At 44.5% G+C, this 127,034-nt stretch overlaps 2 protein-coding genes across 7 annotated transcripts in view; both read left to right on the forward strand.

Annotated features, from left to right (window-relative positions):
- The window catches only part of TSKU (tsukushi, small leucine rich proteoglycan), a 20,583-nt gene extending 13,754 nt beyond the window's left edge, over positions 1 to 6,829 (forward strand). For 5 of the 6 annotated variants that reach the window (XM_075415760.1, XM_075415767.1, XM_075415788.1 and 2 more), the window contains exon 3: positions 3,200 to 4,949. In XM_075415760.1, the coding sequence (XP_075271875.1) occupies positions 3,207 to 4,265 (1,059 nt within the window). In that variant the 5' untranslated portion in view covers positions 3,200 to 3,206 and the 3' untranslated portion in view covers positions 4,266 to 4,949. The other variant, XM_075415797.1, reaches the window with a different exon arrangement.
- A 50,362-nt stretch (positions 6,830 to 57,191) lies between these two features.
- On the forward strand, positions 57,192 to 120,950 carry ACER3 (alkaline ceramidase 3). Its single transcript, XM_075415810.1, has 11 exons — positions 57,192 to 57,373; positions 79,701 to 79,811; positions 88,692 to 88,744; positions 93,417 to 93,469; positions 95,611 to 95,692; positions 96,816 to 96,851; positions 105,071 to 105,129; positions 108,875 to 108,976; positions 111,639 to 111,743; positions 113,839 to 113,884; positions 114,113 to 120,950. Exons 1-11 carry the CDS (start codon positions 57,271 to 57,273, stop codon positions 114,164 to 114,166), a joined length of 804 nt encoding a protein of 267 aa, XP_075271925.1. The 5' UTR covers positions 57,192 to 57,270; the 3' UTR covers positions 114,167 to 120,950.
- Positions 120,951 to 127,034: the final 6,084 nt, after the last annotated feature.

Consider the following 127,034-nt stretch of genomic DNA (forward strand, 5'->3'; position numbering starts at 1 on the left):
GTGCCGGTGGTTTCTGGCCCGTGGTGTTTCCTCCAGGTGAATCTCCCTAGTGCTGCAGGAGAATAACTCATCTTCCTCTTCTGAGGGGATGCCTTGGCTTCCTGCCTTCATCAACAGAGCAGCTCGGAGGCAGCAATCCAAAGGCAATTTGATGCGGTTTCAAATGTACGCTGTACACAGATGAACTGTAAATGCCTGCGGCATGTTTCTTTCCCCATTTCAAAGAGCACTATCGATTGCTCCATGTGATGATCAAGCATGCCTGTACCTGACTAAGCTCTTCGTTGATTATCTGGCAATGCAGGAGTCTCTTTCTTGGATTGGAAGATGACCAGTACCTTTATTTCTTCTATCTTTTATCAGAGCTGTGGGCCAAGTGGCTTGTTAGCCTATAAATGCTTCATGCTGCTCCATAAGGGAGTTGTAAACTGGTGGTAATGGATTGCATCTGATATGCAAAGTAATTGCAGAGCCAGTAAGGGAGAATTTGGGGTAATGATGTGAGGGAAGAAGCAATAGATCCTGTGCAAATACCACTCTTTGGGCAACCTGTGCCAGGGTTTCACCATCCTCACTGTGAAAAATGTCTTCCTTGTATCTAGGCTAAATCTCCTCTCTTTTAGTTTAAAACCACTAGCCCTTGTCCTATCACCACAGGCCTGATTAAAAAGTCTGTTCCCAGCTAAACTAGTACATTGGAGATTACCCTCTTGCTTTTCTTCAGGTGGCTCAGCAGAAGCCCATGAAGGTCTTACCAGCACTCAGCCAAGTCTCACACTGATGTGTCTTTGGACCTGTTTGGGTCTGATCCAGCTCCCACCGAGGCCAACAGGATGCCATGAGGAACTGAGCTGGGCTTTCAAAGGGGCAGTGAGGAGGCACTTTCCCTGTTGAGACATCAAGTGGGAATAACCATGGGGTGGGATTTAGGAGAATAAATACCAGTAGACTGAGCTAGCACTAATGCAGGTGCTTCCTTATGCATGAGGCATTTACATTTGGGTTTTTGCTTTTTTAATTTCCAAGAGCTCCCCACTGCTGTAATTTCCCCTGGTAATAAAACATTTCGGTGCGTTCCAAATGCAGCTTCATGAAAAAATAAAGTAATATTTAGGAGAGACTGCAGGAGGGAGCAAGCTATGGTCTGTCTGCACAGAACCAGAGGGGATTAGCGTTGATGTCGTTAGGATAAGGATATCTGGAAACGTGTCTGCAGAAAAGAGCTCTTACCCCCTGCATCCCCTCTGCATACATATGTGTTTTCTCAAGAAACAGTTGATATGGGCTGGGACTAGGGTTCATGTTACCAATTTTCTGTTGTTTCTATAGAATAATGGACCCCCGAGGATTGCATGTTGGCTTTTAGAAATGCTTAGGTTGCAGGCACTTTGGCCAGAGTCCCAGTCTCTACTCTCTGTTTGCAGGAGGTTTGGGAGTTACCACAAGACAAGTCATATCAGTGATCAGGACAATATTTTTGCAACACTTTTTCCTCTTTGCACTTCTTTTGCACATCGGCAAGTAGTCCCTGATTGGTGTCCAGGGCCAGGAAGACCATGCTGGAAAGGGATGGAAACTGCTGCCAAGGGGTGGGTGAGGGAAGATGAAAGGAAGCGCGAATTTCTAGGAAATGGTCCTGGGAAGGTGCAAGGGCTGTGGGGAAGGCGCCTCAGCCAGATCAAAGAGCATGTGGGAAAGATGATGCTGCAAGGAAGTCAATAAAGTGCTTTTAAACAGCGGTGGAAAAGGTGAGAATAGAGACCAGGGGGCTGAGGTGGGGATGGGAACACATGTTTAAAAGGGATTTTTTTTTTTTTGTCTGAATGAGTGCTTGGCATGTGAGCCACTTTATCACCAGCAGCATAGCCGAAGAGTAGTGCTGATGGATCTGCTTTCCTGGTTTGGTGGGAATTTTTGTTGCCAGCCTCCCGGAGACCTTGTTTGCAAGGCATGAAGAGCTGATACCCATGACTGCAGTGGGAACCAACGAGGACAGCTCTTGCTGCCTCTGCTGACCTGCAAGCTGCTGGCATGCTCCAGTTTACCCTCTCCAGAGATGCAGAGCTTTTTTGGCTGGCTCTTGAAATCCTGCAGCTGCTGTTGCCCACAGTTGTGTGGAGGAGCTGTTAGGATGCGATCTAAAGAGGTCCAGCAAAGCCAGTGAGGTGTAGATCAGCTCTCTTCCTCCCTTGGCTTCAGTGGCAGAGGGACAGAAATGCCACTGCTGGAGGAAGGGTGGAGGGAGCTCCCTGCTTGCTGGCATCGTTAATCAGAGATAATACATAATGTAATTAGCAAAGACTCCCCAGAGGCTCTGTATGAAACAAATGGGCTCACTCCACTCAATGCCTGTGCAGGAGGCTGGACCCACCACAGCAGAGTCTGGGTCTACTGAACAGTCTTTGGTTCCTCTGCTCCAACAGGCAGGCAGCCAAGTGGCCGTTGCCTGTCCTGCCTGCCATCAGCCCAAGGAGGGTTGGTTTTAGCCACCTGATATAAAGCAATGATCCTACCTACCTAAACACGTCTAAATTTACATCTGAAGTCTAAGCAAGGGAGACATGCTGCTGGTCTTTCACACTGTTCATCCTGGAGGATGTTCTGATGATGCCGTTATCTCTGTCGTCTATAGGAAATTTGAACAACACTTTGGTTTTTCCTTCCCTTATAAGGGTTTTGGACACCTAAGACTCCCACTAAGCACACAGCCTAAATGATTTCCCCAACCTGTCAATGCAAGGCCTTGAACTCGGTGCTCCCAGACGTCGCATGGATGCCCTGACCTGCAGACCTCTGTGTGCTAAAGTTTGCCAGGCTGTAAAATGACTCAGCGTTTGAGCTGTCATTTGGCCTCACGCATGGTCTAGTCAAAAGTGTGCGTGTTGCACAGATCTTGCTTTAAGGCAGCCTACTATTCTTACAGCTGATTTCCAGTTGTGTCTTGTCTTGGTTGTCTCTGCAGAGACTGTTTAACCAATTTTTTTTCTCCTCTATTAGTTTCCCAGGGGGGCTTACAACATGAGAGACAAAGTGTTTGGGACATCCATGTCCCACACTATTATACTATTATTAAGAGTATACTTAATCTATTCCTTTGGAAAGATAGAGGAGAAGATTGCTTGACTCAAACTGTTACACATCTTCAGTAAAGTAATTTCTGCTGCAATTTAATCTATTTTCTTATCATTCTGTTTTCCAGGTCAACAATGGCATTCCTAGCCTGGTTCAGTTTGCTGCTGCTTCTTCCTTGTTTTGGTACCACCAAAACCTGCTTCCCTGGCTGCCACTGCGAAGTGGAAAGCTTTGGTCTCTTTGACAGCTTTAGCTTGACCAAGGTGGACTGCAGTGGAATAGGCTCACACATTGTTCCTGTCCCAATCCCTCTGGATACCTCCTACTTGGATCTATCATCAAACAAACTGGAAACAATCAATGAATCGATGCTTACTGGCCCTGGATACACCACCTTGGTAAGCCTCGACCTGAGCTACAATAAAATTGCCAAGATTTCCTCCACAACCTTCTCCAGGCTCCGGTACCTGGAGTCCTTGGATCTGAGTCACAACTCTTTGGAAGTCCTTCCAGAGGACTGTTTCTCCAGTTCTCCTCTGAGCGACATAGATTTGAGCAATAACAAGCTTTTGGATATAGCAATGGACATTTTTGCTTCAAAAGGTCAAGGAAAACCCCTGAATGTGGATCTATCCAATAATATGCTCAGCACAATTACGCGGCACCGTGAAAAGAGCAGCCCCAACATCCAGAACTTAAATCTTTCTGGAAACAGGCTAAGGTCTGTGCCAAACCTTCAAGGGATTCCTCTCCGATACTTAAATCTTGATGGGAACCCTCTAGTCAGGATAGAGAAAGGAGACTTCACAGGGCTGAAAGATTTGATTCATTTATCCCTCAGTGGCCTGCGTGGCTTTGGAGAGTTATCTCCTTATAGCTTCAAGGAACTACCAGCCCTCCAAGTCCTGGATTTATCCAGTAATCCCAACCTGAAGTCACTGACTGCTGAAGTTATCTTTGGTCTGAACTCCCTGCAAGAGCTCAACCTCTCTGGGACAGGCGTGTCATCCTTGCCAAAGACTGCGCTGAAATACCTGCCTTCCATCAAAAGCATCACCTTGGGGAAGAACATACAGTGTCTTAAGACCATCAAAGAAGGACAGTACCACCGACAAATTGGGCTGACCAAAAAAGAGGTCCTCAGTTGCCACGACAGCCATGGGTCTGTAGCAGCAGCGCCTTACGTTTTGTGATGAAAGCTGAGGAGAAGGGGTGGGGAAGGGAGGGCAGGGGGATTTGTACAGGTGTCGGACTGAAATGGCTTGCAGTGTGCCTTTTGTAAAACTGTCAATAATTTATATATTTGTATATGCCAATACTTGATTGTTTGTGGATGATTTTATAAATTCCCAAATCCTGGCCCACATCATCTGCAGGCTCCAGATTTTGCCCAGTGCATTGAGGTCCTGCATGCAGCCCGTTAGCTCAAGAGCGGTGATGCTGGACAACGAGGACCAAGCTGCTCTGCAGGTCCCAGGGCAGAACAGCCGGTCTGGAGCAAACCTTTGTGCCCCAGACATGTTTGTGGGAGCAACGCTATGTATCTGCAGAGCACACACCAAAACGTACCGACTCCGTAGCTGCTTGCTTAAAATCCCACGCATCATCCTTTTTTTAATGATTACTCCCCAAGAAGTGCCTTCTGGATGTTGCTTTCATTAGCAGCACCCTGTTCCCTGTCATGCACTTTCAATCTTGAAGAAACATTTCCAGACAAACCAGAATACAGGGTGCTCCTAATGTGTTGGTTTTTACATGTTATTTGCATAAGTTTGCAATGAACATTAAGTCGAGAACTTTTCCCACAATTTTCTCCCTGTTTTCCCATCTCAACCGTCAAATTACTTCAGGTCCAAACCTGGCAACCTCCCATCTCTCTATCTTTATAGCGAGCTATTGCTCAGAGATGGTGGGCAACAGAGCAAGGGAAGCAGAGGGGTCTACCAGCAGCCGCATCTCACCCAGGAACTAGCCTCCAATGAAGCAGATCAACTGAGCTGCAAAGTGAAGAGATCATGTCATCTAGCTTAAAAAAAAATAAAAATAATCGTAGAATCACAGAATGGTTTGGGTTGGAAGGGACCTTCAAGATCACCCCGTTCCAACCCCCCTGTCATGGGCAGGGACACCTTCCACCAGCCCAGGGTGCTCAGAGCCCCGTCCAACCTGGCCTTGAACACTGCCCGGGAGCGGGCAGCCACAGCTTCTCTGGGCAACCTGTGCCTCACCACTCTCCTAATGAAGAATTTCTTCCTTATATCAAATCTAAATGTACCCTTTTTTAGTTTAAAATCCCTCCTCCCTTTCTGGGGAAGCTTGGAAGAAAACCGTGACTGGGATTCTCATCTTGACAACCTCATCAAACCAAGACACAGACTCAGAGGATGTGAAAGTAAGCTGTCTATGCTGACGTTCCCCCATCTGAACACAACATCTGCAACTTGGCTGGGCTCATGTGAGGCAACTTCCAGCACCGAAACACTCTCCAGAATGTGCCAAGGGAAGAATTAACACTGACGCCTGTGATCCTGGAGCACTTTGCCTATCAGAGGAAAGATCTTGGGGTTTTCTTTCCAGAGTTGTAGCTTTTCTTTCTCTCACACAGCTCCTTGGCTGCCAACCGAGATCTGATATAAAGCCTGGTCCTTGGAGCTTTACTTGTATTTTCCTCTGTTGCTGAAATGCTGGCAAAGCAAAGGGGACACCCTCTTGTCTCTCCTCTTCTCCAGGCTAGAAGAAAGCGGGGGAAGGCAGCACAGCATGACTCAATGCCATGTGTGAAGCCTTCAACTTGCTTATAGGAGCTCCTGCAATGGAAGTATCTGGTCCACATCTGGCATGCTCTGTACTGGGGACGGGAAGTGATGTTGTGGGTGGGAGTCCTGCTTGAGCTGGTCTGCAGCTTGGTCTCTAAACCCGGCCTTGCATCAGGGCAACCTTCAATGTTTGAAGCTGGTTTAGGGAGGTCCATGCAAAGGTGATGCAAGTATAAACCCGTCCTGCAACCCTCGTTGGGAGAAGCTCAGCCTTCATCCTCACACTCCCAAAGGGCTTTGCAAATGGAAACCCTATTGCCCAAAGCAACTGTCTCCAGGGATTGTTGGAACCCACTGGGCCCACAAAAGCTAGAGTCAACACCTCATTTTGGATACTCAAATCTCTCTCACGTTCTCATCCACCTCCTATTCCATCGTGGATCTTAGGGTGGCATTTTAACCCTTTCTTTCAGTGCTAGTGGTTTTCTCCCTCTACTGAGCCTTTGCAATGCTCAACCAGCCTTCACAGTCACAAAAAAACATTGATTTTCTTAAAAAGGCAACGGGACTGCCCACAGGCAGGAATCTGGAGGGGAATGGCAGCCAACTGCAGTGCAAGAAGGGGCAGTTTGGGAGGGAGGAGGTGGTTTTTAGTGGATCTTGCCTTTTTAAGAGAATTCTTTTCTGCTGGCAGAAAATGTAATTTTTTAAAAAGTTGTTTAATTTTATAAGTCTGTACGTAGATGAAATGTTTCGGGAATCACATGCTGTTAAAGTTACTCTCCTTGCGCCACTGTGGTAAGTTTAAAACCCAATGTGACAATCCAATTGAAGACTGCAAGATTTCCTTGTGTAATCTCAATGCTAGCCGCTAGCTAAACAAGTCTTAGCAAAAGCTGGCAAATGCCGTCGCTGTGTTTGTTTTTTCAAAGAACCTCTGCAGCATTGTAAGGCTTTGCGATTACTCACAATATAATAAAGTGATTTGGAGGAGAATAAAACCAGATCCCTTGGATTTATTTCCTTAGTGCTGGTAGGACAGCAGCTGTTGCTGGGTCAAAATCGACATGGCTTCTCTCCTTGCTCTGCTCAGCCCCACCAGCCTCATGGGTGTTGCGTCTCCATACTGGGGGCAGGTTTTGTCCTGTGTTTGGCTTGCAGGGCTCCTTGCTGACCAAAAGGTTTGTGAGCTTCACTGGCTGACTCAAATGAAATTATGGACATGTGGCAGTGAAGCAGCACAAGAGTATCTGCAGCAAATTTCCTGCTCCAGGATCTGCTCCAAAGCTTGTCGGAGTCGTTGGGGATATCTTCGTGGATTTGGCCAACCTGGGACACGGTCTGCTAGGGTTGAAAGGCTGGATTTGCAGAGCAGGAGATGTGGGGACAGCCCACAAGCTGTTTCACAAGGCCATGGAGGTGGGAGGAAGTGAACGGGTGATGCCACAGGACACGGCAAACCACATGCTGCCAGACCACAGAGCTTTCTCCAGTGAGATACACGTGGTCCAGCCTCAGCACCACTCTCCGAGGAGCAGGGGCTGCTACGTGGAGGGTTAAGAGCATGCAGAGCCATTGCAACTAAAGAATAAATAGAAATGTCTCAGGAGGACATTGCCTGCTCTTAAATAGAAAATTTAATTTTAAGCACTTCTCGGTGCTGTGTATAAAAGTGATGCGAGCAGAGCCTTGGTGAGGAAACCGCCTCTGGGAAGCTGCAGCATTCCCGGTCCTCCCAAGCCTGAAGGAACAACTGTGTCTTCCATCCACGCAGGCAGAGCTGCAGGCTGCCTGGAAGAGGCTGTTGGTTCTCCATCTGGCTTTCCAAACTGCCCTGTCCTCCAGGACTGCAAGGTTTAGTCAGACTGTAACCCAGGGGTAGCCATCTCCAGGAGAGGCCAGATCCTGCTCCCAGCACTGTTGTGGAATGTAGAGTAAAAGCCATCACCAACCCTTAGAGATGACTTCTCCTCCTGTGCCCACCATTGCATGCTGTGAACATTAGGCTACACTACCATGCTACTTCTGGGGCTCCTTCTGGATGAGATCCCTTCTGCCCTGGGACAAAAGGCTCAGTCAGAGCGATGGAGGGTGCCAAGGGATGGACACTGGACACGGAGCAACATGTCTGAAGCTGGCTTCTCCCACTTCCATGTGAACGCCCCACTTCTATGGTGCTCCAGCATTGTGCTGGACCTTGTACCTCCCAGTACTCCTTTGCCCCCTTGCCTTAACTTCCTCTTATTTTGCTAATGATTTTTATTATTTAAATAGCCTTTCCCAAGCCTTCTGCATGGGAAGAAGCACACAAGCGTCCGTTGGCAGCATGAGCCCTGGCCTTGCCAACACATGCATCCCCCTCCGCCATGGGACCCCAACACCTGAAACAAGGCACTAATGTCCCCATGGAGGAGGAAAAGGCACACTGTGGCTTCAGGCTTGCAAAATTTGAGGAGGCTCTCATGCCAGATTCCTAAAGCTGCTGTCAGCTTGATAACACGGTGTGATGGACTAAACCCTAGTGTCGGACATCACCCCAGCCACCCATGCCAGGACAGCCGGCCAGGCTGGTTAGCTGCAAGCTTGGGCTGTCTCCAGGACCAGCTCAGCTCTGTGGCCGGATACGTTTGCCCTGGCAAGGAAGATGGGCATTTTAATTAGAGGCTGAATATTTTTAGAAGCAGGAAAACCTCAGCAGAGGCTGGGTAATCAGGATAGGCTGGGTTAGGGAGCAGGAAGAAGTGTCTGAGCTGGTGTTTGCTTGCAGCATTCTGTCTCCTGGAGGGTTATCAGCGTCTCACCCCACTTTCGGATATATTGGGAAAGACACCGAGGATTCCTACCCCCTGTCGGCTTCATGCCCAGGGCAGCATAGGGTGGCTTTATTCTCTTCATTTGAAAACATGCATCTCTTGGCACCCAAAAGCTTCCATTTTCTTCTCGTCAGTCTGCTGGAGCTGTTTCTCCTGGCTGTCAGCTGTCAGCCTACAGAAGTCCCTCGCTGACTGATTATGTGACTGACTTCATAGCAGCAGCAGGTGCCGTCCCTTTTAAAAATAGCTGCTCCTCTGTACATTTTCCATTTTGCAGAAGGTTTTTATTTCCAGCACGTTTGTTCCATGCACCCTGGCTTGGTCAGGCCGGAAAGCACGGATGCACTCTTCCCATGCCAGAAAATAATGCTGCATGGCTGGGCATAATCCTTCTGGCTTCCCCGGGATCTCCCTCCTGGGAAAGCTTTGGGGTAGAGAAACTCTCTGCCCCACGCGTGTTTCTAGAGTCAGCGCCGCTGCATTATTCCTGCCCCATCACCCTGAGACATCCCCTTCCTTCCCTTTTCGAGTGGACAAGCAGACCTGGGAACATGATTAAAAGGTGGAAAATTGGAGCTGAAATTAGGCTACCAGATAAATCCTTTCCTGTAATAAGCAGAGAGTTGGAGTGCCGGCTCTTAATCACAGTCTTTGTCTCCTAGCATTTGTATGCCTATGTGCACACATTCCTCCGCGCCAGAGCAAAACCCCTTCCTTCCCCGTCCCCACCCCTGCATTGCCTTTCGTTAATAGCATTAAAATAAAAGCGGCTCATTCTCACCGAGGAGCACCTCGGGGAAATCGGCAGCCCGCTGTGCCAGGCGCTGCGCATCCTTCCGAAAGCCCCTGCCAGCTGCAAGGGGGTTTGGGCAGGGGGATGTGCCGCCATCCTGCCCTGCTCCATCCCCTCCAGTGGTCCAGCCTCCACTCCAGGTGCACCCCAAGAGGATGAATCAGCCTGAAAAAAAAACCCAAAGTTTTACCCCTGGAAAATTTCCTACCACTGTGGTGATCCTTTATCCCCTGCCACTGCCCGACTGCACCTCTGCGCCACGTGCTCCCTTCCTCTTCCTCGTTAGTGGTGGATGTGTGTCACAGCACTTGCTGGTAATTGACTGGGGCCGTGCTGGGAATTTGAACCTACATTTCAAAGAGATCGTTAACCTCCTTTTCCTTCTCTTTCAACAGCTTCACTTTATTGTAGGTTAAAGGAAACACATGGCTTCTTCATCCCAAAGCCCCTTGTGACGGGAGCCTGGCACCTTAGAGCTGGTGTTTTTTTACCAGCCATGATGTTGGCGGCATGTGATGATGCATTTTGGTGAGATCTATCCGCCCCTTGATTTTAGAGGGGATTGCAGGTAAAGGGATGGTCCAGAGATGGCCAAGGTACTGGCAGAGGCACAAAACATAGCTGTCCTGGCAGCACATGGGGGGAGGTCTCAGCCCGCAGAGGACCAAGGAAGGGCCACAGGTTATGGGTTGCTCACCCAGAAACTAGGCTTAAGCCCCACTACCATGCTGGACTTTCTGGGTGGGCTTGGGCGCATGAATACAACTTTTCCAAAGTATGTTTCCTCGGATGGTTTAAGTCGCCCTATGACTGCAGGGCAGCAGGGAGAGGCCATCCTGACCTTCCTTTCCGTTACATCAAAGCCAGCATTTGTGCAGCCCTTCACTGCATCAAAAAAAGAAAAAAAGAAGACCAGTTTTCAGACAGATCAGTGAGTGAACCAACCCATCAGGTGGCCATGCAGCCGCTAGCAAAAACGTACGGCAAGAGGAGCATGGTGCCCTGAACGATGAGCACTCTGAGTCCCTCTTCACGATAATATCTGGACTCTAAGAGTGATGTCTGCACCCATTTTAGGTTCAAAACAGGTGGACTAAAGGCTCCCAAGTACTTCTGAGCATCTTGCCTGCTTATAATCTATAGCTCGGCCCTGGCTGGGCTACTATGAAAATAAATGTATGTAGGACTGTGAGGTGTTGGACTATTAGATTAGAAAATGTCCTGGAAGACAAGCTCTGCATCGTTAGAGCTGACACCTGCATTGGTAAGCCTTCACTGACATCCATGGTAATCCTTGGGCCTATGGTCCTAAAATCCTTGTGTTGTTAATGATGTTTTCTCACTTCACATTAGCTATCCTCTTTGCCCCCATGGTAGATGTTCTGCCTAGAATCTCTGAGGGGCTGGAGTATGTTCATTACCTATCTTTCTCAGCACGTTTTCGAGAGGAACTATCTCAACACCTTCTTCTCACCATCTGAGACAGGACCACTTATAATGGGAAGGAAAAGGGTCAGGGATGGAGCAGAGCTCTGGAATGACCCCAAAATTTAATTTGAGGTCCTTCATGGGGCACACGCTTCTACTGCTCTGATGAAAGCTATAAGGCCTGAAGGTCTTTCCAGCCAGTGCTGTTTTTAAAGTCATTTTGGTTCATTTCAGCTTCCCTTGAATTTGGAAGGCAAGTCTTCCATGTCCTCCTCACGGCTCTGCTACTGTCCCTAATTCAACCATATCAGGCTATTAAGTCCCCTTCTGCCAATGATACTGTCTTTACCTTGTTGTAGGACTCATCCGTACAATAATTATCACAGCCCAGAAAATCCCTAGCTTGCAAGTGAGCCCTGCTCATTGGCCATATCTAAGCTCTTACCCTCAGCTGTTGTGAGGAAGAGCACATCAGTATAAACTTGAGTCAAACATCTATGCTAATATGTCCTACCTCAGGCGGCAATGAACTAAGTGCATACAGTTAGCACAGGTCAGCTAGCACTCATAAAAGCTCATTGCATTGATCAAATGTTTGAGAACTCATATTAAAGCATAAATGAATCTGTGCTGCTCCATAACCTTCAGGATATTTCTGAAGAACAATATTCTATAGTCTTTTTTGCTTTACTCGTACTTACTGCCATCATTTCTTTTATCGCTTCAGTGATTACAAAACCTGAAATAATGGATAGATTTATTTGCTGGGAGAACTGGGCATCTCTGAAGGTAATTCTCAGACCTGATAAGCTGCTGTCTCTATCTAAGGTAAGAAACTCCTGAAGAGGGACTAGCTTTCCCTGTGAGATATGGCAAGGAAAACATTTGTGTTTGGTCCTTACCCACAGTCTCATTTGCAGGAACACAAGGAGCAAGATTTTTCCCTGTTTTGCTACTAATCATAATTACCAGCATAAAAATCCTCCATTTTCCCCAGAAGTATTCATTCATAGAATTTTTATCATTTAAATTTTTTTGTAAAGTTATTGCTTGGCTCCAAAAAAAAACTCCCACCACCTAACAACTGTCTGTTTGTCCTAGGGCCATCTGGGACCTGCATCCCAGAGACAGCAGAGGTGAAAATCCCCTTGGATAGACAGGAGAGGGCACAGAACTTTTCGCATGGGAAATGCCTGAATGGTGGCAATTATGCCACAATGCTATTTTTACCACTGTTTCTTGAACGTCCTGCAACAGCATCCTCAGCCTCCCAAGACCAGAGCACCTCCACAGCTAAACTGGGAAGGATCCTGCCCAACAGATCTTGCAGCCAGAAAAGACCTCCAAAGATGATATCGTAGAAATATGGGAAGATTAGGACTGTGTTTCAGTTAGTTTTTCCAAAACCTCATCACAAAGCTGTATTTTTCTCTTGGTAACTTCAGGAACCCACATTGGCCTCGTCTAGTCCATATCTGCTTGCTGTAAGATTGCCTTAATGGTGTGTCAACCCTTTTGACAAGTCCCGTGGGCTTCTCCCTTCGGAGGCTATTTCACAGTTGGGTTTGAATTCACCAGTGAGACACCTTTTTACCTGAAAATATTCCCCATAGGAAGATTCTTGTCTCTACTTTTGCTCATCCGCTATTTCTTCAGTCATCACACACAAGCAAGCCAGTCTCTGCTCCACAGGAGGAGTGTAGACACTTGGTGATACCAGCAAAAGAGGTGCTGCTCTGGGAAAAAGCACTGCCAGGCTCACAATGGGTTTGGGTTTCATTGTTTTGGAGGAAAAATAGTGCTTTTCTGCAGCAGGTCTGCAAATTCTATTTGCTGCATTTCAGCAGCCCCAGAAAAGCAGTGGTAGGTCCTTTACGCATGGAGAACATCCCCCAGTCACAGCCTGCAGTCCATGGGCACCCAATTTAGGCAGGCAAAATCTCTGTCTGGCATTGCTTCAGCTTTCCCCTTCCCAAAGCTAAGATCGGAGCTATAGACTGTATGTTCTGCCAGCATCTCACAGCAGAGTGGAAGCACCACAGCTGGCAGGGACCCCATCTTAGAGTCACCAAGGCGATATAGAAATCATGGTAACAGCCCCAGCAGTCTGATGGAAATCAGGTGGTAATTCCTCTGTTTTCTCTCTTCAAGTCAGCAGAAGAGAAGGGCCCCAGGACAACCCTTGTGTCGGGACATGTCCTAATTTCAGTGCCTCAAATCCCTGCATTATCTGCTGCAGAAGTGAAGCTGGTTGCCCCATCTGAAGCAGAAGTTTCACATGGCAGAGCAGAGCTATGTAGTTTTCAGCAGAGCTCTGGAGCCAGCCAAACACCATTAGCCTAGTTTTTCATCCAAGCAAGGAAGTCCTGGCTCCTGGCAGGCTTATTAGCTTTGGCACTGAGCTCATCTGACACCTGGCCAAGGCATTTTGGCTGCAGCTGGACCTGCCTGGCTTCTGTCCCACCAGCTTGGGTCTCTCCCCGTCACATTTCCCTACCCTCTTGGTTTAGTATGGGCAGAGCAAGCTTGTGTGCCTGCCCAGCTGAGCAACTACAGACTTGGGAGGTAGAGAGGCTATTCAGACTCCAAACTTCTTCTTCATGTATCCAAAAATCCCTGAGATTCGAACCTTTCTTTGCAAAGTACTTGCTTGTCCAAGAGCAGAGATTTCTCCTCCAACAAAGGTGGTGCCAGGCAGCTGGGCACTAGCAGGGATGAGCAAGTTGATGTATTTGCTTTTATTGCTTTTTTTCCCTCATTCAAACTCAAAATATGTTTGAAAACCTAGAAGAAAGCTGCATGGCTCTTCCCAGGGAATGAACTAATTTCATAAGCAGGACAAAATTCTAGAAGCTGACAGGCTGTGGAGATCCAGTACATGGTAGATCTTCCCAAATGGCTGCAAAAACCTACACTTTATTTCTCAGCCTCCTTCCTGATTGCTAGGGAGTGAGGAAGACAGCCTGTGCCCGTGGGAGTCCTGCTGCACGCAGAATCACAGAATGACAGAATGGCAGGGGTTGGAAGAGACCTCCGTGCGTCATCTAGTCCAACCCTCCTGCCAAAGCAGGGTCACCCAGAGCAGGCTGCACAGGACCGCGTCCAGGCAGGTCTTCAGTATCTCCAGAGAAGGAGACTCCACAAATCCTCTGGGCAGCCTGGTCCAGGGTTCTGTCACCCTCAAAGTAAAGAAGTTTTTCCTCATGTTCAGATGGAAACACCCACCTCTGGTCTCTCCTGGCCTCCTCCACCACAGTAGTCCTGGGCAGAAGTACCCTTGGGGTGGCAGAAAGGATTGCCTCTGCTGTAGGAGCCCAAAGCGAGGTATCACACTGCAGCCCCTGTCACAGTGCCTGCCCCATTGCTGTCTCCATCAGACCCAGCACCTGGCTGGGCAGAGACTTTCCAGGGCTGGTTCCACCCCATTTAGCAAAGCCACTGAGAATATCCCCTATCCTTCACACCCTCGACTCTGTTCACATGCATACAACATGTGAAGGCCATAATCACACGGGAATGTTTGCTTTCAGCATGGGAGCTCTGTGCAGCAGGGAAGCTAAGGGCTAACAGCATACCCCAGGATGTTTGCTGGATCCACATTGCTCTGTTGTAGATAAAGCCCAACATCTTGGCTCAAGTCCTAGACTCAGGGGCTCCAACAGCCATGGCATCAGCTTGGCATCAGCCACGGAGCGTGTTTCCATTGCTCTTGCAGCAACAGAGATGCTGTATCATGTCTAAAGAAGCAAATTTCAGCCTTGATTTTGCCCTTCTCATCATAGACTTACAGAGTCATGGAATGGTCTGGGTTGGAAGGGACCTTAAAGATCTTCTAGTCCAATCCCCTGCCATGGGCAGGGACACCTTCCACTAGACAAGGTTGCTCAAAGCCCTCTCCAGTCTAGCCTTGAACGCTTCCAATCATGGGGCATCCACAACTTCTCTGGGCAACCTGTGCCAGTGCCTCACCAACCTTATCATAAAAAATTGCTTCCTTATGCCTAATCTAAATCTGCTCCCCAGCCTCTAACCTGAATCTTCCCTAGCTGCAGCCTGAGGAGGTGACTCCTTGTCCTTACCCCCACAGATGTGGTGACAAGGTCGTGAAATTAATGACCGACAGGCAACGATGCTGCAGATCAGCTATATTTGAACGGCTGAGCCCCTGCTGAAGGCTGGTTCCCTCTCTAACTACCTCCCAGCACCAGGCACAGCCTGGGACGCAGCAGATAGCATTTTTATCAGCATTGCAAGACATTAACTAAGGGACCTGCTCTTCTCCCAGGCACCTGCTACGTGCCGCAGGTAAAACAGGGAGCAGACAGCACGTACAGAAACTAAAGATGGTGCTCTGCTGGGTGGAGATAAGGGCAGAAATTGCCCCATGATGGTAACCGTGGACAGAAATTCCCCGTTGCTAGATGAACAGTGTTGGCAAGAGGCAGAGCTTCTGCCAGCCCCAGTTAGGTTCTCTTTGGACTGGGACAGGCAGAAGTGAGGCTCGGAAGGGAAGTGGGATCTGGTTAGGGTGGCAGCCTGCAGATCGATCCCCTTTCACAGTCACTGCAGCAAAGTGGTGCTGCCAACACACCGAACCGCCAAGGGGGATGTCAGGGCGACACGAGTTATCGCTGTCTGTTCCGAAGTTGCATGCATTCATGGGGGAAAAGAAGTGATTAGATACCACTTCTTTCTGTAAATATTGATACGTCTTCTGGCCTTGAGATGACTTTGTCAGGAAGACACACCACTGCACCTCTTCATCGTGGTGGTGGGTACCAACTCTGCTGCCAGGAGGAGGGTCTGGTGTTGGCATCATCAGGGCTGCAAGTCATTGCAAAAGACAAAGCACAGCAAGTCTCTGGGCATTCCTTAAGCAAAAGCTCGCAGATCTAGAGTGTGTGTCTGCAGATCACTTTGTCAGGCAGTGCCTACAAATTTCCTGTGATGCCTGTACTGACACAAGTCAGCTAGATTGCCGGAGAAGTAGCATAGCCACCAAATTCATCCATGCAAAGAAATAGCACTTCACCAGAGAAGAACACATCCATCAGGGCTAAAGGCTATGGCACTGGGAAATGAAGGGGACCACCTACAGTCTTTCTGCACCGATGAAAGGCAAAAGCCCTTTGCTCCTGATGTATCTTGTCCAGCAGGACTGATTTTGCCTGGAACAGAGAATGAGTTGCAATTAAGATTTAACCCTTGGCTCAGGTTAACCTCTTTCTGGCAGAAAAGTTTCGATGAGCATGGATGTGAATTCCTTTAAAATCAGGTTCGACTTTCAGGTCATTTGATAGATCCTTGACGAGGCATGACAGTCTGGCTCGGGCTTTGAAAGCTCCAGACCCGAGGTTCAGAGGCATCTTTTTAAAAATTTCGTACATACAAAAAAAGCACAAGGTCAGGACTGGGCTGATCCCAGGATGCGCTCAGCAGGATCACAGCCAGTGGCTCAGAAATCCTTGACAGACCTCTCCAGTCCCTGTTTGGAAGAAGGCACCATGATGAGGTGGATGGAGCAGAGAGCTAACCATCTGCAGCAAGGGAGAATTATCTGCTGTAATGACATCTTTCAAATCAATAGGCCTGGATAACTCGCTGCAGGAGCCACCAAGAAATGACCCGAAGAGCCATTAACATTAAATCTAACAAGTCTTGGGGAACCTCAGGGAGGAGGAATGGGCTGGGGCAGGGCCTGGGTCACAGCAACATGGGCAGAGGAGAAGGGGACAACTAGAAGGGTTAGCACCATCAGTTCTTCGCAAAACAATAGAGCAGTTAATTTGGGATTTCATCAACGAGCTCATAATCTGCACATATGTCTCTAAACACAGTCAGATGGCAGAGCAGAAAACCTTCATCAGCATTCATCATATTTCAGCCTCTGAGCCTCTGCTGATAAAGGCAGCTGTGGCGGTTTAATACATCGCAGTTCCTCCAAGGCATTCTGCTTTTTTTCCTTCTAAACTGCATTAGATGAGATTAACAAAACATGCATAAACGGTGTCAGAACTGGCCCCCTGACAGATCTTGGAATGAGACTGTAAAGGGATGGGGTTATAAACATTTTCTTTTCCAGAGATGTCTTAATGTGGACAGCAGTGGAGAAGCAGATGGAAGTAGGTCCAGGCATGGAGGATTAAAGAGCTCAAAGCCCAGAGGCAGGCTCAGGAGGATGGGCTGGGGAGGAGGTACTGGAGCAAGATGCAGAAAGACTTTAAGGGGACTGAGAAGTGGATGGGGCTTGTGGGAGAAATTCAAAGGTGTGTGGGACGGGAAAATGTACTGGACTGATACTTAGCTGCATCCATGGAAGGAGAGACAGTCAAAGGGAGTGTCAACCTGGAGGGTAAATACCCTGTCATAGAGTATTTCACCATTGAAGGGTGGGAGACTGCCTTAAACTGCAGTGAGTCAGAAATGGGTGAGGGCCAGCCAAGCTGATGTGCCAAAAGAGGCCCCCAAAGGTCTTGGCCTTCCAAAATGAAGAAAAGTCCCACAGAAAGGACACCTTCTTGCCTTGGTAGATGGTAAGCTAGGGCTGCTAGGAAGTGATGGGTCAGTTCAGCTGGACACAAACAAGAGGCTGGGGAAACAGAAGAGGGCCAGGGATTAGATGCACAACCTGTCAACATAATTATTTAGGAACATAACCTTATTCACCAAAGAGAAGGCTGAGAGGGATCATTACATATGGGTATTTACATAGAGGAGGGCTATCTGATTGCAAGGCAGAGAAGGGGAGATTCTTCAGCCATGTTGATAAGGGGAATAAGAAGACAAGATAGGTGGAAGATAGCACTAGATTAATTCAACCTTTGAAGTGGACACCAACTCCCTGCTATGAAGGTAATTAAATATTGGAACAGCTTATCAGGGAGGCTTCCAAGTCACCAGTGCTTCTTATGTTGAAATAAAGATTAGGTATCTATGAAAGAAGATGCTCTAATCCAATTTCTGGGAAAAATCTATTTTCTGTATGCGAAAGGTCAGATAAGATGATCCTCTTGGTGCCTTTTGACTGTGCAGTCTGTGAATTTAGGAAGCATAAACTCCCCTGCGTAAGGATCTGTCTTCATCTGGTACATGACGTGTCGGGCAAATCAAGGGGAAATGCACAATGCAGGCTGAGATCCCAGCTCAAGAGCATGCAGCCAGTGCCGGGAAGAGAGCTCAGAAATTCCTGGCTTTTATCCCATTAGCCTACTGGAAGATAGATAAGCCTCCACATTTCTTCAAACCTCATATGAATCACAGAACTACTTAGAGGTTTCTGGGTTTGCCCAGTATTTATACAGTAACAGCAATAAAGAGATGCAGTCTGGCTGTGCTAAATTGACAGGGGAGGGAAAGCTGTCCTCTGCCCCAACAGGGTTTAAAGTCTTGCTGAGGACGTGAAGCAAGCAAGAAAGGACTCACCTGCCACTCGGCAGCAGCAGACCGCAAACAGTCCTCCAACAACACAATGAGATCACACAACTCATTCCTCCCTGCCAGAAACAGAGGAAGAAAAGCAGGCAAACCTTGGAAGAGCAGATAAATAGAGCGGTTGTGATGGAGAAAGGGGTGCAAGCCCCAACAAGATGTGGCCAAAGCCAGGATCTATCCAACGAAGGTAAACTTCTGGATGGTGTCATCTCCAGGGAAAAGAATGGTCAAGAACCACCAAGAATAAGGGCTGGGAATCATCCAGCCACCCGGATAAGTGCCAAAATATGCCAGATAGAACAAGTCTTGAAAGTGCCTGTTTCTTCTTGCTGTCTTTAAAGGGAGGCAGGGACGACTGACCCAGATGGAGACACTAACACTTGAGGCATCAGAAGTCAGGTGAGACGAACTTCAAAGAGACAGAGGAGGCCCAGACTGAAGCGGTCACAGCAGGGAGATATTTCCCTATTGTTAAGGGCTCTCTCTGACTCAGTTTCTCAGCTGTAAAAAGGACTTTCAATATAACCTGTCTAGATTAATCTACAACTCACCAAATGGGAAAAGGGAAATTCAGAGAGATTGAAACTTTCTGCAAAAGCAGGTTGCTGTGTGGCCTCCTACACCAGCTGACTGGGGAAGATGCTCAAAAATCACATTCCAGCAGTGTCAGAAACGAAGTGTGGCAGCCAAAAGTCCAGATTGGTGTATTCCCTTCTTTTCTTCCTTTAACGATATATCTCTAAGAGGGGAGGAAAAAAGAGAAAATAAAATAGGTAAAGCTAAGACAAACTAAACAATCCAGAATAAAACCTCTGGACAGAAAGGGAACACTGAGCATTAAACCACAGTGAAGTCACTTTAGGTGGTTTTTATTATTTGGTGGGGTATTTCTAAGCAATTCACTGAAACCCCCTTGGAAGACCCCTTTTGCTTCAAACACAACTGAGGGGGTTTTTCAATCTTTTTGATCTTGGTCACTGAACCACAAAATCCAATTTCAGTTCAGGTCTCTTGGAGAGCCCTGGGTATTGGTGATACAGAGGCCCCCGCTCACTATTCATCCCTGCGCAGGCAGGAGCAGAGGACGATGGAGGAGTCCTAGTGAACACACACACACTTACACGCTGTGGGAATACATTTGTGAGGATCGGGGCCTGCGGGCTTTCCATCTCTCCTTCTTGCTCTGCTGTCTCAAGTTCCTGCTCCCAGTGGGAACAGGATCATTTTAACCCTCTCCTGCGTGATGCTGCGTGGATCCCGTCTCCCACGGGCTGAACCCAATGCAAGGTGACTCTCCTGCCTATAGGGCCCGATCAAGCTCTGCAGCGACCGGGCAAAAGGGATCCTGCAAAGGGGAGCTGGCTATGCCATATCACCAGGAGTGGGCCTGCTGGGAGGCAGGGACTGATAAAAACATGTATTGGCCAGGTCAAAAATCCCCCTCAGCGTCCCAGGAAACATCAGAGAAGAGGGTGAGCACTGATGCTGTTTCCCAGAGTGATTTCCTCGACTCCAGCCACGTCCCCGGATCCTGAAGAAGCTCCAAAGCTGGGGGTGGTATCTAACAGCTCTCAATGGATTTGTCTTCATGAACCTGACCAGTCCCCCTTTGAACCTGTGTGACTTTCTCACACAGCCGTGGTTCTGCAGCAAGGAAATTGCTCGTTGCATGAATGAACCATCTTTTCATTAGAGAAAGAAAGAAAATACGGAAGAAAAAATTAACAAAGAGAAGAGGAGAGGAGAGGAGAGGAGAGGAGAGGAGAGGAGAGGAGAGGAGAGGAGAGGAGAGGAGAGGAGAGGAGAGGAGAGGAGAGGAGAGGAGAGGAGAGGAGAGGAGAGGAGAGGAGAGAAGAGAAGAGAAGAAAAGAAAAGAAAAGAAAAGAAAAGAAAAGAAAAGAAAAGAAAAGAAAAGAAAAGAAAAGAAAAGAAAAGAAAAGAAAAGAAAAGAAAAGAAAAGAAAAGAAAAGAAAAGAAAAGAAAAGAAAAGAAAAGAAAAGAAAAGAAAAGAAAAGAAAAGAAAAGAAAAGAAAAGAAAAGAAAAGAAAAGAAAAGAAAAGAAAAGAAAAGAAAAGAAAAGAAAAGAAAAGAAAAGAAAAGAAAAGAAAAGAAAAGAAAAGAAAAGAAAAGCCTGGAGCACTGTCCCTGTAAATCCCTCTCCATCCAGGGCTTTCTGCCACAGCAGAGATGGAATTACAGTGCTGGAGGAAACTCAATGAAATAATGATTACCCTTTGGATTTAATTAGCGCAGAGCTGAGGCGGTGTTGAACAAGCATGTTTGTGCTTTAAAACATTCCTCGTGGTGCCGGGGAGCTCAGATCCAAACCGCTTGTCCTGCCATGCACAAACTGGGCATGGAGGGCATAGGCTAGGCTGCTTGGACCCTGCCTATGGTGCCAAGCCAGACTGGGCCACATGCCCCACCAAGAACATGGGGTCGGGGATGGTCCTTCAACCCTCAGATGGGTCCATGGCTGGAGGACTGTGGCTGATCTTGCAGGAGAGCTTTGTCATGCTGTGCACTGCACAAACCTACCAAGGGAGACATCCCCCATCCCAAAAGACCAGGTGGTGATGGAGGGAAGATCACCTCATCATGCGGCTTCATGTCCTCTGTCTTGCCAGTCACAGCCCTCTTTCCTCAGGGAGAGAAAGATTTCCTTCCCCACACCAAAAATCCACCAGTAATTGACACTTCATAGTGAATTGGGATGAAGTAGACAGGTATTTACATGCTCGAGACATGGGAGAATCAGCCCTGAGGCATCCAACCTTCTCCAGCAACCAGGTGGCGATTGGGCAATGGGGCTAGGAGAAAGCCCCAGACATGGAGCAGGGTGACGGACACTCAGGAGGCAATCAGAAACTTCATCTCTTGTCTGAGGGTCCCTCTGAGTTTGCAGAAAAACACTACCAGGGAAGCTGATTTCTCCCTTTTTTGGCCACAGGCACTTTTTGGTGCAGGACAAGATCTCAAGGGAAGATTGCTCCAGGGGGACTGTGAAGCCCAGGGAGTCCACAAAAGCAATTATCCCCACGTGGCTGACTCCTCATGTTCTCCAAATCCAGTTTTATGATATTATTTATATTATGTTACATTACGTTACATATATTAATTATATTAGATTCCTTTTACTGACGGGGAAACGGAGGCAGAAAGCACAGAGCTGGAACCATAATGTACCCATAACACTTCCCACAACCAAACATAGCAGTAGGAATAAGTTCCTGCCCTTTCATTCCTAATGGACAGCCTGAAAGAACAATCCTGTAATTATAAGGGCCAGTAATGGAAAGATGTTGGAGGTGAGTAAATTAAGGCAGGCTTCATTTACAGGCAGAAAAAAGACACTCTGAGGTAATGGCAGGTCTTGGGTTTCTAAGTCATGTTGCCAAGACCAAGAAGGGAGATGCAACTCTTTTAATTTTAATTAACTCTTTTAATTTTAAAAGATTTCATGCTAATAGCTATACTGACACCAAGAGCTTCTGCTCAGTCAGGGAGCTGTTAGAAATTGCTCCTTTCGTACCCATGGAACAGGAGGTCAAAACTGATGCGAGACCAGAACTTGACCACTTCTAATCCCGATTTTCTGTCCAGTCCCTTTATGCCCCTCTCCTTTATCAGTTACATTTATTCTGCATGTGTTTGACTTTTCTCCTGCATGCGTTTGCAGTGACTTGGGGGACGGCAGCAGTGTGCTAGCACTGTCCCCTGAATCACGAAGTTCCCACTCATTTTTCCATCACCTGGACGTGTTTGTTAACAGGTTGGCAGGAAAACTGCTGTACAAATTGCACTGCTGAGCTGCATGTGCAGCTCTTGAGATCCTCACACCACGATCACCACACCAGACAAGATCCGCGGGACCCAGAAGCCTCTTCTTCATCCCTCTCCCTGCGAAGATTTTCCTGGGATTACCCAAAAACAACCGAGTTGGTTGCTACAGCTGGTTAACCGAGGGCTTGCGGTAACAAGATGAACGCTGCGTTAGGTTTAAATTGTCGACTATGGCGTCTGCTGAGTGCTGGCAGCTGACCTCAGACGATGTATAGCTGTGGTCCTAGGAAAGAGCATTAAAACTGGTTGAAAAAATTACAGCTAATTGCATGGTCACGACATTAGCTCTGTAGTTTCCAAGCACTTGCAACAAAAGACTACTGTCGTTTCTGGCGGCTCCCAGCATCGTCGCACAGGGTTGAAATTTTCCAATTCTCCCATTTAATGGGGATCTGCAGAGTGTTTTCCATAGCCTGGCCAAGCATGACTGTACTGCTGGCTCAAATTAGCCAGCGGACAAGTGTGATTTGCTGTGTTGTGTTGCTAGGAAGACACACAGCCTTACAAGGGGAAGACAGCCACGCAGCTCCAAGGAGCTTAAATGGGCCACAATTATTGACTTCTTGGTGGGTGGGAAACTAAAAGATTAAGGAACCCACTCCATCGTCCTCTCACCTGCACGGCCAAGAGTTGAACCAGTATCTATTAAACCCTTCCCCATACAGCTGATTTTTGCTCTGTGCCATGGTCTGTAAGCACAGGACTTGGGGCTGGAGCTGTTTCTCTAGTATCAGCCATGAGACGGATTTTATTCCTTTTAAAACAAATAACTACCTGCTTTTATTTTCCAGCTTGCCATGCTCCCCCTTTTGCAATAAATAGGATTCCACTCTGGAGAATGGGGCACCTCAACGTGCCACTCCTAATTAGAAAGGTGTTCAGGAGAAAAGAGGAGGGAATAAATAACCTCCTCATACATCATCTGCAATGAAAGGGGCGGGGAGGCTAATGATTTTAAATAGATACTTTGGCAATTCCTTTAATGAGAAGGAGCAGGTAATTACGTTGACCTTGGAGATCACATTATTTTCCTTGGGCCAGAGAGAAATGATGAAGGATTGCCTAGTGCTAGCTAAGCAAGGGCTGATGTTGCAGAAGACAGACACAGTCAATAGCTGAACAGGGAACGGGACATTTGCTGTGTTGTCTCACTCCTTTCCTACCTCCTAAGTGTTTGTTCTTGTGCCTGGTTTTCCTTGTCTTTTATTTTTCAGATAGGTTAGGGCCCTTGGGTTTAATTACATGTTCCTTCTTGTGGAGGCAAGTTCAATGGAGTGGAGGTTGGGTTCTGAGTTGTCTTTCAGTCCAGAATTTTATCCAGAAGCCAACGGGCTTCAGTGAGAGCTGCACAACCCAGAGCAACAGAAATTATTCCACCAAACCAAGCTGCTCCTAGAAAGCAGCCTTCCACCACCACCAGAAAGGGGAGGAAAACTGCATTTTCCCAGTGGAGCAGAGAAGTCTTCAAGGTTCACCTCTGAGCCTGATCCGGTGTCATCATGTAATCCCAGAGCTGTGTTACCCTGAGCAGGAGTCTTTCTGATTTAGAGCCACCAAAGGACTAGTCCTTTACTATGAAACTTTGATTTCTTTGAGATGACACGCCACTATTACTACTGAAGAGAGAGCTGAGCACATAGGGTCAAAAATAGAGACAGCTCAGGAGCCAGGACAAGACACGGGGGCAGGGGGTGGGGATATGTTTTATCCCATGTAGACATCTCCATTTAAGCTAGCAGCCCAGACTCCATGGAGGTGAAGGGGCACTGCTGTGCATGAATTAGCTCGCCCAGGGTCAAGAACTGAAGCAGGGCAGATCAATCACACCATAGAAGCGTTTATTTTGCTCTGTTCATGATTAAGCAGGCTCAAGGTGACCAGCTCCATGACGATCCAGAGGTGAAATAAGTCCCACTGTGGGGCTGTCCAGAGGAACAATTTTGTCCATCTGCCCCAAGCACTCAAAATTTTGGAGTGAGCACAAGAAGAAATTACCCCCATTTTCCTTCTGATTCCATTCAATTTCCAGACATTTCGTAGTCCTGCCTGGTTTTCCCTAGTGGAACTAAGGTGCAGACAAAGATGGGAATGGAAATAAAGGTATCAACCAAGCCCATCTCTCTTCTCCTTCATTTCTCATTTTGCCAAGAGACATCTTATAAATGATTATAAATACCTTAGGGGTGGGTGTCAGGAGGATGGGGCCAGACTCTTTTCAGTGGTGCCCAGAGACAGGACAAGGGGCAACAGGCACAAACTGAAGCCGAGGAAGTTCCAGCTGAACATGAGGAAGATCTTCTTCCCTCTGAGGGTGATGGAGCACTGGAACAGGCTGCCCAGGGAGGTTGTGGATTCTCCTTCTCTGGAGATATTCAAACCCCACCTGGACGTGGTCCTGTGCAGCCTGCTCTGGATGACACTGCTTCGACAGGGTGGTTGGACTAGATGATCCCCAGAGGTCCCTTCCAAGCCCTAACGTTCTGTGTGATTCTGTGATTCTGTGATCAAAGGTGTGAGGCCGGAGAAAGAACAATTTAGGAACTGAAGCGAAGCTGTGCAGAGTCTCACTGTATGATTGCCTCTTTCAGAGACTGATACTTTGGGCAGACTGTCAGCCACGCGTTTTAATGGTTAGGACTGAAATTCTCCTCCAGAAGAGCCATTTGACAGCTTGTCACACTGAAGTTTCGCTCTTTTGCATATCACCTGGCAAAGGAGACAGACTTCAGCATCATCTGTCACTTCTGTTCATTAAAATATCATCCAGACAAATGGGTTGTAATAGTTGGCCAGTGGTAAGGTTGCACAGTAAAAGGCGGAGGCTCTGATGGAAGCGATATCTGCTACAAGAAGATAGCTCAGGGTCATGTACGAGTTTGAATGACAGATACACTTGAGATATAAGGAAGTCTGTTGCTAAAGGTGCATAAGAACAGGTAGATCCTTACTCTTCCACCATTTATTTTCCTCCAGGTTGCCCTATCTGTGTCGCAGAGAGTTTCTAAAGAAAAAGCCAGTCCAAACCATTCCGGTGAGATGCTATGACTGTCCAATCCAACATTTGAGCTTTATCTAAATTTGCCACGCTGACCCCTCATATTTCCATCCAAACGAATTAATTCCTTGCCTGGCAACATCCCAGTGGGAATGACTGCTGGCTCTAAATGAAGCCTGAAGAAAGTTTGTTAAGAACTGGAAAGGAAAGGTTAAACAAAACTAAGACATCTGAAGCCTGTGAAGGAGACTGGGGGTTTGACAGGATAAGGAGCTGCTGTGCTGCAGCGTGGGTGGAGGAGAGGACTTGGCCCGGTGGGAACACAAACGTGCCAGCTTTCTCCTTCCCTTTCATTCACACCAACCAAAGCTCAGAGGTCTTGCTCAGGGAAGACTTCTGCTGCCAGATGTCAAGATACTGATCAGTGAAGACCCAGTAAGACCGTGTCTCAAGCTTTGTCCAAAATGTGATCTCTGCCAGGTCTGCAGAAGAAAGGCAGGCAGAAAAAGTGTGATTAGCTAAAGTGCAGAAGCCTGGAGCAGAGAGAACTGTAAGCCTATGACCAGATCATTCATATTGTACAGTTTCCTTCCTGCTTTGGGTTGGACCTACTCTAAAGAATGGCCTTGCTGAACCTGGGCCACAGTCCAAAGTAACTTAATAGACTGTTAACACAATTGCAACTGATAGCAGAAGGCATTTCTTGGTCTCCCCTGAAGGTCCTACGCCTCTCTCTGCACCCATCTTCTCCACCTACCTGCTGCTGTACCTGGTTGGTCACACCAGCCTTCCTGCCCATCAGTCTCCTGCAGCAAAGCTTTGCGTGAGGGGAATTTTCCCCATTAACCCACTTCTTTGCAAGCATTTCTGCCATGAAATTTCATCCTGCAAGAGACAAAAAGAGCTCAAACATGTGATGATGATGAACCAGGGGAATCTGTGAGCAACAGAAGGGAGAAAGACTGAAGAGCATATGGTCGTAAGAGAAAGAGACCAGCAGAAATTGGGTGTGCAAAGGTGCAGTTGTGCATATGTGGGAGGAAAAAGTGAAAGCAAAGGCACGATTGTGAGAGACAACAGCATGAAAGTGTGTGTTTGAAGGAAAGCAATCCCCAAACCCCATCCCAATTTGTTTCACACAAATTTCTCCCTGCTCTTGTTAGCAGGAGCACTCGGGAGCTGCCCTCCAGCATGTGGTGGCAACCAGCCACTCACGTTGCAAGTGCTGAGCAAGCCACCAAACAACTCTCCATAGGAACACGATCGTTGTGGATCTAATTAAAGCCTGTCACGCAGCTCTGCTCAGCTGACCAGACTCCGTGTGAATGAATTGACCTCCGCTAATTTTATCTGACAACGATCGTTGCATCAGGGCCAAATCCCTACATGGGACTCCACACCTGCTGAGAGATGGATACAACGGCTGGTGCTCTGAAGGTGCAGGAGATAGGGATGGCCTGGAAACCCCAGTTGTGCACATGGAAGGGTTTGGCTGTCTCTTGGCCTAACGGGCCGGGGATGCTGCCTGCTGCCACATGTGTCAGTTGGTGAGACAGCGGGCTGGCAGAGCAGGGCAGGCAGAAACGGCTGGAAAACTGGGTCTCCTCTATGCAAAAGCATAATCAACCCTCTTCTAGAAATATGGGACCACCTCCCACTGTCATTTGACTTCACCAGTGCAGCCTTTCAGAGAGGAGGTAGTTATTTTTAAACCATAAATCTACTTAGATGTGGGGAAAAATACAAAGTTATGACCTACACTTTGCTACTAGTCACTATGCAGACGTCTCTGTCTCCCTACCAGACTCTGGAAAGGATTTTGAGGCAGATGTGTCCTCTCCACCCATGCTCCAGGGCTGCAAGCAGTGCAGCTGTGTTCCCACAACCATCCCTGCACAGAGTTCTGTCAGGGCTCAGCACTGTGCTAACCATGTCCTCGTGGCCCCAGCCGGCTTGGAGCACCGGGGGAAACGGGAGAAGGCTGGTCTAAGAGAAGTTGTCCAGCGTGGCAGAGATATAAATGTCTGTGACACTGTGATAGAGCCTCTGCATCTCTGCCTGGGCTCCCTGATGGTGAGCAGATAGGGGGGATGAACATTACTGACCTCAGCTGCCTATCGGGAATGGTTCCTGCCCCACGTTATTCCTTGAAACCTGCTCAGAAACTCAGTGGAGGTGTGAGCCAAGCCACAGACCACTCTGGCAACATAGCAAGAGTTAATTGAATGGATGCTCCAGGCCCCGGAGCATGCCCTGGCACTAATGAATTGATTAATCCTGAAAAATGGGAGCAGATTTTTGATAAGATTGCCCTTCATAAGATCCCTGAAGGAACGAGGTTTGCAGAAACGAGAGAGAAATCTTGTTAACCAATGTCGCTTATTAGCAGCATTTAAATAATCTCACTGAAGGTGCATATACCCCTTAGGAACAACAAAGGACCAGGAAACTGCTGCGCATCTGGTGGCAAACACAGGCCTGGGAGACCTCTGGGAATTTGATAGATCTGTAGCGCATCTGAGATTGAATCAGTGTGATGGACTTAAAACTGTCATGAGTTCCCAGGTAAGTAACAGGGAACACAAAAAAAGCATTACTTTGTGCACCAGTAAGACCTGAACTGAAAACCTCAGCAAGCACCTGACAACACGAGGTCTCAGCTTGTTATTCGCTTTGTTAGAATGTAATTGCCTTTTTAATATAAAAGCATTTTTAATATAAAAGCTTTTAAAGTAATTTTCTTGGAGTGGCAATGTGGAGCCCTCATACATCTCTCAGGATCGCATTGTCTCGTCCTCCACACCAACATCCACAATTCTCTCTGATCAAAAAAATAACCACATTGCCAAAATCCAACGTTCTCATCAGCATGATCAGTTAATTAGCGCTCATCTCCCTGCAATTAATTTAACAGGTGTCTGTTGCACAGCAAATACTTTACATGCTCTATTTCCTCTCTGCTTGGAACTGAAGGTCCCGTTTGTGAAGGAGCTCAGCATCCAAGCGGACTGACCGTGAGCTGCTCTCCTGGCTCACGTGCTGTCTGCATGCGAGTACTGTACCTCCAAGCCATCCTGCCAGGTGGGCACTCAGATGGTTTGTGTAATACCCATGGCCTGGGTTTTTATAGCACAGCCTTGAGTATGAGAAACTGCAGCTGAAACTTAATTAAACCTCATAGATTCCTCTCGATGCCTCTCTGTTCTCACTGCTGATGGAAACACTTTGATGTTACTGGATATGGGGTCCTTACAGATTACTGGTCTGTAAGCCAGAATCCGTGGAGACCATTTTGGAGACTTCTCCTTTTGCTTGGAACAGACACTCAGAATGATCTGGTCTTGGAATCCAGGTCACAGGTGGTGAAGCAACAGCGGATCTCAAGACACAACCATCAAACTGTGGGGTCTCCTCCATGTTGGATGTGAGTGGTGATTCCTTGAGCTCATTTAAGCTGGGGCAGGAAGATGAGAGCTTCAGGAATCTGTCGGGAATGACATGAAGTCCAGAAGGAAATGAATGACATGTGGGTGTCAGGAGGATGGGGCCAGACTTTTTTCAGTGGTGCCCAGTGACAGGACAAGGGGCAATGGGCACAAACTGAAGCAGAGGAAGTTCCAGCTGAACATGAGGAAGAACTTCTTCCCTCTGAGGGTGATGGAGCACTGGAACAGGCTGCCCAGGGAGGTTGTGGAGTCTGCTTCTCTGGAGATATTCAAGACCCACCTGGAGAAGGTTCTTTGCAGCCTGCTCTGGGTGACCCTGCTTCAGCAGGAGGATTGGACTAGATGACCCACAGAGGTCCCTTCCAACCCCAAACATTCTGTGATTCTGTGAAGACCTTGGAAAAACACGAAGACCGTGAGGTGTGGAGCAACGCTCAGTTACTCAGCTCAGTCAAAGTCATTCGACTACACGAACATTTTCCTGACTCCTGATTGTCCACTTGAAAGTGAAATAAGGAAATATTTTTAAAGTCAAGCAATCTGAGAGGATCCGATGCATCCACTCAGATCCAGGTATTTGTGAGGCAGAGCACAGCTGTTCATAGAATCACAGAATCCTTTGGGTTGGAAGCGACTTTTAGAGGCCATATAGCCCAACCCCCCTGCAGTGAGCAGGGACATCTTCAACTGGATCAGGTTTTTCAGAGCACTGTCCAACCTGGTCTGGAATGTTTCCAGGGATAGGGCCTCCACTACCTCTCTGAGCAACCTGTGCCAGGGTTTCACCACCCTCATTGTAAAAAATTTCTTCCTTATATCTAGTGTAAATCTACCCTCCCTTAGTCTAAAGCCATTACTCCTTGTCCTATCACAACAGGTCTTGCTAAAAAGATTTTCCCCATCTTTGCTATATGACCCCTTCAGATAATGGAAGGCTGCTCTGAGGTGTCCCCCACAGCCTTCTCTTCTCCAGGCTGAACAACCCCAACTTAGTGGGTACTTTGATGCTTCTGAAAGGGATTTTAAGAATACTATAAACCCTTTTATTCAAGAAGGTTTCCTGAGAAGCTAGATTCCAAGAAGGTTGATTCGAAGCTCATTGCTTGATGATGGTGATAGCCAAGATGGAAGACACCCAAAAGTTCAGTCTTTGACATGAAAGCAGGTAAACAAACAATCAAAGGAAAGAATTTGGGAAGGAGACAGGGAGTTGCTTTGTCTCCTTCAGGCTGTTCATTAGCAACTGGTTACAGCCAGGATGTTCCAGTTCTCCACATTTTCAGTGTAAGGTCTCTCTCTGTTCAACACCGCCTTTTCTAGTAAACACAGTGACTTTCTGTTTGTCTCCCAGAATCTCTGCACCTGAGGTATCTGCTTCTTTTTCCTTGGGTTACTTTATTTTTCCAGTACCTTTGCATTGTTTACTGCACTAATTGTCTCACTGTGTCCTGTGTCCCCAGTGCTGAGCAACTTGATTCTAACACTGATAACCTGCTGCAGCACCTCAAGGTAACTTTACTGAAAACAATGGGCTAGATTCTTTGTTTAATCAGAGAAATGGAGTCCCAGTTAGATCAATAGCTTTAGCTTTTACCTGACTGGTAAACCAACCAGCTTACCCCATCTGAAGATCCAGCTATATGATGATACTCAGGCTCCAAGCCACAATACTGCAATGGAAAGTCAAGGCCACTTAATACTGTTAGGATTTATTACAGCAAAAATGTTCCTTTAAGTTGGAATTACAACAAAGACATTCATGTTCTGATCTGGGTCCTCCAGCTCAATGTATTGTCTCATGAAGATAAAAAGATATTCATTCTATGTGTAAAGAATGTCTGGTAAACTGCCAGGTTTTCTTTTTTTTCTTTTAATGACTGAAAAGGAAGATGAGGAACAGGCTCCCTAGCTAAGAACTGGAGTTAAAAGCGTTTCACGATGAGAAATAACTTGAGCAAACATCCTTCCCCTTATCTCTCTCAGTTCCTCTAGGCTGATTTTGATTTTTTTTCCTTAAGAGCAAATCCCGCGTAATTAATAATCAGGGTGATAAAAAGAAATCAATGCTCCATATCCAAACTGATGTACCACTGCTGCGAGCACGGTTTTGTCAGCATGCCTCTTAAGGTCTCGGTCGTCTTTCTCTCTGTTTTGTCTTTTCTTTGGCGGCTGCACATCAAATCAAAAGGGGAAAATGAAAAAACAGGCTGAAAGGTGGCATGTAAGACGCTGAGATGTAGAGAAGGAAAGGTACAGGGCATGGTGCCTGCAGATGGGCTGAGGGAGAGGCAGCAATGGTCTGCAGTAGGCATTGGTCTGCAAGTGTGAGAATATCACAGTCACCGTACTTACCCTCTGCCCCAGCCCCGTCCTGGTGTTTAATGTCTCAACTTGCCACGATGCTGCCCTTGGGGTGAACAGGCATTTTATATCAGTATCGATGCCATTGATTGATTCCTGCACATTTCAGCTTTGAGTTCCTCTGTCTTTTCAGTGCTTGCTTGAATTATGTTTCCCCTAGGCACAGAAAGACACTCCAGGGCATAAACGGATGAGCTCCGACGTTGTGTGGAGGGGTCACCTCTAATTTGCTGCTGGCTTTGGGTTTACATCTGTCTTACACGAAGATTTCCCACAAAGTGGTTTTTGGGCTCACAGTACGTGGGCTAGGAGCCTCTACAAGAGGCCTCAGACTCCTTCTCCGCCTGTTTTTCCCAACCCCCAAATAAACAAGCAGCCACAGCTGTGATGTTCCTGATGCCTGAAGACACGAGCACAAGGTCACGTTACTCTGTCTTGAGATACTGCTCATCAGCTGCCTGCGTGCGCTTTCCAGCCTGCAGATAATGAGAGGTAATCTAGTTTAGGCTCATCCTCTCTGCTTATGAGCTAAGCTCAGACCAATAACAGTGCTTTTGCCCAGCAACGAGTTTACACCCAAGAAATTGCTGTGGCTCAGCAAATTTGTTGTAATCTGCTCACGCAACAAGCACCAACCATGTCCAAAGCCATTGTAACAGCTTGCTCCAAGGACAGCAGTTGCAGTCTGACAGTGAGACCATTTAGTTTTAAAGCATAGGCTCCTCCAGGCTCCTCTATGAGCACTGCTGTCTTTAAGGCTGGTGGTAATAGGCTCTTGACCTCCATTTGGTTCAACAGCTATCGCTGAGAAGAAATGGGACTCTAGTGCGGCACAGCGGCTTGGAGACGCTGCATTCAGGCGGTCCCTTTGCAGCAGGGATGTTTATAGAGCAAGGGGCGATACATGGAAACGTCGCCCCTTGTTTAATTCAGACCGTAAAAAGAGAGCAGTTTCCTGCCTGCATTTTCACGAACAGGCGTTTCTGACTCGAGCGAATTAATGAGTTTCATCTTGTTCTCCTGCATGTTTGATATCACATTGTCCTAGGGCATTTAAAGGAATTAGGTTGGGTGGCAGGCTTGGTTTTGGTTTTTTCCTCCACAAGAAAGAGACATGTCGCCTCTTTCTTTATCTTTGATTTCACCAAAGGTTTCCATTTGTTCAGCCTATTAAAACCCAGCAACGGGAGGCATTTGAAAACTCTGTTGTGCCTTGCAGAGCTTGGTCGCAACGGATTTCACAGGCCAGTCTGCCCCTGTAAAAGAGGAACAGGCTTTAGTCTCGCAAGACCTTGCTGAAATCCATCAGTTTAATTAGGGACTATTTTGCAAGGGTGGAAAATAATTATTGTGCATACAAAGTGGAAATGACCAAAAATTGCCTCATTAACGCTGATTCATTGTAGCCAGCACATAATGAGTAGAGACCGCGGCCCCTTGATGAATGGTGCTTCCTCCACGCCAACACGCTCCGGATCCATAATGGCTGAACACGGCTCATTTTATGGGAGTGACGGTGCGGAGAGGCGGCAGGGCCCCAGGCAGGCAACCTGCACATGGAGAAACACAGTGGGGCCATCCAGCTGCTGCGTAGGAGCCCGGAGGTTGGAGCTTGGGGCATCCCTGAGGGCCTTCCTACTCACAGCCCCCCTGCCCCAGCCTGGGGTCTGCCCTGCGGATGGGGCAAGAGCAGCAAATTAAAGGGAACGGAAAAATTTGGGATTAAAATTGGGAATTGTCTCCAGTGAGGTCTTGGCTGCCCTTTTATTACCACTGGCCTCAGATGCAAGTTTTCGGTGGGCCAGGAGGCTCCGATCACTCTATGACTCTTGGTCCATGGCACATGGTCCACAGCACCCTTCAGCATCAAGCATAGGTCACACACACAGGGAAGGACACACCACCCCACACACGCTTCTCCTGGATGGACAAATCAACATGCCCTGGGTATACAGCTGCAATGACAGCAAGAACCAACGTTCCTGGGTCTGGACCGTGATAGAGGACAGGGTTTGCCATCATGAACTGACTTTAACATGAATGTCAGGACAGCCCAGAAGAGGATATGTCCTCTGATAGTGGTTTTCAGCCTGGACTGGACCAATTGCCCACGGAGCTACAGACTCTTGTACAATAGCTGAGATGGCAAAGCCTGTTCTTTCTACTTTCCACTGGCCCTTTGGAGAGGTTTCATGGCCTCACAAGCTTCTGAAGACCAGAGGATTAAACCGCTCTCCTGCTACACTGCACAGGAGTGTGACCTTCAGAGAAAACCAAAGCACTGCCCAATACATCTGGGGTTAATAGTTTGTGTTAAACTGATCTTTATCTACATTCTTAAATGCTTGGGGGAAAATAATTTTGTGATTAGGCACATGAGGCTCGGTTATGTTTTAGTGGGGCTGTATCTCAATCCTTTATGATTGCCATAGGCAACCCAAGTCAGCGAGGAGTTGTCTCATTTTATTTTAGAGGCACGATACATCATCCAAATTATCCTAAGGCAGGCACTTGAAATGGGCTGGGGAATTGCTGTAGCAGTGGCCATTTCTCTTCAGTGACTAAGAATGGGAGCTGAGGGTCACTCAATCAAATGGAGATGTTTGCATTTAGATGTGTGGAGGAAAATGAAGTTAATCTCAGCCTGTGATGGACGCGGCTTGCTTATAGCAACACAAGGATGCTGGGTAGGGTCACGAAAAGGAGACCAACTGCATGAAACACAGTCAGTGCTCAAACTGCAGAGCTGCTGCTTACCCCTATTTGTCCAGGGCTTGGAAACACTCCCCAAAAGAGTACAAGATAGCACTCAGTCCTCTCCTCCTTGGCTGTTAGACCGCAGCTGGCTCTTAAAGTGGAGGCTTCAAAACGTGATCAAATGCCTGTACTTGGGTCTGCTGGCACTCACTGCCCGGATTTTGCCCTGCTGATTAACCCCCAGTGGTGTAATGACTACTGCAAACAGGAGTAATAATAAAGACTCTTGTATCGTATGTATACATCATGGAAGAAGATGGAGATTGTATCAAGAAACCAGAGGGCGAAGCAGGAAAGAAGAAAGGGGCGATGCTGCCTGGAGACCACGCACACGGTGACCCAATGAGCCGACTGATTGCATTTGGAGCCCTTTGCCATTCAAATCATTGCAGCCGCAATTTGGTTGTAATAACAACCAGAGCATCCTTATGACCTTTGGTAGGTGGTTGCCCCGTTATTCTATGCAATAACGTCACCTTTCAATGCAGCACAGCGAGGGAAATGTCTCTACTGCAAGCGGTTTGCTGGGTACCAGTTTTCCCCCCTTCTTTCTCCTGAAAATTAATTCATCAAAAGAAATATCCTGGTTAAAGACCAGAACAAGCCTTCAGAACAGCTGAAAAAAGCAGTGAGCTGCGCTCTCCTCTCAAAGTTCATCCGCAATCAGGAAAAGCAGAATTGGAGGGACATTTTTCCCAGCGACTGAGTGTGACCTGAAAGCCTGGATCCCTCAAAATCCCAAAGGTTGGTGAACACCAGTCCAGTCTGACAAAGAAATTTTTAGCAGTAAAATAAAATCTTCCTGCCCATCTCTGAGCAAAATATTTTCTTACCCAAGAAGACGAAGACTGCTACTTTTCAGGCTAGTGATACTTTTTAATTTTGGGTTGTGAGCAATGGCAAAGAGGAATCAAAATAAGGAGAGCTTGCTGGCTGCAATTCTAAGCGAGCAGTTTCTGATCAGCTCTCTGTCTGATGACCTCCTCAGATGGATATGCCCTTTTGGAAAAATGCTGCTCTTTCTCTTATCCCAAGGAATGAATCAAAACAGGAACTCCACTTTAAATTGAGTTCTTTCTAACTTTCTTCCTCTTCAGAGAAGGAAACCGATTTCACTGTGTAGACAGCGATTTAGACACACACAGGCATCCAGAGCAGGAAACAACAACCCAACTACCTCTAGCTTTCCGGCTTCACATATCATAGTCACATGTTCACAAATAGCCATAAAAAAGAAAAATTTCACATTGGGATGCTTAGAAAAGAGCTTTCTTTCTGCCCCGTTGGGAAGCGGGTGGTGCTGGCAGGCCAGCAAGGCCCTGTTCATTTCAAACATCTACATTTCCATCTCTCTGCACAGGTAATTTTGCACCTCATTGCTCCTAATTGAGTGGTTTTGAAAATCCGTCCCATAGAGCTATACATTACTCTGCAATGGCCGCAGTGTCAAAGAAAATAAGTTCTCAGACACATCTGTCTATAAATAATTCTGTTGTTGTGAGGTTATCTACAGGGACTGCTGACAGCTATCTCATTACTGGCGTATTTCTCCGTTTTCTATCAAATTGCTTGTTTCTTCCCCCAGCCTCTTCCCAAAAGCAAAGGTACAGGAAGATTGCAGGGCTTCCTGAGCAGCATTTCCAGCATCTTCTTCCTCCCATGATGGATGCCACAGCCACTGTGGGAGCTGCCATCTCCAGGTTGGGACTCAGGAATAAGATTCACATTCACCTGAAATCCTTCACAGCAATTTTCTGGAGTGAAAGTGTGTTAGGTCCAGTCACACAGCCAGACTCCAGCTCTGGTAATTATATCCTGCTAACCCAAATTCCCCCTTACAGTTGCAGCAGGACGCATGAGTTTTCTTGCTAAGCAGTTGTGCAGCATTAAACCCCTGCTGCGGTTTATCTCAAAGACAGCTGCATTTTGGTGGGGAAGTGATTTCTGTAGATTTGGCCATGAAAACAAGTTGCCAGTTTTTGAGCAAGCATCATAGCATTGGCTTTTCTTGGGTGAGCATCAGCAGCTTGGTTTCCAGCAAGGAAGAGACGTTTCTGAAATGGGAGCTTGGAGGACCCCTCACAAATTAACAGATGTATTCATAGCAGCTGTTGAACAGAACAACTCAGAAGCTGCAAGGCCACAAAACTTACTGTCTGACCTCCCAGACCAAAAACTCAAGCAACCGTGCCCCAGGTAATACAGGCAAACCTTCAGCTCTTGCTATGGCTACCCCACAGATCACATCCATAAAGCAAACAGTAGCACAGCACAAATTTGAAGTTTCTACACTGCTTTTGTGCCAAGGCATCAAGTACTTGCACGGTCTGGTCTCTACCACCGTTATATTTAGTCTATAATTAAACAAGCAAGGGACATAAATAGCTGACAGCTAAAAGCACTTTCTTACATTCTTCTTGCTTTGTAAATACAGATCTTACTTCTCTCATGAACTACAGAGCACAGCTATAACTCACTCTTCCCAGAGCTGATTTTTTTTTGCCTAAGTCCAGGGTATATTGTCATCAGCTGAACTTCTTTTTTTGCCTTGAAATTTGTTTGTTTGTTTCTTTTTTATCAGAAAATGGCTTTGTCCATCCCTGAGGATTGCTGGGTACATCTCTGAGCTGCACTAGAGTCTCATCAAAGTACTGTCCTCAAGTCACTGCAGTACAAGGATATGCCGACATGATGCAGGGCACAGGTTCTTTATGATCAAGCTAGAATCATGTAATCATAGAATCATAGAATGATAAGGTTTGGAAGGGACCTTAAAGATCATCTGGTTCCAAACCCCCTGCCATGAGCAGGGACATCTTCCACTAGACCAGGTCGCTCAGAGCTCCATCCAACCTGGCCTTGAACACTGCCAGGGAGGGGGCAGCCACAGCTTCTCTGGGCAACCTGTGCCAGGGCCTCACCACCCTCATGGGGAAGAATTTCTTCCTAATATCTAATCTAAATCTGCCCTCTTTTAGTTTACAGCCATTCCCTCTTGTCCTATCACTACACATCCTTGTGAAAAGTCCCTCTCCATCCTTCCTGTAGGCCCCTTCAGGTACTGGAAGGCTGCTGTAAGGTCACCCCGGAGGGAAGAATTAGTTGAGCTTCTCCAGAAAAGATCGTCTCTGATTAAATAAGTTAATATCATTTTTGTCTTAGCTTGGAAATCCCCCCTGCGAAGGAAAAATGTTACTGGTACAAAAGGCCCTGGGGGATGGATGGAGCTAGAAGATATTATAACACACATAACTTTGAAACTTCATCTTGAGCATTTGGCACTACAGAAGCTACAAGGTGCATCGCCCAGGGTGGGAAAGGCCTAAGCAATGAGGGTGCTGTGGGCTGCTTGTGCCAAGGTGCCCCTGTGTTGGGATATGGGGCAGAAGAGCTGAATTTGGTGTCTTAGAGCACCACCTGCTGGCACTGTCCCCCAGGAGGAGCCGGGGTGGGCTCTGAGCCAATCTTCTTCACAGCCGGGACTGCAGGGAAGGCATTGCTGAGAGCAGAGTGCCCCAGGAAGGATTTTGGATCATTTCAATACAGTGCCTTTGTTGTTGACTTGCTGGGCATCACTGTGAGGAGCGTAGACTGCTTCCACCCCAGCCTGGTAATCAGTAGTCTGTTGGTAGGCAGAGCCCCCAGGTCTGGGCAGATGTCCTTGCTGGAAGGCGAAGAAGTTGAACTTCTGGCTTTCCGAGGTGTTTCTGACCTCCGAGGCAGTAGATACAGGGTGGAAAGCAAGCAACCACCTCCCCACCTGCTCCACTTTGGGAAAGGACCCAGGCTCTATGTGCCATATGAGGGGAACCTCAGTGTGGCACATCTGTCCCAGAGATCAGAGGATTTTGCCCTGTGACATCTACTGCCTGGCTCTGTGGTTCCCATTTTGTAGTGACTGCCAGACCTCCCACTGCACGGGGACCTGGGTTTCCCCACTCTGCCAAGGAGATCTGACATCTGAGCCCTCTTGTGTGTCCCTCAGCATCCATGTTGGCTTTCCTCTTCCAAGATTTTCCTCTTCCAAGATTTAAATATCTAAATACGGTGTCTGCATGTGCTGTTCTGGCCATTAGGTGCTTCAAAGCAGCTCATTCTCCACAGCGCATTCTCAACCATTTCCTCAACGATCTTTTCTCTCCTTTGCTTCCTTTCCATGCATCTCTCCCCTCTATTCTGTTTTTAAGACTGCAGTCCCACAGGCCATAGTGGCTTTCAACAACAGTTCGGCTCTTCACTCCCTGAATAGTCTATTGTGGGGCAGATCAGATAGGACAGGTCTATATAAGGGACTCTTGGCTGCTGGATCTCATCTTGTCCTCACCCATTCCACCACACCTCCAAGACAGAGGTCTACGAACACCTTACAGTTGAGGTGTACAGTCAAAATTTGGTTCTCAGTAAAGCTTAGGACTGTAGAAATAGAGGATATCCTTGACTATGCGGACCAGTACTCTGTTTTCACAAGCCACTCATCCTGTAATATCCGTCATAAATCCTTTTCTAGCACCTATAATTTAGATGGGGCCAGAATGCTGGAGCATTTGTTGCATTCATGCAGAAAATAGACAGCGTTCTTCTGGAAGGAGGTAAACTTTGTGCACATAATAGCAGAGCCGAAGTGTCTGTGTTGGCAGTCAGAGAGGATATGTAAGTGGCATATTGATTTTTACGTGCTGCAAATAGTAAAAGGCAGTTGTCTTTTGATACACTTGGATTAACAAAGCACAACATTTGGCAGTGGAAGTGTTGCTGCCGCAAAGCAGAAGGGACCACAGTCTCTGTGCCTTAGAGACAAAGGAGGCTGAAGCAGTTAAATTGCTGCAGTCCATGTAAAGCTGGTTGTGAGGCATCCATCAAATATGAGTCACCAAATCATCATCTATTGAGCCTTTCACTGTTTTCATCTTCCTCTCTGCTTCTGTGCATCCCACACTGTGGGAAGGTGAGGAGACAGGGCTGCAAGGGGGTAAGTCCCAGCTCTCAGGATTGTGTGAATATAGAGGACTCTCAGTATGAATTTTCAAGTACATTTCTAACTGTCTTGGCCATAGAAAAAGAAAAAAAACAGCTGGAAAATAAGAACCTTGCTGCACTTCTTACGTGGGAAAAAAAGGAATAAAAAGTCCTACAGAATTTATTGGTGTTTTAATCTCATAACTGACAAGGGGAAGCATGGCTTGAGTTGAGAACCAGTGAACTGCTTCAACCACCCTTGTTGAGCTGAGATATTGTAGGAAGCAAATCCCCACTTCACAAGTCCACCCAGCTCTTCTGCAATGTGGGAAACTGGTACCAAATTCTCTAAGATTAAGGTGGCAAGTGAGAACTGTCCCAGGACCTGGAGCTTATATGGTGGCTCTCAACAGACCATCCCAAAAGCCCATCTGAAGCAGCAGAACAGGAAACATGGAGAGGAATACGTGCCACCAGTTGGATGAGACTGGGCATCACAGACAAAACTCTGGTCTTTTGGTCAGTTGGCTTGTCGTGTAGTGGAGGGGTGGATATCTCCATGGGTGTCCTGTCCCCCTGACCTCTGTCTCTTCTGTCAAACCATACACTTTTGGCAGGAGGGACTATCTGTGTATTGACCAGCTCAGTAAGACTCTGAGCTTAAGATGGAAATGCTGATCTTCAATGCAAACAAAAAATAGTTCTAAGAAATGTTATACATTGATGATCCGAGGGCTGAAGCACCCATCCCATGAGGAAAGGTTAAGACAGTTGGGGCTGTTCAGCCAGGAGAAGAGAAGGCTGTGGGGAGACCTTATAGCAGTCTTTCAGTACCTGAAGGGGTCTATAGGAGAGACGGGTGAAATCTTTTCAGCAGGACTTGTTGCGACAGGACAAGGAGTAATGGCTTTAAACTAAGGGAGGGTAGATTTAGACTAGATATAAGGAAGAAATTTTTTATGATAAGGGTGGTGAAACACTGGAACAGATTGCCCAGAGAAGTAGTGGAGGCTGCGTTCCTGGAAACATTCAAGACCAGGTTGGACGGTGCTCTGAGCAACCTGGTTGAGTTAAAGATATCCCTGCTCATTGCAGGGGACGTGGGCTAGATGTTGGGCTAAAGCTTTAGCTTTGGCATGGGCTAAAGGTCCCTTCCAACCCAAAGCATTCTATGATTCTATGCAATTTTAGATGAATAAGTGTCTGTTCAGGAAATCTTACCAGCCTTTGGGATTCACAGATCGATGTCCAATAATCAGTAAACACTCCAGCAATATCACATCATTAATATTACGACTTTCAGAAGTGGTCCTGTCCCAACACAGGGCATTTATTGCTGAAACACTCCTATTGGCAATGGTTTTGTATTTGTTGCTAACCAATTTTAGACCTGACAGAGGCAAATCTCCATTCCCAGTTAACACAAAGGCATTTTTGTTTGAGGTAAAGATGTACTAAATAAACACCCCTGAATCACTAGGGTAAAGATCAATTAATCCTTAGTGGATGTAAACCACGAACCAACCTGATTGCAAATTTCAATTTCAAATTAAAAAGCAAAGGAAAAGTTGTAGATCCTCCTCTTTCTGTGAAGAGTTGCTTTTTTATGCAAAGAAGCTTTCTTGGACAAAAGGTCATTTAGTTCCCCGTGCTCTGATCACATTGGTAAAAGATGCTCAGCAGGGTGGTTTTCAGTTCCTAGCTTTGCTGTCAGTTGCGGTGCACTGGGATCCCTTCTCCATCCATAGGGTAATGCACATGGAAGATGTAAGCCATCCAGAGAGCTCCTGCTCGATGCTAGCCCTAAACCGGGAAGAGATGATGAACGGCAGGAGGAATCCAGGATAGAAACTGCAGCCTCAAGGAGTAATGAAGGCTCCTGGGATGTGGAAGATGTCTTGGGATGTGGAAGATGCCAGGATTCAAAGCCTTATCTCTGAGCTGAATTATCTCTACTTCATCTATGCATGCTGCAGGGGCCTCCTGCAATACGGTTCGTTCTTCTGACCAGGCACTTGGAGTCCCAGCATGAAAGATAAGCCCTTTATAACAGGAACTCATTTTACCAGGTAACAAGTGATAGGATGAGAAGAAACGGCCTCAAGTTGCACCAGGGGAGGTTTAGATCGGATATTAGGAAAAATTTCTTCACTGAAAAGGTTGTCAGGCACGGGAACAGGCTGCCCAGGGAAGTGGTTGAGCCACCATCCCTGGAGGTTCTGAAAAGACGTGTAGATGTGGCATGTAGGGACATGGTTTAGTGGTGGACTTGGCACTGTTAGGTTAACAGTTGGACTCGATGATCATGGCATCATAGAATCATTAAGGCTGGAAAAGACCTCTAAGATCATGAAGTCCAATCGTCAACCCATCACCACCACCCCTGCTAAACCATGTCCTGAAGTGCCACGTCTACACGTTTTTTGAACACCTCCAGGGATGGGGACTCCATCACTTCCCTGGGCAGCCTTTTGATCTTAAGGGTCTTGATCCTAAGGGTCGTTTCCAATGTAAGTGATTCTATGTTTCCATGAGAAATCAGGGTCTACCAGGGGCCCTGGAGAAGGGCTGTAAGGTCTGCATAAGACCAGGGCCATGGCAGGAGGCCTTACCAGCCAACAAGGGGAGCCCTCTAGCAAGACAGATACACCAAATAAATCAATAGTGAGGGACTGATATATTCAGTGAGAGATGCTTCAGCCTGGTAGGAAATGATCTTCATAGCCTGAGCTCCAGCCTAGACACACTCATGTGCCTGTCCATCCCTGGGATTGCATCAATTAGCACAGACAAGCTGGTTTGTTGACGTGGCAGCTCTCCATAACATCAGTGTCTCAATGGTCTTGCCAAGGAAGAGTGTTTTCTGTGTATCCTCAGATAATTTTAGGTGCCTCAGATAAAATAACTAACTGAAAAGTCGTGCTAACAAATTCAGCCTGATATTAAGAAATTGAATGCAAGTGTAGCTGTCACTATTGTTCACCAGCATAGCTATGCCTCCGCTGCCCGGGGTGTCAGCTGCAGCCTGCATTAGCATACAAATTCACTTATTTAAATACAAGACTCTGCTCTGGTGTTGGCCTGAGAACACCTTGAGGAAATGGGACCTGACCCCACTTGTCAGCTGCCTGATCAGCTGCTTCTGCATGCCTCTTCTGACCTTGCAGCACCACTACGTGATCAATGGATTCTTCCAGGAAGGGTTTCCAGGCTTCCCTGTCTCAAAGACATTTTGGGTGTGCAGACAAAACCATGGGAAGCCAGAACAGCATGCACATCTGGGGTGGATTCACATGATTTCAAGACATCTGAAGTCTTAAACCAATTCCATCTAAGCTAGTCAGCCTTGGTTCTGTGTATAATTAACAGGAAAAAAAAGGAGACAGTCTTACAGCATGATTAATCTAACCCCTTTTTAGACTTCTACTTTAAGATTAAATTATAGTCTCCGCTGACAATAATGGGCATCTGTGGTAACCAGCTTAGACGGAAACACCTACTCTGACGGTATTTGTATTTTATCCAAAAAATTGAACCTTGGAAGTGTTCTAATCCAAATGTTGTGCTCGGGCAAAGAGGAAGAACACCACATACGTAGGTAAAGCCAAGAACTTCTTGTTAGTATAACTGAAAACTTCACTCTCTAATTCAAGAATCATTATTAGTCTCGATCTAATTTTCAGAGAAAATGAAAGAATAATAATTCCATATAAAGTAATTCTATACAGAAAAAATTTCAATAATAGTAATAATGCAATTAAAATTGCATTGGTTTAGTTTCTAGCCCTTTCTCTGGTGTTACTCTCACCCTTCTGTTGCTCCACTGGGTAAGCCAGTCACTTAGGACTGCTGGAGAGGGTAACATCATAAGTCATCACCCTCTGGTGCTCTTCATTGGGAAGAATATGCTGTTTATGCTACTGGTTTATCCTTTCTTGCTCTAAAATCCACTTTGGGTCATTTTTATACTCTTGTTAATATGCTTTTACACCTTTCTCTTTCTTTATGAGTCTACAGATCAAGGTTACATCCAAATTTACTATACTTACATTATGTATGTTAGATAGTATTTGTTACTCCTAAAACTAGTTTTGTCCAGCACTTCTGTAACTTCCCATGGGTGAGTTGTTCACAGCTATGTGGTCTCTAGTGGAAGCCCCTGCTCCATCTTCTCTCATCCCTGCAGTCCTCAGCTCCGCATCCTGTATCTCCACTTCTCAAGGTTTTTTGCTGTTTTGCTGTTTTTGCCCCGTATTTCTCTATAATACGTCATTGTGTTGGAGCTGTGCCTTGTTCTTCGTAGAATAACTGCTTGTTACTGTTACTCATGTAAACTATGGTTATACAAAAGTATAGCAAATTAGCTGTAGACACCCGGTCAATCAGAGAAATTGCTGTCATAGCTAAACCAAGTAAAACAAAGCTTAGGCAGGTGAAAAAAAGTTCAGACAGAAAACCCGGCAAGGCTCAGTCCTGAGACCTTGCAAACTCGGTACAAAGCTGATGGTCTGTTGCTACCAACAGCAATACCAGATGACAGAACACCTTTAGACCAGACAAGAAATCCCAGAGGCACTACGATGCCCGGAGTTGGGGAGAGCACGGGGCTCTGGTCTGCTTCATGCCACAGCATCCCAATATCTGAGAACAGAAAACCAAGGTAGACCAAGACCCCCCGATGAGTCAGATCATCTTCCTGGACCACCGGTAAATGCTCCAGAGAGTATTTCACAAATGCCCCATTAAAACACCCTTGAGCTAACTCAGAGCATTTTGGAAGACAGCCCTTGTGAAAGTCTCTGTATAAAATAAAGTGAGATCCCATGTGACAGCCCCTTGTTAGCAGCAGCGTAGTGCAGCAATGGGAGGAAATTGCAGGGTATTTTTAATAATTTGAGACACCACGCAACACAGAACGGAAGCTTGTGCTAAATATGTTCCTGAGAACAATGATGGGGGCTCCAGGGAGCCCCTTGCTTCAGCTCACCCACCTGGCTGAACAGGTAGCTGCAGCGATTTCCTTGCCTCCAAAAGAAGCTGTTCTCCTGGAGTGCCCCCAAACACTTCCAAAAAGCATATTCTTGCCTTTGGAAGAGCTCAGGCTACAGCACCTTGCAGGTTTTTCTCAGAAACCCCAGAAAAAGAGGTCCTTCAGTGCATGGAAGTGCTCCCAGGGCTGACCTAGACTCAGGTGGGACATAAAGTTGTCCTACCCTCCTCCCTCACCAGCACAAGATGGTAGGAACCAGTGCCCCTACTAATCATATATAGAATCATAGAATGGTAAGGGTTGGAAGGGACCTTAAAGATCATCTGATTCCAACCCCCCTGCCATCTTCCACCAGACCAAGTTGCTCAGAGCTCCATCCAGCCTGGCCTTGAACACCGCCAGGGAGGGGGCAGCCACAGCTCCTCTGGGTAACCTGGGCCAGTGTTTCACCACCCTCATGGGGAAGAATTTCTTCCTAATATCTAATCTAAATCTGCCCTCTTTTAGTTTACAGCCATTCCCTCTTGTCCTATCACTACACACCCTTGTGAAAAGCCCCTCTCCATCCTTCCTGTAGGTCCCTTCAGGTACTGGAAGGCTGCTTTAAGGTCACCCTGGAGCCTTCTCTTCTCCAGGCTGAACAGCCCCAACTCCCTCAGCCTGTCCTCGCAGGAGAGGTACTCCAGCCCTCGGATAATCTTCGTGGCCCTCCTCTGGACCCGCTCCAACACATCCATGTCCTTCTTATGTTGGGGGCTCCAGAGATGGACGCAGGACTCCAGGTGGGGTCTCACGAGCTAAGCAATGGAAAGATGAAGAGAAATCACAGTCAAGCCCAAAACAGCTCATTCAATGCAGGAGCCTCATGTCCTTCTTCCTTCCAGTGGCTGCACACCCAAGCTATCCTCCTAATACCTAAACCAGCTATTTCTGACATATCTCTGTGAGCCAAAGGAGTTTCGTGCTCCAGCTGCGGGTCTCCTTTGCAACAAGTCTTAGGAATACTGAAGGTCTTGTCTCCACCTGCGTTGCTCTTGTCCTGTGTATGCACAGTCCCAAAGACTGTCGTGTTTCAGCCCATTTTCAGGACCAGGATGATGCCCGTGTTCTTCACATACATGTGCACAGCCTGGGGCACAGCTGTGAAAGGAGGGCTAGAGCCCATGTTGGGTGTAGTCATGCAGGTCCCAGCTCTTGTTCACCTTACCCAGAGGAGGACTGGGAACTGGCAAGGTAGCAGTTTTCTCTGCTCAGCTATGCCTAAACACGGCTTGGAAGTTTTGAGCTTCTGCTACAGGCTGGCTGAGAGCCAGCAAAGTGCCCACACTGCAAGACTTACGGGTCCAAGTCTTGTTTTCAGAGATGAAGCACAGCTTGAGAACTGCTTTGGCCTTGGAGCCGGACCCTTCGAGCACCACTCACCACCGCTGAACAAACAGAATGGTAAAATAGGGATCAGAGAACACCGGGGGTGGCCGGGGCGGGGTGTTGTGATCCACAACATTACCTGCCTGGTGTCCCACCTTTGAAAAAGAAGTAGGACTGTCCGTTTAGTGATGCAAGTTCATTTTGAGGGGGGTATTGCAAACAGCGAGATAATCTGTTTTCCTATCTTACCAGAACCCCTAGAGAATTAGACATTAATCTGTCATCCCAGATTGCTGAAACAGGAGGTTTCCCACATGCTGGCAGCAATCCCTTCCCTCCTACGACCAGTTTCTCTGGGATAATAAATAAGTCCCATTAAGAAAATCCCCAGAGTCTGCTTCCTCGACTCCTGCTCCAACACGTAGCTGAGCGATAAATCCCAGCCACCTCCTCCTGCCCAGCCGAGGGCAAACCGCACTTTCCATGAGCTAAGCTGACAAAAATCAGCTTTTACACCGTGGCTCCCCCTTTCCCCTGCCTCCCTGTACCCGAGGTTCCTCTCCGTGCTTTGAATTAGGAGGTATATCAGGCTTGTGGAACCAAGCCCAAGCTTTCCTGAGAAAACACAAGAGTCAAAGGCATGTTTTGAAAATAAATATCAAAGCTGGCAAGCGAGGGCGATGGAAGACGGGACTGGAATTGTCAGAAGCTGGTAGGAGCGAAACGAGAAGGGCTCTGCACGGCAGTTTCACACAGGACTCAGACTCCTGCCGACAATATCTGGCAAATATTGCTCAAAGACCAAAAGAAAGAGCACCGAGCCTTGAGCAGGGAAGAAATTAGAAGTGTCTGCCACTCTGATAACACGAGGAATAATAATAGAGTGGGAGAAAGAACTGTGGAGGGGCAGCTAAAAGAAGAAAAAAACGAGGAGAAACTGGGCAACAGAAAAGCATGTCAGAGTTATAAAAAGAGACAGAGAAGGGAATTTTATTCATGAGCTTTCCAAACACATTTGCCATTATCACAGGCATGAGAATATTACTCTGCTGCTGTCAGGGGGCATGTGACTGGGGCTACAGCCGTCAGAAAATCACTGCCAGCTGTCAGAGGGCCAAGACATTAAGGGCGATGGGCCAACACCAATCGCACTGTCAAGAAATACACTCGCTTGTCAAGAGATTAGGAGCCTGGCCTCCAAAGCCTTCAGAGAGCGTTGGCTTCAAAAACGGAGGTGGTCACGTGAATAGCGCAGAGTTTCTGGCAATGGAAGCAATGGGTAGAAATGCTCCTTTTAAAAAGGGAACACAAGAAGTAAGGTGTTAAACGGTTTCTGGTTGGTTCTGATACATCAGGAGCACTGAGTAGTAGATAGCATCTTTGCTCTTGTGGTATTTAAAAAAAAAATTATTCATCTAGAATCACTGCTTAGCCTTTGATCAAATGGGCTGATGTGCAGCACTGACCTCTGAGCGCATCACAGTTTTCTTTGGGAATCATAGAATCATAGAATGGTAAGGTTTGGAAGGGACCTTAAAGATCATCTGGTTCCAACCCCCCTGCCATGAGCAGGGACATTTTCCACCAGACCAGGTTGCTCAGAGCTCCATCCAACCTGGCCTTGAACACTGCCAGGGAGGGGGCAGCCACAGCTTCTCGGGGCAACCTGGGCCAGTGCCTCACTACCCTCATGGGGAAGAATTTCTTCCTAATACCCAATCAAAATCTGCCCTCTTTTAGTTTACAGCATTCCCCCTTGTCCTATCACTACACACCCTTGTGAAAAGCCCCTCTCCATCCTTCCTGTCGGCCCTTCAGGTACTGGCAGCTGTTCTAAGGTCACCCCGGAGCCTTCTCTTCTCCAGGCTGAACAGCCCCAACTCCCTCAGCCTGTCCTCATAGGAGAGGTACTCCAGCCCTCTGATCATCTTCGTGGCCCTCCTCTGGACCAGCTCCAACACATCCATGTGACACACCCATGTCCTTCTTATGTTAGGGGCTCCAGAGCTGGACACAGTCTGGAAGACTGGCATGAGAGAGAAACCAATGTGAGCTGGAGTCTTGCTGAGTTTTATTCCCCTTTATTTTGAGCATCAGCAGTCCCCTAACCTGTACCTGTCGTACCTGATAGTGGATGGGGTACATGGCTCAGACTGCAGAAGTGATGCAGACCATTCACTCCTAGAGAAGTATAGACCCCCAGCCTTGGCCAGCGGTGGTCCTAGAGAAAGGCCAGCCCCAGGACCAAGAGTGGTTATTCTATTGGGCCCTTCTCTTATTTTACAGGTGACAAACCTAGAGGTGGTTTTTGAAGTCTAGCCTAGAAGGGCGAGCCACTGTATCCCTTTCCTGAGACACCCACACTCCATTTTCTACCAGAAAGCTACAAAGCCATTCATACAGATCACAGAAATCACGCAGCATTCACAGAGGTTGCTCTACAGTTTGTGCTAAGCAAACTGGGTCAAGTTTAAAACATATATTAGTGTTGCCTAACTTTTAGGTCACCTCTGCTGTGGCATTTGAACTCCAAAAACCATCAAGTGATTCAGACTGTCCACAGCTGCCATGCTCAGCACTTGGTACAGAGAGAAGTTGCCTGAAACAGTAATTCAGTATTATATCACATGGAATTACCATTGCAGCCATAATGCCTTAACACCCGTAGAATTCAGAATGTGATTCATACATATGATGTAGCTTCATATGTTGTAATTAGGTAATTCATTTTGTAAATAAATAATTAGGTCAGACTTCTGGATGAAATTTTTCAAAAAAGTGTATTGTGATGGACCAACTCTCACCTACAGTTTTGGTATGACAGATGTACAAGATTTGGTGTCTCAAACACATGGACATCACCATGCCCAGGAGCCAACTCTCATTCACATGAATTCACAAAGTGTGAGGGCCTCACCAAGGTGTCTAAACCAGTGGCTTTCTGCAACACAAGCTAAAGTGACCCACCTCTCGGGAGCTGATGCCACCACAAAAGTAGGTCAGTGGTACAAAAGGTCCAGAAAACTTCTTTCTTTCTCTGTCCAGTAATGAGCTTTCCTACTGAGGCTGCTCATCAAACAACTCCTACGGGAGGGCTACAAGGATGATGAGGGGACTAGAGTATCTCTCCTATGAGGAGAGGCTGAGGGAGCTGGGCTTGTTTAGCCTGAAGAAGAGAAGGCTGAGAGGAGACCTTAGAAATGCTTACAAATATCTTCAGGGTGGGTGTCAGGAGGATGGGGCCAGACTCTTTTCAGTGGTGCCCAGCGACAGGACAAGGGGCAACGGGCACAAACTGAAGCACAGGAAGTTCCGTCTGAACATGAGGAAGAACTTCTTCACTCTGAGGGTGACGGAGCCCTGGAACAGGCTGCCCAGGGAGGTTGTGGATTCTCCTTCTCTGGAGATATTCAAGACCTGCCTGGACGAGGTCCTGTGCAGCCTGCTCTGGGTGACCCTGCTTCGGCAGGGGGGTTGGACTGGGTGATCCCCAGAGGTCCCTTCCAACACCTGCCATGCTGGGATTCTGTGATTGTGTGAATGACCGTGGGACACAAGTCACCCCAGAAGAAATCTACAAGTGGAACTGTATTACTGTATTTCTTTCTTTTTCCTTTTATCCCCCTTTTAGTTCATAGGTCTAAAACATCCAAGCTGTGCTAATAAAGTCAGTTTGAATTGTCTGAGCAGTCTCCTTTATTAATCACTTGTTCAAGGAAAGATTCTGGCTGAGGTGTAAGTTGATTAGCTCACTGATAATTAACTGATATCCAGAAAAGTAACAAAGGATTTTTGCCAAGTAAATAATGACTTGATCTCTTTCCTCTCCTCCTCCTTCCTGCAGTAAATGAGAGACATACAACAATGGTTTCTTTACATGAGCAGAACGTGCTTCGTTTTCAGGCTAGGTTGAAAAATATGCATATGTTTGGGGTAAATATGCCATTTTCCCAGAGATCAAGGCCAAAAATAGCAGCTGCCTTCCCTACTGTAGGTGCAGTGCAACTGAAGTTATTTGAAGTGTTCAATTCTGAAAAAATTCTTTTAACATCTGACATTTGAATACATCTGTATCTGCTCCTCACTGAGACTTTCCGCTTGCTCCTAGTGGTTTCCCCCTTTTGTTGCAGAGGTTCCCAAGAGCAGCAACACAAGGAAATTGCTTTCCCTATCCGTGAGACCAAATGCCAAGCAGGGCACAACTGGGTGGGTGAGGATTTTATAGAGCATGGGGTGGGATATATCACCTTCCACCTTCAGACACTAATTCATTATACAAGATACAGTGAATAAATGGTTTGTGGTTGTTTTCTTCTCTAAAGTGAAAGTTGTAAGAAATGGGTGAGACACTGGAAACAGCTAGTTCCTCTAAATCCACTCCCACTGGGGTTTTGGGGTAAAAATGTTTCAGCCCTTAACCCTTATGGATTTCAGACTAGCCTAACTTCCAGCCACTTTCTTCTTTCTTGACAATATTTTGCCTTCAAAATTTGCCTTAAGTCACACTTACATTGCTGGGACTTCCATTCCTGCAGTAGGTGGTCACCGATCAGTCTTTGCTCACTCTCCGTCTGATCCTACTCCCAAAATGGTGTGAGTGGGGATGATGCATACGCACCAGGACTTGGCATGTGAAACCTGTGCAGTCAGAAACCTTAGCAGCATGAATCTAGGTGGAAGGAGGCCCCAGCTTGAGGAACCAGAGCTGGACAGGTTAGCAAACTGATGCTGACACCTAAAAGCTTGCTATTTATAGCTACCTGTCTGCACAAGGTGGCTGCTATTACCAGGAGAATCCTGACTAATTCACCCAACGGTTTTGGATGCTGTCAAGTCACAGAAAATGTGGAGACTTCAAAAAATTTCCTGTAAGGTTGAAAACATGAGTTTGTTGTACAACAACTGTCTTTCCTCTGTGTCACAGCAATATCGTGACAGTACATACAGAGTCTTATTTTAACTGCAAGCTGCCAATGCCCTCCCTTCTCCTCCCCAAAAGGAGCTTGTTGTAGGAGAGAACCAGCAACGTGTTCTCCTCCAAACCCTTTCTCAGCTCCATTCATGAGGAGGAAGCTAGGACAGGAACAAAAAGAGAGTAGCACTGGTCCTGTTCTCAACACGTGATAAGGGCCACTGCCATCTTTTGGGTCCCAAATGGACTCAGTGCTGAAGAGAGCCAACATTTTGTGGCTCTCGTCCTCCTGTATATCTGTCCTCCCAGATTTCATACAGGGAGCTTATGTGACTCCAATGAGTGGTATAATATCCAGAAGTAAGGCAGCATCCCATAAATGCCTCAACTACAGACAACTGAGGTCAAAGTAAGTCCAAGAGTCAATTAGGCACGTACCTTCCATGGACCCTGCGAGTACAGAAAACGTAACAGGAGCTTCACTGACCTCAAAGCAGAGTGGAGTGCTTCGCAGAAGCGAGTAAGGAGTTGGGATTCATGGCCTCACCCAAATTCATCCAGCCAAAAAAGCCAGACACCTAAGCTCAATTCAGTTACCAAAATATAGGCATTTAGTGCTCTTGGACACAAAGCAGCTGAGACCCACATGGGTTATGACACTGGATCTAGGGGAGATCCCATGACCCTAGGGCCTCCTGCCTGGCCTTCGGCTGCTGCCCTGAAAGAATCTCAAATGACACAAGATGCCAGCATTTAAGGAAGTGAACTGAGCCTTTAAGGCAGGATCCAAATTGAGATTAATGCACTTAAATATTGCTACAAAGTTCATGGAAGTCTCTTCATATTGAGCTCAGTGTATGTAAATTAACAGGCAGAAAAAGACGGCTTGCTGCATTTTTCCTAAGGAAAAAGCTGTTTACGTGTGTAAACAATGAATTGTCACAGCATTTGTTTTTGCTTTTTTAAAGCACGAGAAGACTTCCAAAGCACAACGGCAGACCGGTTCCCAGATTCCTTTGAAAGCCAACGAGACTGAGGCACGTGCCATTTGCGCTTTTGGGAAGTCTCCCTCCCTTGACAGGCTTTCATTTGATATTTCATCTTAAGCTAGTAAACATTTACCGTAGACATTTTGCAGCTGAAAAGGGCTCTGATTCACCTGTAAGGGTGAAATAAGCTCAGATGGCTGGAAAAGTTGCTAAGCTGAGCTCTCCTTCCACTGTTTTCCCAGTGTTAACAGCTTCTCCCTCGGGAATGGCTGAACAGCAGGCTTATCTCCTCCCGTACCTATTACAGCCCTGCAAATTAGTGCAAACTGACATCAATTTTACAAATACGATGGGTTGAAAGCTGCAGGTGCTTGGAGACACCTACGCGTGCTGTCTGCTTTCAGGGTAGTAACCACTGGGTGCGGATAAGCTTCAGCTTAACCCACCGCTACAAGAAAGCAAACATCCCGATTTTGGCAAAATGGGACCTGCTGTGGATGGTATCACCCACCTCAGCTTTCGATTTGAAAGGTTTTGGGATACATCTCGATAGGCCCGATCAGATAGGCTTGCGCTAGGAAAAGGACAGAGATGAAAAATGTCTAAAACTGCCTTTGAGGACTGGATATAGCACTGAACCGTCCTCCGCATGAGGGAATGTCCTCTCCTCGCAGGTCGCTCCTCCCCTCCTACGCACCCGCAGGCAGCAGCTCCTGTTTTCATCAACCGTTTCTAACGCTGTTCAGGTTGTTGTATTCCTGTCTGAGCCCTGGATGCTCACAGCATCCACAGAGCTGAAATCCGTGACGCTGTCGCAGCCGCTCGCCAAAACGCATGCAACAGCCTTGAAAATATGACTAAGGACAGTCACATTACACTGGCGAGTTTACAAATATTTCTGTGGCTCTAGGACTTGAGTCCCTTTGATGACGCTTTACAAACGCACGACTCCATTTAACTTCAGCTCAGACATTTCTGCTTTACCTAGCTATGAATAGGAAATCAGTTCTGCTGAAGTTTCTTGGATCAGATCCTTCTTCACGTTAGGAAATGACTTCTCTTTTTCACTCATTCAGGTTCCAATAAATTTCTGTGATATTGCCTCAGGTGTAATTATCATCATCCCAACTATAGTGCTCATAAAGAGCCCTTAAACTTCAAGGCACTTTACAAAGAATCTGATTCAGCCTCTTATTATCCTGCTATTAGCATCTTACTCATGCTATCTGCATATAAATCAATGGGATGAATTGCTTGTTACACAGGATCAGGCTTGCAGGATCTAGAGGTGTTAATGATCTTATTCTGTAACCGGTATGGACCAGACAATTCAGAAAGCTGCCAGTAACGACATTTCGAGCTGCAGTTATTTGGGGGCCGACATTATCATGGGATGGGAGACTTCCGAGCTGAGAACCCTGACTCAGGATTCCATGCTTAAGATGTTGGATATGCTATGATCCATTAAAATAAGACCCTAGAAAAGGCACAGGTTCATATTTTTTTCCCAAATAACAAGTGATAGGATGAGAGGAAACGGCCTCAAGTTGCACCAGGGGAGGCTTAGGTTGGATATTAGAAAAAATTTCTTCACTGAAAAGGTTGTCAGGCACGGGAACAGGATGCTCAGAGAAGTGGTTGCGCCTCCATCCCTGGAGGTATTGGAAAGATGTGTAGATGTGGCACTTAGGGACATGGTTTAGTGGTGGACTTCACAGTGTCAGGTTAACAGTTGGACTCATTGATCTTAAAGATGTTTTCCAACCTAAATGATTCTATAATTAACGTAAAACCACAGAATCACAGAATCACAGAATCACAGAATCACAGAATGGTAGGGGTTGGAAGGGACCTCTGTGGGTCATCCAGTCTAACCGCCCTGCCAAAACAGGGTCACTCAGAGCAGGCTGCACAGGACCTTGTCCAGGCGGGTCTTGAATATCTCCAGAGAAGGAGACTCCACAATCTCCCTGGGCAGCCTGTTCCAGGGCTCCGTCACCCTCAGAGGGAAGAAGTTCTTCCTCATGTTCAGCTGGAACTTCCTCGGCTTCAGTTTGTGCCTGTTGCCCCTTGTCCTGTCACTGGGCACCACTGAAAAGAGTCTGGCCCCATCCTCCTGACACCCACCCTTGAGATGTTTATAAACATTTATTAGGTCCCCTCACAGAATCACAGAATCACAGAATAGTAGGGGTTGGAAGGGACCTCTGTGGGTCATCTAGTCCAACCCCCCCGCCGAAGCAGGGTCACCTACAGCAGGCTGCACAGGACCTTGTCCAGGCGGGTCTTGAATATCTCCAGAGAAGGAGACTCCACAACCTCCCTGGGCAGCCTGTTCCAGTGCTCCGTCACCCTCAGAGAGAAGAAGTTCCTCCTCATGTTCAGACGGAACTTCCTGTGCCTCAGTTTGTGCCCATTACCCCTTGTCCTGTCACTGGGCACCACTGAAAAGAGCTTGGCCCCATCCTCCTGACACCCACCCTTCAGATATTTGTAGGCATTTATAAGGTCCCCTCGCAGCCTTCTCTTCTTCAGGCTGAACAAGCCCAGTTCCCTCAACCTCTCCTCGTAGTGGAGATGCTCCAGTCCCCTCACCATCCTTGTAGCCCTCCGCTGGACTCTCTCCAGTAGCTCTTCATCCTTCTTGAACTGGGGAGCCCAGAACTGGACACAGTACTCCAGATGAGGCCTCACCAGGGTAGTGTAGAGGGGAAGGAGAACCTCCCTTGTCCTGCTGGCCACACTCTTCTTGATGCACCCCAGGCATACAAATCTGAACAGGCGATTTGTAGTACAAAATTCAGCCTCATTTATGCAGGTGATACCTTAATTTTAATGTTATTAGACCCAAGTAGTGAAAACATCTTCAAGATTTTGTGTCAATTTTATCTCCCCCTTTGCATGCATATACTGATGAGAGGGAATTTGTACAATCTTCTCCAATACATGTAGCCGTAATGAGTTCTAATTAATCTGTTTGTTAGGTCTCATTTTATGCAGAAATTAAACTGCCAGCAGCACAAGCCATGATAAAGCATTTGCACAGAGCAGGGACAGAGAAAAATGTTCGTCTTCAGGTGTCATTCCCTGAATTTCATGGATCACAAGGAGAAACAGCTGAACGTGTGCAATTTTTGAACAGCAGCCCTTTCCCATTCCCCAAGCAAAAAACTATTGGATCCCCATGCTAAAATTACAGGACATACCCCTCTAGTGGTGCAAACTGACATGACTTAATTAACCTCACTAATCAGTTCAGCCATGAGGTTTCAGGGCAACATAAAACTGCATGGAAAGAGGATCCTTTGCCACAGGCAACCTGAGGCCACAGGAAATTACTCCATTGGCATGTCAAGTATATTTTTAGTAATACTGAAAATAAACATTTCGGGAGCTCTGTTTGTTTCTCCTCTTGTTATTTCAGAAACAAGACATTCCCTCCATAGGTCGTACAAATCAGACAAGGAAAATCCAACACCTGGACATAGGCAGGTTTGACCATCGAGTCAGATATCCCGCGTTCAGATGCAAACAGCTTCAGGCTGTCACATTATATCCCGCACAGTAACACACACTGCGAAGCATAGCTCAGAGTTACAGAGCAAAAGCACTGCTTTTAATATGCATTATTGTAACAGCTGAAACGGTCAAAGTTGGTTTTGTGGAAGATGAATTTACCTTTACAACACAGTTTTAGGAAAAAAAAAGCACATGTATTATAAAGGTTTATGGCTGCCTCTTCAGTACTGTCCTGAGTGCAACAACTGAAAGTTTTGCCAGAGTTCAAAAGCAGAGAACGAAACCACAGAATAAGTCAGAAGTAAATGCATAATGTGATGGACAACACTACAGAAACATGTCCAATAAATAAAAATCACCCAGTGATTCAAATTAAGGGCTAGATATACATTTTTACTTGCCTTTCTATCTAGAAAAAAACAGAATGGACAACAACCCACGTTATTGTAGTTATCTACCCCATACAACCTTTCGTTAATCTATCTCACCCAGTTTTAAAGCCAGTTTCGTGTCTGACTTCTGTTTCTATTGCGGTTACAAATCTTCTCACATCCAGCATGCATGCAATGAGAAAAGAAACAAGCATCAATATTTTTATTTACTTATTTGAAACCAACAGTAATTGAATATTATACAATTTTCTTGGTTTCTTATATTCATCCCATTTTGTGCTCCTGGTGTGTGAACGAGATATTTAATAGTTATTCCTTTAGTTTCTGAACTAGTGCAACTTCAAACTTTGAATTATTTTTCTGTTAAGAACTTTTAATCCCAAAATGCTTAACCACAATCACAAAAGAGAGACCAGAGCCCTCCAAATTTCCTCACTCTATAAAGTGAACCTTCAAAAGTCCAAAAAGCTACAGTGCATCAAAGCAAGCTAGAATCCTCCTCATTGTTTACAACCGGTTTTGTGCTTCTGAATCAGTTTGGTACTCTTCCAGACCTCAATCTTGAAAGTCTAAATCCGGGGAGGATAATCTATATCTGAAAAAAAATAAAAAGACAGGTTTGCATAAAAAAAATGCACAGTGATTTTGATGATGTTTTGACAATCTAAGTATTTTACCATTGCCATCACTAAAATCAATTTTGTTTCGAATGCTTTATAACACTATAAAAAATGTTAAATACATCTGTACCTGATGCTGAAAGCAATTATATACAAGCTGAACGGAAGAAGGCAGATTACTCCTCATGACAAATGTACACGTTATGAAACATCAGCATTTACACTAGGAAAGGTCTGTGTTTAGATCGGAGTTTCGTAGCTTACAGAAGGGGACGTGAGGAGAAAGAAGATATGGAAAAAGATGTTTGTGTGTTTATATGCAGGTTTAATAAATTCTGCTGACACAGAATCACAGAATGTTTGGGGTTGGAAGGGACCTCTGTGGGTCATCCAGTCCAACCCCCTGCCAAAGCAGGGTCACCCAGAGCAGACCGCACAGGACCACATCCAGGTGGGTCTTGAATATCTCCAGAGAAGGAGACTCCACAAACTCTCTGGGCAGCGTGGTCCAGGGCTCTGTCACCCTCAGAGGGAAGAAGTTCTTCCTCATGCTCAGACGGAACTTCCTCGGCTTCAGTTTGTGCCTGTTGCCCCTTGTCCTGTCGCTGGGCACCACTGAAAAGAGTCTGGCCCCGTCCTCCTGACACCCACCCTGAAGATATTTATAAGCATTTCTAAGGTCCCCTCTCAGCCTTCTCTTCTTCAGGCTGAACAAGCCCAGCTCCCTCAGCCTCTCCTTGTAGGAGAGATGCTCCAGGCCTCTCAGCATCCTCGTAGCCCTCCGCTGGACTCTCTACAGTAGCTCCTCATCTTTCTTGAAGTGGGGAGCCCAGAACTGGACACAGTACTGCAGATGGGGCCTCCCCAGGGCAGAGCAGAAGGGGAGGAGAACCTCCCTCGACCTGCTGGCCACACTCCTCTTAATGCACCCAAGAGACCATTGGCCGCCTTGGCAGCCAGGGCACACTGCTGACCGGCAGGGTGTAAGCACTGTGCACAGCCCCCAAGGTTTGCCCAAAGCTTCTCCTCAAGCCTTTGGACCTTTTTCTGACACTTAAAACCCACATGATACTATTAGGCCTTTACTTGTGCGTTTTATTATTTTCCCATGTGTTTCAAGTCTTTCCCTTTTTAGACTTGCCTTTGTGTATCAACTCCGCTTGACAAGCACTTTGCATATTCTGGGTGTAAGTATAGTACGCGTAGTAAGCACTGAGGAAACTAAATAAGGCAACAGAGGAGAGAAAACCCCCGTGCAGTAGGCACAGTGCTATAAAAAACCTCCTTCCTCCTCCCAGCCCACGAGTACCAGAATCGCCTGCCTCTTCGTTTCAAAACGCTGGCCTTACAAACCCTCCCGGCAGCCTGCAAGGAAAAAGAGCGAGGGGGAACCGCCTCGGGGCCACCCCACCGACCCGGGGCAGCGGGTTCTGCCAGGGGAGCGGCTGAGAGAGCGGCCGCGGCCGGGCAGGGCCGGGCCGGGCCGGTGCCCGTCCTGCCTCCCCTCCACAGCGGCGCCGAGCCAAACGTGCCCCCCAGCCGGCAAATCCCCCCCCAGACTTTCCCTAAATCTGCCTTTTTCACCTCAAAATTGCTCTTGACGAGCGCGGCGGCCGCGCCCGGCCCGGCCTCCCCGCGCCCGCAGGCCGCGGCCCGTCGCCATGGCAACCCGCGGGCCTCCCCGCTCCCGCCGCGGCGGCTCCTCCTCCGGCCGGGCGGGCCCAGCGCAGGCCCCCGCCTGCTGCCGCCGCGCTCCGGGCCCGGCGCCCCTCTCCTTCCCTTCCTCCCCTTTCCCCTCGGCTCCGTTCCGGCCTGAAGCGGACGCCGCGATGGCTCCGGCCGCCGACCGGGAGGGTTACTGGGGCCCGCCGACCTCCACCTTGGAGTGGTGCGAGGAGAACTACGCCGTCTCCTACTACATCGCCGAGTTCTGTGAGTGCCCCAGGGGCCGCGTCCCGCCGCCGCCGCCTCAGTCGCCCCCTCTCAGCCCTCCGTGCCCTCCCTCCACTGGCTGGGGAATCCCCGGGTCCTCCATGGCTCCTCTTTCCTGAGGGGGGGGGGGGGGGGCAAATGGCGGGGTGACGCGGCCCCTGCCCCTCAGCCAGCCCGGGGGGAAACGGGTGTTTTCTTGTCCCCTTCCCCCCAAAATCCGTGTCCTGAGGAGGGGGTGGTGTAACCCCCCTCTATCTCCGTGCCCCAGCGTGTTGTTTGGGCCCCCCAGTCCCACGCCTGTCCCTTCGGCCTGTGTCCGAAGTGATGGTGGGGCAGGAGGAGGCTGACCAGGGCTTGGGTGGGCATCGTGGGAGCGGCTGAGGTGGGGTGGCCGGGTGAGGTGGGTCTGGGGGGCTTGGTGCTGGGGCGGGGGTGGCTGTGTGGTACTGCGTGGGGTGCCATGCTGTGAAGCCATGTGGGTCCACGGCTCTGCTCCCCTTCAGAGCCATGGGAGCATCTGCCCAGCCACGGCCCATCAAACCAAGCCAACCTAATGTTTTTGGGAGAGGAGGTTATCTCTGTACAGAGCAGACATCTTCATCCAGGAGAGACGCCTTGGCCCAGCTGGTCTTTGGTGTGTCTCGACCATCATCAGGTTGCTCTGTTGCGGGTGGTGGCAGTTAGAAGAGCTCCAAGGGTCGCTCTGTTGCAGGTGGTGGTCTTTTAAGATAGCTCAGAGCAAGGGCGAGAGAGCAGGCTGTTGTTTTGACCTCAAAACTCTGTTATTCAGAGGCAGTTGGGAATTCAGAGATGTTCAAGCGCATGTTAGGGAAAGAAGAAGAAGCTTCGACTACAGGGTCATCCAGCAGGTGCTGGAGAAGGGAGCATGTTGTGGTAGCAGGTAAAGGATCAAGCCCTCCGTCACTGATGTTTTGCTGAAATATTAAATATTTTTAAGTCTTGGGTGGTGACTTTAAAGGGCGTAGTAGTTGCAGTTATGTGCTGCCACCTGACAGACGCCCTGTCCTACAAACAGCTTTCACGCATTACAAGATAGGCAACTGCTTTTGAAGTGTTAAGACCCTGGGAAAATAGTACTAAAGTGAGCAGGCTCACCTGCCCTTAAGTGCTTGGAGTGGGCAATCTGAGGCGGCCTTTCACATAGCTGGGATGCTTCAGCGGCGCTTTGGAAGAGCTTGGCATGCAAGAGATCGAAGGTTCTGGGCGTCCGTGCCAGGCTGTGACTCCTGGTTACGAACACTGACGTGGGTGAAGGACCGAAATGAATAGTTCTGAAAGAGGTTTTGGAGTGTGGGAATGGGAAGGAGTACAGGATCTGAATAACAGTAGCATAGGCAGCATAGAAACTCAGAGGAAAAAGGAAGTCGGTCTGTAGATTTACAGCTGAGAAGAGGCAGGCCGGGTGAAGAGGGAACAAAATTAAGTGCTCTTAAAACAGGACAAACTTAGAAGTTTTTAAATAGAACTACACTTTTGCAGAGTATGTATTTTTGTGTTTTTCTCGTGGTAAAAAGTAATTTGTGAGATAATCTTCACAGGGAAGAGGAAGCTCTGTTGCTTCAGCCATGTAAAAATAAATTTGACTAGCATGTAAATTTTTGAAATAATTCCCACATTGTTGGCTTTGTGAACTGATACTTTTCATACGCTTCTAGATTATGCAGGAGAAGGAAGGTGAGGATGAGATTGATCGTGTGAGTTGGAAAGGCTTGTGTTCTGAAGAAAAAGGGACTAGTTCTAGAAGGTCTGGTCCCTCCTTACAGTTTTGGTGTTTGGGACCACAGTTTGTTGGTCTGTCAGTTGCGCTGAAAAAAAATGTGTATAAGGGCTGTGCTGGAAATTAAAGGGTTGAAATGCTCCAAGTTTAAAAAGCAAAACAGTAAATAAGCCCACTTTATTTTAGGGCTACCTTAACAGTAGATGATTTCAGTAGAGATGTCAAAAGGGTTTAGATTTTCTTTAGCAATAATTCTGTAACTGCACTTTCAGGGTCAGAGGAAAGAAATTTATTATTTATTTATTAGGATATGAACCCACAGCATGTAAATCTTAGCCAGCAAAAGTTGGTTGGCAGCGTACTTTTTATAAAACAACTAAGGGGTCTGTCCCAGCTTTCTCTAAAATACTTAATGTGAAGCTAATTACTTTGGAGGATCAGAGAGATGTTACCCTGAAATCTAGTTGCTTTAGCAGGAGAGCGGAGAGTATATTCCCCCGAGGTCTCTGTGGCCCAGCAGTCTTCTGTTAGTTGCTGGTCTTTATGGCCTCCTTACTCTGTCAAAAATTGAAATTCAGTGAGCGAACAAACCAGAAAGTACAAAAATACTTCTCTCATCTCTCTCAGAGTTCTCATTGTGGTCATTTTTGATGTTGCTGATGCTGTTTTTAAAACTCATGCACAGCCTGTATTATTTTAAGTTTTACCCTACAGAAGAGTGAAAATTGGTTTCATACTTCTCACTGTCTTGGTACCACCCAGTTAAGCTGCTGGTATTTAAAAATTTTGCGTTAAATGTTTGTTAGAAATAATTTGTAAGAAACTGTTGGAGGCCCGAGGCTTGAAGGATACTGGCAGGTCCAAATCAAATACTGTGTTTTCCTTCGGTTGCAGGCTGAAGAGCCAAACTGAAAGCTTGTTGTGCGAATTACGTCTTTGTGCCATTTAGCAGTTTGTTTTTAATATGCGAATTTTGGTACAAATTGCTACATTGTGTTCCAGAAGCCTACATGCAGTTCTTTGCCATTCAGTCCTTAAAGAACTGGTGTAAATGATGGCATCTAATCAGTTGTACGTATTCAGAGATGTGAAGGTGAGGTAAGGAGTTTTGTAGCACTTGATATTTGCATTCTTTTGATGTACCCCAAGTACAATGACCTGTATTCAAAGATTAATTTTTTTAATAATGAAAAATTCCTTTTTCTTGCCTTTCTGAGTCTGCACTTAGCCAGTTTTCCTCCCTTGTGGAGGTGGATGACTAACTGCTTTATGTCCTTCTGTAGAATATTAAACCAATTGAAATGCAAAAGCAGTTGAAAAGAATTATTTTTGCCAGCTTAACTATGTTAAGCCCTAAAATGGCTCTTATATCCCTCACTGATCAAATCTATCCTATGGTGTAATAATTCCTTCTTCAGTGTTTCTCTGGAGTTTTGGATAGACTGCTGTGTACGAGAGGGCAAGCAGTAGAGATGCTTCCCCCCCCCCCCCCGCCCTAGTCTTTTCCAGCTCCCAGTGCTTGTATGCTGAATTACCCAAGCTTTTGTACACCAGCTTAAGCAAAATAATAATAATAAAAAAGGAAAAAACCATCACCCTCCCACCCAAGCAAACAGAACAAGGTCAAATGTAAGTGCTGTTGTTTAACACGAAGTGCTTGCATGTTACAGTTTACTCCTTGCTTTAGTAGGGTTGATGTTTCAAGCCAGTTTAACCCACGTAGTGTTCAGTTCTGGGGGTCTATTTTGATGTGAATGTCTGTATGACAAGTGCCTTACCCTGCTTGCATTCGCTGTCATCCCTGTAAGAAGGGTTTGTCTTGTATAATATGAGGAATGGATGTAACTAATCTTGATAGATTTCCTTTGTTGAAAAGGTGGAGAGAATTATCAATTTCAAAAGACACTTTAAATTCAAAAGAGCCCGGTGTGGTACCCAAGGGCTTATAATTCTCAGCCAGGAGAACTGGGGGGGCGAATTTGTTGCTATCAAATCAGTGCTGTGTTTCAGTTTGAGTCAACTTTGAGTGATGTTTCCAGGTATGTGAAATATTGCCTTGAGCTATCGTCGTCCATCAGTAATATGCATCATCTACAGCATGACTGCTCTTGAGATAGTATATCCTTATGTTGGCATTTACAGCAGCAAGCATCTGCAGTATCGCTTCAGGCTTCTTAAGGAATTCGTGAAAACGTTTCTGTCTTGGCTTCTGGTCCTGTCTCAGTACGTTCTGCTACCTTCATATAAGATTTTTGTTGTTGTTGTTGAATTGCCAGAGCTAAATCAATTGATTTAAATCCATTAGAGATCTGGTAAACAAATATTTGTAACTGTGCTTTCCATATGGGATCTTTATTTGGGAGGAAAAAAAAAACCCAAACTATATCATGGTTCTAGCCACTTTTGCTGCTTTTCATTAAATCCTTCCTATTTTTGCTTCAGACAAGAGATAGAGATTGACTGTTACCTATGTTCTTAGGTGTGAGATAGCTCATTAACGTGTAGACTGCCATCCAAGCATTCTCTACATTGTGAACAGCGACAAAAAAGTAGTGTGGGGGTTTTTTTTTTAAGCTTTGCTCAAAGAAGACAGCTGTCAAAGATGCACAGATCTCTGTTTTGCATGGAGATCGTTACTTTGGAGCTTAACAACTTGGAAAATTTACTTAATATCTTTAATATTGAATTTTGACTGCCACATACGTACTGTCACCTGTTCCTTTTGGACGTTCCTGCTGTATTTTGCTTTTTATGCCAGAGGCTTTGGAAAGCAGCCAGAGACTGTTGGGCTAGGTACTATCCATGTGAGTTAAAAAAATAAATCTAGCTCTGTCTGCCTTCAAGAACTCTGTCTGTTCTTTCAGTAATAAAGTGGCAGGTGAAGGAAGAATCATCAGGATTAATTGGGTGTGATCAGCCCAACTGCCTGGCTGCAGCTGAATTATTTAAAGACGTCATGACACAGAGGAGTTCTACACTGCGATTTAAGGGAAGGCGATGTCACAGCCTGTAAGACTGAAAGGGATTTAAGTGTGTAACTTTAATGACCTAATTGCAGGAAGCCACAGCACAGGTTTCCTCTTTACATTTATCAGGCTCCTGGAGGGAACTCCCTCAACTTAGGGGACGTTACCTACAAAAAGGTGAAGAGAACATTAAACTAATTGATGGTGGCTATAAAGTGAAGTGGAGTGTCCAGAACAGTGCTTAGCTGTGGGGTGCTTTTTAAGATGAACACTTCTAACTTGCTTTTTTGTGCTGTGGACAAATAGACGTTGCAAGAGGGGTTCCTTCCTTCAGTGAATGATATAGCAGAAGTAAACTCATGAGCCAGACAAATGGTCTCTGCTGTGATGCTTTCTTATTTCTTAAATGATTTTAAGTGATTCTGAGTCAGTGGCAAATACCGTTGCATTAATTTATTTCCCTTCCAAGGTTGCATGTAGGTGTATGTACTTGACTTCAGCCCGAAGATAATCTTGTGGCACTGTTTTGATGCGTTTTGCCACAATTAATGATTGTATATTTGTTTAAATTCTTCCTTTTTTTTTTTTTTTTTGTTTCTTTGCAACTTTCTAATCCGTGATGCAACTCTACCTTTCATCTGATGACAGCTTAATTTTCTGTTTTCCCAAGAGCTTTCATTGAAAGGCAGGGTGAAAGGCTTGCGGAAATTCCACGTTTGTCCAATCAACAGTTCTCATTTATCCATCACATTATGGATATGCTTAAAATTTGACGGACGCTGTGGTAATGGACCACATGTGTTTATCTGCTAGTATTTGTGTATTTATTAAGTGACAATAAAATTCTTAAATATGGTTTAACAAAGCGTTTGATTACTCTATAATTGGTGCTTCATATTCAGGACTTGTACAGCTGGCAGTTGGACATCTGCCACTCCAAATGGTAACAGAGCAGTGGCATTTGTATGATTTAATTTTGCTTATGTGCAAACTAAGGCAGACAGGTTTATGAACTACATAATGCAAATTTGCAGAATATTTATTTGTAGCTAGAAAAAGGAAGATTAATGTAAAATAAATTATGGTGGAGGAACACTGCTGACTTTTAAATGCCATTAAATGAGCCTTTAGTCACGGATAAAAATGACTGTTGTCATAATTGAAAGACAAAAATGTCTTTAGTCCGGTGTTTGTTGTGTCTTTTTGTGTGTGTGTGAAATAGCTATTTATGTAATGCATTTTCTGTATTTGCTGGAGCCTTTCACAGATTGGTGGGGAAGATGGTTTTTAAACAAAAGAAAGATTTAATAATTGCTGCGAAAAATGTTCAAAGGAACTCTGGGAGTTGTCTCCAGTCCCAGTGGCTCAGCAGTATACGCGCGTTTTATCTGGCAGTGCATGCAAGTTCTGACACCCGAGACTGTTTCCCTGACTATCTCAAAAGCCTAAAGAGGGTCACAGAAATGTTCATGGATCACGAACGGTGAAGAAAAATCAAAGAGTTCTGTTAATTCAAGATATGTATCACAAAATGAAATTTATAATGCTAGAAGGGAACCCACTTACAAGTGGTTATCGGGGAGAGCTACCTGCCTCCGATTGCTTGGAGTTTTCCAGGTGTGGGGCTCTTTACACCTGCCTCATGAATTACAGCCATTTTTCAGTCTGTTAGCAGGGAAGCTGAGCTGCTGCATGAATTAAAGGTGCTTGGTTATTCTGTGGTTGTGGAAGTACTACAGAGAAGGAAGGAAAGTGTCAGGAAGAGAGAAATTTCTAGAGAATATTCCAGCTCAAAAACACCAGAGCACCACTGCTTCAGTGTCGATCTTTTACATTAGTTGAGCACAATATCCCCATATAGGCAAGCTCTGCGTAGAGTCCCAGTAATTTTGCAATGCACCGTTTAGATTTAAGGTCTCAGGCACAGACCCTTTTGTGCACTTGAAAATGCAACTGTAAAATACTTGGGGGTTCTGTGCTAGCTCAAAAACCTGAAGTGTCTGACCAGGATATTTTTTTCTATCTGTTTTTAAAAATTAATTTATTTAAAGAAATATGCCGTGTATGCACTGTGATCAGTGACTGAAAAACTGACATTTTCTAAGTGATCAGTGCAGTTAGCATCTGCAGGATCAGTATCTCCTTTGAGACTGACCTGTGGCAGAGTAGGTGCTTCATCCTGTCTGGAGTTTGGGAGACAGAAGCAGCCCTCGCCGTCAGTGCCGCCGGGGAGACGAACCCTCTGTGCCCCTCTTCCTCTCCAGTTCTCTGCCTTTCCAGCAACTGGTGACTCAACCTGCCCTCCACGTTGCAGAGCTTTCCTGAGGGAAATTCCAAACTTGAGATTAGTGTCCAGCAGCGTATCTGTTTCCCAGCTCCATCCTGGGGCCTTATTTTATTTTATTTGGTTTTGCATTATTCCTTGGTTCCTTTGGAGTTGTTTTGCGAATCCAGTGCCCTTGGAGTGACCCTGGATTGATGTGTGCAGAGTGTGTGTCTCCGTCCGGCTTTGTGAGCAAGAGGGTATTTTGCCCCATCCAGGCAACATTGCCCTCATTCTCCTCTCTAACCAGAGAAGCTCAAGAAGGGGACAAGAGCATGGGCTGGTTCAGGTGGACAAGGTTCAGGACATTAGTTTGAGACCTGATTTTTAGGTTTGAGGAGAAGGCAAGGCGCGATCTTCTTTCGGCAGGAAAGCAAACAAGCAGAATTAGAAAAAGATGTTGTGTTGGGGGTGAGCTGAACATCTGCCTCTACCTAACAGCACGAGGTGAGTGAAGCCAGGACAGTGTACATAACTCGCACCAGCCGTGCCTCTGCCACAGTTTCTTCCTTCACGTCCGCTTTTCTGTGAGTCATGAGTGTATGACACGGGATGCCAGAGTATGTTTTGTATGAATTCCAACTAATAGGATTTCAACGTATCAGCTTTATGGTCATAAAACATGACCCAGGAAGCTCTCTGATTTATACAGTGCTTTAATGAGCTTGTTATTAGCAGGGGAAGGTCAAGATACTACTACTCGTAAACTGGATTTTTAGGAATTGTTAATTCTAGTTGGATAAAGATTTTCATTTGGACAGGATCCAGCATCTAGGAATCAGATGCGGTATTAGATCAAAGAGGAAGTCCTGTAGAGCTGTGTTGCATAGTTGAGCATTAAAAATAGTCTGGACACTGACAATCTTGGGACAGAGCATTTCTGTATTAGGTCTGTCATTTGTTCATCAGGTTTTCTTCATCTTCCCTGGTCAACATCATTTGTTTGTTCAGGCAGAGACCTGCTTCCCAACTGGAAAGCACGCTACTGTGTTCCCTTCTAGGAGGTGTTTTGACTTTACAATGAGGAAACCCAGGGACAGCTGAAAAATTACTTATGTGTCTTTGAGAAATAGGATTTGCAGATCTGGCTTTCTCTGAAATGGAATGGGTCACCTACAACAGGGAGCTAAAATAACCCAAGGAACTGATTTTATTGTCATAGGGTGGGATTCACATTTCTTCTAGGTAAAATGGGTGTATTTTTCCTCTACAAGTACTTAACAAGGCTTGCTGTGTAAGAAAAGGGTATGTTTGTGTAATTCTCGTTACAGACTTGATTGCTTTTGGAGGGAGTTTCCAGGCTCTTCTCCTGCCAGAGACTGCAGCAGGCGAGCGCGGAGCCTGCTCAGTGGGTTAGTGCACTCGGGAGGAGAGCTGCAGGGTGTATTTCGACAGATACTCCCTGTATTTCTCCCACAGGATATAGGGTTTTTTTTCAAATTTTAAATCTTGTAGACTTAAGGAAAAAAAAAAAAAGATACAAAGTATATAAGCTCAGAGTTCCTCCGGGTGATATTTTGCTCATGAATGAAACCTAATGCCTTTATCCTTTTTTGTTTTTCCAAGTCCTTTTCACAGTTGCAGAAATGACCCATATAAGCAGAGAGAACTAACTCTATGCAACGTGCTGACCAGTGCCTGAGTAAACAGCCTGGAAAATTGGAGAAGCAAAAGATTTTTCTTTTATTTTTTCAATTTAGTAACAGACATTTAGAAAGAAGGTTGGCAACGCACTTCCGCTCTTTGCGTCCTGTACCTGCAGATCTGGCTTCTGCAGATGGGTACAGTTCAGTGCCATCTGCATAAAGCCGCAGCTTGCAGCAGCAGCATGGGAGTTCAGGGCTTGCTTTACAAGTAGCAGAGTGAAAACCAGATGAGGCAAAGCCACCCAATTTGTATCGCTTATGCCTCTTTCGAGCTGGTAAGTGCAGTCTCTAACAAGAATCAGCTCAACTGAATTGCATAGATGCCTTGGAAGGCAGCAGAGAAGCACACCATGGTAGTGAAATCATACAGCAGATGTTGTTTTCGTTCACTTAAACAAGCTGCTATGGCTTTGTGATCTGTGGTATCACAGTTGCTTTTCACTCGGAGGTTTGGTGGCTGTTAAATCTTTCAAGGCCCAAGTTTTATCTTCGAGTGAAGCCCCTCAGAATGTAGTCTTCAGCACAAAGTCTAACATCAGCACAGTACTCAATGCTAAAACTCTTTGAGTCCCTTCCAATTACTTTTTTCTTGTCTTTTTTATCTTTCTCTGTTCTAGGCTGCAGAGAAATGTTTTAAAGCTATTTCCTTTTCTTAAACGCATTCCATTCCAAGGTCTTCAGTTCTTTTTCCTGCCCTGAAACTCTTCCATGCTGATTTCCACATGGCTTTTGTTTTTTTTTTTTCTTCCTGCTTTTATTGTACTTTTTCCTTACTTCGAGCCATTTGTCTCAAACCTGTGCTCGGAAAGTTTTCCTTTGCCAGTCTGTGTGCCACCATTTGTGCTCAGAACTTGGTTGATTTTATGTACAGTTTTTGACTGTTTCATATCATTATTCGGTAAAACTTCTGCCTGAATGCTTGCCACCCACCTTATGAACTGTAACTGTGTAGGTACTGTATTAAGTTATATTTGTAACAAAAAGATAGTGTTCAAAGCTCAAACCTTCAATGTGTGGTATATCTCTTCCTGTATTTGGTTTAGATTGTGAGATACTCAAGATTTGAACTTTGATCTTACTGTCTTTGTGGAGATGAAGCTTCATTTTCCCTCTAGAGAAATAGCTTTTGCCAAGGTTTGTGGGTAGACAGACAACTGCCAATTTTTTTCTTTTCATTTTTCAAGCAAGAACAAGAATGTTGTCTTGAAATGACAATTGGACAGTGACCAAAGAATAGAGTTGGAGTTAGAAGTTGCAGACCAGGAGTGACAACCTTCAAGTCTTGGGTTAGTGAATTAATTAGGTACTGTTGAAAGTTCTTGCTAGAGGTTGTCATATTAACTGGAAAAGGTTATGAAGACTTTAGAGGAAAGAAGTGCCTATATAAAAGAGATAAAGTTGGGTATTTAGGAGTGACAAAGCAGAGTTTGAGTAATTTCTGAGATCAGCTGCCTGTCTTTTATCACAGGTTCCAGGTAGCCTTAGGGTTTTTCATTTAAGGCAGTCCAGCAAAAAAATATAGATAGTTACAGGTGGGATTTTCTGTTAGTACTGCTGATAAGAGAGAGGATGTCACCAGTCAGCGTTTGAATGGCTGCTGTGTGTCTGAATCAGGCTGTGGTTGCTGACTGATTTCATTAGCCCCACGTGCTCTGTTTTACATCTGTCACATAGGATCTCACCTTTAATTTCCTAACGTTGAAGTAAGGCAAAATGCAAAAGGAAGGCATAAGTCATTAGTAGGAGAAAGTTTAATTCCTCTGGACACCTAAGGAAAATCCACACTGATGACAAGAAAGGGAGGAAAGCAGAAGGATTTGGATTTCGAAGAAAGGCTACTCGAACTAAAGCTACAAATATCTGGAAAAGAGCACTGACACACATTATTCTCTGCCATCCACCATCCAGTGAGCATACTGGGCTCCTCAAATGCTTAGCACTCATATCTCACTGCACAGTGCCTGCAATAGTCCTACAGAGCCTCTGAGATGATACCCGCAGCATATTGTGCCTCAAGCTGATACCCTCTGTTTGTGGTGAGAGCCGACGGATGCTGGGCTGGATGCTCAAAACTGTCAGATGCCGAAAGCTGTGCTTTCTGCTCTGGACAGACCCTTAGACTTGGAGGAGTTGGTGCAGATGCTGAACGTGAAGCCAGGGTGCTGACACTCGCATAGAAGAAGAAAGGTGAACTGGAAGGAGTTGGGTGTGAAGAAAAGTGAATGGATGATTGCCGTAACATCATATTGGGCAATGCTTAGTTTTAGCAGTGGCTGAAGAGTAAGCTTCCCCATCTTGGTTGTTTCTTTCCAGTCTGACATCATCAGCCTGTCTTAAAATAACATTTAAAATACGTTTTGTTTTGTTTTCCAGTAAAGTCTATAATAGCAGCAAATCTGCCCTTCAGCAACGAGCTTATTGCATGTAATATTCTAAGTTTACATAATTTCACCCTAATCTCTTTAGACTTTGATTGCATTTTCCAGCTGTAAGCACTTGCTTTTGGTGAGCTTTCTAGATTGATATTTCAAATGATCTGCCTATGTCAACTGCTTTTACTTTAAATTTACTTGCAAAGTCCTTCCAGGTGTACTTCAAAGTAATTGATCTGCTTGCTATCATTTTAGGTGCATTTTTATGAGGGAAATGGTGCTTTTTTTTCTGTGAAGCTTCCCATACTCTAGGAAAGCAACATTAAAATATGACAGGATGGCATATCAGCTAATTGTAATGCAAGTTTATTTGTTGTTGTTCACTTAATTGTGGATATCTTGGATTGGGAATAAAATGTCCTGTAAAGGACCCGTGTACTATCGTATTTGTCCAGGATGCTTCCTGCAATCTCATAGAAGTGTGCAAGGACAGATTCTAGCACTTGTTACATACTTAAATACCATTATTTTTCATGTAGTGGTCCCTTCAAAATGCCAGACCACATTTATTAATGCTTCAGAATGCCCTGCACTTGTGACAGGCCTAGCTGGTGTGACAGGCTTAGTTAGAGCCACAGTAAGATAATTAGCAAAACTGGCTTCAAAAGTGACGAATGTGGCTTTTTGATTTAGCTGCTATAGCCATCTTTATTCTGGCCTGTCACCTCAGAATATTTCCCTTGCAATTGCTTTTGTAATTATCCATTAAACTTCACAGTCAGTCCTCCACATTTTGTCATCTGACCTATTAACCCTCTTCTGAGGAACAGCATCTCGTGCAGACCTCAGACTTCACTCATGAAAGGCTTCAAGATGGGTCCCTCTAGGAAAAAAAACCCAGTCATCCTTCCTCAAAAAATCCATCAATCCAAGTGTTCTTTAACTGTTTTACTGTGTTCAGTTTTGGGCCCCTCACTACAAGAAGGACATTGAGGGGCTGGAGCGTGTCCAGAGAAGGGCAACGAGGCTGGTGAGGGGTCTGGAGAACAAGTGTGATGGGGAGCGGCTGAGGGAGCTGGGGCTGTTCAGTCTGGAGAAGAGGAGGCTGAGGGGAGACCTTATCACTCTCTACAACTACCTGAAAGGAGGCAGGTGTTAGTCTGTTCTCCCAGGTACCCAGCGATAGGACGAGAGGCAATGGCCTCAAGTTGCGTCAGGGGAGGTTTAGATTGGAAATCAGGAAAAATGTCTTTACTGAAAGAGTGGTCAGGCATTGGACCAGGCTGCCCAGGGCAGTGGTGGAGTCCCCATTCCTGGAGGTGTTCTAAAAGCATGTAGATGTGGCACCTGGGGACATGGTTTAGTAGATATGGTGGGGTTGGGTGGATGGTTGGACTTGATGATCTTAGAGGTCTTTTCCAACCTGTGATTCTATGATTAAACACTTTCTCATCATTTGTGGTAGTCTTTAAGAATTCCAGGAGGAGGCAGAGGACTCCATTACACTAAACATTGTGAGAATTGGTAACAAAAATGTTATTTCTGAAAAGTACTCAGTTCGTACTCTAATGTCATTTCTACATTGCAGCTTTATTTACAAGAGGTGTTTTGGTGAATTCATTGATTTTTATTGTGGCAGCTAAGGATGGTCTAGTGGCTCGAGGAACGCTTTGGTGTTTGAAAGTCCTGGCTTCAGTTTTATGCAGGTTTCTTTGTGACTCAGGCACCCTCTTCTAGCCTGTCCTGTTCTTGCAAGGATATTGAGGGTAATTATGCAGAAGGCTGGGGCGGTTCAGACTCTGCAATAATACAGACTAAATAGGTAACCGATGTGTTATAGATTTGTGGGAGAAGAGCAAAAACTTTGCCCAGCAACAAATGTTCCACCATCTAAGTTTAAATCTGCATTATGAATGCAAATGTTGGATTTCTGGGATTGCAAGGGTATCGGTTTCTTACGAAGAAACATGGGGAGCTTTGAGATTTGGATTTGTGCAGGATTAGCTTTCGCGCTGTTATTTTTAGTAAAATATACATCAGAAGCAAGGTCAGCGTTAGAACATTCTCATGTTAGGTTCTAATTTTCTAGTGTCTTTACTACACAGTAGCAAAGCATTTTGGAGAGAGGTGAGGGCAAAGGAGAGGATAGCTTAATTGTAACCTGGGGCGATTCAGCAGCAGTGCTTTTGCAAGACGTGCGTAGCAAAGAGAGGCTTGGGCATTAGAAAATACACCCACCCTTCACAGGTTTGAACTGCGCTTTCTTGTGTGTGCTGTGTTCGTCGGGAGTGTCAAGAGCTTTTTCTTCTAATTACCTTTTGATTGTTTTGGGGAACACAAATGTAACGCCAAATACTGTAATTAAATTAAAAAATCTACAAAAATATTAGCTGAACTAGTGTGATGAATGCCAAGGGAATGAATCCTGCAGCTGGGATGTAAAGTGTGTAAGGCCATAAATTGGAACGTATCACTTGACACAGCATGTTGGAACTGCTCATAAATGAGCCCTGGGAATAAAAATCAGATTGTGTTGTTAATAATTAATTTTTTTTTTCTAAAATTACCTTATTATCCCTCCCCTATCCGCTAAATCACTGAAATGGTTTACCTCCTCAAAGGATATCACCGTATATTTACATATCCTGGAGAAATGGAGGCCAAGCAAGGGCAAAGCAACCTAGAAGATCTAGAAGCCCTGCCCTGCCCGCTGACTTTGAACACAAGAACCTCCCAGCTGGCCACCAGCTCTGCAGCAGCAATGCTGCCTGTAGCTTTTTTGGCCTTCTCCCAGCACTTGGACTTGCTGGAAGCTGCGCTGGGTTGCGGCTGGGGCTGAGACGCGTGCGGCTGGAACGCAGTGTGCTCACACCAGTGGTATGCAGCTGTGTTGGTGCTAGCACGGAGGAGGAGGCTGCGTTCCTGCCTCCTTCGCTTCCTTTCTTTGCGCGTGGTGGGTTGTTTTCTTCGGGTGTCTTGCGACATGTTGTCCGCTCTTGCTTGAAACTGTTCCAGGATTCATGGCTTCCTTTGGGAGATGTTGCTGCTGCCAAATAAACTTGATCTCTAGATGTTCTACCTAAACTTCCCATTTCCTTGTTTCAGTCTGTTAGTGCTGATCAGAATGTCCTTCCTCAGTAATACAAATAATATTTTTTTCAGTCCTTCCCGCATGTAAATCTGTTGGATTCCACTTTGTAGCTGCTGCCTGGCCAACATCTAGGTAGCTGTTCCCATTTTTTCAAAGATCTCTCTTTTCCATTGTGGTACTCCTGGTTGCTGTATCTGACCTCTCCCTCTCATTTGTCGGTTACAGTTTTTCTCATAATGGTATGCCAGTGTCTATACAGAGCTAGATTAATGCAGCATTTGTAATGTACTTGCTTTGTCTGCCTTTCAATTTTTATGATTCCTATGATCTGTATGAATTTAGTCTTTATATTTCTGATTTTAAATACCAAGGGAGATCTAATAGTCCCTCTAATAACCCATTAGTTTGAAGCATTATTTGTCTCCACCTGTTTTTGTAGTTCTTCAGCATGCTTTCCTACGTAGCTTGTAGAGTTCAGTAATTGCTTCACTATTTGTTTCCTTCAGTACTTTTCCCATTTTGTTACTAGAAATGTGGTGGCTAAGACAAGCTGCAGCTGAATTGCTGAAGTTACAACTTCAGTTAACGTTCAGACAAACAAAATCAAGGCTTGCTTAGTATTTGGAAAGGAGAATTACAGCAGGTAAGAAACGGATCTTGTTGCTTAAGAATGGATACACCGGCAGGCTGTGCTGCCATTCAGCGAGACCTGGACAGGCTGGAGAGTTTGGCGCAGAGGAACCTGATGAAGTTCAACAAGGACAAGGGCAGGGTCCTGCAGCTGGGGAGGAACAACCCCAGGCACCAGTACAGGCTTGGGGCTGACCTGCTGGGAGAGCAGCTCTGTGGAGAGGGACTGGGAGTGCTGGGGGACGACAGGGTGACCATGAGCCAGCAGTGTGCCCTGGCTGCCAAGAAGGCCAATGGCATCCTGGGGTGCATTAAGAAGAGTGTGGGCAGCAGGTCGAGGGAGGTTCTCCTCCCCCTCTCCTCTGCCCTAGTGAGGCCCCATCTGCAGTGCTGTGTCCAGTTCTGGGCTCCCCAGTTCAAGAAAGATGAGGAGCTACTGGAGAGAGTCCAGCGGAGGGCTACTAGGATGATGAGGGGACTGGAGCATCTCTCCTATGAGGAAAGGCTGAGGGAGCTGGGCTTGTTTAGCTTGAAGAAGAGAAGGCTGAGAGGGGACCTTAGAAATGCCTATAAATATCTTAAGGGTGGGTGTCAGGAGGATGGGGCCAGACTCTTTTCAGTGGTGCCCAGCGACAGGACAAGGGGCAATGGGCACAAACTGAAGCAGAGGAAGTTCCAGCTGAACATGAGGAAGAACTTCTTCACTCTGAGGGTGACGGAGCCCTGGCCCAGGCTGCCCAGGGAGGTTGTGGAGTCTCCTTCTCTGGAGATATTCAAGACCTGCCTGGACACAGTCCTGCTGTAGGTGACCCTGCTTCGGCAGGGGGGTTGGACTGGGTGACCCGCAGAGGTCCCTTCCAACCCCTACCATTCTGTGATACTGTAACACCCCCCACTTCCATTTTTTTTTTTATTTTTTTTATTTTTATTTTTTTTTAAGTCAGTGTTGGTCCTGTGCTCCAGCCTGGAGTAAAGCTGTGTTGTGTTTCACTGAGTAACAGGAAGTTTATATTGGTCCTTCATGCACATTAGCAAGCAGAGAGTTTAGTAATTACAGATTGGCAAAATTCCCGTCAGGATGACTTGGTTTTCTCCCCTTGAGGTCCTGCTGAAATACCAAATGGAGACAGGAGTTTTCATTTCCTGACACTCTGAAGTGCAGTTATTGTAGACTTTGAAGTGGAAGATATTAAAAATGGCTGGTGGAAGTGAAAATCTAATTGCTGTACTGCCCTCCTGGTGATAAAGCTGTAAGCGAAAACAGTACTATATTGAAGTTAGTGGCCGAAAGAGCTGATTCTGTGTAGTTGGGTCTTCTGAAGAATCATGAAATGCCTGCATTTTGAGACGTCAGTGATGCAGACCTCCTCTGGGCTCTGGCTTAGTTATTATTGACTGAGAATATGTAGCGTATGCTGCTTGAAAACTTGCTGGATTTTATTTGAATTAATTTCTCTGCTGACACTTAGAATGCTGTGATAGGTGAGCTATGAAGTACTTAGCAAGGACTCCCATATTAGATTTGAGTAAGTTTCTTATTCTGATAAGGAGGTACTCTAGATTCCTCCTCAGTCTTTAAGCTGTTGGGCTACATACTCCTCCAGTTCAAGTCTAATTTCCAAACACCTTTTTGCCTTCCATTATTTTACATTTTCTGGTACTGCTGGGCTGCAGGACTGCTCTTTTTTTCACCTTTATTTTGCTGGTATTCTGTGTGTGTGTTCATCTTTGGTTTCGTATCCCTAGAGATCCTTCTAAGAGAAAAATCGTTATTTCAAAGAGAGGGTACCCAATGGTAGATTGCTCTCAGATGTCCTCAATTGCATTGCTTCTCAAATTCTTTAAATTTGGTAAATCCTCTAATAATGAGCTGTAGTTTGCACCAGAGCGGCTTGATATGATTCCGGAAACAAAAGCCATGAGATAGAATGCGTTGTATCTGAAAGCAGCCAGAAGGATGAGTCAAGTTCTGCATGATGCCATCTGACAGGCTTTGTTTTTTATAATTATTTTTATTTTCTTTATGTGATGATGGGAAAAGAAAAAGCTACGTGATGCGGGAAGTGCACGAAAATTAATATCCACCATGATATCCAGACAATGGAATGGATGTTTTCAGCCTCAAAATCTTGTTTGTTTGCTTGCTTCTTGTTTTATTTAAAGGCACACTTTGACTTTGCTGCAACTTCGGCGTGTATTTGAGAAAATAGCAGCCACTTTCCTTTCTCCTGTTTCACGCTGAGGTGCAGTTGCCCTTAAGGGGAAGCTGAAAGCCTGTAATGAATGTTGTATTTGTTAATCCAGATTTTTATGTATAGTCAGCTTTTTTAGCTGCAAAAATTTGCTGCTTTGCTCTCTGAGGCTAACATCTCTTTCTGTTGTTTCTGAGTCTTGTAGAAACCATAGCAGTGAAAAGTCTCTGACAGAGAGAGAGAAAGAGCATTTTAACATTTGAAAATATCCTTGCGGTTGTTCTGTATACAAACATAGGAGAAGGGATCTCTGAACACTCTGTAAATCACATTGGTCACCTTGTCAAAAGCTGAAGATCATAATTTTTGCTTTTTTTTTATAATAGCACTTTTCCTGCCTCACTGAATCATAACCTATATTCTAACTCCCACTGTGGTGTTCCTGATGTTTTCACATCGTGCCTGTTATTCCTTTACAACCATGTTCTGTTACGGCTTGATTTATTTACAACTTTACTTGCTTTATTCTTTTGACTCCTCATCCAAATTTATTGTAGAAATGATTTTCTAATGTAGGATTAACTACGTATTTGGGGAAATAGAAGCCTTATGAATGTAAGGCCCTTCAAATTTGTGTACTCTCTAGCTGTACCAAGCTGTCTGTATAACAGTAACATTGTGCTTGTGTTTGCCTGTAAATACTATTTTCTCTTTAAATTTATATCTTTTGTCAGTGAGATGGTCAGTCTCTGTGCAGATCTTTGTGCATTTATGATGATATGCGTATTTTTTAGGGTCTGAAGATGACTCTGCACATACATGGTAAAAAAGACTTGTCTGGTTTTGCTGTTGTATTTGTAGAACAGGGAGCAGATGTGGTTTGCCACTTGTGCAGCTGTCGTTCCCATAGACAGAGGCCTGTTGAAATGATGTTTTGCATATATTTGATTTTGTTCTGGTGCCATATGGCATTCTCTCAATGAGTAAAACAGTATTTTGAAACAATGGTTTGCATTAGAACAGTCTTGAAAGACTTTTATGAAAATTTGTAAGGTCAGTCACCCAGTCGGCGTTTGTCGTGATTAGACGTTAATTTAGCACTTTCGCTAGTCTCACGTATGGTCTTTTTGGACATAGTCTGTTTCACGACTGTGATAAGCCACCGCATCGTGTCATCTGGTTTTTGAGCTTACTGAGCTTCACCCTGAAAGCAGGTAGGTTCATCACGCTGCCCATTTCTACTGGGAAGCAGATGTAAATGTCTGGTCTTCAGTGGGAAGCTTTCCTCAAAATTCTAGCCCGCGTTTTTTTAGGGTTAGCTTATATCTATTTATTTGTTTGTCAGCGTTATCCTTTAGCTCCCTTCCGTCCTTGACATTTACCCATATTTACAGACTGCACTTTTATTCCATCCAGCCATTGTTTTGTTAGGCTAGGTGAGCTAAGCAATTTTTGTCCCTTCTGATGTTGTAAGTTCCCGTTCATCACTCCCATTGAGTCATGCTTCTCTGCACCTGATGTGCTTTGTCTTTTCTTTTGTCGATAACTAGAGAACAGTGTATTCTGCTATTGGCGTGCGTGAAGACATTACTATTTTCTCTGCCTCTACTGGAAATAAATTTTGGGGGTTTGGTGCCTATAGTGATGGCTTACGGTCAGTCACCATGTGATCTTAATTCACTTTTCTGCCTCTTCAAAAAGATTAATTCTACATTTGGAATAAGGATTCATATTTGCATTGAAAGAGGCATGTTCTTGGCCATCACATTTAATGGTGTTCCTGTCACTTCAGTCCCCAAGTTCATTCATTTCTTCCTCTGACAATCTAGTCCTCCTTTCTGTTGACAGACATGGCGAAGATAAAATGCTGAGAAACTGTCTTTGGTCACTGAAGAAAAATTAGATAGCTCCCTGGACCAGTGTTCAAGGAATCCAGTACTGAAATACAAGAATGCTGTACAGATTTAAGCCCAGGTCTCTCCATGTGCATTCATCTGATTTCTGATATGCTAAATTTCTTACAGGCGTCACCAGTGATCTCTTCTTTAATTATTTTGCGTACCTTCTGCCTTAGTTACAATTTCTCCGATCTCTGTTTTTCCCAAGGAGGTCTGCTGTGTTATTTTTTTCCCTTTTTTTTAAAAACAAGAAAATCTGGTGGAAAAGGTTAGGTTTCTTGACAGTTTAACTTTTTTTCCCATTTTCAACTTCCATATCTATTTCCTTCAAAGCTTGTTTCACTTTCTTGTTCATTAATTAACTTTAGAGTTATGAGTTTGTAGTTGTGTCACCTTTTCCTTCTTTCTTGGTATTGTTTGTTAATCTCTGTGCGTATCCCACTGCTGTTTTTTCAAGGAATTAATAAAAATCCCTTTTAATGAATTTATAAGCTATTCTGTGTGAGGATAATCCTGTAAAGACTAGCTAGGCTTAAGATATATGTGCTCCTGGGGGCCTTGGGTTTGAAAGAGGCCTTGTAGTTTTCGTTCTTGAAAGAAGTAATTTGCTAGCAGCAGGCCAGAGGACTTCATTGTTCCCCCGCCCCCATTTCCCTCTTAAAAAAAATTTGCACAACATTCAATAAGTATGTTTTGCACATAGGCTTGCCTAATCTGTGCTGTAAATGTTCTGAATAGTATGGGCCAAAAAGTGCAGTGAAGGAGTGGCAGGAATTTACAGCTAGATTAGGTCTATGGTATTTCCTCTCCCAGCGAGAAGGTCCTAGATTAAACGCTCGTAAATTTTCAATAATTTAACATAATTACAGCTTTACAGGAAGTGTTGAAACCTGCGCTTTCCTACAGAAGAATCTCTTTTCTGCGTTCTGAACATCCATTTGAAGTTTGTTATCCTACTGCACGTCTCCTCTGAAGTCACGTGCCTTCCCAGTTGCGGGTAAACATCATGGCATTTCTTTTGTTCGGAATTTTCATCTTTGAATTTTTGCCAGGTTTTTGACAGTTTCATAACGAAGTGACCTTGAACAGTGATATTTATATAATATCTAATAACTTCTCTTTAAAATGGGCGTGGTTGAGAACTGCTTTAGAAAGCAGAAGATTCGCTATCCGGACTACATAGCCTTTACTCTACTTTTCGAGGCTGGATGACATCTAAAGATGGCTTGTGGGAGGACGTGGTAATGGTCCATGTACCACACAATACTCAGTTTTGGTGGATTTCTTCCAAACTTGGTCTCTACTGAAAGTGAATCACTTCCCATTGCAACACTGTGGGAATGTGGTAAAAGGTTAATGAATCCCCAAAGAATTGAAGCATGAAAAAGGCCTTTTGTATTGGTTGAAATGTGTATGTCTTTGCAGAGCTGTTTTGATTTCAGCTGGGCTGCTTTGACGTGGAGGAACTTACTACAGAGCTGAATAGAAGAGTAAGAGCTCTTGTACATCTCTGTTTTGCTTATTGTAACTTGGTGAAGTTCATGATTATGAAGGAGACGATGTTAAATCGATAAGGAACTGATTCAAAGAAGGTCTCAGTAATCAGATCTGATTTTTATCTGGTCAAGGAGACTGTCTCAAACCGAGATTTGAATCCACTTTGTGAGAATGTAGAAGAGCTAACTTTTTTAAGTTAACTAGGTACACTTCTGCTTCACGTCTTCTGAAATAACCTGTTTTCCATGGGGGTTTAAATTCTCTGTAAACCTGTAAAGTTTGGATTTTTGTTCCCAGAGGTGCTGTAATACTTTGGGGTTGTATGATCGTAGTTTGGTAGTTTTTGCTTTTCTGTGGGATGGATCCTGGGAAGTAGGACTCCTGAAAAATAGGCGCGCGTATGAGGGGAGTGATTCAGACGTGGCCTGCTCACTCTTGTTCTTGATTTTAGAAAGTGAAACTCTTCTGAGATTTTCTGCTGAATAACGAAGCCAGAAATAGGGGGGTTTTTTGCCTCTCCATAGCCTCATACATTGTGCTTTTCATTGAGATATTTGGAAATTAGAGTTTCAATTTCATATATCTTTAACTGACAGCGTGTGAAAGTGTGCAGTTTAATTTATGTAAGCAAGATTCTGTCTTCTTTAGTAGATTTGCTCTTTTTCCGAAATTGCATGTCGTTTTATTCCCATTATGTAACCTTTATTCTCAAAATCATGCTTTTGTGGTTAGGCTAAAAAGCTGAATCTGCATCCCTTCTGCTGAGAAATGTGCCATTTCCTTATGCTTCAATTCTCAATATTTCACTGTGCTTTTGCATAGGCCAGGACAGTTTAAAAAAAAAAAAAAACACAACAAAACATCTAAATCAGACTGGGACAGTAGTTTTAAAGAAAACAAAAAAGACAGGTTCCTTCATCTTCCCCAGTGCTGGAAGGGTCGTCGTGCCCCCTGGTACGAGTGCTGGGCTCTTGGCTTGTTCTTGCTTCCTCTGATCTCTGCAACACGAGTAATTTCCCTCGTGGCATCCCACCTTCAGCAGGAGGGATGGGGAGCGGTGGCGTCTTGCTAAAGTTCGGGCTCTTGGTTATCCCCGACAGTTGCCTATCGTGCCGCTCAGTAGCGGCTTCTGACTTTTTGCTGTTCATTATCGTACCCTCTTGCAGTCTTTGGTCTTCTGTTGTGATTTGTGATGTAGCATCCCATGAGGGTGGTGAGGCCCTGGCCCAGGTTGCCCAGAGAAGCTGTGGCTGCCCCCTCCCTGGAAGTGTTCAAGGCCAGGTTGGATGGAGCTCTGAGTGACCTGGAGTAGTGGAAGATGTCCCTGCTCATGGCAGGGGCGGTTGGAATGAGATCTTTAAGGTCTCTTCCAACCCAAACCGTTCTATGATTCTGTGATTCTGTCCGATCCAGCTTGTTCTGTGAGTGAGCAGCAACCAACACAGTAATAAAGACTGAACAGCTTTCATCTGGGAACAAGTCACTTGGTGACCTTAAAGTGTCTGAAAGGAGTGGGAAGGAGAGTGTTCCAAGAATAGCTTTAAAAAAGGAAAAAAACAAATAGCTCTTTTAAAATACCACTATATAAATAACTATTTGGGGCTTGTATCTCCTTAAGGAATCGGGTTTTAATTCATGAGCTGTGCATTCAAGGTAATCCTATTTTTCTGCCTCCTAACAAGAAAGTAAGCACCATCTAAGTCAAAACGTTTTAGTTGAATTAGTATTTTGTTACTATCCACACATATGGAAAAAGACAGAAGAGTTAAAATGTTCTTAGCCTTCAAGTAGTTTACTGTGTTGCACTAAAATTTAACTTTGTATCATGTGTGAAAGCAGAAGACAACTTCAGAAAAGGTGTAGCTTTCTGGATGAAAACTGTTGAACCTGTGTTTAGTGAGTGAATGCAGCTGTATTTATTTAAAATGCATAATACCTAATTCTAAATCTCTGCTTTTCCTTTCTGTCCTACAGGGAACACAGTGAGTAACCTGATTTTCATTCTACCTCCAATCTATGGTGCGATTCAGACCTATAAAGATGGCCTTGAAAAACGGTATTTAGCTGCATATTTGTGTCTTACAGGTATGTGTGACCCTTAATTTGCTCTTTCATTATAAAAAGAGCTCAGATGTACAATGAGCAATATCCAAATATTGATAAACTAAGTGGTTAAATCCAAATACTATGTGTGTGAAATGTAAACCTCAATTTGTTATACTTGTTAATGTTTACAGAAATTGGTATTTGTTGGAAGGACATGAAGTTAGAATTTGTTAAATTACTTTATGAGTTTTTAAAATGATCCTTTTCTGGCTTTTAGTCCTGCTCAGTGCATCTTAGCTTACTATGTTCTTTTATGATGATTTACAGAAGATGTCTTGTGTATCCTACTTCCAACAGTTTCACACTATATTAATATTTTTGTGACATTTGTATGGAACAGTAGTACAAGAAATGGCCAAGATCTTGAAGGAACTGGAAAGACATTCTTTCATGAATTTGAATTTGTTTTCCGTTCCTCTTTGGCATATATCACCCAACAACCTGACTGCCATCCGATGTGGGAGGTTCTGCAAGGATGGAAGAACATGACATTTGTGCATAGGTGAACTTAAGGGCAGTCTGTTTTTTTCTAAAACAGTAAAATCCTGAAAAGAACCACCTTCCTTTAAAACCTTAATTATGTAAAGAGAAGTCATGTTCCTTATGAGAAAAGGAGAGGTCTGAAGATGGTTCAGATTTGGCAGTTGGGTCTCGAAGCAGATTTCACAGAATTTCTGTGCTTTGCAGGATTTTTATGTTTGCTGTAGCCCCCGTCTCTGTGGAGGCTATCTTTCCCAGTCTTCTCAGTAGTAAGAGATTGGTTTATTGTAAATGTTACTTTTAAGCTTGGCATACTTATATATTTAGACAAACATTGTCGAAAACCACGTATCCATATGCTAAATGTATTCTTGATACCAATTAAACTGTAACATACACTAGGTACAACTTCATGTTTTTTCAGTTACTTCAGCTTTGCTGATATGTGTGAAACATAAGCAGCAACAATGTGCAGGTTGGGATGCTGTCTGAACATTTTCCAAATAGCCATTTGTAGGCTTTTTAAGGTTTTGAGTAATTATTCATTTTTGCCTCAGTATAAAATAGTTTGGCAGAAGGAATTCTTGAAAGTCAGGGTTTCCTTTTAAAAAGACAAGGGATAGAAACGGTGTGTAAGCGTTTGCTGAATTTGACTCTTTGCGTGTTCTTGAATCAAAGTATCCCATACTGCCATTTTTCTAAACTAAAAAAAAAAAAAAAAAGAAAGAAAAGAAAGGAAAAACTCTGTGTGTGAGACTCAGTCCTCTCTGTAACTTGTGGCTACCTCCGTCAGTGACACTTCATGATGGACAAAGTGTGCCACTATCTGACCAGGATGTCAGGTTGTCACACCAACACTGCCCTAAGTGCGTGTTTCTCATACACAGTTTAATGTTTAAAATGTTATGTTTTTTTTTTTTAAAAAAAGTCTGCCTGATCATAAGAAATACCATGGAGTTCAGTCTTATGCTTCTGTTGGTGATCATGAAGGGGAGCTCAGCCTGCGTATTTGACAGCAGTGCTGGAGGGCAGTCCTGAGTTCCAGCTGGGCTCTGCTCGTCTGTGCCTGGGATGCCTTTGACTCCTGTCTGAAGGGATAAATGCTTGCATGACTTGATTTTTATCTCATATGTTGGAATCTAAGAGTAAAGTTCACTCCCCAAAATGTTTCTCTTCTGTTTTGTCTCTGCTTCAGTATTCGTAGCACTGGAATGTTTTACAGCAGTTGAAAGATGTAAAGGAATAAAGAAGACTTCATAGTTTCTCAGTGAAAAACAGGAACAGGATGGTTTGGAATCACAAACCTCTTAAGATTAGATCTACTACAGAACAAAAGCAGCAAATAAGAAGATAAACAGAATTTTAAACATAGTTGAAATGTGCCAGGGACATTGGCATTCTTTCTGTGCACGTAACTGAATGAGAAGCATATTTAAATGGAGATAAATTAAATGTACAGAAATGTCCTTTTGTAAGGAAGTACCAGAAGAATTCTTTCCCTTGCAATAATTTTATGTATTAACAGATTTCACTCCACTTGCTTAATTTGTAACACAGAATCACAGAATGGTCGGGATTGGGAGGGACCTCTGTGGGTCATCTAGTCCAACCCCCTGCCAAAGCAGGGTCACCTAGAGCAGGATGCACAGGACCTTGTCCAGGTGGGTCTTGTATATCTCCAGAGAAGGAGAATCCACAACCTCTCCCTGGACAGCCTGTTCCAGTGCTCCTTCACGCTCAGAGGGAAGAAGTTCTTCCTCATGGTCAGCTTGAACTTCCTCGGCTTCAGTTTGTGCCCGTTGCCCCTTGTCCTGTCGCTGGGCACCACTGAAAAGACTCTGGCCCCATCCTTCTGACACCCACCCTGAAGATATTTATAGGCATTTCTAAGGTCCCCTCTCAGCCTTCTCTTCTTCAGGCTGGACAAGCCCAGCTCCCTCAGCCTCTCCTCATAGGAGAGATGCTCTAGTCCCCTCATCATCCTTGTAGCCCTCCGCTGGACTCTCTCCAGTAGCTCCTCATCTTTCTTGAAGTGGGGAGCCCAGCACTGGACAGAGTACTGCAGATGGGGCCTCACCAGGGCAGAGTAGAGGGGGAGGAGAACCTCCTTCGACCTGCTGGCCACACTCTTCTTAATGCACCCCAGGATGCCATTGGCCTTCTTGGCAGCCAGGGCACACTGCTGGCTCATGGTCAACCTGTCGTCCACTAGGACACCCAGGTCCCTCTCCACAGAGCTGCTCTCCAGCAGATCCACCCCAAGCCTGTACTGGTGCCTGGGGTTGTTCCTCCCCAGGTGCAGGACCCTGCCCTTGCCCTTGTTGAACTTCATCAGGTTCCTCTGCGCCCAACTCTCCAGCCTGTCCAGGTCTCGCTGAAGGGCAGTGCAGCCTGCCAGTGTACCAGCCACTCCCGTAGCCACTCCATACGCAGCAGTATAGCCTTCGTCTGTAGAGGGGTAGTGAATTTAACAGAAAATTCTAATTTCACTTCAGGCATCATGCTTGGTTAAAGACCGTATAGCAAAGCTTCGATCTAGCTAGTAGTGTCTAAGGGTTGATTTGGTAAAATACAAATACTGTAACAATTCTGCTATGAAGATGGAGGTGGAAGGGAGGGCTCTTTTGTTAGGTTTTAACAACTTTGAATCATTACTGAGATTTTACAAGATGTTAAAAGACAGCTGTCAAAGCGGACATTTAAATTAAATCTGCTAGCATTTGAGAAGATAAGAAGTGTCGTTTCTAGACATTATTGTGATCCAAATCAGCTGTTTCTTTTGGATGCTTCCAGACATTTAGCTGATTGTCAGTTCCTTTGTGTTTTACCACGCCATGTTCAGTGCTTCACTTTATACCCCACAATTTCTGTTGTTGACATTTATTTCCTTTTTGAACCAAATGCGTTCTGAATTAGGGAGGCACTGTTTGTTCACGTACATGCTCAGATCCAAAGTTGGCAGGACAAGATGGGGGATTTCTAAATAACTGTTCAAACAAATCTCTTGTTTGTGCTGATGCTGAGACTGAGTTGCACTCCAGCAAGTTCTTTGAGATGCAGCACACTGTTCTCAGCCCTTGCTTCTGCTGCCTTTCAGCTCAAAGGGCATGTTGTCAATGAACTCAGTATGAATTGGGTACAATTTTTAAGCTTTGGAGAACTGTTTAATCAACCTATAAATTACAAAGAATAGTCTTAAGCGATGACATTAGCATGTTGCCTCTCATGAAGTAGGTGGAACAAATCATCAGACTGTCACTGCCTCGAAGAATAAACAGTTGTTTTTGGAAGTGTCAGGTTCTACCATATGTCATTTCCTCATGTGTCCTGGGAAACTGTGATTCCCAAATGGTTCATATTCCAGAAGGGTCGTGATTAAAAAAAAAAAACAAAACCACGAAACAAAACAAAAAATCCCAGAAAACTATATATACTAAAAAAAAAAAGAATGTAACTTTTAGACCTAAGAAGGTAAGAAAAAGCAGTCAGTGAAGTTATATACTTTATTAGATGCTTTACTTGCAATTTGGAAGGATTGTTCTGTTTTGTATTTCTTTGGCCTGTTTAATAGTGCTCAGTCATTCAAGCTGTGCCAAAGTGGAGGGAGACAAGGGTGCAAAAAGTTTTCTATGTTAGCCATAGCCATAGGAACTCGTAAACAACTTGCTAAACTTCATTTCCAGTGAAACTCTGTGTCTGTGAAAACAGTTGTTAGAAGCCCTCCAGACAAAGTTAATTCCCTTATTCATACCTAACAGCCGTAGAGAAGGTGCTTGGGCCATGTTGATGTTAGTAAATCGAATGTGCTTGGGAACATTCCTGAGTGCTGAAGCCAAGCAGCGTGGAACAGCCCGCGTCTGTTCATCTTAGCCTCCGAAACAAGGTGACCACATACAAATTCCCTGCTGGGCACGAGCCCTGGGCTCGTCTGGCTCCTGGGCTGTGCCTGGGAGCAGCATGGGGAAAGTACGAGTTGGAACAGGGCAGATTGACGCCGCAGACTGTTCTAACAACTCACTAGCGCAGAGGGTTGCGTTACCGCATCTGGGAACAGTCCCAGCCATGCTCGAGATTATTTGTAAAGCTGTACCCTTGGAGTAACCAAGGACTCTCCTGTCTATTACGCTGTGGAGGGAAACTATTACAAAACAAAATAATTCAATAAACATTGTTCACTTTATTCAGCTTTTTCATCTTGTTTCATTTTTTGACTCGTTATGATGCAGTATGTTGTTGTTATATCTTTAGTTCAGGTCTGTCATTGTAAGAAATCATAGGTGGAATTCAGTTCCAGATTCAAACACCTAAACATGCGTGTCTACCTGTGCAGAGGGGTCTGTCTCCCACTGCAGTCAGAAGAGCCTGGAGAATCGTTTGGCTCATCCTTAAATATCCCCTTGTGTTTGGCCAGCTGAACTAGTCTTTATAATGCCATTCACTTTAGTGGAAGCTTTGACACCTAGTTCGTGTGTAGATATCCAAAGAAAGAGGTTTGCATCTGGAGCATCCTTCCTTCAGAATATTTTCATACAGTGCCTGTACAATTTAACTTTAAACCATGTCTACAAAATTCTCATAAACTTTTCTATAAAGGCTTTAGGCTTATGATAAGTATTTTGAATGCTGATGGATAGTCTTATATCAAAATGAATTATTGCTAATTATGCGATACTCCTGATTCTTCCTAATACTATAAAAAAAATTGTAGGGGATATTTATGTCCCTCTGGGGTTCAAATCCTGAGAGTTTATATGGTTCACATATGGACCTGAATCTCGTGTGTGATGTCAGTTTATTTCTAGGATGTGTATTGCCTTCAGGTCTCTGACGGTGTTGAAGCACAGTGAAATAACTGTATATGAAGTAAAGTTTGTAGATGCATTGTTTTTACATCATCCCTAACGCAATTATTTTATTAACTGGTGATAACCACACATTGTGTTTGTTGCAGGACAAAAAAGGCCAGGTAGCAGCTAGTCTGACTTTGCATTGTCAGTCTTTATAAGTGCTATTCTGATCTCATAATATTGTGACTCAATGTGTGTTCTGTGCTTAGTACATAATTTATGTATATCCCCTGTAACTGGAGAGGTTCGCTGATGTAAAAGTGTGGAGTGACTTGTAGTGTCTGTGAAAAGGGAGTTAGAGAGGAAATGGTACTGCTTCAGACGGCGTTAAAACTCCCCAACCAATATGCAGCTTTTAGTGAGTTAAGCTCCTTTGCAAAAGGAAACACCAAAAGTGAAAACTGTAACCCCTGCTTACACGATAAGGAGTAAATCTATTGCTCAGCCTGTCAGTGGCTGTATGGGAAAGTTGCTTCTATTGAGAACTGGTGTGATTGCAGTGATCGTGTTCGCTTTTATGAAGTACAAAGCTGGTAGAACTTCTCATTGCGGTGAAGTAAATACTCCTTAGAAAAGTCTTGATCCTGGAGTTGTGCGATGAGCAGTGTATGGAAAGATAGCTGCATTCCCGTAGAACGGCAGGTAGAAGCTACCTGTGAAGACATTTGAGCTTAAGTATTAAACCACTATTTACTGGGGACAAATACATGCCAAGCCCCTGGTGTATTTACAAGTTAGAGTTTAATTGTGACAGAAAGGTAGTGTGCTCTGGGCATAGCAGAGGAAATAAAGATCTCCTTGCGATCCTTGGCATGTGGTGGGTGTCTCCTCTTTTTCCTTTGCAATGTTTTCAGCACCAAATGCTAACGCTGCGCTAAGCCGCGAGGCAGCAACTCTGACTAGCACAGCTCTGGGCCCAGTGTGTGCAGTATTAGATATTAGTTCCCCATCACAATTATACAGTGATGTTAGTGAAGCAGAGTAGGACATCAGCTTCAGCTGCTACAGTTCAGTTCATCGTCTCTTAATGCAGTTTCCTTCCTCCTCCTATTTGAACAGATTCACGAAGCTTTTTGCACAATTCTGTGTTAAGATATAACGTGTGCCAGAGGTAGCAAATGAGAAGCTTGGTTCTTGGCTCATTCGGTGTCGAGATGGAAAACATTTTTAAGTTATCCCTCTGCAGTGTAAAACATACCTTTTTAAGTTATGCCTCTGCAAAAAGCAGACATAAATGGGATACGTCAAGAATGTTTCATTGTTTAAGTCTTCATTTAAACCATCTCTTCAAAAAGGTGCTCTTGTTACCACAATAGTGTGTGAGGAAATGTGGTCTGTGCAGTCTTGAGAGGGGGAGTGTCATCCGATGAATGATCGAGTCACATAACGTCCCGGGTGATCTGCGGACTGCCCTTAAATGCCAAACAGACTGGACCGCGTTCATGAGCTCCGTCAAGATTGCAGCAAGCGTTGTTACAACTGTTTCCAGCAGAGGTTTTGATTTTAGGAAGGACCACATGATGAGTCCCTGTAAACTTTTCTGGTTTCAGATAACTATTTTATTGCTACACAATATAGCTGAAGCATCGGTCTCCAATGCATAGTAAAATTTCATAGTCAAAGAAACTCCAGGTGTGATCATTACACAGAAGCAAGAGGTTTTTTATTATTTTTGGAAATTAATTGTGGTCATGAGATTAATGACCTGAAACACTAATATCTGCAGCATGCTTTATTTTTGCAGAGACTGGAAAGGAAAAATAATCTAGAAAGAACTGCTTCTAATTATATAGGAGGAAGGGGAGGAGTTCAGTAGCTAATTCTTGAGATTTATTAACCCCAGTAACATTAACAAAGAACCCAAAAAAAATACCCCAGAATAACAACAACAAAACCATAACAACATATTTTGTTAATTTAAAATCAGTAGAAATTTCTCATGCAGTGATTTTGCCAATATTTGAAAATTACACTTGTTAGGAAATGTAACAGTTTGTATCATGAAGATACTGAAATCACTGTGACAGCCAGGATAATGGATGGTACTGTTTTTATGATGATCTTAATGGTTTTCTTTGTTCAGAATGAACAGTAGTTGTAACACATTCTGTGTACATAGAAAAATGGCTGTGAGAATTTCTGATTAAAATCTCGATGAAGGTGAAAAACAGTTGTTGCTTATTGTTTGGAAAGATCTTTCAGAAGCAAAACAATTTAATCAGAACTCACAGAAGTGCATATGGTTGTTTATGTTCTGGTAGACAGCCGTGGTTAATTTTCTCAGACAATTAATGACATTACAGTATTTGGCAATAAGTTTTTAAGTGTAGCTGTATTACAGTTTTTGTTTCTCGGTAAAGTTACATGCTCAGGTATTTCGTTGAGTGTGTGTCATAATCACAGTTCTAGTCTAATAGCATCTAAAGAAACATCTCCAGGCGTGGCTGTCAGCTGCCTTGGGAGTCCTTTACAGAAAGCACGGTTAGGCAGAGGTCCGCGTACACATCGGTGAAATCTCACTGGTGTGTGCAGGCAAGGGTACGCCCTGGCAGCAAAGCCCAGCAGCACTACCCAGTGATCGAGGCTTCAGTGCAAATGACTTGGCTTTCTTTGCAACTAGAGTCTGAGGTACAAGGTAATTTCTTGAAGGAAGACAAGGCATCGTGTTAGTGTACTTGGTCTTGCAGAATAAAAATGAGCTGGTGCTTAATGAGAGTGTTTAACTGATAACATTTCGAAGTAGCAAATGGTACATTACGCTACCAGCTTTGCTCTAAACAGCAAAATCTCACTTCCAAGAAACATTGTCCTTGTCTAACTGAAAAAGCTGTGTACAGGCAAAGTGTATGTCTCATAAATTAATTTCAGAAGTCAATTCAGAGTTTAAAAATAAACTATTTTAAATAAATAAAAGTTATTACATAGAAGGATGAACTTCCAAGAAGAAGGCTCGGAAATGGTGAGCTCGTTTCACAAAACAAATCCATACCACATGAGTTTTGTTTGTTTACCCCAAATTTCTAGTTCTGAGTTCTAGTAGCATTTCATTTCTGCTTCTAGAGCTGACAAAAAGTTCCTTGTAGAATTTACCTTTTAAAACTGGACAATAAGCAGAAATATCGCAGGCTTTCAGGAGTACTAGCAGTTGAATGATGATTTGCGTTATAGAAGGATTGAAACAGATAAATATTAATGTACTTAAGAAAAAAAAAAAAAGAGAAATAAAATTATAATGTTCATTCATTCTGGGTTCCCTCCACTCCCATCCTCTGAGATTACACCAGTTCACAGGAGACCATACTGAGAGGAGGCAAAGAGGACACCCACCCCCCAAAAAAACATAAATTCAAGGACATTGCTGGTGACTAAAGTGTAAAGTAAAAGGCTGTGGAAAATTGGGATTTTGTCCATGAAATGAGATGCTGATGGTCTAACTTTTTTTTTCCCAGTAAAGTTCATGTGTTTAAGTTAATGTATCTGAAAGTTTTATGCATAGACTTTTATGTTAACCATGGTTTTGATTTGTTTTCAGCTGTGGGACTGGGATCTTGGTGCTTCCACATGACCCTGAAGTATGAAATGCAGGTGAGTATTGATAAGTAGCTGTGAATCATTTTCGGTGTGTATCTCACTATACAGCCATATTGCCATTTCTTGACTAGATGAAACTCATATGACATGTTAATCTACTTCAAGTATCATTGTACATGACTCCTGCTCAACAGAAGAGTAGTGCAGGTCTTGTTTCATTAGTTATTTTCCACTGACAGATATGCAGGAATATATACTTGCATCTAAAATAAGAGCTATAATCACTTGTTTATGTCGGTAAAGGACACTTTATCCTTTGGGAAATCATACTATCTTTTTACTCGAGTTGTTATTTTAAAATTCCTATAGCTTTGGCTTAATAGCAAGCAGTATAGACTAGAGTTGTTGTTCTTTATTATATCCTTTTATTATGTTAATGTTTTCTATTATGTTTACTACTTTTCTAGATGCACCTGTAGCATTAATACTGAAGCCAGTATCTTCTGAGCAGCAAGAGCTGAGCCTTCCTCTCTCTCTGTTTTATTCTCAAGTAGAAGGCGTTCTGTTATAAATCACTGGGCGCAAGAGTTTGGTCCTGGTATTTCCCATTTTCTAAAGGAAAACATGGACTCTTGTCCTGTTTTAGTCTGAGAAGATTAAGGAAATTCGTCTTTGAATCAAAGTGAGGGTGAAGTAGGATTTGGTTCAAAATTTAAGAAACCTACACTTAATGGTGTGTGCTGGAAGTCTGTGTTCCCACCATAGTCAATGGAAACACAGTTAAGTCCGTGGAGTTCGGAGAGCCAGTCACAGAAACATAGAACTATAGAATGGTAAGCGTTGGAAGGGACCTTAAAGATCATCCAGTTCCAACCCCCTGCCGTGAGCAAGGACACCTTCCACCAGACCAGGTTGCTCAGAGCTCCATCCAACCTGGCCTTGAACACTGCCAGGGAGGGGGCAGCCACAGCTTCTCTGGGCAACCTGGGCCAGGGCCTCACCACCCTCATGGTGAAGAATTTCCTCCTAATATCTAATCTAAATCTGCCCTCTTTTAGTTTACAGCCATTCCCCCTTGTTCTATCACTACACACCCTTGTGAAAAGCCCCTCTCCATCCTTCCTGTAGCCCCTTCAGGTACTGGCAGCTGCTGTATGGTCACACTGCAGCCTTCTCTTCTCCAGACTGAACAGCCCCAAGTCCCTCAGCCTGTCCTGGTAGGAGAGGTGCTCCAGCCCTCTGATCATCTTTGTGGCCCTCCTCTGGACCCACTCCAACACATCCATGTCCTTCCTATGCTGGGGGCCCCAGAGCTGGACGCAGGACTCCAGGTGGGGTCTCAGGAGAGCAGAGTAAAGGGGCAGAATCCCCTCCCTCGACCTGCTGGCCAGCTGGGCCTAATCATTCTCCAGACTCCATTGGCAATCTTAAATCAAATAATACTCATTTGTCTGAATTTCGGTGTTCAGTGTCATTTTGGACCCTGTGAGTGTTGTGTCTGGCCTCCAGCTGCCATCCCATAATGATGCAGGTCTCTTAGACCCCCCCCTGTCCCATCTGCCCATCTTGGGTGGGTGTACTGGAGATGACAGAGCATCTCAGGGGGCATTGGGTGCCTATGCCATGGCAACTGAATTGAGTCCTGGGTTTCTGCTGATCATAGTGGGACCTGAGACACTGCATATGTGGACACCAAAAGTGAGCTGAATTACAATTTATAGTGATGTTTGCCTCCATAATGCTTGGTATTGTTTCACTGGCATGTACTGGAGACTCTCAGCCTCCGTGGAGCATACTGTTACCACCATGTTAAGAGAATTTTGTGCCGTTCTTGGCATGAAAAAGGTGGTTTCTAGGTCCATTTCACCACTCCCTCCCAAACTAAGGTGTGGTTTACCTATGTTCTCTTCAGTGGTGAAACTGCCTGGAATTTCCAGCTCTTCTTCTCGCTTCCCTCAGCTAACCCTGTTAGGTTCCTAACCCTGCCAGTGTTTCGGTGAGCAAGGCCACCCTGAAACCAAGATCATTAAAATGATCCAGGCTTAAAACACTCTTATGTGGGTTTTCTTTTTTTGTTGTGTGTGTGTAGGGGCTATTTGAATCCAAGTCACTTTGATGCTACTTACCATGTAGTTCTGGTGTTGCATCAGAACAACTAAGGAACCCCTGAAATGTGGCGAGTGAAGGAGGGGCAGAAGCAGATGACAGGGGAGCAGGAATGTCTTGCATCATCTTTCCAACTGGTGTAAAAGGCTTCGTGTGAGGCAGAGAAAGTACACTGCTTATTTTGGCAGCCAAGTGAAATCTGCAAGTGGCCCATAATTACTCGAGTTGCTAACTCATGAATAATCTTTTCTCGTTCACTTTATCTCTTGTTATGATTCAAAGTCAGCATTGATAGCTGCTTGAAGAGTTTTGGGGGGTTTTTTCCATTTGTTTTGCAGTCTTAATCCTGTGAATGGTCAATTCAGATTGCTTAATTAAGAGAAATATGAAAGTTCCTGTCTTGAAAGCAATTATTTAGAATACTTCTGAAGCAATCACCTCTCTTTTTCTCTTATTTTTATGGGAATCTGCTTGATTATGCATGCCTCAAGAATCCAAAATGCTTATTTAACCAGCGAAACCAGCTCATCGAGTTTCCTTCTATCCTTGTTTCTTCATTGTTCAGACATGTTCAGACATGCTAGTGGCAGGATTTCTGGAAACATCAATTGCTTTGGATACAGAAGCCCTTGTCTTCTGCAAGCAGATTCTACCTAGGATCATTTGAGAGGCTCTTTGATGTTACCACTATGTCTCCGAGATGCTGCCAGCTTATAAAATTAGGATTGAAGTTGAAAAATTTTGCTGTACTGTATTTGTTATTCTTTTTTCCCCCACTCTTCTTCTTTCACGAGGCCATAAATGACTGATGCTCTTAAAGAGCTGCATGAATTAATCCTGCAGCTAATTCCTATCAGACTTGGTAAAGCGTATGACTGAACTTATAAATAATAGCTGTTAGTGAACAGCTGAATTCAGCTATTGCTTGTATTTTTTCCTCTCTAAGGCATCACAGCAAAGATAAACTAATGTGATGCCAAGGTGCCACCTAACATGCCTGTTAGCTTCAGCTGCTATCTATGCTCCTGATACTTTCATTGTGTTACCTGTTGCGGTTCCTCACCCTATAACGCATGGAATCAGGGTTTTAAACCTTTTCCTGCAAGGTTAGTTGTGCGCTGGGTCAAGGCGAGCACGGCTGCTTACTCGAGAGAAGCAGTGGGAGCTTGGGGTGAAGCAGCAAGACCTGCCCGTGCGGTGGCAGGTAGATGTGTTTAGCAGTATTGTGAAACGTTTCCTGAAATTTCTGTGACCAAAACCATGAAAATACAATAGTTCACACGCAGGAGAATACATCTCTCTCTTTCTGTAAAGACCTGGATATCTTTCTTGTAGTTTTGAAATTTCATATTGGGAAAAAATAAAGATTTTTGCCTGTGCAGTTAGAAAAATTCTGCCAAGCCAAGGAGAATCAGGCTGGCTTTATGGAATGGTTTGCATAAGCTGCTGTTGCTCGTAAAATGTCTCATTATTCAGAAAATAATGGTTATGAAATTAAGTACCCTGTGCCAGTAGTAGGAAGGTAATTTCTGTACAGGCATGGCCATCAGCAACTTTCAGAGTGATGATGGAAAAAGAGCAAAATCTGGTTTGCATCCAGTTCTTGCTTTTCTCAGGGCAGAGTCAAGCCTGGTTACAATTCTGAGATGCCTCAGCGGTAATGTTTGCTTAACATACTACAGATCAGAGGCAGTGAATCTTCACTGATCCATATGTATGCTTTTGTATTTTCATGATTTTCAGTCCTGCATAAAAGGAGATAAGTTTGTCTACATATTTATGAGCAGAAATTTGTTAATATTTTGAGAAAAGTTTTAGAAGAAAATGATGCTATGATTCTTTTCCCCCTCCCCTAACGATAAATAAATGGCAGTTCTGAGCATGCCCGTTCTTGAGAAATCACCTCTCTTGATTACTGTTATAATGCCATCTCCATTAAGGTGGCAAGTTCCTGGAGAACTAGCTGTTTTAGCTGTAACACACCAGTCTTATCCCAAAGTATAAAAATTATTGAAGGCAATAAAACATTATATGGCATTCGTAATTTGGGGGGAAAAAAACCCAAACAAGAACCCCACAATAATCAAACAAACCCAAAACCCAGTCTCTGAATTAAAACAATGTAGGTATTTCCAAAATTAGGACGTAAACATGCAAGCACATCACAAGGTACCTCCTAATGGGAGAAAGTTCTATTTTATATTGTGGGAAAAATTTATTTCGGGTTCTGTGTGAAGTTTGTACAGAAGTAAGAAAATGCTACTGTCTGTATTGAGCAGGCTAGAAACGGGGTGGTCTTATTCAGTCTGACTCTACAAAACTAATTCTTTATAAAAGTTTCAAGAGGTATGAACAGCAAAAATGGCATATCCTTTGAAGGCGTGGGCTTTTTATGAAATGTTATATTCAAAATATTCGGAGTAATAAGCTTATTAATGCAGGAAGTTTTCAGTAGTTGAACAGGATTTGACACTGCTGCATACTGAAATACAATCAAGAAGGTGGATAACCAAATGACTTAAAAACTCCCGCTTGCTTAAGACTTCTCTCTCCTTAATTAACTTACACAAGCGTGTGAGTTAAAAGTAGTTTTCATTTTTGATGTCTCTGCTTTTTGTAGCTGTTGGATGAATTGCCAATGATCTACAGTTGTTGTGTGTTTGTCTACTGCCTGTAAGTATTTGTTAAATTTTTTTTCTGAATATTTATGGAATATTAACTGCTGAAATGTAGAATCGGTGAAGCGCAGTCTGGTGTAGCATGAGGCTGACACTGAAGCTGCTGCGGATTTCGGTGAGATCTCGGTTTTCGTAGCAGTGCAGCATTATGACTTGGCCATTAGAGCGCCAGGCTGGCTTTAGTCCTAATTTTTGCTAATTTAGAGATGTTTTTACCAGTGTTTGTTTAGCAGGAAAAAAAATAACTCTGGTTAAAGACTTTGTTGTAGTATACAATCAGAGCTTGGTGTTATTTGATATGTAAACAGCAGGCATAACAAAATCAACTTCAGTAATGCCTACAAAATTACCAACACTGTAATGTATGTGAGCTGTGTTTCTATGATGTAGTCTGACTCCAAATGCAAATTTCACGCTTCTGGTTAAACCTGCTTTCCACTCATCTAGAAAATTAAAGAAAAAAGATTTTATGATGAGCGGAGTGTATATTTTATGGAGAGTGTCTTGGAACATGCATGACAGCTTAATGCCATGCCACGATGTTTTCTCCCATTTAATTTCGGGAGCATTTGGCGACTGTAACAATACCCTAAGTTGGCTTTTTCTTGCCTGTTGCTGCAAGGCCTGGATTTGACATTTGTGCTGTCACTTGGAAAATCCAGATGATAAATCAACTTGTTGTAGACAAAAAGACAAAAAAAAATGACTGTTTGCTTTTGAACATATCAAATATTCAGCTGTTGAAAACTGGAATATCTTGGGTGAAGATTACTGGTAGTTTGCAATGGAGTTGGGATGCTATATGGCTAAACCCACACCTGTGGAAATTACTGTCAGTTTGTGATTCCTGCATTAGTATGATTTGTGCAAACTCAGGACCAGAATCATAATGCCTCTGTTAGTGGAAATATTTCCCCTGCAGCTCCCAATCCCCTTGAAATTGCCTTTGCATTTATTTTGTCTGATTTGAATGTGATTTGGGGAAAGGACGAAAAGCAGCCATAAAAATCTGTTTGAAAAAATAATCGTGCTTATTTTGGGTAATGGTTTCTCTATTATCTTCAAAAGCACTGAAGTCTGTTACTGTGTTTATAGCTCTGAGAAGATTCTATGTGTGTATGTTTGGTAATAATTAATGCTGAAGAATGAGCTAATGTTTAGTTTAGGAGGCCTTTAATAATGGTTTTGATTTTCTTGAAGGTCGGTGGTGGGGTGGTTCTGCACAGGACATACCCTTACACATCGTTCAGTCCTGCTGACTCGCGAGCTGTGTCATTTCCTTGGCAAGCCATTTTGCAGTGTAGCACATTGTGCTGTCTTCTAGATTCCCCCCCCCCCCCGATATTCCTACATGTTATTTCTTTATTTCCTTTTATTAATCCATGATGGTGTCTGTTCCCAAAAGTTTATGAACAAATAAACTGGGCAGGTGTAACTTGGAATCACATAGACAACATCATCTGGCCATGATGATTTTGTGCTTTTCAAAGTTAATTTTTGTTGGGTTTTTTGGACCTTTTTTCTGATGGAGATAAGGTCTGGGATGTGTGTGCATGTAAATCCATCACAACTGTGGCGGTAGAGATTGTGAAGCTACTTTTAATTAGTTGTTTTACATACTGGGAGCAATTAGCTGGTTTTACCTTCCACTTCTAGCAGTACCCAATCTAGCAAATTTACTGCGCTGTGACCGTAGTCAAGCCATAAACAATCTGTGTTTTAACAGATCTCTAGAGTTCACTGTTTTGTAAGGCAGTCCCTTTCCCACGCCTCCTTTAGCTCACAGCTGTCATGATTTTTTGGCAGCTGTAATCCATTTTAATTTGCTGTCCATTATCACCCCCTAAGCACCTTCTGAAAACACTTCTGCCTCCCAAATTCTTTCCACTGACTGGGTTGTTTTTTGTATATGTATGAGCTTATTGGGGTTTTTTTTCAGTAGATTTAAAAAAAAAAAACATTTATTGGTAAAAGTGTGATTTTTTTACTTTATTGGAGGGAGCTATGGTTTCTTGAAGGGCCTAAGACTCGTTTGGATCAATTTTCTCACGAATTTTGCGATAACATACCTTGAAAAATGCATTCTTTATATGGCAAGTGATGAATGTTACCACTCTCCTGTATGCTCTATTCCAGGTATGAATGTTTCAAGTACAAGAACACGGTCAATTATCCACTGCTTTTCTTGTTAATAACATACAGCTTCATAGTCAGCATAGTAAGTAACTTTTTCTAATATGGCATTTCCACCTGTAGGTTGACAGTTTTCCTGCCAGTGAAGGAACGTGGTACAGGCAGTACTGAGTCTCTCTCACTTCCAGTCAAGAAGGACAAATTACTATTTTGTTGGAAAAATTAATGTGCTGGCCAGAGCAACCTGAAACTTTTCTGTCTAAACCACTGTATAGAATAAATGAAGAAGAAGGGCAGTAATCCAGTTGCTAGAATAGGAATGTGAGAAGAACAGTCACTGTTTAATTGTTGTGAGACCTTGGACAAGCTGCATTCCCCACCTTCCCTCACTTGAATTCATCTACAGAAATGAGAATAATCCTGTTCAACAGGCTGCAGAAAGTGGACTGTGATACACAGTCCAGTATATTGCCTGGTGTTTTAAAACAGCAGCCAGAAGAAGATGGGAGCCTAGCTGTTTAAAAAATCAGAAGAATTTTAATTGTGTCATGGCTAATGATTCCCCTTCTCAGTGCCGTGTGCTCAATGTATGAATAAAATGAGTTTTGTGCTGGCTGTCAACCACAGGTGGAAGCTCTTTTATAATTTTTATTGATAATAATTTTTTTAGAAAAAGAAATGTTATAGATCATGTTCTGCCTTCAGAATACTTGTCTGTTCTCTTCTGTGCCTCCTAAAATTTTGTGGGCTTGTGGCATATAATGCCTAAGGTCTGGTGCTTAAAAAGCAGAAATTAAATGAACTGCATTAACAATAATTGGAAATACTAGCTTTTTGTAAAATGAATTGAAATGTTAAAGCGTTGTCCAAAACATTAATAATAGCAAATCAAAGAATTTTTGTCTTGCAATGCGTATCAAGAATCCATCTGGTAATTTCTGCATCTTAAATGTTTTTATGTGTTGCAGTTCTTGTTAAAAGAGGAGATTTTTGATGTTAATGTCTCTATTTGTGCTTCTTTAATTTAAAATAATTCCGTAGTTAAAACCTCAGGTTTTGCCAGAGGAAACTTCAGATGTTTAATCAACTTTAATGGTGCATGGATAGGCACTTGTGCCTTGATTCTAACAGAACAAGTCTCAGCAATATTTAGATGAATAATGTTATGATTGTTGCAAATTGTTTCTCTTTTTTTTTAATCTTTCCAGGTTTACTTGAATTTGAAAGAGCCTGTGTTCCATCAGGTAAATCTTGCTCTGTTGGAGAAGCTAAGCTTTTTTTTAATTTATGCTGCTTTAGTGGAATGTTTTACAGGATTTTATAGCTGGAAGGAAGGTGGAAGGCAGGCACAATTTGCCTTTTGCTTTTTCCTTAAGCGGTATTGCTGTCCATCATGTTACCGTCCTCTTACTTGGTGACCTGGAAAACTAGAATGGTTTAATGTGTCTTGTGTTTTAGCATTTGACCTAAGATTTCACGAGGTTTTCATCAGTGGCAGGTGTGACGAGGTGACCCTCATGTGGGAGGGAGAGCTCCATGAGTCCTCGGTCGCTGCTTTCCATTAGCAGCTGCCGTGAAACTATGACCTGACATCGGAACGTGGCTTGGGTGCCTGAGCACCAGGTTCTGCTCTCCGCTTTAACATATTCATTTGTGGTGTTTTTTTTCAACAACTCAGTTTTACTTTGTGTGAATTCAAGCTGAATTTCAGCACAGAATATCTTCTAGGGTTACATAGCAGACTGGTTGTTATGGTCTTACAGGCTTAATGGTGTATTTGGTACAGGTCCCTTTTGCACCAGCCCGAGAGTATTAATGTGCATCCGCTGCCTGTGGGGATAGAATCATAGAATCATAGAAACTTTTGGGTCGGAAGGGACCCCTAGAGGTCATCTAGTCCAACCCCCCCGCAGCGAGCAGGGACACCGCTAACTAGATCAGATTGCTCAGAGCCCTGTGCAACCTGGTCTTGAATGTTTCCAGGGATAGGACGTGTATCGCTTGCCTCTTCACAGGAGGCTGCAAATCCTGCTCGTTTATGTATGCCATGAGTAGCTTTCCCTCATTTATGGTTTTTTGATTAGGGATAACAGCTGAAAAATTGCCAAGCAAAAGCAATGAGCTCTTTGCAGGGCAGAGCTTTAAAGCTTTAATTTCTGAAATTGGTAGTGCCATCGCTGGTCAAAATGTGCCTGCTGCATCAGCAGTTGTAAAAATGATACGTGATTCCTCTTGGTGGATTACTGAAGCACTGAGGAATAAAATGAGTTCCCAGCTGCTCCAAATAATCTCTCCTAGAAACATGAATTGCTACTCTACCTGTAGATAACAAGAGAAACTTGCAGAGTTTTTCTGATAAGGTTAATTAAAGCCTTTCTTTTTTTCCCCAACTTGCATTTCCAGCAGGAAGGTACTGGCTGGTGTGAAAGCACCAATTTCTGATGCTTTTACTGAGCTGGTTGTAACTGGTTTTGAATGCGGTGTCTTAAAGTAACTTTGTTAACAACAGTGGCAATATTTACTACTGGTAGTGGACTTTTTATGACTTTAATCAATTATCTGCTCAACCCATTTTTATTGAAATAAATACATCACAGCTTCACTATATTCCAGTCTGATGCATTGGCATAGGAATTGTCCGATGTCACAAATACTAAGACAGTAGATAGAACTTGTCAGGAAAGAGGGCAATAGGGAAATTTAAACTGTTGCCCCAGACCTTTAATTTTTTACATCTGGTTTCTCTGAAGTTCGGAATATGAATTATAATTTATACATGAGAAATCAATGTAGAAAAGATTTAGGCCCATAAAAGTGCTGGACATTTTACAACAACTCTTTCCCAATTGATTTTTATGGAGAACATACAGTTATGGCCAAACTCCAAACATTCAAGTACTGCACTCATTTTTTCACAGTCTTTGCCAAATATGTTGTAAATCCAGAGGAAACTTCTCTCTGACTGCACAGCTAAGCAAGGTTATTTTCCTGCTACTTGTCCTTTGTTTTAAATTGCACCAGAAGAAACCCCTATATAATTTCGGTATCATTTTCCAACTGAACGGCTTGCATGGACTTGAAGTACAGTTAAATATGCTCGTGCAATCATAGTTCAAATCACAGTCTTGGTCCCTAACTGTGTTGGAAAGCGGTGTCAGGACAGAAAGCAGCATTTGATTCCTCTAGGTATTTGTCTGTGATCATCATCATTTGTCAGCCTTGCAAAAAGGGGAATAACTGTATGGACAGCTTTATATTCTTTCGGTGTGGGTTTTTCTCCTGAAAGAAAAGAAAGCAAAAAGAATGGAAAAGGATCCTATTAGATTTAGAAGCCAGGAACCAAGCCTGATTTTTCAGTGAATTACTTTCTACTTTCCGTCCCAACTTAGGTTCATAAATTGCTTACTGGCAGCAGGGCATGAAGGGGATTTCGGTTTGTTATTCATGGCACAGTGGCAACAGAGACCAACTGCTTTTTCTCCATCCAGATATTGCAGGTCTTTAAGAGTCTTGGTGCTTTAACCATGGGAGGGATGAGGTGCACGTCTTGGTCAGTTGGAGGTTACCCATCGTTAGAAGGAAAAAAACACTTTCCTGCCTGACAGACGATCTGGCATTTTATGCAGCTTCATCAATTAAATGAAAGATAGCGGTGGCCTTTACGAGCGTGTACTGTCTTGTTTATGTCAAAATCTCTCAGGCTAGAGCACTATTATCACCTAATTGTCGTCCCAATTTTCTTGTTTTTAAGCCCAACATTATTGTCAAAGAAAACAGCTATCCCTCTCCATTCTTTCCCATATGGCACACAAATTTACTCTCTGATATGAATTTGACTGGGGAGCTGAATGAGTTAAAACTCTCCTCAGAATTAGTTTTAAATCAGATTAATTGCTCATCCCTGTTTACCGCATGTATATTTGTGCTTATACAAGGACAGGGGTAGGCGAAGGGCTGCTGCTGTGGAGTGATCCACAGACAGACAAATATGAGACAGCTCTGGAAACAGAAGAAATTACCCTGGCAGTGAAACTTTTGAGATTCAATCTTTCTTTCTGATATGGTGTGGCCTAGAAAGCTGTCACCTACAAAGCATTGTTTTCCGTCCTGATTTGTTCACTTGCTGCATACCATATGCTGTCTGTACACTTGTAGCGATCAAAAACCTCGTTCAGCTAGTGGGCCAAGTTACGTGAATAATGAAATAGATCTAAAAAACTGTTTTATTTGCCCAGTCGTCTGCTGCAAGAGTTTGAAGCAAATTATGAGCAAACGAATAATTAAAAGGTAAATAGAAAATTAGATGAAATAGCTGTTTCTTCTATGTTAGGAAATGAGATTCAAAAAATGTCTTTTGTATAGACATTCCAGAAGTGTTGTTCTGGTGTCACATAAAGAACTAAGCAAGCTGGAGAAGTAGATCAGGATGAGAATTGCAGATAGGGTTACGGGAGGGACTAGTAGAAAATAGCTAAAGGAGATGATGGAAGGCAGTCTCAGTCTGGACTTTCTTGGGATCAGTAGTGGGCCTGTTTTTATTTAACAACCTGTAGCAGGAGAAGCAGAGTCGTGTCCTGATGACATTTGTGATGATACAAAGTTCAGAGGCATCAATGAGTACAGAGGAGATGAAGAGAAATAACTGGGAGACCTTGAAGACGAGGATGACAGATGATTCCAAACAGAAGAGCATGCCCTGATGGGCAAATAGCAACTATTCTTGTTCAAAACTGCCCGCAGGTCACCAACGGAGGGTGGGAGGGAGCGCCTGGATGTGTTCGCTGATGGCAACATAATAATACGACCAGTGAATTTTCTGCAGCAGTGATGTAAAATAGAAGTATTGTATTGTAGAAAATGAAGTAAAATACAACTATTGGATTTACCAAGTAAGGTGACTTCGGGTAAGAGGGAGAGAGAGAGCACAGGAGAAAAAGGTATTTCCTTTGCCTCAATGAAAAAAATTAATAAAATGTTCTTCATGGGTGTTTTAAATATACAAATGCAAAGAAGAAAGTGAAATCATGATGAGATGTGTATGTAGAAGTAGATATGGGAGCCTGAAACTGCGTGCAGAATATGTCAGGGCACAACCTGTTCAAATTTACCAGACTCCCCATTTTGGGGAATCTGTGTGGACCTGCTTGATGTCCTACACCTCTCCAGAGTCGCTCCACCTGCTAAGGCAACAGTTACTTGTAGGCTTGGGGCTTAATATATTGTGCCTTTCAGTGGAACATGTCCTTGTTTTCCACAAGTTCAGGTTGCCTAGCAGTACGTTAAAAATGACCTTGACAGCGCATGTCTTCACCTCAGAGCTTTTTCCTTTTGGTCATTGTCCTGCTGAAGACCTCAGATAAAACTAATTTGAGCGACATTTCAGTCTGTTACACAGCTTGTTTGGGGATGTCTTCCAGAAAGCGAGTACAGCTTTCATTCTGGCTAGTACTCTTACCTGCAGAATAGCTTAGGGAACGTGGAAGGATGTTCAGACTCTCCAAAGGATCAGCTCTAGAAGTCGTTGAAGGGGGAAGCTCAGTTTACTGCTGCAACGTCCCAGGAGCTCTGGAGAGCTGCTCTGTGCCATGCAGCAGCAGTGACTTGTGTGTCGCTTTGCCATCCCATACGTGCATCTGAACAGGACCAAACCAGGTGAATCCACATTAGTTCGTTCAGGAGCTGTCGAGGCAGCACGCAGTACTGAACAGCCATAGCTATGCGGAGTGACTCAGTGTTTCAGTGTCATCATGAGGATTGTCCTTCCTTTTTCTCTCTGCTCAGATTTCTTTTCCAGAAATCTGAGAACACGTAGAAGTCTGTTTTCTTTGTTGTAAGTTGCAAATACAGTTTCCAACTTCAAGTACTTTTCCAGCTTCAAGGCTAACTATCTTTTTCTGGCTGGTTGGTGCATTAATAGATTAGCAGTGGCTGCCAAGAACCCCAAATCTCTCTGTGCAGTTCCCAGTGTGTACACTAACATTTGAGGCTGATAAATTGACTTTATTAATCAAGGAGGAGCAGAAGGCCAGGAGCAGAGGAAACAGAGAAGGGGAAATAACAGGCTGTTGCTGCTTTCTGTACTGGAAGGGTAGATGAGGAACCAGTTTGGTATGCTTCCCCCAGCATGGAGTACCAACCTCGCCTCTGACTTCCATGAGGCGTGAATCTGTATGATTTGCTGAACTGCCTCCATGTCAGAAATGCTGCCAAACGCTGAGCCCTGAAATGCTCACTTCCCATTTGTGAATTAGAAGGATGTTCTTTGTATTTGGCCTTCTTATCAGGCAATCCACTGTGTATTAAAAAGACTTGAGGTTTTTCCCCATTGCAAAGATACAGGCTTCAAAGCTGAAATACTTGCAGCTTTATTTGCATCTTAAACAGCAGAGAGAGAACTGTGTAGTGATGGCAAAAGATGATGAGATTCTGCTGTTTCCTTTTGTTTCAATTGTAATGCGACGGTGTTCTTTGGCTTACAATTTAAAGGCACCGTGAGACAAAATAGCACAAAACTTGGGTTTTCTTTCATCTGTCACTTAAGTGATGTGTTAGTTGAAGAAGAAGAACAAAGGGAGCTAAAGGAATTGAAAAATTTGAGTCAACTTGAATAAGGTAGATTTTTTAATTATTATTTTATACTTTTGTCCTTCTTTGGGTGGATGGATAATACCTAACACATTTTTGGCATGATGAAAATGGTAAATTCATGGGTGGTAAAGGAGTAAAAGTAAGCGTTGCTCCCTGAAGTATAAACTAAGTTGTGTAGCTTAGTTAATAGGCCTCTGGTAAGAAACAGCTGTAGCGAGAAGTTCAGCTGCAGCCCCTGCATATCGCAGCAGCACCTCCTGGGTGCTTGCCTCCCACCTGAAGAGGAGGATTGGAGCGCGCGGAGCAGAACAGTTCGTTGTTCCAGTCTTTCACAGGCTTTTAAACACGAATGTGTTTTACTGCTAACAACCTGTTTGTGTGGGGAAGCGGAAAAGGCAAGAAATTGAAGTGTCAACTGTGGGCATATTTTTCTTCAGTCGCTGCAAGGTTCTTTTTATTTTTTTTTCTTCCTTCCTCCCTCCCTTAAGACTGTCCTCTTCTGCAAGCCATTAAGCAACTCGCGAGGAGACGCCAAGCCAGAGGCTCTACAAAGAAAGCTTTCCTTAGCTTTTGCTCTTCCCTGCTTTTAGCAGCTGCTGCAGAAAATAGCATTTTTAGCCTGTGTTTTACCTGGGCTTCGGGCTGCCTACAAGCCACGTTTCTCTAGGCGTAGGCTGACACTGGTGAACTCCTAGTACGAAGAACCCAAGAGCACATTGGATAAAAGCGTGAAGGTGGCCACACCCCTAAGGAGCTTTAACAGATTTCTCTTCATGGGTGGGTTTTTCCTGTGTCTCTGCTGCAGAAGAGCAATGCAAATTGTAGAAAGGGGGAAATCAGCAAGGAAGGGGCATCAAACTGCGATTTGGGTTCCAGAGGAGCCTTTCTATGAGTTTTCTTCCTCTGTGCCAACCCTCTCTTAGAATAAATTACTCGATTTGATTAGGAAAATGAAGCAGGCTGTTTCAGATGAGACTGATGAAGTAAAATGGCATTGAACTTTTAAATTCAGTCTGTATTTGTTATATGGTGAGGTCTTTTTAGGCAAAATGCCAGTGATGAAGAATTGTACCAGTACGCAGCACCTAGCACACCTGTGCAGTCCTGTTTCTACCTTGAGCTTGGGACTGCGAAGCATTGATACTCAGGCTGTGTCTGGCAAGTTTTGTTGGGGTTTTTTTTTCCTGATTTATGTGCCAGGCCCCAGCAAGAGGACTGGAATTAGCGAACGGTTTTGTATAAAGTACAAGCCAGAACCAATTAGCCTTTCAAATAGTTCTGCTTTGTTTAGCTCTACAGAGCAGAACACACAGTAGTAGTAATTTAGTTACTGAAGTTATTTGATCTCACTCTGAATGCAAATAAAGAGCTGCTGTGCTGAATGACTTTGCATAGTCAATATTGGAGCTTACTTTTACCTGTTGTCAAACGTAAGGGCTCTGTCTTGCGTATACATGCACTGATAATAAGGTGTGTGCTACTAACCTCATCCTTAAACCTAAAAGGAGTTTGAAAGTCTACCTTTATGGACTTTTGGAAAGGCAGGCTTCACTTTGTGTTGTTACAGGAGTCTGTTTTATGTCAGATAACTAGACACGTGCGTGTGCTTGCAGGATAGTAATAGCTGAACACCTCCGTTACGGCAGAGTGAGAGGTAGTCCTTGCCATGAAGACAATGTAGTCTAAAGGAACAAAAGGTATGAAGAGGTCCGTAGAACGTGGTACGCACCCTGGTTTGTATACACACCCTGGTATGTATACACACCTCTGCGAGGCTTAGTGGTCTTTAAAAACAGGCGGCGAAGGTTTATCATTTTTCTGTTTCATGTAAAGCAAGGCAGTATTAAGTAGGAGTTAACTAAAAGCAAAATGAGAAAGGAACGTCAGTGAACAAGGAAGGAAAAAAATAGCGTGGGGCTTGTGGGCCACTGGAGAGAGGCAAGGAGTGAGGCCCAGCTGCTTGGAACAAACTGCCTTTTGGCAGGAGGAAGACAGTGCTCAGAGCAAAAAGCATGGAGAGCAATTTAATGTCAGCAGTGTCTGAAAATCCTCCCTGCTGCAGTGGCTTCTGCGTCACTTTTCCGGCATGACTGACCACGTACCTTCTCTTCTTTAGTCTGTAGATCTTGGAGATGGTGTTATGTAGACCGTAAGCTTGTGAATGAAAAAAAAGGAGAGTGATTTAAAGATCACGAGGCATAAAATAAATTATTACTTTGACTTTTTATATAAGCTAGGTGATTGCATTAAATTCATCAAGCCTACGGCAAGCCGGATTTTGCTCAGGGATCTTTTCAGAGCACGCAGCCTTCCCACTGTATAATTAGACTGAATCCCAACAATCTGTAATAGTTGGTTTTAAATGCCGCCTGGAAAGTTTCTTCCACACAGGTGCTCAGTGTGGGCATAGTGCGTAGTTTATTCAGGCATTTGCTTTCAGGAAATGAATAAAAAAAAAATATTAATCAAATGTCAATGAAGGAAGTATAGCTTTCCAAAACAGTTTTAGCTGATGCTTACGCAATCCTGGCCTAAAAAGCACAGATGCAGAAGGGGTGATAGGAGTTGGTTCCCATTTTGAGTCCAGGATGCTTACTGAGTGCCATCTAGTGTTTGCTCTCTAACTGAAAAAAGCGAAACAGCGGTTTTACACAACTGACTTTTCCTGTAATTGCATAAAAGGCATGGTTTATAATCATACTTTTATTTAAAGCTTTTATGGAAGACTTTCTGGAGATGAAGTTAGGGGGGATACTATTTTCCTGAGACTAAGAAGTGAAAATTAAGAGGGGCTTTGAAAATTTTTTACTCCTGTGGTGTTTTATAAAGTCTCTTCAATCCATCTGCTGAATTTTATCTTTGTTTTTATTTCCAGATCATGTATGGAACGCTAGTTTCCATTATAGTTCTACGATCTGTTTATATAGTATTATGGTAAGTAACCTTATTCAGCGTTACAAGATATTACTTAGCATTTGCCTCTTTTTTTGGTGATCTTAACATGAGAAATCGGCAATGGGAAAATTTACTTAACTAGGTACATAATGGTAGCTCATGCTGTGCTTAGTTAAAAGGGAAGGGCTCACCTCCTTGCATTTTTTTCTGAAGCCACTGGGATAACATTAAACAAAACTCAGATCTTTACCCTTATGACCAGCGTTCACTGCCAGGTGTTCTGCTAGTGGCTTCAGATGTTAGCCTGGGACCTCAAGGTTCTATCTTCATCTTGCTGGGTAACATGTGAAATGTATTGCCAGTGTCCAGACTGTAATGATGATTCTTGGAGAGAGGTGAGAGTAAGACTGCGGAGCTGAACCATCGGTTAATATTTTGCTTTCCTCTTCCCTACTCTGGTATCTAAAATTTGAATGTAAAAGATAATAATTACACAGAAGGTTAAATGGTAGTTTTCCGTACAGTTTTGACTGGGGAAAGTTAGGTATACGTTATGGAAATTGAAATAAAAACCATTTATAAAAAACAAGAGGGTTTTAGAAATGTTAGGAGACTTTGAGAAGCATTTGAATCATCAGAGAACAGCCTTGGTGGCTAAACATGAAGAAAAAGGAGCTGAAAACAGTATTGGAGTAAATACATACCTTTAGCTCTCGAGGCCTCAGCTGGGTGCCCCTGCCTGTCTCTCCCCTGTGAATAGTTGGTGTTCTTGTGTGTTTTGGGATTGCCCTGAGGATTACTGATTTCACTCTGCTGTCTTCATTCTAAATGTGCTTTTTGTTAAACTGTGTTTTGAGTTACGCACGTATGTGTTCAGGAACACGAGGAAGAATTTAGCAAAAGGTGTGAATTTAAGGTATATTCATTGAATCACCTTCCAAGTGCAATTCCAGTTAGTTTGGTTTGCGTTTCCCAAAGAAATCGCTACAGACCAAGTGTAAATGGTCACACCCTTTGATTAAGCCAGAAATTAAATAAAAAAAGAACTGATAGCATGTTGCGTGCAGCTTTAGAAACAGTCATCGGTTTAAAGGCACTTTTCAAATCCATGAACACGGAAATTTTAATCCTAACCTAAAGATCTTAACTGATACTACCTTAATTCACTTCCAAGGGAAACTAAGTTGAATCAAGTTCAGATCATTTAAATTTTGTTCTTATACAAGTATTTAGCGCAGTTCTACTCACTTAGGTTATATTTCTTTCTGTCTGTGTAGACAAACCCTTGGGCCTGCTCTCTTTCCAGTTCTGCAAATACCACACACTTGTGCATTCTCCTTATTTCTGAAGCATTTTGTTGTCTTCTGTCACTATCAGTAACACCACCATCCTCCCTCCCAGGCTATCATTCATTGTTTTCCTCCAGCAAAGGCTGTCTCTGAAGTGCCACCTACTTTTTCGCTTCAGTCTGGGGGACTTGGAGTGTATTTTCTCGTATTTTCTTAATTAGCTAGAGCACTTCATTGCGACATGGCCCTACAAAGATTTGCTTCCCCCTTTGTTTATGTTATGCAAGCTGGTTAGAAAGTTGGGATGGGGAGAGAAGTAGCTTTAAACTGCTCCTACATTTTAGCTGAACTACTGCTAGTGTTACATTAGTTCTGCTGGAGAAGCTGTGCCAACCTGAAGGTACCCTTTCACAGAATCCCAGCATGGCAGGGGTTGAAAGGGACCTCTGTGGGTCATCTAGTCCAACCCCCCGCCGAAGCAGGGTCACCTACAGCAGGCTGGAACTTCCTGTGCTTCAGTTTGTGCCTGTTGCCCCTTGTCCTGTCTCTGGGCACCACAGAAAAGAGTCTGGCCCCGTCCTCCTGACACCCAGCCTGAAGATATTTACAGACATTTCTAAGGTCCCCTCTCAGCCTTCTCTTCTTCAGGCTGAACAAGCCCAGCTCCCTCAGCCTCTCCTCGTAGGAGAGATGCTCCAGTCCCCTCACCATCCTCGTAGCCCTCCGCTGGACTCTCTCCAGTAGCTCCTCATCTTTCTTGAACTGGGGAGCCCAGCACTGGACACAGCACTGCAGATGGGGCCTCACTAGGGCAGAGCAGACTTTCTCTAGAAGTCATCCCCAAGTAGACTTCTGGATTTAGTTCCTCTGCATTGCTAAAACATCTCCCTGTCTTTCCATTGTTAGTGCCAGCACTTCTCCAAGCCTGTTTCAACTTGCATATCGACCCCGATTTCTGCTTATTTTGTTTCTTACTTCCTTAGCTTCCTATCACTCATATTTCTCAGTGTGGGCCTTGAAGTCACTCTGAGCTTAGAGTAAAAACCTCAGATAGCAGTGTGTTATTCCTTCCAGGCTGCTGCCAGCTCCTGTCCTCATCATTTGTTGCTGTTCCTGGCAGTTTCCCCCAAACTTTTCATCTTTCTGGGGTCTGCTTGCTTCCCAGGATTACAACTTGGCAAATGTTGTTCTCTTTTCACAAAGCATGTTCCCCATTAATAAGTGATGCCAGCCCCTCTCTCATTCCTTCACAAAACAACACCGTTTATTCCCTCAACAATTCTGGCTGTAATTACCTAATTACCAGTGTGTATAACGTACCATTTAGTGCTCTTTCATGTCCCACACTTGCTTTTGTCTCTAGAGCACAGTGTCGGGAATATTACAGTGTAGTCTCTGCCATGTACCGTGTGGTGCTCCATGCATTTATTAGACTAAACAAATAATAATTTTGCTAATTTATATTGGCAGTGCGCTTGTTGTGAACGTCTACAAATTGTATCTGGGTTGGCTTGCCCCGTGGAAGTAGCTCTACCTGCCGTGTTTGGCACGTTTTGGTTGCCAGTGCTCACAGCTCTGAAACATGTGCTGCGTGTAACACAGGGGAGAAAAAGCAGCTCAGGAATGCGTTTTAACCCAGAATGTAAACTGTGCGTTCATAATGCTTAAAAATAGCTTCAGCAGTGTTTCATGGCAGCCTTTTAGGGTTGGAATTGGGTTTGCTTTTGGACTTGTCTTGTTAGTGGGAAAGGAGCAAGTGCTGCCAACTTCCATGGAGGAAGTTTACAAGTCCACAGTCCAGTCTGAATGCAGATAGGGAGGGTAGATTTATTAATGATGCACTTTATTGCATCTGAGTCTTCAGTGTGTTTCCCATATCCTAAAAAGGATTTTTTTTTTTCCTCCCCAAATGAATTTGACGTTCTTCCATCCCCGGTGGCACTCAACAATAAAATACCACAGGAAGTTACTGTTTTCTAAACCTGTTAATTTGGTTAGCTGTTGGTCATGGTGGTCTGCATTCACAAAAGACTACAATCATTTTGAAAGACTTTATTTAAAGAAGTCCTCTAGTATAACAATATCACGTATTGGAAAAGAGCCTTTTCTTTTTGGAAAGTCCTAATTTGTAACATGGCTATTTTTTAACTAAAAGATTACACATGGGACTGAAGAATTAAGTACCCTTTAGCCAACTTCAGTTTTCTCACTTACTTGTTGCATTAGGAGAGAGCAGTACTTAGGGGAACAATTAGAAATATCTAAGTAAAACATTTAAAATACCACTCTAGAGAATGTGAAGGGAGGGAGGGTAGGAGGTAAAATGCAATGCTGAAGTAGATGAGATTTGAAGTCAATGTTTTTTCTTTTTGGAAGAAAAATAAATAAAGCAGTTTATTTGTCTGTTACAGTGTTTATGTACGTTACATAAAAGCTGCCTTTACAGAATCCTGAAGTAAACTTTGCATTAATTCTCTCTCTCTCTGTCTCTCTAGGGTATACCCATGGCTTAGAGGTCTAGGCTATACGTCTTTAACTGTATTTTTAATGGGATTTTTTCTCTGGAATGTGGACAACATTTTCTGTGATAAATTGAGGTGAGTTCTTTCACTTTGTCCAGATATCTCTTAACAGTCTTTTAGCATAATGCTTTGTTTTTTCTGTGCTGTGTATTCAGCTCCATCTCATGGTATGTATGGTATGCTGCCTAGGAAACATTCACAAGGCTTTTATCCAGTTTCCTCATGACTAGATTCAGCACTCAACATTTCTTAAATGTTTTTTTTTTTTTTAATCCATTAATAGATTTATTTTTTTAAATAATCGATATTTCTCTTTAACTTCCATTTAAATTAAGAGCAAGTAATGTCACGGAAGTTAATTTTGAGGATCTGTGGCTTACTAAAGCCTGCTATTCACACTTGATTTGATCTGAATGAGGTTTATATCTTGCTTTTTTTGCTTTCTGCTCTTGCTGTTTCCCAGGAAAATATCAAAAGCAGTAGTTCCGCAGGTTAAAGAAATATCTATTGCAATATATCTGTCAGCAATAAACAACAGCTGTTTGAGCATCTCAGAAAGAGCAGTAACTCTGTGAGCCAATACATTGTGCTTGGCTGTCGCTGTTAGCCTGATGTCTTCTGGCTTAGCCCTCATAGAGGAGGCCAGGAGAGACTTCCTCTCTGTTGAGTGTATTGACAAATGGGGTAAAAAAGGCTTCCAGACAAAGCTTGTAGGAACCCACTGTCTTGTCGTACAGCTAGATATCCTGTCCATGCAAGAAACAACACCAGTCCAACAAGGCGTTCTTTTAATGCACATTCCTCTGGAATTGGACATCTGCACCTTTCTTTCGCTTAGTTGTGATGCTTGTGTTCTGCCGCGAGCTGGAGGAGATGGAAAGGTTGATGCCAGCCTCCAGAAAAGCCATTCCTGACTATCTGATAGACTGTTACGCCTCTGACTCCGTGGTGTAAAGAATTGTCTGAGTAGGTTGCTTTGTCAGAGTCGGATCAGAGTCTGCTGTAAAGAAGTTTTTCGTCTGTCCCTTTTTGGCTCTGTAGTCCTTGCACTAGGTTAGGCCAGTGGATAGTTAAGTCCAACAGAGTTTTACTGGAACTTTTTAAAAAAATATAGGCATACAGAATATAATACACAGTGCCTCATCTCTAGAAACACTTGATACAGATGGCATAGAAAAGTTATTTGCCCACACAAGTGGGTGGGTATACGGCGATTTTGCAAATACTGGCATCGGGGTTGATTTTTGCAGCTGCATCGCATCCCTGGTGAGATCATAACCTCCAACTCACTAAGCCTGTGGAGCTGCTGCAGGCCCGTGGGGCTTTTGAACTTGTTCTTAGACTCAAAGGTTATGCCAGCTGCTGAAGCACTTTTTTCCATCCTCATTTTGCAAAGGGAAAAAAAGTTAGCATATTTCCTTAGTACTGGTATGGTTGTGGGGCTGGAAGAACATAAATACACTTGTTTACTAGCTTTAATCAGATGTTCACAGAGCCTTCTCCAGGTGGTGTTGTTACTCGAACCTTTGGAGAAAATATATTCCAGTCCCTTGTAATTTTTTATTCTCTAAAGATCTAACTTGTGAATCATCCCCCTACCTGCTCTTTTTGGCTTTAATGTTCAAAATTGTATTTTGGTTTGGATTTTGTTTTTCTCTATTTCATTCCATTTGGAGCTTATTAAAAAGAAAAGTAAAACAACAAAAATAATCTACAGTGCTCAGCTTTCCTGGTTGGACCCATGCACTTTTGAACTTGAGCTTTGAGATTTCCTGCCTTCCGAAGGCTCAGAGGCTGTGCTGGGGTGACAGTCTGGGTGTTCCACCATGTCGTTCCCAGGCTGACTGAATTGAAGCTCTGTGTTCACATTTGTGACTGAGCAGCTCTGGAAACTAAGCAGTAGCTCAGGGATTAGCATTTAGTCAGGAGGACTGAACTCTACAACATCAAGTAAAAAAGAATTATTACAGAAACTGCAGATTTTTCTTGCTTAAAACCTGAGATCATTGTTTTCCCTCTTTTGGTCTGACTGAATGTGAAATGAAAGTCAAAAAAGACACAGGCAGATGCAAACATTTGCTCCACCATCAACTGAATAGGTGTTACGTGCAGAAGCTGAGCGAGCAGGAGAAATCAGGGCAATGCAGTTCCTTCCTTTTCTTTCTCTGTCTTCATCCCTGAGCCTCTTCCCAGGTAGCTCACACGCCATAACTGTGCAAAAGTGGGGTATTTCAGACCCTCTCCTTCCATTGCTTCCTCACTAAACACCCACTTCGTCCCTGTTTTCGAGTACAGCAGAGAGAGACAAGCTAAGCTGCCACGGAGCTGGCAAATAGGTGGTGTGATTGCCACATGTGAAGTGGTGAAGTCCGATGGATCCCATTTCCTCTCTCAGACCCTGAACTCAGCATTTCAGTAGTTTGCCGGGTTTTGGGGAGGAGAATGGTAGAACTCGTTTGGGACTGTGGGATGCCGTAAATACATTACCTGAAACTGGAGTCCAAAAGTAATTGATCACTCATTGTTATGAGGTGTGTGCTGTCTTTAAAAGTGTAAGAGAGCCTTTCTGTACTGGCAGTGTAAGGTGTACCTGCTGTTCCTCACCTGGTGAAAGCCTGACTTGTGAAGCAAATGCCTGAGATATGGAAAAAGCCATGTGTGATCTGAGAATCAAGCGCTGTGATTTGAGATTGCTGAGCCTGAACAAAAACCGTTGCGCGGTGTTTCTTTCTTACAGAGCCCTGCGAGAGAAGATGCCTCCTGTTGTGGGAGCTGTGACACAGTTTCACGCGTGGTGGCATATACTCACAGGCCTGGGCTCGTACCTTCACATCCTGCTAAGGTAGGAAATGTTTTCTAAACTGGGTGTTCGTAAAGCAGTCTTAGGAATTTTCCCAGGTTCAGATTTACTTCAAAATATATAGGCCAGAAGAGCAGGAAGATGGCGTCTCATTAAACTGGTGGGAGTTTTTCGTTCCTCTTCGCAACTGGTCTAAAAACTCTGTAAAAGTAATTCATATTCTTAAGAATAAAATCGTTACTCTTTAACTGCAAAACTATTTGACAGTATATTAATTTCAAAATAGAAGTTGTTAAGAACTGTTTAACTTGTTCTTCAGGAAGATGCAATTCAGAAATGAGAATCCTGTAGCAGTTTAAACTGCAAAACTGTTTGACAGTATATTAATTTCAAAATATAAGCTATTAATACCTTTCTGTTCTTGAGCCGCAGTCCTGAAGTACTTAAACATGTTTAATTTTAGAAGCGTAACTGATCTCTTTATGGGCGCTGTCGCTGCTGAAAACTAGCAGGTGTCACGCTAGGGAGCAGAAGGGTGACAGCCGAAGTGGTTGGAGCAGAGCTGTTCCCAGAAACGCAGGACAGGAGTTTGAGAGGGAGACGTACTTGAGAGCCTCCTAAGTCAGCAAGTCTGCAGCCAGCAGATTTTTGTCTCTGTTTTTTGCTCTGTACCACCATCTAGTGGAACCAGGAACAACCACCAGAATTTAAGCTGGAATCTGAAGAATATCTGGAGTTTGTTCATTATGTAATGGAATAATGTTTTACCACCTAACTGTAAGATAAGGTCTGCTTAACAGATACATTCTCTGTAGCTGAGAACTTGATTACGTATCAGTTTTTCTACATCTAACATAGTATTCTCCTTTTTTGTCAGATGTTAAAATAGCTAGTAAAAGGAAAATGCAAGGAAAATAAGTACATTTCCAGTAGCTATTTTGATAGCTTTATATATATATACATATGTGTGTATATATACATGTATATATGGATGTGTATGTATATGTACATGTACATATATGCATATATATAAAATATATCATGGTATGTGGAAAACAGCTGCTCTGTTTTGGCTGACAGGTTGTCGTCTGCCCTAAACAGCTTGAGTTAATCTTTTGAAGAAAATTCCTTACAGAAAGCAAGCAGATGCAGGCAGTCTGGACAGCGTAGGCAAGGCTTTTGCAGCACGCTGCACAGAGAAAATAATTTGGGTTTGCATCCTCCGGCCCTCGGGGAGGGTGGAGATGCCCGATTTGTCTGTCCCGCCCCAATGAACTACCTGCTTTCCCCGCAGTAGTTTCCCTAGTATTTTCTCAGCCATCACCTATGTCCGCTTAAAAAAGTGAGGTCAGACACAGGAAAACATCTACTGAGGGGAGAGAGTGTATAAGAACAAAAATGAGATACAGAATTAAACTATGCTGCTTCCCTACCCCCTCCTTAACATCTGCTGTATTTTGTGGTACGCTGATTTAATTTCATCCTTCCAAAATGACAGGCTCTAGGCCCTGTGTAGTCTTTCCCATAGCTGAGAGAGAGTTTACTTCTCTGGGTTTCTCTCTTTCTCCCCACATAGGTGATGGGGTAGATTAGTTTGCTAATTGTGGTCTAGCACAGGGATTTACTGCAGGCTACTGTCTTCTATTTTACGTAGATCTAGGCAGAATGGGTAGCTGTGCAATCACAGAAGCAATTCTTTTCTAGCTGGGACCTTATAAATGCTTACAAATATCTGAAGGGTGGGTGTCAGGAGGATGGGGCCAAGCTCTTTTCAGTGGTACCCAGCAACAGGACAAGGGGCAATGGGCACAAACTGAAGCTGAGGAAGTTCCATCTGAACATGAGGAAGAACTTCTTCCCTCTGAGGGTGACAGAGCACTGGAACAGGCTGCCCAGGGAGGTGGTGGAGTCTCCTTCTCTGGAGATATTCAAGACCCGCCTGGACAAGGTCCTCTACAACCTACTGTAGATGACCCTGCTTTGGCAGGGGGCTTGGACTAGATGACCCACAGAGGTCCCTTCCAACCCCTACTATTCTGTGATTCTGTGAAAATAAAACTGGGATTAGTACATCATTATTATTTTACATGCTGTCTTATGCATTAAATTTTAAGCACGTTTTTCTCCTTTTCCTCAGTTTATACACAAGGACACTTTTCCTGAAACACAGGCCAAAGGTGAAGGTAAGCAAGAAGTATTTTGTGCCCGTTAATGCGCTGCAGCATCCGGGTATCTCGTGCTTTGAACTTGCATTGGGGCTCACTGATTGTGCCTGTTAGGACACTATCTTTGATTTCTACTTATATCCCAAGAAATGCAGTTGAAATGATGATTAATAGTGTTTGGTTTCTGTCCCAAGAGATAGAATATTCCAGGAAATCTTTCCCCTCTTCCTGTTTTTCTGTTAACAGTTTGTGTTTGGAATATGGCCTGTTCTTCTTGTGGAGCCGCCGAAGAAGCTGTGACTGAGACCTAGGCCGTCACACGCGATCACCTGGCCTGGCTGAATAAAGCGATCCAACAGTTCCTGTGGCTAAAGTGTCCAAATTGCGGATCAGCTCAAGTACCATTGGTATAAAAGGACTTCGCTGTGTTACTGGGCCAGCCGGCCGGAACAGAGCAGAGAGTTGGCACACTAGGGAAATAATGTTTAGTACAGCTTTATTCTAAGTTGTTAAAACAAAGATTGACACAGTATTTTTATGTATATATTGTATAGCTGATGATACTGAGCTAATATTTCGTGCTGGTCACAGAAAACTAACCATTTTTGAAGTGGGTTGCATATGTTTTTCATTCGGTTGTTGTTCTTTCTGTGGTTTAAACGAATATTAGTAACTGAATGACAAAGACAGGCCATTGGTGGCCAAGCTGAGCAGTTGTGTGGCCTGTAGTGAACTGAATGCTTAACCTGAACTACTTTAATCTTGCACTTTTATACAATTAATGAAGTATGTAATGATTGATTTAAGGCTTCATTCTATCTTGCTTTTCCACAGCCTCCTTTGCAATTTATATTTTAAGCGAAACGGTTGGGATACCTGTGCCATTTAGTTCATTTTGTACCAAGCTTCCATTTTCTCTTTAGTCCAACTGAGGTACATCATGGAGGACGTTCCAGGGTGTGACCGGCAGAAGACACTTTAAACGGTGAAAGCATTATAGGGGTTCTTGGTTGTGTGTGGAAACTGAATTCCTAATTTGTTTGCCCAGTGATCCATCAGGAGACTGCAGGGTGACTGTATAAACATAAGAAACACTTTTTATATTTTATAATTATTATTTACATGCCTCCCTCTTCAATCCCTACTTTTTACTTCCCATGTCCTATTCATACTACAGATTGACAAATACCTTAGATGTACACTAGTTCAGCTTGGAATTCAACTCTTTCCCTTATTTTACAAGTCTTAAATATTGGTCTGACTTTCAGAAGCAGTTTCTTACTCAGAGAGATTGAAGAAAGAGTGAAGAACAAGACTGATGTTGAGGATACGCCAAAACTGAATTGGCAGCACTTTGATTGTTTTCTCTTAGTGTGTCCATCACACGGTTACTCTGTGGAAAGTTGACCGCCTTTTAAAACCAAACTTTGGGGATTAATAGGGGGAATAAACCCTCTGGTTTCTGCAATTATCTACCCAGCTGATGAAAGTTCATAAGTAAGCATAAAGAAAACACTGAACTAACACAGTTGTTCAAGATATACCTCATATTGGAGGCTGTGGTTTTGACCCTTCCGATCTTGGGACAAGTAACAGAGTCTGTCTCTGGGCCTCCCAGCTGCCGTGCTATGCAATTGTTGTCTGCTTTTGATCTTCTGAGGGATTTATCCTTCTTGCCGTGAAGGAAAAAAGGGAAACGCTCAGACTGATAGGAAATCCATTCCATATTGATTTAAAACGTGCCCACAGCAGCAAGGCACAGTAATGTAGCTATAAAGCTGTCTCCCAGATCACAAAGTCCTGGCTGGTGTAAGCTTCCTTGCTCTGACTGCTGAAAAAGTTGGACTGAAATCTGCATTGTACAATCAGCGCTGACTAAAATGGTTTCCTCCCTTTAATGTCTTTTTTTTTTTTTCTGCTTGCTGCTTAGCTGCAGCTTCTGCGTCCATCAGCAGCACTCCTCCTGATGTGAATCTCCAAATAAAATTGTGGCTTTTGTTATGTGTCTGACCCTGGACTCCTGGGATCCAACAGACCCAAACTCAGGGCTAGAAGGAGACACTTAACCTTGAGTGACTTCAGTGAGGTTTAAGCTCGTGCTGATAGCAGTGCTTTGCAGCCTGTAATCAGTGAACCATTAGAAAGATGCTTGAATGAAAATTCTGAAACAGATTTGTTGTCAGTAGACTCCAGTTTCGTGGACGAGGTCAGCAACCGCATTGGGAAGTTGTGAGTGATCTCCAGACTGAAAGACGTTGGAATAGCTGGCGTAAGAGTACAAAAGTGCTGTTTTGGATCAAGCGTCTTTAATTATTCAGAAGACGTATTTTTTGTAAAGAGATTTAAGAACTGTTTTAAAAATGTAGCTTAAAAACAAGTGCCTGCCTGTTCATCTCCAGGCTCTTTCAAGCATGCTTCAGGACGCTGTATCAAATTTTCCTGTTAGTATGTTTTCATAAGTTAGGGCAAGAGTCCTGTCACAGGAGCAGTGCAGCAACGAGACTGGTCAACAGTCACTTGTGACATCAGCTAGGTATGGTATTATTTTTAAGAAAACGAACAAAACCTTTATTTTAGTGGCCTTAGTTTTGTTCCTGGAGGACCTGGGGGGTCTGTTTGGTTTCCCTGTAATTGCAGGAACCAGAGTGTGCTGAAAAGCCACTTTCTTATTGAGAAGACATCTCTACAACGGTAAATTTTAAAGAAATGTGTTGATTCTCCTACACATTTGCAGCTACGAAGTGTATGTTTCTTTTCAGATCTTGTTGAATTAAATTGTCAGGATTTTAAAAAAAAACAGTTGGAAAAGCTCTTGTTTTAATTTTATGCTGCTGTTAGCTTTTGATTTGCATATCATTTGTCACTGATGTTTTTATCTTAAAAAAAATTGTGCGAATTGGCTTCTTCCTGCATTCGAAATGACCGAAAACATGCACACCTCTACCACCCTTCCAGCAGCCTGTCTTTCAGGTGACGTTAGACCCTGAAGAATGTAATTCACGCGTGTATCCTTCGAAGCATAAGTAATCTAAAATTATGGGTGCTTTGGTTTCACTGCCTTACTGATCTTGTGAGTGATACTGAAAATGGCAAGCCAGCTTTAACGGGCTGAAATTCAGACTGCCTTTTCTAGTGCCTGGAAAGACATACGTCCTTACTCCTGTAATGTGTCAAATGTCTGTTAAATTGCTTTTTATTTCTATCACTTGTATGACGTGGTGATTTTTTTCTGCAAACCTTAGAGCAGCATATCCCAAACTTTTCTTGCACTACATCTTCTAAGGTCATTTTTGATCTTGTTTTTTGAGTAGGATTCAGACAGCAGGGAATTCCTTTAAAGGGAATTAGGGAAGTCGCAGCTGTTGTGTACTATGAATCCTACAGAATGTGTTGGACAGACTTGATAGCAGTGAACTCTTGTTCTTTACCATCCATGAAGAACCAGGAAATCTGCCACCTTACGACCATCGGCTTGGCACAGACCAGCAGCAAGTCTTTCTGCAGACCGTGAGCTGAAAAGTTCTTCCTTGGAAATAAAAGAAAAACCTCAAAATTACTCTCCCAGTACAGATCAACACCGCACCTTATGCTGGACGTCTAGATTTTCTGGATACAGCTCAAGACGTGCGTTTTCCAGAACTGAAGACACAGTAAACAAACAGAAATCTGCCATCAGGACAAATCTCGTCGTGTTTTGAAGGTGATGTTGTTAGCTAGCAGTATTAGTCACCTCCAGACTTTATTTTAGTGCTGTTTCTTTTTGCACAAGGAAGACATGCTGCCCGTGAGTGTTTAGAAGGCTGCCCCATAATCAGAATTGGAACATCACTTGGCGATCTACCTCTGTCATGTGTTGTACAGGACCTGTGCCCTTACTTAGATCTGCCTGGCTGCTCAGACATGAGAGCAGCCTGACATGGACCGTGCAGCCCCTGGGGCTGGCAGCAGGATTGCGCGGAGCCGTGGCTGACTCCGCTCGCTCTCCATAAACATCCTCGCTGGACTGGTGTCTGTCACTTGTAGGTTGTGCTCAGTCTGCTGTTCCTCTGCGTGCGTTAGAAAGAGATACGAGTAGGAGGACTTCAGCTCAGACAGGTGAAGTGAAACCTTTTTGGCGGTTAAGTTACTTTTAAAGCTAAGATGCAAACAGTGTGACTTGTTTTATGTGATTTTGGAAGAGATGTGATGGAAAATACTGGTTTATAATTAGTTTTAATTCTCTTTTCATCTAATATTGTGCTGTCTTGTTTGGCTGAGGGGAAATTGTATGACTTGAAATGCGGTCGACTCTTGGCTGTAGCACATTTGCTTCCAACACCTGGTTTCGAACAGCTGAATGAGTTTTTCAGCTAACTCCTCCGTGTAAAACTCTTAGCAACAGAAAATCCTGCCAGTATCACGTGTGTTCCTCACAGTCACTACCACCTTGTTTAGTCTGCATTCAAGAATTTTGGTAATACAGGGGCTTTTTTAAACCTGTTTGTGGATATATTTTTGGCATTTGGTAGCAGGTGGTGAAAAAATTCGATGTAACGCTTCAGTGGAACACGAGCTCTAACGAAGTAGCACTGCTGTTTTCTTCATTAGACCTCAAAATCCAGGAACACACCTTCTGTTTTGGTGGAACACGTGCCCCATAATTTAAATTAACATCTTCAGGTAAAACAGTTGGTTTGCTTTAAAGAAAGCCCATCTGCACTTTACAAGCAGGCGGTGGGAGGCTTTAACTGCAAAGTACTGTTTAACTGTGAGACTTCAGTATGAAGAGGGGTAAATGATGGAGCCTTTATTATCCCTGAGAAGCAAAAGCTAGAAGGAGATTAAGAAATCTTACATGGAAAGAGAATAACAAAAGATTAAGCACAGAATCCTGTAGTATTACATCAACCACCCTGCTGATAACTGCACTTTAGATACATAACAGGCTTGAATGTTTTGCTATTTATACGTTTAACTTGCCATGCAGACTCTGCACTCTTTGCCATAGGAGCAGCGTAGACTCTGTTACATCCGGTTCGTTGTACAATATTCGGCTGGTGGTTTCATGAGGACGGAACGTGACACGGATTGTTTCGTACATGAATGAATCCATTTCTTACCCATCTGGAACATCCTCTGCCAGCTTTGTTTGAGAGTCTGTAACGTAACTGCAGAGACTGTACTGTAAACTATGAAGATTCGTTTGGGGTTGCTTTGTTTGGTTTCTCGCTCACGGCTGCCTGCGGCTGCCAAGTGCCTGATCTCTTTGTCGCAAGTCTTTTCCGAGAGCTGAGGCTGTATTTTCTACTGGGGTCTGTGAGACAAGGTCCTTCGTAGGTGGGAGGTCGGATTGGGTTTTTTGTTAAAAATTCTCTTGTTGCAGGAGTCACAGCACTCTTTTTCGTCGCGTTCCAGAAACATAGTTATCCAGTGTGTGGCTCAGACTTACAGAATCATAGAAAGTTTTGGGTTGGAAGGGACCCCTAGAGGTCATCTAGTCCAACCCCCCTGCAGCGAACAGGGACACCGCTAACTAGATCAGGTTGCTCAGAGCCCTGTCCAACCTGGTCTTGAATGTTTCCAGGGGTGGGGCCTCCACTACCTCTCTGGGCAACCCGTTCCAGTGTTTCACCACCCTCATTGTAAAGAATTTCTTCCTTATATCCAGCCTAAACCTACCCTGTTTTAGTTTAAAACCATTCCCCCTCGTCCTGTCACTGCTGTCTCTACTAAAAAGATTGTCCCCATCTTTCCTATAGGCTCCCTTTAAGTACTGAAAGGCTGCAATCAGATCTCCCCACAGCCTTCTCTTCTCCAGGCTGAACAAGCCCAACTCTCTCAGCCTGTCCTCATAGGAGTGGTGCTCCAGCCCCCGGATCATTTTTGTAGCCTGACTACCCCACGTCCCCGATGCTGTCGCATCTTTCCAGATTTTGAAAGCTGGTTGAGGGATTCAGCCCCACGGCGGGCGTTCGTTTTGGCGTGTGCGGGTCGAGGAGAGGCGGTGTGAGGGCGCAGCAGCCGAGCAAGCACTTTATGCAGAGCCCCACTGCCAGAGCTCCCAGCCAGATGCTCCAGGCAGGACTGGGGATACAGGGATTCACGTGTAGAATTTTGGGGGCAGGGTCGTTGCCTGAACCTCGTACTTTACTTCAGAACTCTCCTTTTTTACTTGTTGAAAGTGTTTAGATTTGATTAAGCATGTAATTGCAGATTTAAGAACCAAGTTCAGAATCTAGCTGATGCAAGACCCTGAGCCAGTGCCTGCAAATTGGTTTTTTGCACATATTTCACACAAGGTGAATCTGCCTGATGTTTAGAGCAGATCGTTGAGATTTTAAAAATGAAAACGTAAAGGGTCTTATGATTATTTCTCCACAGGAGAAGCACAATTGTAAGCACAATCTCGGATTCATCCTTCTTTCCCCAGAGCTCTGGAATATGTGTATGTTTCTCCAAAGCCGATGTTGCATAGAATGGGCTTTCACACATGCTCATAGCAAATCACGTACCAAATTTTTTTTCTAAATTAAAACCTTGGTGAGTCGCTGCAGAAGAGTTTTGGTTTGTGTGTATATTAGTCCCTGGATTTTGGAAGAGAGAGTTCCCAGCAGGATAAGCGGTAATTACTCCTTAGACTGAGTAGGAACTGATTTTTCTCTTGATCCTCCAAACTGATGTTGACTGTTTGATGTTGACCGTTGAACTCGGCTTGATGCACTGATGATGTTTACTGTCTTAGCAAATAACACCTGTCCACCTGTAATGGACATGAAAACCCCTGTGCGTTACGTGACCAAACTTTCCAACATTGACACTGTTCGTTCTAACGTGTGGGTTTTTTCCTGAAATTCAGTATGTTGTTGCAGGTAGCTAATGGCACTGTGACAGATGAATAGCAGTTGACTTGTAAAACACAGCTGCTTTGAGCAGTGTTTATTGACAATTTTGATACACTGAACTGATTCCTCGTACCAAACCAGCTGGTAACTAACATTAGGCTTATATGTATCAGCATATCTTCTTTTGCAAAGCACAGTAGCTTTAAAATATTTAATGTATTTCATTTGTTATTCATGCTGCAGTCAAGCACTAATTTGTGTCTTTCTAGTTCAAAATATTAAAGAATTTTGGTTTAAATACAACTTTCCCCAGGTGTTTCTTGGCTTTTGCGTTGCCGGGGGCTGGCTGGTTCATCTGGATGCAGTTCAGTAGATGGGTGGTGTTGGCTAGTGGGTGCACCAGCAGCACAGCAGCATTTGCCTGACCTGCAGCCGTCCAGCAAACACAGAAACGTTTTAAAATGGGGGTGTGATTGTGTTCATTTTGAGCTCCAGTGCGAGGCTCTGGGGTTCCCCAGTCTTCACTGCCTTGTGCTGGAGCCCTTTGAGCGCTGGACCTTGCTCAGAGGTGTAGTGTTGATGGCAAATAGCGCAGGGTCCTTGCACCTTCAGAGGCCTTCCCCAGCACCTACCAGTTGGAAGGGGATTCAGGTGCATGACGTGGATGGGAGAGGAGGCAGGAGCCAGGTGGGCGTGCCATCAGCCTGGAGCGTGCAGTTTGCACATCCCTAGCCTCACCATTTTCCTGTTTCTTGCTTTCAGTGAGAGAGGAGGATAATCTCTGCAGGGCAGAACCTCTCCAGACAGAAACCACGGACCTGTAGGCTCTTACCCAGCAAGTCTTGTCGCAGCCCAGCAGCCAGGGTCAGGTAGTGACCGTCAGGTATTTCACAGAATCACAGAATGTTCGGGGTTGGAAGGGACCTCTGTGGGTCATCTAGTCCAACCACCCCCCAAAGCAGGGTCACCCAGAGCAGGCTGCACAGGACTGCGTCCAGGTGGGGTTTGAATATCTTCAGAGAAGGAGACTCCACAGCCTCCCTGGGCAGCCTGTTCCAGGGCTCCGTCACCCTCAGAGTGAAGAAGTTCTTCCTCGTGTTCAGCTGGAACTTCCTGTTCTTCAGTTTGTGGCCATTGCCCCTTGTCCTGTCGCTGGGCACCACTGAAAAGAGTCTGGCCCCATCCTCCTGACACTCACCCTTAAGATATTTCTAGGCATTTCTAAGGTCCCCTCTCAGCCTTCTCCAGGCTGAACAAGCCCAGCTCCCTCAGCCTTTCCTTGTAGGAGAGATGCTCCAGTCCCCTCCTCATCCTCGTAGCCCTCCGCTGGATTCTCTCCAGTAGCTCTTCATCTTTCTTGAACTGGGGAGCCCAGAACTGGACACAGTTCTCCTGATGGGGCCTCACTAGGGCAGAGGAGAGGGGGAGGAGAAAGTCCCTGGACCTGCTGGCCACACTCCTCTGAATATACCCCAGGATCCCATTGGCCTTCTTGGCAACCAGGGTACACTGCTGGCTTCTGGCAGCTCTCTCAGGCCCTACTGAGAGACCCCATTTTCTCTGGTTCGTGTCCGTTGCAGATGCATCTCTGCAGGGACAACCTCGAACTAAAAACCTCGGGGGGCCAAACCACAGAGCAGGAAACCTCATAGCCGGTGGTGTAGACGTCCAGGGGAACCAATGCCACCTCCCCTTGGTGCTTGCTTGGTGGTGCTGCACTCAGGGGAAGATCCAAACACCGCCGACAGGCATTGCCTGAATGCTGAGCTGGGTGGAAGCCAGCTTTGTGTTTTGAGCTTGAGGCTAGCCTAGAACTGAGTAATACTTCAAAATTTCCCTGGGGATAAAAACATTGTGGTTCTGTCAGAGACCTCCTCCCAGCCAGAAAATTCAATTTTGAGCTTGACAATTCCCTTTCAAGACTGCCAATTTACTTGCAGCTTTATTAATTTCCCATTCCCTTTCCTCCCGCCCCACTCCTCCCTTGTTTTTTCTTTTAAAAAAATGAAGCTATGTATGTGCAACGCTTTAATCCCAGTGGCTCTAAGCAGAGAGCTGGCTGTGCTCCGTTCTGTACCCACGATGGAGACAGTTGCTGCCAGTATGGCAGAGGAGCTGGCGATCCAGCCTGGACCCTTGGTGCTGCATGCATGGAGATGCTGGAGATAATGGGGTCGCTAATGGAGCTGTGACAGATCTGTCTCCTCTGTGGGTCAGTGGGTGACTTCTTTTTGCTGCGAATGTACCTTGAGCAGCCCAGGTGATCTTGGCTTGGCTCTTACCCAGAGGGACCAAGCACTCAACATGCTTACAGAAAACAAGACTTCAACTGGCCAGAGGTGAGATGGGTAAATTGGCACAAACCAGGAGAGCTCTGTGTGCTTGGAGAACATCTTCAGGGCTGTCTGCCGTGTATCTGCCTCCCCAATCAGCCCCTTCTCTAACAGCTAAGACAGGGCTAACTTGGGTTGCCCAAATGGGTAGGTCCAACAGCAGACTGGGGTTCAGCAAGGCTCCTCTGATGGGTCCCGATGGGGACGGGACAGACACAACTCCACCACAGTTGTGCTGGCGTGGGAGGGAGGATCAACAGGGGCAGGACAAGGGGAAATGTCTGGATTCACTTCAGTCACCTGAGAGCCCGAGAGCAGATAACGTGGTGAGACCCGGAGCAGGAAGAGAGCTGGGATGATGTCCTCATTCATCTTGTGCATGGGAGAGACCCTGTGTTTGCCAGCATGGAACTAATGTTGTGTGGAGCACCATGTATGATGGATAAAACATCCCAATGTACCAGCAGAAACTGCACAGACTTACTTTTGACCTATTTTTCAATCAGTATAGTTAATTCAGCATCCTGGCTCCTAAATTCCTTACCAAGGTGAGATACCTCCGAGCTGGGTATCTCTGCTCACCACATGCAACACCGAAGGGTCTCAGCGTATGACACTTTCCAGCTGCTACGGCAATCCAAGCAGCCACTGAAAAGCATCCAACCTCATTAATCTCCTTCACTGCACCTGACTTTGTGATTTGCATGCAAGAGGCACATGCGGACTTAATGAAATCAGCAGTAATTAACGGCACTGACACGCACACAGAGCCAGCACGGGGACCAGCACGAGCTTGGTGCGTGCAGCTCCCGTAGACCGCACACCCACAGCAGAGCACCCAGCGACACCTTGAGATAGCAAGGGCTCTGACTCAGTGGTTTCTCATCGCTGAGATCAGGTAGGGGAATGCTAATGAATAGCAGCTCACATGATCCCACAGAAATTGAATTAATTGAGTTTCTCTGCTGATGCAAACTGATGTCAAACCCCTAGTATTTATAGGCTGGCCGAGCAGCAGAGCTGCAGTGATTTATGTGGATGCCTAACCTTAGCACTGCTTTTTCCTCGTAGCCGGCGTGTTGACTCACTGCCAAACAGCGGAACAGAGTAAACCTGTTAAAATACTGCAGTATTGTGGAAGCCTGGGGACAAGTCCAACTTGTTCTCCTCAGGTAAGAGAAGTGAGGAACAGGACAGCCAAATCCACTCTGCACCCAGGCAAACCTGTCCAGGCACTTGTGAGTCATTGCTTAGCAGGAGTTTGTTCCTCTGGAGACCTCCAAGGGATTTTTTTTTTCCTTTTATTTTTTTCCCCTTTATTTGTTTGGGCTTTTCTTTAATCCAGTTTTAACATCTCATCTTGGCTGGAATGAAAACAAGATTAAGTGCTAGTTACAAGGCAAAAACCAGCCACAAACCTGCAAGCGACAGCTTCAAAGCAGAGCTGATACAGGAGGGATATTTTTATACAGGTTATCTGAAAAGCAAACAAACTCCAGCTGTGTTTTCTTGCTGCTGGCATTAATTGAAGTGGGCTGATTAACATTGTGGAGTTGTTTCTGCTGAAGATCTCTGGGCCACGTCCCCCTGAATTTGACAGTTTGCCATCAATTCTCTTCACAGCCGATGAGCTCACATCCACCGCTCCGGAGCAGTTGTGGCTCTGTGGTAATGCCCAGGACATCTAAAACTCGGTGGGTTTGTCCGTACGCTCACATATCACGCGGTGTTCATGTTCAGGATGGAGTAAAAGCCCTTTTTCCTGTACCATGATCCACGTTACATCCCAGCAGACCCCTTTCTCGGCACATCAGCAGCCTCGCGTCAGGTTTGTCCAACCACAACAGCAACAACCCCAGCCGAAACCCACAATGAGACCTTGGCATGGATCAGACTTTAGGGGAAATCGGTGTTTAAACATGATGGTTGGACTTGATGATCTTAGAGGTCTTTTCCAACCTATGATTCTATGAAAACACCATTCGGGACATACCATTTTAAAGACAGAACCCCAAATCAACATAAAAACCTGGCCATTCTTACCTTAAGTAGATTTAACAGTGCTAGGTAGAGTGGTGGAGGCAATTACCAACAGCAAGGGTGATGGTGAGTATTTGGAGCAGAAAAATCCTCGGGTGGGAAGGCTGGAGATGGAGGAGAGCATCCCTTTACAGCCTCTGATTTCAGATGAAACCCTTGTGTTTTGCTACCTGAATCCATGCCCAGTTTGGCTCTTTGTGCTTAGAGATCTTGCATCAGGGAGAAAGAGCAAAATGGGAGAAACACACACTGAAAACTAAGCTATATTTTAATTTTATATATATATATATACAGCCTGTTAATATCAGGGATGGCTCCTGCAGCTTGAATTCAGGAGTCAGCAAATCAGGGAGAGCCGAAGGAGTCTCCAAGTGTTATTCATTAAGGTGTGACAGTAGTTGTAAGTCTCGTACGTCGGTCCCGGAGAGAACCATATATCTGTATGAGCTGTGACGGTATGGTCCGTGTCAACGTGAAGAGTAAAACCCCACTGCTCTTGCATTAAAGGCCTCGTTTCTTTTTCTCCCTTGGCTTGGCTGATGAGAAGTAGCCCACCCAGTTCTTCACAAGTGGCCGACGTGATTTCTGCAGTCTTCTGCGCCGGCCCAGATACCAGGCTGTGGGATTTCCCCCAGCAGAGCCCGGTTCGACAACATCGATCCGTGGGTATGACCAGAGCAACACGTTGTCGATTCAGGTGCCGGGAGGAAGGGAAGATGCTCCGTGTCCATGGCTGAGCTATTTCACTGACTAACTCACACCCCCCCACCCCTGATGAAAACTGGCACGCAGCGATGCTGTGGCAGTGGGACCAGTACCCAAAAGCACAAGGCTGCTTGTCCTGGGGGTCTTTTCCCCTGTGAATGGGGGATGGGGTGAGTCGGTTAGGGCCAGCACGATGCTCCATCACCCCCGCCTGCAGCCCCCCCAGCTGCCGCGCCCCAGCAGAACGCAGCCTGTCCAAGCTGATGTTCAAAACCTCCGGACGCAGGGATGACAGGGTCTCCCCTGCCTGCCCGCTCCAAAGCCAGGCCACGAAAATTTTCCCTGATGTCTAAATTAGACACAAGCCTTGTCCCTGCTTTGGGCTTTTCACCTTGTAAAAAGCTGAATGTGAAGGGGATTTCTATCTTCCCTTTTTTTTCTTTGAACTATCGATATCACTGAACTGGATTTTTTTTCCCTGTCTTCAGAATTGAAATAGAAACTTTTCAATTCCGAAACCCTTTTTTCCTCTATCTCTTTTTGGCATCAATGCCCTCTTTTTGGCAAAGACAGGGCCTACAGGAAGGATGGAGAGGGACTTTTCACAAGGGTGTGTAGTGATAGGACAAGGGGGAACAGCTCTAAACTAAAAGAGGGCGGATTTAGATTAGATATTAGGAAGAAATTCTTCCCCATGAGGGTGGTGAGGTACTGGCCCAGGCTGCCCAGAGAAGCTGTGGCTGCCCCCTCCCTGGCAGTGTTCAAGGCCAGGTTGGATGAAGCTCTGAGCACCCTGGGCTGGTGGAAGCTGTCCCTGCTGATGGCAGGGGGGTTGGAACCAGATGGTCTTTAAGGTCCCTTCCAACCCAAACCATTCCATTATTCTATGACATTGCATTAGCTGTGTATATCATTAGACTTATTAAAACACCATGTGCAAAGAGCAGAACATCTGGATGCTTTGGGATGGATTTATATCCTTGAGCAGAATGATTTCCCAGCCTCATACGTGGTGGTGGGTCTTTCTGTGCTATATGACCGCTGCTGGGTCTGTTTTTTCTCTCTTTTTTCCACTTTAAAACACAGGAATGCCCATGTGAGACAGTGCCATGCCCCTGGGAACCCTTGGAGCAAGACCAAAGGCTCCCAAAGGATGCAGCATCCGGGTCAGGCATCCCAAGCCCATCTCACCAGCTCCATTCAGCAGCAAATATTTCCTTTACAGCTCCAGTGAAAGCCCCATGGCAATCCAGGGGCTGGATTTAGGCT

The sequence above is a fragment of the Opisthocomus hoazin genome, chromosome 1 (assembly GCF_030867145.1).
Source record: "Opisthocomus hoazin isolate bOpiHoa1 chromosome 1, bOpiHoa1.hap1, whole genome shotgun sequence".
Classification (NCBI taxonomy): domain Eukaryota; kingdom Metazoa; phylum Chordata; class Aves; order Opisthocomiformes; family Opisthocomidae; genus Opisthocomus; species Opisthocomus hoazin.

Excerpts from the sequence above, each read along its gene's own strand:
- ACER3 (XM_075415810.1), top strand. The coding sequence starts at position 57,271 with ATGGCTCCGGCCGCCGACCGGGAGGGTTACTGGGGCCCGCCGACCTCC. Across the intron at positions 93,470-95,610 it reads TGTGTGTTTGTCTACTGCCT|GTATGAATGTTTCAAGTACA; the intron begins GTAAGTATTTGT and ends GCTCTATTCCAG. Across the intron at positions 105,130-108,874 it reads TCTGTTTATATAGTATTATG|GGTATACCCATGGCTTAGAG; the intron begins GTAAGTAACCTT and ends CTGTCTCTCTAG.